At 39.8% G+C, this 144,179-nt stretch overlaps 5 protein-coding genes across 10 annotated transcripts in view; 4 read left to right on the top strand and 1 right to left on the bottom strand.

Moving 5' to 3' along the window:
• Positions 1-4,311, bottom strand: part of klhl31 (kelch-like family member 31) — a 6,599-nt gene extending 2,288 nt beyond the window's left edge. Inside the window, exons 1-3 of one of the 2 annotated variants that reach the window (XM_058059122.1) lie at positions 3,510-4,311; positions 2,401-2,654; positions 629-1,831 (exon numbers count right to left, since the gene is read on the bottom strand). In XM_058059122.1, the coding sequence (XP_057915105.1) occupies positions 629-1,803 (1,175 nt within the window). In that variant the 5' untranslated portion in view covers positions 1,804-1,831; positions 2,401-2,654; positions 3,510-4,311. Of the gene's footprint in view, positions 1-628; positions 1,832-2,400; positions 3,118-3,509 lie in introns of those variants that run through there. The other variant, XM_058059123.1, reaches the window with a different exon arrangement.
• eloal (elongin A, like) lies at positions 3,828-11,378 on the top strand. The gene is made up of 11 exons (XM_058059124.1): positions 3,828-4,035; positions 5,341-5,397; positions 5,465-5,574; positions 5,656-6,403; positions 6,472-6,562; positions 7,358-7,525; positions 7,706-7,803; positions 8,848-9,028; positions 10,492-10,606; positions 10,935-11,077; positions 11,232-11,378. Exons 1-11 carry the CDS (start codon positions 3,958-3,960, stop codon positions 11,291-11,293), a joined length of 1,851 nt encoding a protein of 616 aa, XP_057915107.1. The 5' UTR covers positions 3,828-3,957; the 3' UTR covers positions 11,294-11,378.
• An 8,188-nt stretch (positions 11,379-19,566) lies between these two features.
• Positions 19,567-55,437, top strand: lrrc1 (leucine rich repeat containing 1). Its single transcript, XM_058058043.1, has 14 exons — positions 19,567-20,117; positions 36,360-36,477; positions 36,565-36,643; positions 37,563-37,652; positions 41,791-41,847; positions 43,366-43,429; positions 44,174-44,248; positions 45,542-45,686; positions 45,762-45,880; positions 45,979-46,062; positions 47,316-47,431; positions 49,300-49,472; positions 52,625-52,764; positions 54,187-55,437. The coding sequence occupies exons 1-14, from the start codon at positions 19,959-19,961 to the stop codon at positions 54,343-54,345; spliced, it is 1,578 nt and encodes a 525-aa protein (XP_057914026.1). The 5' UTR covers positions 19,567-19,958; the 3' UTR covers positions 54,346-55,437.
• A 952-nt stretch (positions 55,438-56,389) lies between these two features.
• Positions 56,390-62,047, top strand: LOC131107761 (inaD-like protein). The gene is made up of 7 exons (XM_058058045.1): positions 56,390-57,621; positions 57,820-58,059; positions 58,160-58,249; positions 58,428-58,505; positions 58,842-59,123; positions 59,208-59,303; positions 61,569-62,047. Exons 1-7 carry the CDS (start codon positions 57,457-57,459, stop codon positions 61,719-61,721), a joined length of 1,104 nt encoding a protein of 367 aa, XP_057914028.1. The 5' UTR covers positions 56,390-57,456; the 3' UTR covers positions 61,722-62,047.
• Positions 62,048-71,712: 9,665 nt separating this feature from the next.
• Positions 71,713-139,484, top strand: mlip (muscular LMNA-interacting protein). 5 transcript variants are annotated; one of them, XR_009120328.1, is made up of 12 exons: positions 71,713-71,860; positions 99,571-99,705; positions 99,988-101,451; positions 104,340-104,411; positions 107,245-107,328; positions 107,412-107,495; positions 107,587-107,628; positions 117,494-117,532; positions 123,421-123,459; positions 126,308-126,377; positions 126,470-126,610; positions 137,651-137,795. XR_009120328.1 is itself a non-coding variant. In XM_058058039.1 (12 exons), the coding sequence occupies exons 1-12, from the start codon at positions 71,831-71,833 to the stop codon at positions 137,792-137,794; spliced, it is 2,337 nt and encodes a 778-aa protein (XP_057914022.1). In that variant the 5' UTR covers positions 71,713-71,830; the 3' UTR covers positions 137,795-139,484. The 5 variants fall into 5 exon arrangements, 3 of the variants coding, with proteins under 3 accessions (XP_057914022.1, XP_057914024.1, XP_057914023.1); XR_009120329.1 differs by having other exon boundaries at positions 126,470-126,614; positions 137,651-137,789; XM_058058039.1 differs by having other exon boundaries at positions 126,308-126,370; positions 137,651-139,484.
• The last annotated feature ends 4,695 nt before the right edge of the window (positions 139,485-144,179 follow it).

Below are 144,179 nucleotides of genomic sequence, written 5' to 3'. Positions count from 1 at the left end.
TTTTATGTAAGACCAACAGTTTTAGATATAATGGGCTCTAATTATGTAGACCAGGCACACTACCCCACGCCAATGGGGTGTGGCCAGCATACTTTCGTGAGCAGCGCAGTGTCCAATATTACATCAAATACTTGCTGCCATTAATGCAACTTCTGCTTCACCAGAAGGCTTGGTTCTGCAGCTTTAGCTATTTGACTAAAGGAGGAAAGTTTACATTTACATGTTTTTTTGACATCTCAATGACCGAGGTAGACTACAGCATTACCTAGTAATAATCAAGTTTTGGTGTTTGACCTGGAAAATATCATCAGGAAAGATGGATATGGTTGGCCGCATTGCAGCAGAATATAGATGGACGAATTAAAATGCATAAGAAAGTTGTTGATTTTGAATATTATTTTTAACAGTCATTTCTGTGATGTTTACTTTAAAATGTTAGCAAAAATGCATTTTTATTGTGGTAAGAAATGCTTGAGAGCCAGATACAGTCATCAAAAGAGCCCTACCTGGCTCCCGAGCCATAGGTTCCCTACCTCTGCTTTAGGGAGTGATTTACCCATATTTATATTCGGTCATTTCCGCCCATAATCCAATCCTGTCAAACACTACCTAATCAATATATTTGTACCTGCAGAAGTTGCTGACGGCATGCTTGGCCTGGTTCCTGGCATCATTCTGGTCCTCACCTCCAGCCACATACAGGAAGCCATCCAACACCGCCACACACTGATTAAAGCTCTTGGCCGGCATTTCTGTCAAGCGATTCCACACGTTATCAACGTCCCTGTAGAGAACATCCTTGCTGAGGGATTTCTCCGTCAAGGCGGGGCGTCCTCCGACCGTCAGTATCACCTTGAGGCCCCCACGCACCTTTGTTCTTCTCGACTGGAGGATATTCTGCTGGTACGGCAGCAAGTGGTAGTTCATGGCGTCCACCAGGAGACGGTGGCACTCGGGATCTTGCATCATTCTCGGCACGCTCTGGATGTGGTTGACAAGATCTTGGGCAGAGATGGTGCCGAAGCGGATGTGAGTCAGGAGATCGGCTGCGTACTTCAACCTCTTCTCGTCGAAGTCCAACCATTTCATGGCGATCTGGAAGGCGGTGACCTCGGAGGGAAGATGGAGGGAATCGTCTGAGAGGAAGTCACTGATCTGCTCATAGGTGAGCTTCAGGAACTGCTCCATCTCTGAGAACTCAATGAAGTTCTCCCGCATGTACTTCTGCGCCGCCTCCTTGGTTTCTTTAAGATCGTAGGCGTCTGCAATGTTGGTCACATACATGCAGTTCTCCACGCTGAGCTCCTGCATAAGGAAGTCACTGCACATCTTGACTAAGGTGCTGATCTGCAGAAGCATGGCGGCCGCAATGGTGCTTCCAATGCTGTAGAGCGACAAGGTGAGCTTTCCTGAGTATGCGTATGTGATGGCCGTAGCCAGGCCGACGGGCGACAGGTCGTTTAAGTCGATTTTGTGCAGCGTTGAATCTTTTTTCAAAATGTTGTGTATGTACTCGCTACAAGAGGCCATGACGACCTTGTGGACGTCAAAGGACTTTGATTTGGTGGCCACTGTTAGATCGCAAAGGAAGGTCTCATGCCGCATGGTGCTCAGACCCTCCAGGAGGTTGGGGGCATAAACGGAATCTGTAACCTCAGTAGAAATGCAGCTGAAGCCATTTCCTCCTTCTAACAGTGTGTTCAGCCCATTTATCTTGTTGACGGGGCTGTCCTCAACCATGATGGTCATCTCGTTGATGTCTCCTTTGTTCTTCTTGGTCGCCTTGTTCTTTTTGGGTGCCATGGCTGAGGCAGCAGAGCACAACCCAGACCTTTTGGAAATACAAACAAAACAATAAATGCTTTCAAATTGATGGACCAAATCCGATTCCTCAGATAGAACATGTTAAAATACCCAAGTTGTTCCTAGAAATGGTATCTTTAGGCATTAGCAAGACATCGACACCTTGCAAGCATGTGTTGCGCCAGGTGATGCCGGAGCTAGTGAGTGCGTCAACACAGTCCTCATTGCATCTGTCACATTTTATCAGCAGCTTGCCCAAGAATAGCAACACTGGAACGGCTCACCACTGATGTTCCTTTTATAGACGTTGAAGCACGTCGGGCAGGCCTCGTGCGCGCCGGAGCATTTTGGTTCAATTAGGAATTCCAAAATACAGATTATTTGATGTAGTTGTGTCTTGAATGTAATGCCTTCACTTACCATAAACCGATAATATGTCTCATATTGTGTCTAATATTTATACAACTCTTTGCAAAGGCTGAACAACGTCAAGCGGTTCATCCAATCACCAAAGCCCAAATAAGAGAGGAAAAGTTGCATCTTGAAACATCACAACGCCAACTTTTACCACCACTGTGTGAAATAAATCCCACGTACCTGAAGAATGAAGTTGAGGCTGGTGGAAGAAGGACCTTGTGCCTCCAGTTACTGGAGCAGGAGAGAGACCGGCAGTCACCCAAGCCGAAAGAGAAATCCTGCTAACTCCTCCTCTAGGGGAGTGGGTGCCAATCACACATTGTGACATGCATGCGGCTGACTGGGGCTATAGTGTCCCATAATAGCTTCCAGTCCGTGGATGTCAACATTCTGTATAACCTGATACGTCACATTCAAGGTTACATGTGGACATCCTGTGTAAAAAAAATGTTAAGTCATCAATGGTGCCTGAGATGATAGAACCATTAGGTCCTCTGTGATTTCAATTCATGTTCATGTTCAAGTTATTTTGGACAACTGCGGCCTCCAATTTTTGCAAACAGCTTCGGGAAAGCCCTTCTATTCCAACATCAGTGACTTCTGACTAGACACTCTCAACATCTTGTTGAAAATATTCCCAGATGACTGTAACCTAGCAACAACTTTCTATTTTATACCATGTTCACTTCCTGTTTAGCCGCAATGACCAAACACTTTTGTCCATAAAGTGTATTTATGTATAAGATGTAACCTCCAATGTTGTTTGGTGATGCGGGTTCCCATGCTAAATTATTTTTTCGAGGCTCAAACTGTACAGAAAATGATTTCATCAACATATGAACATTTTAAACATTTACAAAGGTAAGGAAGCGTGAAACATTATGTGTGTGTGAAACACACTATAATTAAACTGAATAAAGCAAACTACTGGGCGGCACGGCGGTCGAGTGGTTAGCGCGCAGACCTCACAGCTAGGAGACCAGGGTTCAATCCCCACCCTCGGCCATCTCTGTGTGGAGTTTGCATGTTCTCCCCGTGCATGCGTGGGTTTTCTCCGGGTACTCCGGTTTCCTCCCACATTCCAAAAACATGCTAGGTTAATTGGCCACTCCAAATTGTCCGTAGGTATGAATGTGAGTGTGAATGGTTGTTTGTCTATATGTGCCCTGTGATTGGGTGTACCCCGCCTCTCGCCCGAAGACAGCTGGGATAGGCTCCAGCACCCCCCGCGACCCTCGTGAGGAAAAAGCGGTAGAAAATGAATGAATGAATGAAAGCAAACTACTCACCCTTAGAAGCTGCTTCCATTTCTGGTTCCACTGCTCACAGATCTGAAGTCTCAAGGTGACTTTAGATTTTGGATTCTTTTTGCTTCAATTCCAAATATTTTGATGCATGTCAAGTATTTCACATATGGACGTTCATATCATTGTCCACATTGAAACCAATCCTATAACTGGCGGCACAGCACCTACGGCAACGTAGGTGTCACGTGACACGGCTAATTAGCATATGTCTGCTGAGTGATAGCAAACCCTTGACGTGGTTGTTCCTCGTGCATCTATTAGATCATAGTGACGACATTCCAGCACACTTCACAACATCATAAACACGCCAACTATTGTATATTCCATATTCCACCTTAGAGGAAGCTTAAGTGTTCGTTATGACTTCCCCTGCTTATAATTAGTGTCATTATCAATCAGGTGTGTGGATGATCGCACTTGCAGCACAGTGATGGCCAGCAGCTCGGAGTTGGTGAAGAGAATTTTACGCTACAAATGTCAACTAGCAGGCACACCACAGTCTGCCACGGTAGATAGCATTTTATTGATGTGTTTGCTTTTGACCTTTTTGAAATATGGACTTCAAACGCACCATTTATCTTGTCACTAAATATTAGCAGTTGTCGTGGGTAGTTCAATGTGCGCTGTTACCTGGTTCAACTGCCACGCTTCCTTTCAAATTAACGCAGCGATTATTTGCTTTATTTATTATAAACAGTTACAATTTCCGTCACTCGCCTTCGTTACAATGCTAAATTATCATCTTGAACAGCCTTAAATAAGGAGAAGACGTCTATCATGGTCGAGTTATAAAATCTGGATGAGGACCAATTTCTCTGAATGTCAACTTCCGGTCCACATTTAAAAAAAATTAAAATTAATATTTTCTGAGGAGTTAAGAAGAAAGTGTGGGACGGGGGGTCATGGAGTCTGGAGTCATACCTTTTAAAGTCGGGAAAGATAACAATAGTACACAGACTAAAATAAGCATGTATTAAATTAGATGGCGGTAAAAAAAAAAACTCGGGCATGCTCTTAATTTGAAATGTTGGCATAGTTACCAAAATGATTACTGCAAATTAACTTGTAAAATGTGATTTATTGTCTGGGATTGTATTCATCAGTTGAACGGTATGCTAAATCAATAGTTTAGACCTTTCAGTTATGTGATTCATTTAAAGAAAAAGTGTTCAGTTTAAATTATTATATCTAGATGTAGATCTATATCATAGATGCCCAATGTAATAGAAACAAACACTTTAGTCCAGTGTCACATAATACTTTAAAAGGTCCATTATAAAGAATTGTAAGGCATTCAGGAACGATTAGACTGCTCTGCGTAGTGAGGGTCGGGCTGCTGAATGGGAGGTGCTTTGCTGCTAAAAATGGCTTCTTCTCCAGTTGTTAAACTTATGACTGCTGTCTGTTAACCCTGAAGGCTGCAGACATGGCACACTTCCTCTGTAGCTACTATTTTCAATGGAAGTACATGCAGTAGACTGGACAGCACAACTTTACGACTACAAAATCTGTTTAAATGAAATTTTACCCACATAAACTGAAATAAACATGCACACATCACTCCAATTGAGAGAATGTATAGCAAAGAGCAGAGGTGTCCATTTATAGCTGGCAGTAAAAGGAGCAGACTAAAAGAGGGTGTGAGAGGTTCCCATACATAGCTTCAGCTTTGAATGCACAATCAGCAACTGTGGGGATCCCAAACCAGGGTCGCCATATTTGGTGTGTCAGGTTTTGGTCACACTGTAGTGTTGCAATCATGCATGACGATTTTTGTTTCAACTACAAAATTCTTCAGATAATCTCATTTCAGGTACTAAAAATCTTGCAGAAACTCAACAACCTGGATGTCACCGTCGATGTTCTCGCTGTAGGTGTTGCAAATATGATATTTGGATGTGATAATGCATCGACTGATGAGTGTCCTTGTACATTAGGAAACTGGCATTGGCAAAACGGTCAACTCCTTGCGCAAGCACAAGGAAGCTGGAGAACTAGCCAAGGGGCTGGTCAAAGGTTGGAAACGATTACTTCCTAAGAAGTCAAGGTGTGCATTCTTGCTTTTAGTCCCTAAATTGAACAACACAACTCAGATGTATTGTGTTTGACATCTTTGTCTTAAATGCAGTCATCCAGACAATGGAAAAGCATCGGACAGTTTGTTCATCAAAGAGCAAGTCATCAATGACATGAATTGTCCAAATAGAGTGGAGGATGTAAATAATAATTGCTTAAAATCAAAAGGCAAGAGTGTGGACACTTCAACTGAACCTGTCAATGAAAAACATCATACAGAGAAAACGCATGGAAATCATGAACAAAAAAAAACAGAGCAGAATGAAACCAGTGATGATGACACAACAAATAAGTTGGGGGTTTTGAGTTTAAAAAACATTCTTGAGGAAAAGCGTGATGCTGGTTTGAAGCAGAAGAAGAATGGAAACTGTAAATCCAAGTCGAAGGAACAACGTCAAGAAAAAAGTGGAAGCTGTCATTTGGAAAGGAAGTCAAAAAAGAAATCCAAAGAACCCCCACAGCTCTGTGATGGCACTTCTCCTGACAAGCCTTTGCACTCGGACGATGTACGAGAAGACAGATCTTCAGGCAGCTCAGACACCAGTAATAGAAAAAAGAAACGTGAAAAAGACGAGGAGCTGTCCAAACCCACAAAGAAAAGGGTCAAAATACAAGCACAGCCGGACAATGAAAGTGATATAGAAGAACCTTCCATGTCTTTTGAATCCTACTTGAACTATGACGAGAATGTTTCCAAGAAAAAGGAACGATCCAGAAGCAAGAAAGCATCCAAAAAGAGCAAGGAACAACCAAAACAAACTGTTGTAAAGCCCACATTGATGCCTGCTTCTCCAAAAAAGGTACCCTACTCAATCTAAAATGTGAACTATTTGAATTTCAATTATTGGTTTAACCTTTTTAATTGTAGAAGTTTATGGATTCTCCAAAGGACCAGCTGAGCATTCCTTTACCGGCCTTTCTTCCTGAAGTATCCACGTTTGACTATTTCGACAGGAAAGGTACATCATGGCCACCAAACATGAAATTTCACACTTAACCCTTAGATGCATGAGTGACTGGACCCTACACTCTTCCATAAGTGGGTCAAAAATGACCCATATTAGAATCAATGTGTTTTTAAGCCATTTTTGCCATTTTGGTTAGGAATAATGCTATAGCATACTTGACTATGCCAATGCTATAGTATTCCAGATATACAGTATCTCAGACAGGTGTAATACCTATACTGCATATTATATTTGACAAAAACTACTGGTGTTAGCTATTTATAAAGTATGCCCAACAATACATACTACAGTAATGTTAGCCAGCTAGTGTCAGCTCGTTATAAAGTAGGCTAATTTGTTGATAATACTAACAGTCATGAAGGACACACACACAATATCATATGAAGATAATACTTTCATGTATTAGCACTTGATGTGTAAAGTAATCTTCCTGAGGGGTGACACTCCTGATATAGTCTGTGTGGTCTACAGTTAATTTATTCCTGATAGCCAAAGTTGATAAGAATCAAAGGTTCCTATTGGATTCCATAGAAAATGCATGCGGGTCATTTTTGACCCACTTATGGAAGGTTGGGGTAGTAACACAAAAACAAAAATTTCTTAAAATGTATAAAAGGTAAGTTAAAAATTTGAATGGCATGATATCAAAAACATGTTTTTTGAGGAATACCTGGAATATGAAATAACAATTTTTAATTACGAAGATATTTCAAGAAAACAACCGGACCGGGTCATTTAATCTAAGGGTTAATGACAAGCTACTATAAACTCTATTTGTCTTTTAAGTGGAGAAAGAGCCTGAGTTTGTAGACCAGCCTGAGGAATGTACAGTATTCACTGGTCAGCGTCTAAACAGGAAGATGCAGGTCTACTCTGGAACCAAGACCATCTTCCTGCCGGCCATGATGAGCTTGTACCAGCAGTGTATACGCATGTTGCAGAACAATATTAACTGTAAGTCATGCCTACGTCCCTTCAATACACATTTTTATGTTTGACAATGCCTAATGTAGAATGTTTTAAAATGTGTACAATCTTTTTCACTGTTAAACCACTAAAATATTACTTGTATGCTCGGCTTGCACATTTATAGCGATTGCTAAATTCATTATCCTTGTGTTCTCTTTGTCTCAGTGCTTTATGAAACGGGCAGTGTCCCATTTGAAATCCTTGAGCCGGTGTTGGAGCGGTGTACGCCGGAGCAGCTGCTACGCATTGAGGAATGCAACCCGGTAAGACTGATTGTCAATAAGTCATCACCCGTCACCTCTTGCTGGCTGCGACATGGGGAGATGAGATCATTAAATTGTTCATAATAATAATTTCTTACCATAAAGTAAGTAATTTATACAAACTGGGACATTTACAAACGACTAATAAATAACAGCTCAGAAACCAACACAAGCACTGTAACTAGGGAGGTCCCATTATTGGCTTTTTAGCTGAAATTTGATATGCTGATATTGTCCCAACTCTCAATTTCCGATACAGATATCAGCAGATACCGATATGTGTAACATGACATATGTCATGTGGTGGAATGAACACACATGTTGTATACAATATTTTTTTAAATATAAAAAAATTATTTACTTTAACCACTCTGTAAGGTGACCTTGAGTGTTCTGAAAGGCACCTATAAATAAAATGTATTATTAAAACAAATCTGATACCGATAACAACCAATATTGCATTTTTATGCTGATAATTATCGATACTGATAATCGTTGGGTGATATCGATAATTATCAGTACCGATAATCGGACATCCATAACTGTAACATTCATCAAAATAGAAATCAAATATACATATGAAATAGAAATAACAACACTTTATGAACATCAGCGAATGTATAAACCTTATCAACCATTTTTTGTTTTGGCCTCGCTCTCCTCCTCTGAGTTTCAGTCTCCGCCTGCCCCTTAGTTTCAAGTCTGGTGCCAGACCACACTTGCTTTCTAGGGCCTTTAACCGTTGGTATAACGAGAACTGGGACACCATTTGATTCTCGTGGATGTACAAAACCTAAGGGGAAGAATTCGTATTCAGCCTAAATTTAGAATAGACTCTATAGTCTATATAATAGGCTCTGAATGTCATAACTCCAACCAAAAATCAAGTGTGTCGTCCAATGGGATGTTATTCCTCCAACTTGCCTACAGTCAAACAAGTGGACACAAATGTCTTGTACTTCTGTTGGATTTACAGTAAATAAGCTGAGATTAAACGGGCACGCATGAATGGCTTGAAATGTTCCGTCATTCGTGTTTGTACAGGTGTACATCGGAGAGACGGACAACCTGTGGGGAAAGCACTGCCACAGGGACTTCAAGGATGCCAAACTTCAGCAGTATGAGTCATGGAAAGAGATGTACATCAGACTGTCTGAAGAAAGGGAGAGAAAATTCCAGAGGCTAGCCAAAAAAATAGTCTCGGATCATTCCAAGAAACCAAAAGGTGTGTACAAAGACTTCACAAATAGTCTAAAGGTATGGTGTTAAAGCACCCTGCCAAAACCTACCAAATACACAAAACATGTTTTACTCTCTTTGACGTCCAAATTTGCAAATATAAAACTTCATTCACAAACTAAGACATTTTGTTTTACAAATTAGAAACATACCTATCAGACAAATACACCCTGCTTCAGAAACAAATACAGCATGTTTTACACATACAAAAGAACATTCCTTCAATTCCAAAATCAATTCCAAAATCGTGGCTGTTTTCACAATCTTACCGCTGTCATGCACAATTTTTTGCCTTGCAGTTCCACACCCAAATCCACTCTGATTTACTCACAAAAGCTAGTACATTTTACAATTTGCACACCACAATAGCAGGTGGTGCTGTTGGCTGAACAGGACATTTTGATCTTATTGTTCAGAAGAAATAAACCGAGTGTGCCAACATGTCACCGATATCACAATTGTCTGTCACAAGAAAGTCAATCAATCATAGTTAAATATTAACATAGGAAAGCACGTCAAAGATGGTTGCAATCGAGACCGTGACCCAACATTTAAGGAAAAAGACGACACTGAAATTGTGGTCCTCATCGCTGCTGCCTTGTACAATGAGTTTGCTTCACTTATGACTTGTTCTGGTCTGGAGTCTACGTGCGAGCATGTTCCCCCGAATCCGCATACATAGTTCATTACGTATTATAGGATTGTTGCGTATGAACATTAATATAATGTGTGTTTTACTCTTAGGACATCATTAAAAAGTCTATTCTATAATATTTTCTAGACATTTGAAGAGTTTGATCCAGCAGCCACTCCCTCCTCAGGTCAAACATCAGTGTCCTTTGCGCCCCCCCCCCCCCCCCCCCCCCCACACACACATACACTCGCACTCCATAAAGTTGTATGGTACCACAACTGACACATTTAATACACTTGTATATACACCAGGGGTGGGCAAATATTTGGACTCGAGGGCCGCATTGAGTTAACAAAATTGTCTGGGGGGCCAGAACATATATTTAACACACACACACTATTTTATGCTTATCATTTTCCTTGAATTATTTGTCTAATTTTATCTGTAAAAGTGTTATCCTATATCAGTTGTATGTTCTCATGTCCCTTTTTTAACCCTTTTTTAACCCTAACCCACTTTAAACATCACACCACATCAAACTATGTCATTTAATTTGACAGTTTTGTTGTTTATTTTTTACTAAATCAGACATCCGACTTGCAAGTCATGTTGCCAGTTTGTATGTTAAAAGTTGAAGTTACTTAGAAAGCAACTGGCGGGCCGGATTCAAACGCTTGGTGGGCCGCATGTGGCCCCCGGGCCGTAGTTTGCCCACCCCTGATATACACAGTATATTCTACAACACAAACTAATTTTCACACTGCCAAAAATAGTAAATCGTTTTCATGACATTGTATCCACCCTTTTCTCTTTAGGCCGGCAAGTGAAGATGGCTTTTATTCACACTGTTGCCAAGCCACCCAGACATGTGCGTATCCAACAAGAAATCCATGGAACTGCGGTTCAGCAGCCTCAACAGTCCAAGTGCAGGTGGGTTGCCACAATCAAAATATGAAGGATTTATTTAGTGTACGCGTCCTGCACATAAATGCACATAAAGTGTACTAGGACACTTGTTACAAGCAGCTCCTAGAGAATTTTGTCATGTCATGCTTAAAAGGCGCCGGGCCTTTGCTTATCCAAACAAAATAAATGGAGCAGTGTGCTGGATGAACTGGTTTTTATTGTGGCTGGAGGCCTCTTTTGTCACATGTCGCAACGTGACCCGAGTCTCATGTCATAATTATTCAAAAGCTGCTTTTAACGTGAGAGAAAATGTTTTAAAGATAAGTTTTTCCATGTTTCTTCAATATTCAAGCGTCAAATCTCGAGAGAGCAAAGCAAAGCCGGGCAATGACCCTGCACAGACCACTAGCAGTAGCAACAGCAACAGCAGCAGCGCCGCCGCCGCCACCACCACTTCAGGGCCAGGCAACACACAAGACCCTCGCAAGAAAACAAGTGAGCCTACATGAGTATCGCTTGTGCAGTTTGGTCCTACTTACCATTCACAGGCCAAGCTATACAAATAGTTTGAAATGAACACTGTACATGATTTGACTGCCCGTATTTTATTATGGATTGCATAACCTGTTTTACATGTTTATCGCCACAGGGGTCGCTCCAATAATGGCAAAGTCCTTGAAGGCGTTCAAGAAGCAGTTAGGACGAAGATGAATGATTATTCTTTGTATTGATAAAACTAATTGCTATGTTGCTCTTGAAATGGGGAGTTTCTTCCTGATATAAAATAAAATGCATTACCATGTCTGGCTGTTTGTTTTTCCTCCCAAACTAAAAAAAAAAATGGTTTCTTCCGTTTCTTGTTCATTTTAACTTAAGACACCTTATTTGGACAAATATAATAAAAACACTCATAAAAGTAATTTTTTTGGCAGTACAATGCTATTGCTATCGATGTAAGAATTTAAGTGATTTTGGTTAATAAGAAAACCATGGAAGTTGCTATTTACACTACCACTCAAAAGTTTGGGATCATTTGCAAATTTCGTTGCTTTCCAAAGAAAAACATTTTTGTGCATTTCACAAACAAGTTTTTCCATTTCACAAACATTTCTATCCACTTCACAAACAATGAAAATGAATCAGATGATTTTCAAAGAAGGATGTACATTTTTGCATAGAGGCCTACTATCAACTGTCAGTCCTCAATCAGCATCAGTCTCCTGGTATGGCTGCTAATCCAAGTTCATCATTTTATAAGGCTAATAAATTATTAGAAAACCCATTTAAAAATCTAAACCATAACTAAAACCTCTTTCCACTACTCCCTTCGGAGGGCAGCACAAACTGGGTCTAACAAGGACAGAAAAAGGAGTGGGAGGCCCCGATGCACAACTGTGCAAGAAGACAAATATCTGAGAGTGTGTAGTTTAAGACAAAGACGCCTCACAGGTTGTCACCTGGCAGCTGCACTAAACAGTAGCCGTCAAACAGCAGCGTCGGTATAAACAGTGAAGCGGCCACTTCAGACTTCATGGCAGGATTACCAAGAAAAAGTCGCATCTCAGACTATCCAAAAACATTTCCAAGTGACGGTAGTGTAAGTTAAATTAAACTCTAATCAACTTGATTTGTATCTGTCATGTACCTTTAGTTATACCAGACATTATTTTTTTTCATGACTGTAGATCCTGTTTTATCAAATGGAGTGTGGCTCCCTCTAAAGGACACATAGGGAAATAGTTTCACCTGCAGAAATCAAATACATAAGGCAGAGGTAGGGAACCTATGGCTCGGGAGCCAGGTAAGGCTCTTTTGATGACTGTATCTGGCTCTCAAGCATTTCTTACCTCAATAAAAATGTATTTTTGCTAAAGTAAACCATCACAGAAATCACTGTTAAAAATAATATTAAAAATCAAAACTTTCTTATGCATTTTAATTCGTCCATCTATTTTCTACTGCAATACGGCCGACCACATCCATCTTTCTTGATAATATTTTCCAGGTCAAACACCAAAACTTGATTATTACTGGGTAATGCTGTAGTCTACCTCGGTCATTGAGATGTCAAAAAAACATGTAAATGTAAACTTTCCTCCTTTAGTCAAATAGTCACCTAGCTAAAGCTGCAGAACCAAGCCTTTTGACGAAGATGGTCAAAAGAATGAAATGGTCAAAAGAAGTTGCATTAATGGCAACAAGTATTTGATTTATTATTGGACACTGCGCTGCTCACGAAAGTGTGCTGGCCACACCCCATTGGCGTGGGGTAGTGTGCCTGGTCTACGTAATTAGAGCCCATTATATCTAAAACTGTTGGTCTTACATAAAAATGCACACATTTTATTGCATTCAATGTTTAAAAAAAATGGATATGGCTCTCACAGATACACATTTTAAAATATCTGGCCTTCATGGCTCTCTTAGCCAAAAAGGTTCCCGACCCCTGACATAAGGTCTGTGTTTGGATACACTTCATGGCTAATATCTGTTTGGGTCTGGTGCTTTTGATAATATATGATTTGGTCATCGTTTTTGTCACAATAGCTCCTTATGTCTGTTTTTGTAGTATTTTTGTTGTTGGAATGTTGTTGGAATCCTGGCATGAATATTTTCAAAAGGGTCAGCCTTCAGCTCGACCTGTGGAAGCCCAATTCAATTATGTTTGTAGGGGTTAGCGCGCAGGCCTCACAGCTAGGAGACCAGGGTTCAATCCCACCCTCGGGCATCTCTGTGTGGAGTTTGCATGTTCTCCCCGTGCATGCGTGGGTTTTCTCCGGGTACTCCGGTTTCCTCCCACATTCCAAAAACATGCTAGGTTAATTGGCGACTCCAAATTGTCCATAGGTATGAATGTGAGTGTGAATGGTTGTTTGTCTATATGTGCCCTGTGATTGGCTGGCGACCAGTCTAGGGTGTACCCCGCCTTACGCCTGAAGACAGCTGGGATAGGCTCCAGCACCCCCCGCGACCCTCGTGAGGAAAAGCGGTAGAAAATGAATGAATGAATGCTAACATTTTAAAGTAAACATCACAGAAATCACTGTTAAAAATAATATTAAAAATCAAAACTTTCTTATGCATTTTAATTCGTCCATCTATTTTCTACTGCAATACGGCCGACCACATCCATCTTTCTTGATAATATTTTCCAGGTCAAACACCAAAACTTGATTATTACTGGGTAATGCGGTAGTCTACCTCGGTCATTGAGATGTCAAAAAAACATGTAGTCAAATAGTCACCTAGCTAAAGCTGCAGAACCAAGCCTTTTGACGAAGATGGCCAAAAGAATGAAATACGTGTACTGAATACGGTTCAAAACTATGCAGCAGCAGAAGTTGCATTAATGGCAACAAGTATTTGATTTATTATTGGACACTGCGCTGCTCACGAAAGTATGCTGGCCACACCCCATTGGCGTGGGGTAGTGTGCCTGGTCTACGTAATTAGAGCCCATTATATCTAAAACTGTTGGTCTTACATACAAATGCACACATTTTATTGCATTCAATGTTTAAAAAAATGTATATGGCTCTCACAGATACACATTTTAAAATATCTGGCCTTCATGGCTCTCTTAGCCAAAAAGGTTCCCGACCCCTGACATAAGGTCTGTGTTTGGATACACTTCATGGCTAATATCTGTTTGGGTCTGGTGCTTTTGATATATGATTTGGTCATCGTTTTTGTCACAATAGCTCCTTATGTCTGTTTTTGTAGTATTTTTGTTGTTGGAATGTTGTTGGAATCCTGGCATGAATATTTTCAAAAGGGTCAGCCTTCAGCTCGACCTGTGAAAGCCCAATTCAATTATGTTTGTATGTTTCATTTCAGATTCTCCCTTTCCATAATTGCATTTGAATTCAGTCTTAGATTTTTGCCATCATTTCTGAATTAATTATTGGACTCCCCAGCTGACAAGAGAGAGAGATGGAAGTGAAGCCACTGTATTAATAAGTAAAAAGGACATGTTAGTGTGGTTGAGTTACAACAGCCCGGGGCCTCCTGAGTCCTAGATTCACTGATTGCATTTTGGGGGTACATGCTTTGATTAATTGTGACTTGGTTTTGGATGAATCAAAGATCTGTTCATTCAAATGGTCAGTAGACTAATTTGGTTCTTTAGCATCCCGAGGTGCAGTCTTTTGGAGTTAGCTACTGAAATGAAGACCTGCATTATTTAATCTAATTATGCTGACATGCCACTTATTATTCATATCCCTACACAGTCATCTAAAATGTCCAAGTAGAACACAGAGCAAGGGATGAGGGATGGATGATGAGTTGATGGGACAGAATGGATAATCATGGGCTCACGCTTCCTGCAAGCTATTTAATCATTTTAGCTGCATGTGCTTAAATGAGATAAAAATCACAGGCAATAGAGTCAATGATGCATAATGATAATGACACTGACCTACTGAACCGATCTGTAGTGATCCAAGCACCAGCAGGTCTCTAATGCTGCAATGCAAAGTGATATCATGTAAAAGGGTGAATTATAATAATCCTTTCACCAGAATCAGTATAAATAAATCAGTTTACATGAGATACATTTTTCTATTTATTTTTCCCATGAATATCAATGGCTATTCATAACGTCATCTGTGTTCCTTAAAGGAAACTAGCCCTCTGTGGAATTTTGCCCATCATCCCCAATCTGTATGTGAGACATGCCTTTTGCTTTTCTGTGCGTTCCAAAGATATAAAAAAAAAACAGCTAAAAAGAGGCAACTAAGAATATTCATTCATTCATTCATTCATTTTCTACCGCTTTTTCCTCACGAGGGTCGCGGGGGGTGCTGGAGCCTATCCCAGCTGTCTTCGGGCGAGAGGCGGGGTACACCCTGGACTGGTCGCCAGCCAATCACAGGGCACATATAGACAAACAACCACTCACACTCACATTCATACCTATGGACAATTTTGAGTCGCCAATTAACCTAGCATGTTTTTGGAATGTGGGAGGAAACCGGAGTACCCGGAGAAAACCCACGCATGCACGGGGAGAACATGCAAACTCCACACAGAGATGGCCGAGGGTGGAATCGAATCGAATCCTGGTCTCCTAGCTGTGAGGTCTGCGCGCTAACCACTAGACCGCCGTGCCGCCCGCAACTAAGAATATACATAATAGAAAGCAAAAATTCCGCCTTAAACCTTCTGAAAATATCTCAAAACAGCCCCACCAACACTCCTTTTACATGTGACCTGAATTTATTCAATCATTCATTCATTTTCTACCGCACAAGGGTCGTGGAGGGTGCTGGAGCCTATCCCAGCTGTCTTCAGGCGAGAGGCGGGGTACACCCTGGACTGGTGGCCAGCCAATCACAGGGCACACATTTTAATATTGTCATTAACATTGTTACACCAAATAACCATTTTTCCGTCATAGTGACACCTCGCCACATGACACCAGCTAGCTACTACTCAGCTAGCAACTAGCTTCACCACACTGCCGACATGTAATGCTACATATTAGTTGGAGCTACTGTGTTTTTGAGTTTAGAAAAGTTAACGCTCGGTATAGTTTGTTTCTATGTTGCTATGTGAAATCAATGCACCCAGGAAAGAAGTTCCAGTGATGCTTAAAATGACCAAAGTACGGCAAAATACTGCATTACATGTTATCTTGAATGTATCTGTTACTATGTAGTTACAGGACACAGATAAAACCATAAAATGTTGCTTTTTGAAGGTCTTTGTAGGTGGAATAGCTGTGTACCCGTTATACCTGGGGTACCTGGGGTGACAGAGCCTTCTCCATCGCTGCCCCCACCCTCTGGAACTTTTTGCCCCATTCACTCCATGCTTGCCCTGACCTTCCCAGTTTAAAAAAACAAACTAAAAACCCACCTTTTTAAATCTGTTTTTAATGTCTAACTTTTTATACCCCACTTTTACTCATGTTTTAACTGTATACAGTAAACCTCGGATATATCGGATTCAATTGTTCCCACTGGTTTTGTCCAATATAAGCGAAATCCGTTATATGTGTATACCGGAAAATGTCAGTTTTACGCATATATCGGATTTATATCCGGTATATGCGTAAATCGGATTTTATCCGTTATAAAAAGGCACTTCCTTGACTATGTTTCCAATGTACCTGGACGCACAGGCAACGCTGCAAACGCTGCAAATGACGTCGTATAGCGGCCTGTCACGATTCGGCGAATCGGAGCGCCACGATGCGGCCATCCGATATATGCGAGGGAAATTTAATGGAAATGCATTGGAACGGGACTGGAGATTTTGTCCGAAATAGGCGAAATCTGTAAAAAAATCTGTAAAAATCCGATATATGCAATGAATTTTTATTGGAAATGCATTACAGAAAAATCGGTTATTTTTTATCTGTCCGTTGTGAGCGAATTTCCGATATAGCCGAGTCCGATATATCCGAGGTTTACTGTATAAACCAATGAATGTTGTATTTTAATGTATCTTTTACTCTGTTTACTTGCTTTTATTCAACTCCATTCTTCTGTAAAGTGTCTTTGAGTATTTTGAAAAGTGCTATACAAATAAAATGTATTATTATTATTATTATTTATACTCAACAGTACTAATTTTCTGAACTTTTATGTGTTTTTGGGGTAATAAATGCTAATTTTGTACTTTTCTCAATTTAACATATTCATCTCTGGATATATGAACTTTAACAAATATCAAAACAAAATCCAACTGTTTGCATTGGAACATCACAGTTGTTTCTGAAATGTCTTCAACATGAGAACCCTTAAAGGGGACCTATTATGTTCTCTTTTCGTTGTGGATTCCTATGGAACAGCTACACATGATAACCAGCACAGAAAAAATTTCTAGTTCTTCCAGAATCTGCACCTATTCCAGCTGTATTTCTCTGGATTTTGTATTTCCCGTGAAAATGGTCTGTTTTAATGTATTCCATCCACAGCCCGCCTCCAGACATGCCTACTCCACTCTGGTTGGTCAGACTCCTGAGTGCTTAAAAGGACTTCGGACTAGCTGTGAAGCCAACTTTATAAGAGATGATAAACAGTATAGGAGTTGATAATGATGCTTTTAACATACGGCCATATGTGTTGGATTTCGAATCCAATCCGGAAGTAGAGACTCGAGAAAAAAGGTTACTTCAAAACATCTCTTAATGGTAAGTAGCTTTAGCATTTTAGCGTTTTCTACGCATCGGTTGCATCAAATGAGATCATTACATGTTTTTTGAGGGAGTACCAGTGTTTAAAAAACTTGGGTAGAGCCACTAATTGTGTTGAGAAAAAGCTACTAGCAACCCCGCTCCCTGTGTGCACATTCTATAATGCTACACACACAATCGCCTTTGTTCCATGACTTCCACAAAATAAACACAGTTAGGACACTGATAAATTGTTACTTACTGCTTGCTTTTCTGACTCTTCCACACAACCAAGTAACGTTGGAAAGTTGTCCTCAGCAAGTTTGTGGGCTAGTCCAGCTGCATACTGGCCCATGTTCATGAAACAGTCCAGTGTGAAATGCTATTGACAGATTAAAATGCATTTCTTTTGCTGGTAGGAATCAGGAACTCCAACCACATTTTTAGTTATTGTAAACAATTGTAGCTTTCCCTTACACCCAAAGAAACACTTTTTACGAGCCATTGCTAGCAACGTAAACAGAGAAGCAGAGCTTGGGTATGGGTGGAGAGTGTATCTGGCCTACAGCCACGCCCATAAGGAATCCCGCTCCTCTGTGACATCACAAAGGAACAGTTTTGCAACGCCCTCTGATACCGAGCTTTTTGAACCATCCCAAACTTCTTTCAGGGCTCACTTCCAAATGTGCAACCCTCATTATCTGACACTTTGGCATTGTTTAACACGAGGATACAACATTCTAACCATTTGTAGTTCAGAAAAGTGGAAAAAGCATAATAGGTCCCCTTTAACTACAACTAAATCTCAGCTCTATGTACTCCAATTCCTTTCCCAAAAGGATGGGATTCAATGGAGGGCAAATAAGTAAAAACAAATGAGTAAAAGTGTATGAAGTAAAAATAATGGTATAATATTTTACAAATTGAAGTACTGTATAATATTTCTACAGCTCTTTTGTGTTGGTAATGCCTTAATGTGCTGCTTTGGTTTGTGTGGTTGCTGATGTTCATTGTAATTGATGATTCATTGATGATTCATTGTGTTCTTTCTCTCATACTTCTGACATGTTCATGTGAATACATCAAATTATTTTTGGTGGTTTGGTTTGGTTAAAATATGGCTGTCATTTCTACACACCAGGATGTATCAACGTGTCTTCTTGCAGAACACTGACCTTTATTAAACAGTTTATTTTTTATTATTATTATTTTATTGTATAATTTACTTTAAAATATGACATACTTCTGCTTATGTAGCTTTAACTTGGTCTCCTTGGTGTAAACATCTTCACTTTTGAATTTAATGTCAGGAGTAGCGCTGTGAATGCCGTTTAGGCACCAAAACATGGTACCTTTTCATTTTATTTGAATTGCCTGTTGCCTATAAAAATGACACATTCTTACCCATTCCTACATGCATACAATTGTATGTGCAAAGTACTTTTCAGAGCAGATTTAACATATGAGGAACCAGAGAGCTGCATGTATAAACATTCATAACAAATATAATTTTGCATTGCACGTGCCTTACAAAAAATGTTATTAAAACACATTGATATTTGACATTGCCCGTGTATTTAATTATTTAATATTTTAACATAATTTATTCGACCCACTCATGATGGGCCCACAACCCACTTTTGGGTTTTGACACATAAATTCAGAATACCTGAGGTCAACCTTTATTTTTATCATTACAAAAATTTCTCTAGGATGTATCTTTTGTTTTCAAATGAACGAAAAAGCCCAAACATTGACGTCTTGTGTACAGAGGGGCGTCCGGGCAAAAGGCGCACCCTTCCGTCCCAACATGGCGACCCAGCGCGGGACGATGGGAGGAGCCGCCTGGAGTGATGACGTAGGATTGGAATGAGGGAGTGAATGTTCCGGGTCAGAATCTGGACGCGAGAGGAAATTAACTCTGGGACGAACGACGCGAATAAAACGACAATGTTTGCCTTCTTCCAGGACATGTAGGCCGGCTTCCATGCTGGTAGTAACAGCGGGGAGTTGAACGTGGCCAAGCGAGGGGTGCCTTCAAACTAACTTAGCAAAGTGACGACGGAGAGTGATCCCCATGTTGGCCGCCACCTAACATTCGGTACCTTGGACTTGTTTACGGCTGGAACCACCTGTTAGTTTCGCTTTACCTGCGTTTTTTTTTTAATCCGCGGCGGCTCCTCCGTGGCAATCTGTTGCGTTCCCTACGCGGCTTGGACTGTTGGTACGACATTCACCCGCACCTCCCCCGTGATGTTTCACTGTATCCCCCTGTGGCGGTGCAACCGTCATGTGGAGATGATCGATAGACGCCACTGCTCGCTGCTGTTTGTGCCAGATGACATTTATCGCTACTGTCGGAGTTTGGAGGAGCTTCTGCTGGATGCGAACCAACTTCGAGACCTGCCTAAGGTAAGTTAGCAACAAGCCGCTTCCGCACACCTTTCTTCCCCACCCATTGACGCGAACAAGCACACGAAATGCAGCCTGCGGTAGAAGTTGACACCGAGCAACCAACCCGTTAGCTCAGATGAGCTGATCCGATCCATGCCGTGAGAATGTGCGAGGACCCGGGGACAATCATTACGCAAGACCAGCAAGCAGGGACGCATTTAGTCATTTGGGGGCCCAAGGCAAACCCAGTCAATGGGGCCCTCCGCATGCCTTTTTCTTTTCAATGTTTACAACATGTGAGTATGTCATTTAGGCCACTTTCTTTCCCCTGTTTTTCAAATTTGTTACAATTATCTGGCAGTGGAGTTGCTAGTTATATAGCCATGTTTATATACTCCCCCCAAAACGATTTGAAATATTCATGTTGGCAATCTTCTAACAAGTGTGAATATTGAGAAAACTCTCCTATTTCCTGAGCTAGATAAAGTCCTGAAAATCCTCCTAGGGGATTATTATTACCTAACAAGTGCATCATCTCAACGCTTTTACTGTAATTGATAAGAACTCTAAGCAACATTTAATATAGTTCAGCACTTTAATACTCACATCTTTGTGATGAAAAGCATCACTCTCAGCTTCATTTAAAAAAACTACTGCATCATCGGCACTTTCAACACTTTTTTTTGGCTTATTGGAAAAAAAATGCATCCACGCTGTCGTGGATTAATAAATAGTTGCATCCATTTGTTTGAATATGAACTATATCAGCAAGTTTAAGTATTTGTGATTTTAGAAATAAGGAGTTAGTATGTTCTCTTTTTTGGCTTATTGGAAAAAAAAAATGTGTCCACACTGTCGTGGATTAATAAATGGTTGCGTCCAGACGGGCACAGATCACTGAGTGAATACACAAAGCACACCTAAGTGCGGCGTTGTGAACAGACACGCAGACAGAACCAGGTGACACACCACACTATAGAAGAGGAAAGGACGTGTGCACTTCCGCTTTCCAAAGCTCGTCCAGACTTCAGAAAAGGTGGAATTACATGTGCACCACTAGAATGTTGACTGTGGGGAGTCATGCCACTCAAAGTGTTCAGGTATTATGTTGGCATTCGTCAAAGCTCACTCGTGGTCATGGGACAGTGACTGGTCGCTGACATCATCGCTTTAAAAAAGAAGCCGATTGCTCGTCTATATGGAAACGCCGACCCAGATTTTCCCACTCTGGAAAAAAAAAAATTCCACTTTGGGAGTCCAGAACGCCATTTCTGTGTGGTTGATTGACTGAAATGATAACATACTTTTCATGTTTTGACCTGAAAACGTTTCTGTGTGGATAGCCTCCCACAGTAGCTGTGCTGCTGTCCTTGTGTCCGCGTTTGTTGTGACCGTGAAAAAGGTTGACACCTTTAGTTAGTTAGTTTTGATAAAAACTGTTTGTTTTACACTTGCTTTCTCCTCTTCTCTGCTCTACTATTGTAACTCTGCGCCAACAAGTTCGTGTCGCTCCCATCTTCAGATAAAAATGTAGTTTTAAGCCAGTGAATTAAAAACAGTTGTATGTACTTTAAATTGAAAAAAAAAATCTGTTTTTATGAGACGTTTGGAGCCTCCTGGAAATCTCAGGGCCCAAGGCAGTTCCCTGTGTTTGCCTAATGGTTAGTCCGCCTAGCAAAAAGATGTGGAGGTGGAAATTCACGGGTCACGGGTCAACTACACGCCTCTGCGTGGCTTTGTTTTGGTCACTGAAGCATTCCTTTTACTTTATACAAGGTAATTCTCCATGCAAGTTACAGTACTTCATAACAACTTCAAAGAGCGAGCAAATGGACAACCGAACTGAAGCAATTTTACAAAAATCAATTGTTTTGGTATATAAAGTAGACAAAGATTTCAAACTGAGCAGCTTGAAAGGCATTGGATATGAACCCAACACAGCCTTTGTCTTGGAGACGTAAACATCAATTTATGACCATCCTTATTTGCGTTGCAATGATTATACAGTCTCTCCAGGGACAAAACTACAGAAATGAAACTTGGATAACCGCTACTGTATTTAGAGTAGTCAGTGTACAGCATTGATTAGTATGAGAACCATTAGTGGTACGCGGGCTTCATCCATCCATCTATTTTCTATAACGCTTGACCTCATTAAGGTCATGGGGAAGTTGTAGCCTATCCCAGCTGACTTTGGGCAAGAGGCGGCATACGTCCTTGCACGGCCGCCAGTCATTCACAGAAAACATAGACATGTGACCATCCATACTACGGCTGTGGGAAAAAAAACATGCATCTTAATTTCTAAATAATTACTTTTTTAATTTAATGAGGTGCATCACAAAGAAATGCTGCAATTTTTCTTAATGACTGTCGTTGACGGCTGACACTTCCTCCTCACTCTTCCTGATGCCCAGTGAGCTTTGCTGGCAAGGGTGAGTTCCGGGTGGTTCTACTTGATGGGTGATGCCACCGACGAGGCTTGCTTCATCATTCAACAGGTCGGAGGAGTGATCACATTAATTGACTTTCCTTTTGACTTTATTACATGCACGAATGTACTGTTGAGTGAGCAAGCGTGTCATGTTTTTGACTTGATAGATTTTCAGTCTTTGTATGCATTAATTTCTATTAGGATTCAACTACCCTTCTGGGAACTCCCATTAAGAACGGCCAAACCAGAAGGACCATTTGAAGTGTATGTACAGTGGAACAAGATTGTGATTGTGTGTGAGAGAGAAACATTGTACCAGCCAATTGCAATCTCAATTCTTAGCAAGAAAGTTGCGATTCACATTTTTGACACTAATTGACACTTGGGTTGGGAATCCATAGAGAGGCCACACAGAGGCATTCTTCTTCATTTATTTCTTGTTATTTTGTGACTTCAAATTTCTGCAGCTTTTATGATGAGCTCCTCTTGTATGATGTAAAATAGTGACTCGACTAACCTAGGAGCAACGGTGAAATACATATACAGTGGCTATATGTTAATAATAATAATAATAAAAAAAACATAAAAAACCACAACAAGAGCATGCTGGTTTTTAGGACGTGGGAGGAAAACGGAAAAAAAACTAAGCAAGCACTGTGAAAACATGCAAACTCCACATAGAGACATTCCAATGGAGATTCAAACCCTCGATTTCCTGTGAGTCTGTAATCCTGAACAGTCCACAGTGCAGCCTATGCAGCGTCCTAAAAAAAATACAAAATTTTATATAAAATGACAGCACTGAAATGTGAATATAAAATGTATTATATTTGGCGAGTTGTAAACATGCAAAACAGTCCATTAAGAGTGCACTTGCGAGCGGACTGCTGCCCATCTCGTAAGAAATTCCAAAGCTAAACCGTGATTGCAAGCTGAGGTGGAAAAAACTTACAAACATTTCTAAAATGTGAGGTACTCACTTTTGTGCAGTACTGCATTATGTCTTACCCAGCGTGGTCATGTGACCTGGTAGGAAAATGTCCAGGAAGTTTATCTTGTAGTACAACCAGGAAGAGACCTCACCAAAAAATGGGTCATTGTAATAAAACTGTGATATCTTATCTACTTTTGTAAGCACTTTTTTCTAATGAAAGAGACTAAAATTCCTGTTGGACTTTCGCTGAGATTAGCCCAACATGCTGACTCTCCTTCACTCAACTGTGTGAAATTCAAATAAATGACCTCTATTGACAATCTAGTGTGATAAAACAGACCAGAAGCAAAACAGATGGAAATGCTTGACTAGCCTCTGAGATGGGGGTCCACATATGTGATCCCGTTGGGAAGCTAATACTGAGGTTGAATACTAACAGGGTGAATGCATGTTACTCATTGTGACTCATTGTTACTTGCCCACAGTCTAGACTTAATCTCAGCATTATCTGTGCATTTGATCTCAGACGAACTAACATGTTTGGCTTTGTGGCTGCGTAGTACTCACTGTTTTGACACACCAGTTGTGTTTCACAGCTGACCCTGACAACGAACAGAGGATGGATGAAGGCCACTTGGACCTGTCCTCTCATGTAGCCAATGTATAAAAACATGTTTTTAAATAACAGTATCTATGTTTAGCCAGATTTTGAGGCAAAATTAAGTGCACTTCTTGTGTGCAACCAGCAGAGGTGCTGTTTATTTAGTCTTAACTACAGTCGTCCCTTCAAACTGTTGTGGATTTCTGAAAATGTATGAATTAATAACTGTATCTGTCCGCCACTACGTGGTTAACTGTGGACTATTATTAGTAAAAAATATTTAAGGACATATGTAGTATTCCTGTCACTAGGCGTCAGAAATGGTACATTGAGACACCGTCACACTGCATGCCCAACATAACATCGTTTTCCTTCCATTCCGTGTGGAAGTGGTTTTTGACTCCTCTGTCCTTCTTCCCCACTCGGTTTGAAACACTTTAAGTTTAGAATAAATTGGAGGCTAACTATTTCGCCCGGTAGCATGGTATGTTTAAAGCAGCGTCAGTCTCTTGTGTCCCTGCAGTGATCCCGTAGCCTGCGTGTTACAGTTGTAAACAAAGAATAACCGGAGTGTAGAGGTGACCATGGGGTGTTAGGTCATGTACACAAGGCTCTCATAATGGTAAAAAAAATTAAAAAAATCAAATTTAGAAAGTCATAAACAGCTTTGCAAAATATGAAGCAGGAGTTCAGAAAATTCAGAGATGTGTTCATGCCATTTAAATCATTATAAAAAGTAACTGATGAATTAAATACTAGTGAGAGAAAGAACATTAGTGATACGGTACGATACTTAGCAGTGATACGGTTAATCTAGCATAATCCACATACATGCTATATCAAAAGTACGTTTGTTCTTTACTTCTTCTTCGTCTTCTTTTACTTTCGTCTTGTCCCATTAAATCAAATCAAACTTTATTTATAAATAGATTTTTCTGCAGAAAGTGCCTTGCAGAGTTTAAAAAAAAAAAGCCTGACAACCCCCTCCCCCACAGCCTGACCACACACACAGATCATGTGATGCCATTTTGCCGTGTCCTTTGAATCTTTGTCTGCCAGTTTTACTTACAGTCGTATCTACCTTTCTAATCCTGTCCATCCTCATCACTTCCAACAAAAATGGAAGCCTCTTCAGCTCTGACAGCTCCAGCTCTGCCTCCTGTCTTTTGGTCAGAGCTGCTGTCTCCAAGCCGTACGCCATCTTTTCCATCCTCAGACACTAACTACAACACTAATACTTCTCCACTTTCCTTACTTGATTCATGAATCAGAATCAGGCCAACAATGAATGACGTTTGTCTGATGCCAATGTTACAGAGGGTTTCGGGATGCCCGCAGGTGTTGTGGAAGTTCCATGTAAATAAATAATGCAAGGATGTGGACATGTCTCTTAACAGTCAACCGTATCAACCCATACGACACACTCTTGGCCTTCAAAATAAGAGCTCATAGATGACCTGTACAACTCTAACATACTTCTGTCACCCCATGTTTCCTCGTGCTATACCACAGCTTCTCTCTCTGCATTCTATCATACACTCTTTCCAAATCAACAAAGACACAAAGTAACCCATCTCTCGTCTTCTCTGTAGTCTACAACCAGGACTTTCAGAGTGAACATTGGATCTGTGGTGCTGCTATTTTGGCATGAAACCATATCGCTGCTCAGTCGTTTCTATCACATTCCTTAGCCTTACTTCAACTACTCCTTCCCAGGGCTTCATTGTGTGGCTCATCAGGTTCTTACCCTGTAGTTACCACAACTCAAAACATCACCCTTCTTCTAAAACTGGCCTGGGAACGCCTCGGGAGAAGCTGGAGAAAGTAGCCACGGAGCGAAGCCTGGTCTTGCCTGCTTAGGCTGCTGTCCTCGCGACTTGACCTTGGATAAACGGAAGACGATGGATGGATGGATGGATGGATGGATGGATGGATGGCACAGGCATTTCAATTTGTTTTGCAAAATTTATCACCATCGGTCCTTCCATTTTCCTGTCCTTAACACCAAACATGTCCGTCACCACATCATTTGCTCTATTTCCTTCATGAAGATGGCAATTGAGGTCTGCACAAACTATCACTCTCTCACCATCAGATCATCCTTCCAGCTCCATAAATTCTCTCTCTTCTCACAACCAACTTGTGGGGTGTACACGCTAACAATGTCCATCATCACATCCTTACTGCTTTCCATCTGGTCTCTTGGACACAAAGTATAACAAGATTTCTTTTTTCCATCATGTGGGCTTGCCCCCGACCCTTCCCTTTCATCATCCTCCAATGAGGAGTCCCTCCTCACCCTGCTACGCCCGTCCCAGTCTTGATTGTGTTCGACCAACAGTGTACTGTTTAAACCTTTTTAAACAGTTTTATCAAGCTCTTCTTTTCTTGTCATAAAAACATTCACACATGGTAAAATAACTTTTATGTGATTTTCTATTTTTGTCCCACTCTAGCTGCATTAATGAATGTTTATGGAGCTGTTTTAGTGTGGCAGGCGGTTGGTTTACGTCAGGGGTGCTCACACTTTTTCAGCATGCGAGCTACTTTTAAAATGACCGAGTCAAAATGATCTACCCACTACAAAAATGCAAAACATCTATTTATTTTCAAATGTATTGAGGATTATTTGTACGTACAATGTATGTTGATGTACCTTACATAACCAAATGAGCCAATATTGCAAAACACACATAATTAACTATTAACTTTTTTTGTAATTACCTGAGTTTACTTTGATGACTTGCACTGAATTGAACCAGCCAGGGATGCATAGTCCGGACAGTAGCTGCTGATAGCCAGCCTCAAGCACACTTCCAAATGTTTATCAGTCATGGATAATATCCGTATCATAATATCCGTATAATATTCCATATCCGTATGGAAGTGATATGTTTTTTGCCTTTTTACTTGGTCCAGTTTTTGCCTTTTTACTTGGTCCAGCTCCTTCACTCATTTTAGTGACCATAAACTTTAGGGAGGGCTTTAAAATCTCGCAATTTGCCGACTAGCTTAGCACTTTGCATCGTTGTTTACGCATGAGCGGTGACCTAAAGGTCAAAATTCAGTTGTCATCTGACTGGTTGTCCTGTATGTCAATCAAGTAACGGGGATGGATGATAGGCTGACATCGTAAGTTCTGCTGCACTTAGAGACGTTGTTTGGTTTGATTGGTGCAACATTCAGTTGTCATCTGAATGGCTGCCCTGTATATCAATCAAGTGACGGCATTGATGCTGGGATGATATGTTTTTAATGTCACGCCGCGATCGACCAGCGATCGACCAGTACCACCTCCGCGATCGACCGGTAGCTCGCGATCGACTTAATGAGCACCCCTGGTTTACGTGATTGAAGTTTTATATATTTGTGTTTCAGTACCCTTGCAAGTGATATCATTGCTATTTGAGACATATTTATTAGTATTGTCAAAGTTCACACTGTTTCATGTTAGAGACAAAGCTGATAGGGCTGAACAACTTTAATCAATACACAGCTGGTATTTACTAATCCGACGCAGTGTGGACGGGAATTCTTTTCAACCAGCCAAAAAAAAATCTCTGGAGCATTCCGGTGTGGGCAGGGCCTCACTGTGTCACCCTGCTATACATTATTGTATCCTCCAGGGCAAATGCTCATAGAGATACACACTTTTGTTTTCGTAGGGTACAGTTTTATCTGTTTCAAAATTGGTGAACTGGCACCTGTCCTTTAAAATTGTTCAATGTTGTAATGAAAAAAACATTTGTTTTGATTCAGTTTCATTTGAATTGTTTTGGTGAGTAACCTTTATTGATATAATAGGATAAATTCTAGTGGAATTTTATACAAAGCAGCATTATGGGCCCTGCTCATTACAGGTGTTAGTAAGCATGCAGAAAATCAACACAAATTACTCTGTTACAAATTACAAAATACTCTGCCGTATCCACACAAGAAGTGTTCTGTGCGTGTTTAGTGTAATGAAGGCTTATTAGTCGCATACACACATAGAGAAATGGTTAATCACGCTTGCTGGCATGTCACTAATGTCGACATTGCTCTCTGAGTGAACTCACAAACTGGATCGTATCAGTTCACTCTCCACTTCAGTGCTTACTGTACCTCCGAGGTGGATAAGTGGATGCGGCTTGACTGGCTTGGCAGTTGCTTTTTGCCCAAAGGAGCTTTTCCTCCCTCGGAAGAAAAATACACAAGCACATTAAATACTTAAGCGGTGCACTGACCTTTTACTCAAATGTGTAATTTTGTGGTGTGGCACTTGTATAAATGTTGTAGCCTTTTTAACAAGTGATGTAACATAGCTGAATACAAAACAGTTTCAAAGAGCAGCATACTGATTGAAACATTTTAAAAAGCAAGACAAGAACAAGTAAAACAACAGACACTACTGTACACACACACATACCCATATTTATATATAAATAAATATTTTCAATATTAAAGAGAAATAAAACATGCTAAATGGACGTTGTGCAAAGGCTGAAATCAGAATATATTCCATAAAAAAAAAATTATTGAATACCAAAATAGTTGTCGATTTAATTGGAAAATCGTACTCATCGATTAATTGCTGCAGCTCTCGTGTTTTGTTGTTTTGTCCGCTGACCTTGAATCCTTTGTGATATATGATATATACAATATATCATCAGACCGTTTTTTTAAATAGTAGTATAGCATCTGGTTAGCCTTTCAGACAGCCTGGTGGAATGTTTTTGCTTGTCTGTCCAGTTTTAAAAATGAGCATTGTCACAAATCGGAAGTCTGGCACCTGATGCCTTGTGTCTAGTTGTTTTGAATGTTTTCATTTTAAGCAGTTGGAGTGAAACAACTCCTTAACCCAGGGGTCGGGAACCTTTTTGGCTAAGAGAGCCATGAAGGCCAGATATTTTAAAATGTGTATCTGTGAGAGCCATATACATTTTTTTAAACATTGAATGCAATAAAATGTGTGCATTTTTATGTAAGACTAACAGTTTTAGATATAATGGGCTCTAATTATGTAGACCAGGCACACTACCCCACGCCAATGGGGTGTGGCCAGCACACTTTCGTGAGCAGCGCAGTGTCTAATAATAAATCAAATACTTGTTGCCATTAATACAACTTCTGCTGCTGCATGGTTTTGCACCATACTCCGTACATGTATTTCATTCCTTTGGCCATCTTCGTCAGAAGGCTTGGTTCTGCAGCTTTAGCTATTTGACTAAAGGAGGAAAGTTTACATTTACATGTTTTTTTGACATCTCAATGACCGAGGTAGACTACAGCATTACCCAGTAATAATCGAGTTTTGGTGTTTGACCTGGAAAATATCATCAAGAAAGATGGATATGGTCGGCCGTATTGCAGTAGAAAATAGATGGACGGATTAAAATGCATAAGAAAGTTGTTGATTTTGAATATTATTTTTAACAGTGATTTCTGTGATGGTTTACTTTAAAATGTTAGCAAAAATGCATTTTTATTGTGGTAAGAAATGCTTGAGAGCCAGATACAGTCATCAAAAGAGCCCTACCTGGCTCCCGAGCCATAGGTTCCCTACCTCTGCCTTAACCTATGCGATTGCATAAGCACAATAGCACAGCAGATTTCCTTCGAGGCAAGTTTTGCCGAATGGCATTCATCTTGATTACGCCTTCGGACAATTATTTTGGAGTGACAAGACCAACTTCATACCGAAATGATTACAGAGTGAATCACAACATAACATTTTGTTCGGCGTGAGATGTAAAAGATGAATCTAATGTACTTTGCTTCCTTCTCTGGTAGAACCACGGATCAGTCAAGTGGGAATGGGCTGATGTTTATTGATAAAATCCCTTTGAGTCATAGATCAGCTTGGGATTTTTATCTGTGTTTGGATTTCATTGATTGGTCTTTGCGCTGGAATCAATTTGAAAGCGTGAAAGCGTGTTTTTGGTTCAGTAGGATAAAAACATTAACATAAACATAGGATAACAACATCTGAATTGTCTTTTTTTTGCAATCTTCCTATTCTTGATAAGCCCTTGTTTTGACATCAGTTGCATCAACACCACATGTCTGTCCGAGATTTACCAGGGACCTCCTTTAGCTAAAAGCAAACTAACAATAACTCACTTTCTGATAATACTGCATTGACCCAAATATTAAGACTATATTTCCCCACTAGGGAAAAGACTTTGTCGTCTGATATTTGGGCTTTAGTGATTCATGTAGAAAATCAGAGCTTTTCTTCATGCCACTCACACGACCTGGAGATGGAAACCATGACACCCGTGGAAGAAAGGGTCTCAAAGGTTGTGTTAGCAAACAACAGATGAGTTGCCATGCTAAGTTTAAAATAATGGGTCATCCAACTTTTACAAAAACAACTCTTGGAAAGAAACTCTTATCTTCAGGTCAATATGGTATATGCATATTAAAAATACGCTTTTGGATTAGATTGGACAAGCAGTTGCATAACACGCGTTTTGTGCAGGCATAGAGTGTAAAGTTTTCGCAGCTCTGTGTGAACAGTAGCGCTAGTGGTCTTAGAAGCCCCCGTTTTTCCTGTGATGCTTTTCGACACGGAATGGGTGACCTGGCAGTTTTCTGTTTTGGAGATAGTGTCAGAGGTGTAGCAGAGGCAGTGATGCTGACTGTGTGAAAAGTAACGGTGGAAAACTGGGACGAGGGTGTGAAGTTAAACAGTCATTGCTCACTTCACCTGATTCACGTGATTGTTTTTATTTTGGAAGGAAAATGCACCCGTTTTCAAGGTATCCCACAATACGAAAAAGTGACAACCACAACGTTTTTTGTTCCTGTTGTATGATAGAAAGTGGAGGTCGTCACAGGCACTACGTCAGAATATTTTGTCATGTTCCGTGTTATTCCTCTCAGTCGGAAACAGGCTTTGTTGTGTTGAAACCATGGGTGTGGTCTGTGTTGCCAAAAGACTATTAACTTAACCGTCATGGCATAGATAACACCGTTTTATCTATTGTATCGTGCATTATCTATCGTATAATACACTATATAGAGTGTATTTTTGAAATGTTGATGTGAATATCATAATCTAAAAAGTCAGAAATATCATAGTTTCATAGGTTGTAGTGGAAAGCACGTATCGGCACTACACACACTTCACTCATATATAGCATTATTTAGTGAAAACATTGTATTCCTGTAAAAGATTCCTTCAAAAAGGATGCACACCAGTCGTCATTACACATTCAAGTAATTTATGTTGTGACCTTCTTGAGCCACTTAGTGATTGCATTTATTTTATTTTTATTTTTGCTTTTTTTGTATAAAATATTTGTGACTTGTGTTGAATGATTAGCCACAGTAGACCAGATTAAGAAATGCATTGTATTTATTATTTATTGAGAAAGAATTCAGTTACTTTTCTTAGTTCTAATTTATTTTAAATAACTTCATAACTTCATCGTATACTATTACAGTAAAGTCTCGTTATATCGATATCGGTTATATCGATAGTACTGCTTATTACGATACTATTTTCATTTCCCGGCAAATTTTTTCCGACTCCCGAGAATATCGATATAACGAGACTTTACTGTATATTGTTTAAATGACCATTTAAACCATATTTTTCTCTCTTCCCTTCAATAAAGATATTTGAAAATTATGCAGTGAAACTGATATTTTTTTTGCCCAAGGTTATCATACTGGCAGAATCCCATGCCAGCTCATGCCCAATTGCTACACTCGAACTTTAAACAATATTTAAAATCTTACACAATGCACAACAACTGGTGCTGAAGGTGAAACAAGATTCAATGATTGACTTGGTTTCTGAGGTTTAACTCTTGACTCAGCCTGTTACACATGGATGCTTTTTTTTTTTTTTACTTCAAGAGGTGTGGCGCCAGTAACAGGAAGAACAGGTTTGATCTTGCAAACGTGCCCATTTGTGAGTGTTGTTGTCAAGCAGATTTAAACGCCACTGTGTTTCTTTTGAGAGTTGCGATTTGAGTTGATGGGAAAGATGGTATCAATCTGCTGTGTCACAATTCAGGAAGCTGGATGTCTGAAAGTGAACACGTGCTGATCAGTTCAAGTGGTCAGGAACCATCCTGCACTGAACAGGACATCCTTGATGAGCTCATAGGCTCTTTGCAGCTTTGGCTGTGTTGGATTTGAACCAACACTTTTACGTTTACTTGCACGAATGAAGAATGAAGAATGACATGTGCAGCACCCATCTTTTAGGGTGGAGTTAGACTTTTGGAATTCATGCATCATACAAATTATAATAACACAGCGTTGAATTGTTCTCTCTCTGGATAGCAGTTTGAAAACAATGTCTTATTTTGAACTGCTTTTTTTTATACACAGTGATTTGACATATGTTTGGTCTAGCGAGTCAAGAGTGTATTATTTATTTTTCATTTAATTTGCTTTTCCAAAAATCCATGTGGGAAATGAACCAGCATTGTTTATTTCATGTTTTAATATAACTTCAGATATCTTCATTCATTCATTTTCTACCGCTTTTTCCTCACGACGGTCGCGGGGGGTGCTGGAGCCTATCCCAGCTGTCTTCGGGCGTAAGGCGGGGTACACCCTGGACTGGTCGCCAGCCAATCACAGGGCACATATAGACAAACAACCATTCACACTCGCATTCATACCTATGGACAATTTGGAGTCGCCAATTAACCTAGCATGTTTTTTGGAATGTGGGAGGAAACCGGAGTACCCGGAGAAAACCCACGCATGCACGGGGAGAACATGCAAACTCCACACAGAGATGGCCGAGGGTGGGATTGAACCCAGGTCTCCTAGCTGTGAGGTCTGCGCGCTAACCCCTACTTCAGATATCTTATTTCTGTTAATTTGAATAGAATTGTGTTTATTATTGTTACCGCCGGAAAAAGCACAAGCAAGTGGATCAGGTAACATTTGCAGTTTTTGAGATCAATGTGCTATGTTTTGTATTACAAAAGCTACGAGGAATTCAGACATGACTCATCATATTTATTGCACATGTGGTTTTATTTCTTTGGTTTTCAAGTTCTGGCATTTTAATTTGTGTTAAGTCAATCATTTGCTGCCTGTTAGAGCTTTTTTCCCCCTCAAATGACGCAAAATGTTGCAGTTGTTTAATTGAGAAACGATTAGTCCTGAAACCAGTTCCGATAATAGGAAACATCAACTTTTACCAGGCCACCCATCAGAACACATTTCACATAGCTCTCTTGGATAGATAAATCATTTTGAAGAATGCACACATGGAGGAGTCATCATGACCAGTTTGAAATCCCTGAGAAAACAACAGAAGAACCCTAATTTGGATTGGCATTAGCACGGGCACATGGGGGTGCGCACACTAATGGCGTGATGGTTAACGATTTGGTTGTTTGTTTTGATTAAGTGCAATTGAAGCAGATGAGGCACGGTTGGGATGCACCACTGGCAGGACAGGATTGATGGAGTGATTGATTGAGTCTCAACTACTTTGCAAAGAATAGAATAGAAGTGAAATCAAACGGAAATTGGCATCAGAGCTATATATCCACACAGAACACCGTTCCAGCACAGGAATTTGAAACTTTTATTTTATTTAGTTTGTCAAGGCTGCCACACAAGCAAAACTCTTGTCTTTCAAGTATGTGCATGTTTTAAGTCCGATTGCCAGTTGGCCTGCTCTCAGACAGTGCAAGTTGATTCTGGCTGCTAATTAGTTTCACTCTCAATATCTTTTCATATATACAGTGTCTCCCATAGGTCAGCTGTGTAATTGTGTATGTGTGTGCTGTAACTTTACTGGCTCAGACTTTGTGGTGCGTCGACTGTTACCCAGCGGACCCAAAGGTCACAGTTGCTTGACGTTGTGAATAAAAAGCTTTTGTTGAGAAATACGCCTCGCCGTCTGATTGAGCCCCACATTTACAAGGTATATCAGGCTAATAAAACGTAAAAAAACAGGGCACTTTGTGCAGTTAAATGTACATGTTTGTGTCATTGCTTAGTCGCTCGTTGTTGTGTCCTAAGTTACTTGGTAACTTGGTTACTTGTGTTGTGCTGTTTATTTTTTGGTTGGCACAGTCGGTAAGACTGTACCTTATGCAGGTGGAAGTGCTCCTGACAATAAAGATTTACCATGCCAACTGTGATGACAAGCTATTCATTTATATCATTACAATGTCATTATAATGACAAATCTGAATCAAAATACTGCTCCAAGACCTGTATTGGTAAATTTCATTGTGGTGGTCTACCAAAATGAAATTCATGTTTGGGAAACCCCGATAGGGTATATACAGTCGTCCCTCGTCTACCGTGGTTAAGTGGTTCCAGACCCGAAATGTGAAATAAATGGACCTTCTAAATATGTTTTTTTGTTGGAGCCCTCTAGACATGAAATAATATTCCTGTAGTCACGTTTACACTTACTACACTACATATACTCCATATATGTACATAACATCTTCTAAATGGCTTATATTTGTAGTTATGTTAATTTACTCAAATTGTTAACCTTGGCTAAGAATACGTACAATTTACTTACGTATATATATATATTATATATATATACTATATATATATATATATATATATATATATATATATATATATATATATGTGTGTGTGTGTGTGTGTTTTGACCAATAAGGCTGTATTGAACCACCAAACAGTGATCATGTATTAGTTCATTCCTGAAAACCGCAATAGAGCGAGGTTTGAATGATGTTTGAAGTGGGATGGAGTGAGGGGTGACTGTACAGTAATCCCTCGTTTATTGCAGTTATTTGGTTCCAGACCCAACCGTGATAATTTAATTTGCACAAACATTTTTTTTTAATTTAGAAATTTATTATTTTTGGAGTTTGAGCATAGAAAAACTATGAACTGTCTAAATACAGTTCTAACATCATTAGAGACCTGTAGGCATGAAATAACATCCCTATAGTCATCTTTACACTCGTATTATCCAATATAGTAGACATAATAATAGAAACTCCACCCTCGGCCATCTCTGTGTGGAGTTTGCATGTTCTCCCCGTGCATGCGTGGGTTTTCTCCGGGTACTCCGGTTTCCTCCCACATTCCAAAAACATGCTAGGTTAATTGGCCACTCCAAATTGTCCATAGGTATGAATGTGAGTGTGAATGGTTGTTTGTCTATATGTGCCCTGGGATTGGCTGGCAACCAGTCCAAGGTGTACCCCGCCTCTCGTCTGAAGACAGCTGGGATAGGCTCCAGCACGCCCTTGTGAGGATAAGCGGTAGAAAATGAATTTTTGCTTTTGTTCTTGTGAAGTACTTCGTGCGGTCTCATCAATGTAATACATTGTAATTGCAATGACCAGAATACTACAATACTGCTACATTAGTATTTTTTGAATAATGATAGGCCATAGTCAACCACGACACAGCAGTCATTTTTGAATTCAGTTTTGAAAATGTGATGTAGTGAGGGATGACTGTATTTTACTTACTATTTACTTACTATTTTACTGTAGAGTGAAGCAGTGAAATGTGGATATTTGTTTTCTAATACAGGACTGTTGTCCTGGATATATTTGCAGTGCCTTTCAGTCGACTTCCGGAACCTCAATATCCATTTTGTTATTTGAATATTTTTTGTCAAACAATATCTGTTTGGGTGTGGACAGGGAAAGATTTCAAATTATCAGTCTAAACACATGCAGAACAATCACCTAAAAAAATCACAATGTGAATGAGCATCTTCAAAAGAACATTTAGGGCCGAATTGAAAAGAGAAAAACAGCAAAATGCGCGGAAATGCTCCAAAATGGAGTTGTAATGATAGTATATTTAACTTGCAATGTAGTAACATGAGTTTAAAATAAAAAAAAAAAAAACAACTACCCTGCATTTGAACTTCTTCCCCATAATGCATTTTGTTCAGCAGAGCTCATGAGCTCCCTCCCCTAGATCATTTTGTTAAATGTACAGGCACTGTTTTAAGTCCCTTTTACATTCTTCATGACCATACCATAAAACGATAGTAGGGACTGTATATTAGAGCAAATTGTTACTCTAATAAAATAAAACTATTCTCCCTAAGAAGATGCCTAGTACTGTAGGTAGAGGAACTAAGATGGTGTTTGCATAGCGATATGGTGCATTTATAATGCAGGTATTACTGGTGTAACTAATAATTTGTGTTTAAGGACACATTATGTGTTGTATGGTTGCTTTGACAATCTGCGCTCCTCTAATTCTGGTAAAGTCAATGTGTATGTTACTGGATGATTCAAAGTGGTCTAGAGTGTTTGACTTTGGACGTCCCACTGTACATTCTTTGTGTGTTTTCTTTTTACCTTACAGCCATTTTTCCAACTGGCCAAGTTAAGAAAACTTGGCCTGAGTGACAACGAGATCCAGAGAATCCCGCCAGAAATAGCTAACTTCGTGCAGCTTGTTGAACTGGACGTATCTCGAAATGGTAAGAACCATTGTGTCAGTTTGGATTATATGATTAGAATAGTTTTTTTCAAAACAGGCCCACATTGTTTGCTCTTCCCTTGTGCAGATATTATGGAAATCCCAGAGACCATTTCACATTGCAAAGCCCTCCAAGTGGCAGACTTCAGCGGGAATCCATTAACAAGGTATTATGGTAGATTATGTCGGTTTTGCCTGTCAGAAATGGGGAAATAAATAGTGGATGAAAAACACATGATATAGTCGTTGATGCAGAACAAAGCGTGGTGATCACAGCGAGTGATGTCTGCTGTTCTCACTTCTGCAGGAATGCAGATGGTAATGACAAAGTGCTTATCGTTTGAAAGGAAATGTAAGCAAGGACATTTAGAGAGGGTTAAATTATGCAAATAATATTCCATTAGGTGACGTCAGCCTGACACCAAGTAGAACCTTATAAAGGATGCTGAGAAACAAGTTTTCATCTTGTCAAGGGATGCCATCGGCCAATATTGGCATACAAAGGAGATGTTGGTGTTGTTTTTCCTCTGCTAATAATGATAACAGCATGCGAGCGATGACAATATGTTGCGAACAGCAAGGAGCTTGCTCGCATCGTATGTGTGGGGGTCTGGAATTACCGTCGTCCGTCATTTATTGTGGTTGTTTAATTAAGAAATTGAATATTTTCATAGTTAGAACATATAAAACCTTTTTATGACCTTCTCAATATGGCAAGCTTTTACAAACATTAATGCTAGGCCGTACAGTGATCATTTATTAATTAATTTTTTCTTCATGGGATGACTATATTTCTTGTAACTGCAATTTGCATTGATTGCAAAGCACTACAAGGGAAGAGTAAAGTGTCTTCCTTTACTACTTTTAATCTCGGAAGATTCACTTAGTCAATCAGTAGGTAGCATAGTTTGAGGGAAGCGCTACAGCCAGGGTCGGGATTGGTTGATATTTGTATCGGTAATTAGTAGACATTATCAGATATCAGACATCGGTCAGAAAGCCAATATCAAGCATTTCTAATCTTGTCTCTTGTTGTGTTTTCGATGAAGTTTGCATCTCCTGCTGTTTCCCTACATGTCCTTCCAGGCTACCCGAAAGCTTTCCGGAGCTACGGAATCTAACATGCCTTTCCATCAATGACATCTCACTGCAAGTCCTACCAGATAACATTGGAAAGTAAGTGACATTTGATTTGACATAATCAGCACAATTCTGTAGCAGGCATACTATATTAGCAGATATGAGGTATTTTACCGAGTCACTTTAAAAACTTTAGATGCGGTATAAAACATTTTCCTTTTACAAACACAAGCAAAAAAGGCTTACTAAAGTCTTAACCTATTTTGACCGTTTTGAAAGCATAACCTCTGCATATCCTCTTTAAAGGCAATGATGGATTTAAATGTAACATAATCAGAGAGTAGTGAAAAAGCATGTCTGCCAACATTATTCCTTCTATCAACTTTTAATTGAATTTAATAACACAACTATGTGCTTTTGGGGTCACATTGCCACGAGGGATGATTTAATGGAAATTGTGGTGGATTTTAAATTAAGTTGAGTTTGGTGGATTTAGAGAGAAAATCTGGGCACCTTGTGCAGAAAGGTCTGTAATATCCTGATTTAATTTCCCAGACGCCCTCGTTCACCTCTGCTGTATGCGTTTACTACTTTGTACAGCACAGAGCGGAACCTCAATTGTCCAATACAGTAAAGTAGTGCAATTTGTTTATTGGACTTGTAAATAATTACTGTGTTTTGCGGTATTGGTGATGACAAGGACAAGATGTGTGATGATAACCACAGAACCAGAAATGGAACTTCCATGTCTGAAAAGGAGTAGGTAGAAGCGGAGTTTATTAAAGCCTATCCCTTCTCCATTTGATAATCCATTCATAACTTGCACGTTGACACTACATGACGACACACATGAGTGGAAACTATTCTTAAGGACGTCAAAGACAAATATGTCAGTGAAATAACTGGAAGAGTGGCTTAAACAAGCCCATCATATTCGTTACTTCCTTGACAGTGTGTTGTTGCGTCTCTCCAGGTCATTGGTGTGTGGGAGCGACAGGAAGAAAAGCTGAGACATTTGGTTTTGTGTAAATATTTAGACCCCCAATAAAAGATGGCCTGTTTTTCTAGGGATTTTGGGGGGAAAAATACTGCTTTATGTTTATGTCATAACAGTATATACTGTAACTTGATATACGTATTACTGATGTGTTGATACAAGTAATTGCTGTTGGTGTTGAAAGCAATGTCCTGGCATTACAAAGTTAAACACGTACCTGTATTTACTTTGGCTTGCCTTAGTGATATAATTCAAGATTATTTGCTCGTTTTGTGCAAATAGTGCATGCAGGACAAATAAAAGGCTGGATCTTTAGTGTTCACAGGTCAATATTGCATACTGACGTAATACTCAGCATGCCTCAAATGAGCTGTGGATTAGTGTAACTATTTAAATAATTCTTCAGGGAAAAACATGGTGAAGATAAATAACCCAATCTGCTATCACCCATTTGCTCTTTATTGAGTGCTGAATTATTAACTGTTGGTTTTTAAGCACCAGGTTTTTTCAAACATGTTATAGTGCAGTCTTTGGTGATTGCATCATGAAATATAGGTCTGCTTGTTTACAGTTACGTGATCTCTTGCACCTTGTTCCTCTTGGTACGGCTTATGTGCCACACAGGCCCCATATCTAATATGTTACATAACGCTGTCAGCCAAGTGCTGTTCATCGTCAAGAGACCAGCGTAATGAAAAGAGTTACAGAAAAACATGGTTTGGATTTTCTGAAGAGGATAACATGGTGGATGTTTCTGAGCTTGGATGCCATCATTTTTTTCTGCTTTGAGAGGAGTGTTATGACGACATGATGACAAATGTCTCTTACAGAAACATGAATACACTCTTGATATCTTTCAATATTTAACGACTAAATTAATCTCTATGTACTTCCGAGTATTACATGCTGTTGTTCCTTTTGAGTGTGTCTGAGATTCTTACAATGATTTTTACGATTTTTATGACAGGTTTCAGAGTATTAAAGTGGTCTAGTTGGAGCCCTAAGATTTTGAACAAACAACAAAGACTCAAACTATTTTGAATTTCAACAAACGTTTCAATAAAAATATGCTTTGCATCAAGTTTCACACACACTTAGAGGTTCAACTGTCATGTGGACTTCTGCACGGGTCCACTCTCCTGACGTGGCTCCACCCATTCAGTATTGCATCTACCTGGCAACTTGCATACAGTATTCGACCTTTTAGTTTTACTTCTCGCGATACAGAATTTCTCTCAGGGCTCTACATTACAAACAAAAATGACTTGCCCATAGGGAATCCTTAAGGTGAGAACTACTTGCCCGAACTTGCCCCATGTAAAATGAAAAGACTGCCATAAGTTGTGCACCACAATGAAACATTATTAAATAGACACATTTGTCTACTAGTAAAGTGTTTTTAATCCAGAAAAAAATGCTCAATGGTCAAACAATAATTTGTGAAGCAAAGGTGAGAAAAATCCACAGAGAAATGGAAGCGCTAGATTTTGTAGCTTGTGCAAAATCCGCACTTGGTATTGGATCTAATCGGTGGTGTTTCATTGTGACCACTTCAAATTATCACAGCAATGTGATTCACTCACCTGTGCCATCATTTGATTTGCTGCTGCTAATAAAATACTTGTTTAGGAGGCACTGGTTCATCACTTTTTGCTGTTTCCTTCAGAATTAGACGATGTTGGCAGCGCCGCCATGACGGATGTTTTCGTAGTCAAACGATCGCGGATTGGTTGATCGCGAACAACGGGTGTGGGTAAAACGCGACTGTGGATTACGGACCGCGGTCTAAATAAACGATTCTGATTGGTCCATTTCAAGATTTGCAAGGCTTGCTCTGCAAATTACCACCGGAATTACGCAGTCCGTGTTTTACCAACACCCAACAAGAACCGCTTTTAAAAAAACTCTTGGCAGTATGGCATGCTAAAGTGCACTTGCCCGACGGGAATATCACTGATTGGATTTACTTGCCCCAATTTTGTTTTAACTTGCCCCGGGCCATTGGTACATCGTTATTGTCGAGCCCTGTCTCTAATCAAGATTTTTAATCCCCAAAAGAGTGTTATGTAGTCATACATACAATACAACACAATACAATACATACGCTTGCAACAATTGACATTTTGCACTGTTGGATATTAAGAAAGTTCAAAGTAGAGCGTCAAAATGCCAAAAGAACAAATGGGAGTGACATCAAAAATGTTTTGACTAAGCAAATTATTGCAAACAGGCATTAAAATGAAACAGGCTGTTCGTCAGCTGGCCAAATGTTTAAGACCATTTGAAAAAAGCGCTTGAAAAATAGCTACAACCAATGCAGTTCTGAGCGGATCCATGCTGTTTTCGATGTAAACACATGTCGCGTATGTGACATCACATCATATGCTGTCGCAGGTATTGACGCTGGGAAACTCCGGTGTTTGGCTTCCTTACCCAAGCGCATCATCGGATTTTGGCTGGATGTTTTGAAAACCTTCGTTTTTTAGTACCAAATATCCGAGCGATCGTGTGGATGAGAGGCCAAAATAAGTTTTGATGAGACAGGGCCTCAGTCTCAACTAGCTTGTGGTTTAAAGAACAACAACATGGAAACAGGAGTTGAAAATATCCAGAACAAGATTCTCCCCTCCCATTAAAAATAATATTAAAAACAACAGTTGTTAGTTCATGTTCCAAATTGTCAATCAAATGCCTGTCCCTGCGACCAGTCCAGGGTGTACCCCGCCTCTCACCCGAAGACAGCCGGGATAGGCTCCAGCACCCCCCGCGACTCTCGTGAGGATAAGCGGTAGAAAATGAATGAATAAATAAATGAATGCCTGTCCCTAAACCTACCCTCTTCTTTAGAATAGCCAGCTGTTGTCTGATGAGTCATAAAGATGTACTTTGCGCTGTTCACCGAGTGAAAGTTTGCCATCATAAAACTCTGTGTACAGTGCTGGGACATACACACTGACAAAGGATGAACTGTGCCTGGCCCTTTATTTACGGCCTTTGAGACATTTTGCCCTCCATGTAAGTGCTGCAGTTGTTTATGTGGCTGCTGTGTGTGATAAGACGGGCATGCCTCCTTAATGCTTCCTGTTCCTTACATCAAGATGGCAAAGAGGTCTTTTATGGCTGTTAGTGGCACAGCTTTAATTCCCCCCCGTCCTTTATGTTTTGAAAAGCTGTCAGAGCGACACAAGTGTTTATGCGGTGTGGAAATGTGATGTTCTGCCTGTTTTGTCATTGCAGCCTTTCCAATTTGGTATCACTTGAACTCAGAGAAAATCTGCTGACATTCCTACCTGAGTAAGTATTCATGTTATCTGTCAAGTTGCATGTAAGGGCTCTCACCAACGTGATTATGCCCCTCACATTTCAGAATCAATTTTTTCTGTATATCTTCTCAATACTGAAGTGAAACTTGAATATAGTACTGCAGAGTACAGCTTGTAGTACAGCATATATTCACTATCCAGTGAAAATAACTCAACACACACACAGATGTTTAAATAGCTGGCAACACAAGCGAGCAAGATAATTGTGTCTTGCCTGCAGTTTTAGTGTCATTGTCTGTAGGAGTGCTGTCACCTCTGAGGAGATACGGTTCATTGCGGGAAACGTTAATTCCAACATGTACTGTGACACTGTGTAGCAGAGCATGATTGGAAAGCTGGCCCACAGGTCAGTTTTTATGATGGCGTGGCCTTGTAGTACCTTGTGGAAGGTGAAGGTGATGGAGCGGCAAAGTGATGTTGTCATGGAGGAATGGAAGAAGATTCCAATAACAATGTGCACAACTCTCATGAATTCATTTGCCCAAGATGATTAAGGAAGTGATTGATAACAATGTTGCCATGCACTTAATTTAATCTATAAAGTTAATATATTAAGTTAATCTATACTACTATACAAGCTTTAAAAGACAAGCCATATGTAGTATTCTGGTCATTAGATACTTTATTCTTCTCCAAGAGGTGTCAGCAATGTTTCATTGATGAGAAATTAGTCTAGATTACATTTCCTTAACATTGCATAGGCCAGCCATGACATGATAGAGTGAAAAAAGTTCTCCTCCCGTTCCGTGTGGAAGTGGTATGTTTTTGACTACTTTGTGCTTCTTCCCCACACTGTCTGAAACACTTTCTTAAGTTTAGAACAAATAAAGTGGAGGCTAACTATAACACGGCTGGCTATGTTTAAAGTGATATCCCTGCAGTGATCTCGTAGCCTGTACATAAGTGTAATGTGTTGTAAACAAAGAATGACTATAGGGGTATGTCTATGACTGTCGACTAAAGGGCTCTGATAATGGTAAAACTCTTTTTTTTTTTTATATGCTCCAACTACGAAAATATTCAGTTTAATCCTACTTTGTGGAGATTCCCGTATTGCAGTCGTGTCTAGAAACAATAGGCGGAACAGTGGTATGTCTATATGTGTCTTCTGAATGCCTTATATTTGTATTTTTGTTCATTTAGCCATTTCTATGCTTGAAAATGTTTAATTTAGGACAAGACTATGTACAATTTGCTTAAATATGTATATTTTGTTTGACAAATACGCTGTATTCAACCCCAAAACAGCGCAAATTTATTATTTTGCTTATTTTGAAAAACCCTTGTAGAGTGAGGCCATGAAATTCAAACTAAGAAGTGGCCAGGAATTACTGTATCCAAGTTTCATTTCTATAGCATTGTACCTTGAGAAGATATAATAAAATTGTTGCTGAAATGTAGTCACTTTTTGTGAGATAGTACGCAGCATAGACTTCAACCTGTTCAACCTTATCTTAAAATTGACCCCATATCTTTTTTGTACATACAGCTCTCTATCCCTGCTGCACAGACTGGAAGAACTCGACTTAGGCAATAATGAATTATATAGTTTGGTAAGTTTTTGCCTCCCTCTGGATTCTGGGAAACTTGTGCACAGTTTAGCTGACAAAATGAGTCAAGCGGAACTTATGTCCATTTCCTTTGCTCTCATCATAGTCGGCGTAGATTAGAATTCCTCAAGAACCGCTTCCTCCTCTTATCACGCAGATGGGAGGGTGACCATCTGCTTCCAGCCTTGGGGTTTTAGGGTGTAATCTTATGTGAGATTTACTGGCAGGATGACCAAAACTAAGCTGCAGTGACATTGCTGTTCTATTGCATTTTTTGTTAGTATGTTGAAACATGGCTGCACGGTGAACAAGTGTGTAGCGCGCAGGCCAAACAGCTAGGAGACCCGAGTTCAATTCCACCCTGGGTCATCTCTGTGTGGAGTTTGCATGTTCTCCCCGTGCATGCGTGGGTTTTCTCCGGGTACTCCGGTTTCCTCCCACATTCCAAAAACATGCTAGGTTAATTAGCGACTCCAAATTGTCCATAGGTATGAATGTGAGTGTGAATGGTTGTTTGTCTATATGTGCCCTGTGATTGGCTGGCCCTCGTCCAAAGACAGCTGGGATAGGCTCCAGCATACCCTTGTGAGGATAAGCAGAAGAAAATGAATGAATATTGAAATAATATTTGAATTGATTGCAGTACGTATATAGAAGAATGAATACAGTCTGGTGATGATTTGCTTGTATTTTGTTGACATTTTCTTATATTGCATATTCATTCATGACATTTCCCCCCCCACACAGCCAGACACAATAGGCTGTCTTGTCAGTTTAAAGGACTTGTGGCTGGATGGAAACCAGCTGGCTGAAATACCCGCGGTAAGCTCATCACACTATTTACTGGATGTTGTTGACATTTTTGTCTCCCTTGTTTCTCTGTTTCCATCAATCTTTTTTTAAAGACCCACTTCCATTAAAGTAGGTTAGTGTTAACAGTACAGTATCTAAGGACAGTTGGCATAATTTGTGATGTGACTTGTATGCCACTAATATGTGGCATCCAGAAGTCAAACTCAGAATTGAACTTGTTGAACAAACACGGGGTGAAACAGTATGCTTTTGTGTTGGTATGTGTTTTCCTATTCATGAAATTTGAAAAGGGAAGCTGGTCATCAGGACAAGAGAACAAAAAAAAAAAAAGTTCAGCGTGGTTTACAGTTAACGTAGAAAATGTAAGTCAAAATTTTCAGTTTGTCTGAATTCTCCTGTCATTAACTTATTGACTGGCTGCCATTTTCAAAGAAGAGAGCTCCATACTTTTCACTGAACTTTCGAGAGCCACAAAATATTGAGATTTGGGACTATATAAACATTGTAAAGAAACTTTAGACTTGCTTCTTTCATCAGAAAAAAAAGTTTGTTTCTAGCCTTTTGGGGTCTTTATAAAACGGCAGTAGAACGTAAGGTGGTTTCAGCGAAAAACACCCGATTTTGAACAAAAAACAGAAAATTATCTTTCTACACAAGCAAATTCAAACATAACGATGACTGACGTCCATATATTTTTATTTTGGTGACACACATCTGTTTATTTGTTTACTTGTATGAAACAAAAACAACACAGGAAAAAAAGATTTTGATGACAAAATGACTACATTTATTGACAGATGTTGAACATAACACAAAATAATCATCTATCATCATAATCATCTTTACAGATGTGTGTGTGCACACCTGTGTATAAACTATTTATAGACAAACAGCTGGATTGTCGCCATTTCCCTCTGTCAGCGTACAATTCCGCAACTTCTGTCTTCTTCATATCCAACCTGTTGCTGCCGACTGGAGGAAAATAGTACTGTTGCCCCCTACTGGGGCAGAAACTGCATTGCCTACAAGTCTGAAATTCACACACAAGACTATGGCAGTCAAGGTTACTTTTTGAACTGACGATTGACGATGAACCTCTAAGTTGATCTATACACATACAGTATTTCTACATTATATTATGGTGTTATATTATGGTGTTATATTACGGCATTTCAAATGGAAGGTCAATTTGAAAAACTTTTCATATTAAATTAGACTAAATGGAAATAAAAACAGTTAAGACATAACGTTACCTGTGATAATGATTGATTGTGCATTCCCACTGTTTGTCATTCCCTTCAGGAGATGGGCAGCATGAAGAGCATGCTGTGTCTAGATGTGTCTGAAAACAAACTGGAGCGACTTCCAATGGAGCTGGGGGGCTTGTTGGCACTCACTGACCTGCTGGTGTCTCAGAACCTCATTGACGCTTTACCAGAAAGCATTGGTAAGCTTGTCTTTTCTACATAGCCTACATATTCTACATATTCATCTCATGCTATTTTCTTTTCTTCTCTTACAGGGAAACTACGCAATCTGTCGATACTGAAAGCGGATCAGAACAGGCTTACATACCTGCCAGAGAGTATTGGCAACTGTGAAAGTCTTACTGAACTTGTGCTCACAGAAAATCAGATACAGGTATTATTACCATATTCCATAATAAATACAACTTTGTAAGGTTGCTGTTGTTGGCTTACACTCAACATATGTGATTTTATTGTTTGTTCTTCCTCTAGAGTTTGCCAAGAAGTGTAGGCAAATTGAAACGGCTCTCCAACTTTAACTGTGACCGAAACCAGCTAACATCCTTACCAAAAGAGGTTAGTCTGCACATATAAACTATTAATCCTATTCACTATGATATTTATATAATAATTATTTTTTTCATTGTAAAACCACATTTATTATTGTTACATTACAAAATGTTCCCCCCCATTAAAAATGTGACTTTATTCTCATAATATTACAAGATTTTTGCTTGTAGTTCCATGTTTTTCCCCATAAAGATAAAACATTATTCAATTAACATTAACGTTTATTCTTTATTCTGTCATATTATGCTTTTGCCCATAAATATATATTCTTCTATGTATATCCTTATATATATATAATTATTCTTGTAACACGTTCAGGTTTTTCTTGAAAATAAAATACAGTATATTACAGTATCTTTCTAGAGCTGCAACTATTTTTATGTGAATCAACTATTGATGGATATCCAAATATCCAACTATTTTGTATACATCTCTAAGATGTTGATTGTAACTTTGTCATTTCAAAGTTTACCAGACTTGATAGAGAGTAACTTTCAGTTGTTTACTTGCCAACATTCTCCATGGTCTCTGATACTTCATGTTCTCTCTGATCCCACTTTTACTGCACGACTGCGGCGTATTCATCTCCATGTGAGTGTCTCCATTGTGTCTGCATACGGCGTTGTTGTGTAACTCTGACGCCTATTTAAGTGGAGGGTCGCCGTACAATGGTCCTGTGTGTTGATGATGCAAAGCAAAACGTAATGGCACACTTGGCCTGGACAATGATGTCAGTGTCATTGTTCTGGTTGCGTGACATCAGCACCGGTGCTTTGCTAGTGACTTGACCATCAGCCTAGTTGTATGTTAAAATCATCTTTCTCTGAAAACCGAGCGTGCGTAGGTGAAGAAGTAATGGAGTATCAGAATATTTTACCTTTGGGCAATTTGGTGAAGTATTTTACTCATGTTTGACCTTTTAACACGATGCACTGCGTTTGAGCAGATTAATGGATTACTTGTCAGCTCAGATGGCTCATTGAGCCTAAGTCTAATTGTTCCTAATTTTAGGTCGCTCTGCCATGTCTCATCGACTTTTAACCGGACTCAGAGCGAGGTCGCCATTTCTGGGACAATGTGCTTGAATGCCCTCAATAGATTTCCTCTCGAGTTTTCTAGTAGGATTAAAGCAATATTGTTGCAGTCTATACATACTTAGTACTTAGTCCCAAAGATATGTCTAGTTACATGTCCATACACATTAATGCGCCTCCCAGGATGCTTGTTTCATAAAATCCGATTGTTTGTGTACACTCTAGATTGGAGGTTGTAGCGGCCTGAATGTCTTCTGTGTGCGAGAGAACCGACTGGCGAGGATACCGTCAGAGCTGTCGCAGGCCACAGAGCTGCACGTGCTTGATGTGTCTGGAAATAGGTATCTTCATTCAGCATTGTATTGTTTTTTTTTTTTATCTTATCCTAAGGAAATAATTACTCCTTAAATGTGTCTTGAAGCAACAAACATATAAACACATGTACTGACTGGAAAAATGATTCCTGAGCAATTATCATCATTATTATCTAATCAACATCTTGATATGCCCCACCTGTGAGGTGGATGTATTATCTCTGCAAAGGAGACGTGATCACTAAGATTTAAGCAGATCTGTGAGCGCGGTAGTCTTTTTGTGTAGATAAACGTTTCAGATCTTTGCGTTCAGCTCATGAAAGACAGGAGCAAAAACAACAGTGGCTACGTTTACATGCAATCAAATAAGTAAGTAAGTAAGTAAGTTTTATTTATATAGCACCATTCTCAGACAGAAGTCACAAAGTGCTTCACAAAAGGCAAAACACAGAGTTAAAATACACATAAAAAATACAATAAAACAATGTACAATAAGAAAAGACATAAAACAGTACATAAAAACAGTATACAATAAAATAGACATAAATATATGTACCCATAGTACCCTAAATTTACTGAGCTGGGTATGCCTGCAAAAACAAGTGAGTTTTAAGGTTACTCTTAAATGCATCGACAGAGTCAAGCGAACGTAGGGAGGGTGGAAGGTCATTCCAGAGCCTCGGCGCAACAACCTGAAAAGATATGTCTCCTCGGGTCCTAAAACGACTACGAGGGACCATGAGTAAATTTTGATCTAACGATCTCAGCCTCCGAGAGGGGGTATAGGGACGCAACAAGTCTCGTATGTAGACAGGGGCCTGGCCGTGCAAGGCTCTAAAAGTGAGCACCAGGATTTTAAAATTCACACTGAATGAGACAGGGAGCCAATGGAGAGCTTTCAGAAATAACCCTATCATAAATGGAATAATAGCAATAACATGGTTGCGCACGACCATGTAAACACAATTAACCCTTTTGAAAAACCTGAATATGCTCATATTTGGTTTTTTAACGAAATACCCCAGGGTTAGTCTTTTTTGAACCTGAATATTGGGTCATCTATACGCCCATCGGGATTTCCCCATCGAAAGGAACATTGATTTGTGTTCTGTGCGTGTTCTATTGAAAGGAATCTGGAATTTGAAAACATGGCGGCGCTCAAATCTGCCCATTTTTGGAGTGTGGAGGAAACTAACCATCTCATTAATGTGGTGAAATGTCTTGCTGGTTTTGTTTTTGTTTTTGTATACAGGAAGAAGTGGACGAATATAGATTATTATTTCATATTCACGTTTTCAGAGTTTACGTGTAATCAAAGTAGTTGATATCATAATGATATTCAATATGGCAATAAAGATAATTACACATAATTCCTCAACAGTTGTGTACATACCCTGAGTATCAGTAATATGTCAGTCAAAATAGCTACGGGGTGTTCATTAGACTCATGTATGAGGTCAAGTTAGCATTTTCTATCAAACATTACCTATTAAACAAGAAATGAAAATGATAATGCAAAAGATAATGTAACTGAAGTCAAGGCACCATATTGATGGAATATGATAATTTTTTGAGATAGGGATTTTTGTTTTTTCTTTACTTTTTTGCCAAAATCATCAATATTAAATAAAAGGCTTGAACTACTTCGGTTGTGTGTAATGAATCAAAAATATATGAAAGTCTAATGTTTATCAGTAAGTTACAGAAAATAATGAACTTTATCACAATATGCTCATTTTTTCAGGACTAGTATATCTTTAAAGAAAGATACCTTGTATATAGCGTAAAAACTGTAGCATGTAACGTGTACATATACAGTAACATGTCTGATATAAGAAAAAATAGAGGAAATGTTTTTGCTAGGCATTAATTTTTCAATTGCTGTGTGTCCTCAGGCTGGCCCACTTACCCTTGTCTTTGACAACACTTCGACTGAAGGCCTTATGGCTCTCGGAAAACCAGTCGCAGCCCCTCCTCACCTTTCAGACCGACGAGGATCCTGACTCTGGGGAGAAGGTTCTCACTTGCGTGCTGCTACCTCAACAACCCTATGAATCGGACAATAAAGGTATTTTTTGTTGTTGCCAGGATATACAGTATACGGTTTACACATTTCTCCCATTTCTCCTCCTGACAACTGCTTTTATTTAAAAAAAAAAGTGTAAAGAATATAAAATAGGTCCATCTAGTGATGTTTACGACCTTCCAAGAATGGGTCCGTGATCTGCTTGGAGAACCCACCATTTTCAACTGTATTTTGTAAGGATGTGAAAATGGGTCTTAAACTGTATTTATTATGGTCTTAAAAAAAGGCTGATTGATTTGATTTGCTGAAATCTACAGAGATCTAATATCACCAAACAAAAACCTTTTTCAAATTTAGTTTTTGTCTTTATTTGAAAAAAATGATTTTCTCTATGCTTTGCGGGGAAAAAAAAGACAGCGATGCAATATGTCCTATTTTAAACCCACACATCTGGGTAAAGAGTATAACATATGCTTTGGATAAGACTCAGGCAGGTAAAAGGTTATTTTTAATGAAGTTTCATTGCCAACTATTGCCGTGGCATGCTTATTTAGTGTGAATATAGACATTTCCCCAAATTGTATGAAATCTGTCTTGCTACAGAAAACTTTAGGACATGTGCCAGTTTTATTTAAAGCCATTTTGGCTGTGTTGTGTTAATATAGGTGACATGTGCCAGAGGGTATTATAGCCTCTGAAATTAGCCTGAAATGTCAAAGCAACACAAAATATGACACATTTGTTCTTAATGACAAAATCACTGAAGTTGCTATTTATAAATGTATAAGCTAATGCAGTGTTTTTCAACCTTTTTTGAGCCACGGCACGTTTTTTACATTGTAAAAATCTTGTGGCACACCACTAACCAAAAATGTTCCAAAATGTCACCACGACCTCACACGTGCATCAATAAGTCTATGGGAGGAACAAGGTAGGTGTTGCCACACGGACCAATATTACATTGCTCTGCCAGTCTTTACACCACAGACACTCCACAGTAGCCACGTTTTTACATCACCACTTTTTCTCTTTCCCAATCACCTTTCGGGAAACAATGGTATCCATAGAAAGGAATATTCCAATCTCTTGTCTACATGCGCCGTGAAAATCAAACAGAATAGTCAATAGGGCATGCCCAGTAAAACGTAAACATCAAAGCCGGTATCACGTGATACCGGCTTCTCCAAGTTTTTCTTTCACTTGTTGGAATAACTCCATATTGACAGTTTTTCGTCTGTCCAGTCTTGAAATTTAGTTTGAATCAAAAACAAACTTTGCTTAGTCCAGTGCCGATTGCTGGACTCCATTTTTAAAAGTGAAGAACGTCTGGATCTGCGTGTTACGTCATATCTGAGCATGCGCTGAAAGAACGCACCCGGGATCAATTTAAACAGGAAAAGATCAAATTCAATCTTGCTAATATTTTATAATTAAACTCAGGACATATATATATATATATATATATATATATATATATATATATATATATATATATATATATATATATATATATATATATATATATATGACATACATATTTTCTTTTTTAATAAAACTGCACTTGTGAATAAAGTATAGAAGGGTTTAGATTCTGTTCCACAGATGGCGGTAATGTACACGAAAGCTGCTTGCCAACCGCCAATAAACAACAGAAGAAGAAAAACACGAAGAAGAAGTCACCCTGACAACTTTCCGTTTGAGCGGGTACACGATACAATTGGATTGGTTAAAGGAATATTCCATCCCCGTTCAATTCTTTCCGTTTGAGCGAATAAACCAAATATTTGGGTCCATGTATACTATTGACATAATGGCTATTGACATAATATTTGGAATGGAATGGCCTTTATTGTCATTATACAAGATGTACAACGAGATTGGAGAGCTTCTCCTTTCAGTGCAGTAGTCAAGTTAAAAAAAAAAAAAGTATATGAAAGTAGAGTAAAAAAGACAATTTAACAAGATATATACAAGATATCCAAAATATATACATAGTACTGCGCAGGATCATATGCAGGAGCAGACATATTGCAGATATATTAATTTTAGTGCAATGATAAATGGGTCATAGTGCAAATAATGACTGGTGTATACAGGTGAGTAAAGTCACATATGAGTGTATTGTATTGGGTTTTTAAATAAATAAATATGATTGAGGTAGTAACAGAGGCAGCGATGGAAATATTGCACATTTGCATTATGCTAATGACCGGGTACATTGTATGTCTGAGTTTCAATTTCATTTGCAAATTGAGATTAATATTCTAACTAACTTCACCAAGATAATGTTGCGTTTTCTTCTTCATGCGGGTGGCAGGGCTCGAGTGGCAACCAGCTTTGAGGCGCCTAACCGCACCTAGCATGTTGGTGTGTTTGTTACGAACAAGATACGCCTACGCCAACCAGATTGTCCCAATATTATCCGATCATCAATACACAGGATCGGCATCTACAAGATGAAACACTCTTGAGGCACAAAATAATAATCAGTCAAATGATGCACACAGAGCAATGAACAACCAAGGACACCCATAATTGTGAGTGTTAGGTGCTAATTGTTTTTCATATTTATTCACATGACCCCTATGACTGCGGGTACACGTACCCCACTTTGGGAACTTGGACTGTATAGCATCGGTGCGCCTGTAAGAGTTTGCTGTCCCTTCGAGGCTTCCTTGGTGATATTTTTCAGACGTACGGTACATTGGATTTCTAAAGAGGCTTAGCAGTGGTTGGCTTGTTTCCATTAAAAGCTCACCCTGTCTGTACAGATATGTGACTAAGTCCGGGCTGGATCATTTGCTGCTGGGTGCAACAGTGTTTCCCTTACACATCCTTGATCCGGCTGCTCTTCATCCCTGTAGTATTTTTTTAAAAGAGGTTGTTTCTTCCTCAAGAAAAAGCGGTGGATTGATAAAATACATTTTTGTGTAGTGGAAGAGGTTCAGCAGTAAGACTGGAGAGAACGATGAACTGAGGTTGGGGGATGTTGTAGATGTGTTGCTGTAAGCTTATGACTAAGCCGGGATTTGAAACTGTGATCAGGCAGTTGGAGCGTTCTCCCCTGACAGTGACGGCCTTCACAGGGGAAGAACAAAAGGAACCAAACTTATTGATTTGAATTTACTGCTAGTGTATGTCCTGTTGTCACTGCAATATAAATTGGGTTGTCTTTTGTCAATAAATAACCACAGGCTCTGATAATCTTACCCGGTTCGAAGCCCTGGAGAGCCTGGTGAATGACATGGTAGATGACACGTGGGATAACAAAGCCATGCACAGGATCAGCGCCATTCACTTCCTGGATGATGGCGAGGAGGACGATGATGAAAAGGTAGGAGCTCTGAGCTTGACTGCATAATAACACCAAGTGTATGCCATCTATATGACAAATACGCTCTATTTGTGTGCAAATGTAACTCTTGGTCCTGGAGACCATGCGTATCAAACTTGTTTATCAAGGAAAAATGTCAAAATGCACAGGCCAATTTGATATTTTATTTATTAAGCACTAACAAACCAACCCAATATAAGGTAAAACCTTGTCTATAAGTCGCTACTTTGTCCTTACTTTGAACCCTGCGGCTTACAGTGGTGCGGCTAATTTATGGCTAAATTCTAATCTTGTGACAGCTCCTTTACTTTACAACTAAATGTTTAAATACTGAGCCGCTGGTGAGTCAGTGAGGAAACAGTAACAGTAGAGCCAATCACAAGCTATCAGTGCACTTACAACAAGCTTGTCAACCGACTGGAAATGGCAGGACTTTACTCAATAAAACTCATGGTGTAATCTTACCAAAAACACTAAACTTATCACACAGCAACTTAACACTCCAAAGGTGTATCAGAAAAATGTACAAACATGTACCAATACAAGTTTAAATGGAAAAACAGTAACTCTTTAAAAACGTTCCCATCATGCATTGTGCCTGAGCAACACCTTTATCGGGGTGCTGCAATGACGTCAGCCCCTCTCTGGGCTTTGGGCCAGACGCAGCATTGCAGTACCATCCGGCCATTTACAAACCCCCAGGCCAGACCGCAATTCACTGTTTTTTTAAATAATGATAAAAACTGGACAGATTGATAGGAATATTAGAGTCACAATAAAAAACTGCAATATAACAAAAATGTTAGAATTTTCTGGGAATAAAATGTGACTATTTTGAGAATCAAGTGCAAATCAGAATATTAAAACAAAGTCAGAGTACTCAGTGAAAAATCATACTAAGAGAAGGTAGTTGTATTTTGTTTACTTGATGAGAATTCCGTAAATTCCAGACTATTCAGGGCACCTGAATACACACTCTGTGTTCCCAGCGTCACTCATTAGCGCTTAAGAGTGAGACATGAGACGCCTTTATCATTGGCTGCCACGTTCCAAACAGAAACTGCAGTAATTCTAGATTTGATCAAACTCACTTAAGATTTGTCAGATCCATACACGATTGCTGCATAGGACTTCAAAACATATTATTGGCGTCCACTTAGTGAAGTGACCCCAAGTCACTGCTTCCTGATTCTGCACTCTAAGCATCGTGGCAACTGTAGTTCTTTTAGCCATCAATTAGCCACATCATCGTTTAAGTCGCAGGGTTCATAGTGGGTGAAAAAAGTAGCATCTTATTGTCTGGAATTTATAGTGCTACAAAAAGTTGTATTATTCAAGTCACAATGTTGTTAAAACAAATGAATAGTTTTACCAGAATAAAGCACTGAAAACACAACACTAACACAAGTTTACTCCTGTCAGGGAACACTACTTCGCCGTGCCACACCCCACCCGGGTGAGCTAAAAACCATGAAGAAAGCTGCGGAGAACCTTCGCAATGACCTGAACGCCGCCAAAGGCCTGGACTCCAACAAAAACGAGGTCAATAATGCTGCAGACAATGTCACCACATCTGTGTGACATTTACTTTTATAGATTTTTATTTTTGGGGTTGTTTTTTTTTTTTTTAAACCTCAGTGTCTAGCAATGTCGTCCTGCACAATCCAGCAACCCCGCCCCACTTTTTTTTTCGTGACCCTCCAAACTCCCAGCGTGGCCTTCCCGTCCTGTGATTGAACCCTGGAATGCCTGTAAGCTTAATCCTCCTCCTTCCCACAAGGGCTGATGTGCCTTCCTGTTTTTAATTCACAGCAATAACCCTCATTTTAATATTTTTTACTTTTTTTAAATGCCTCTTTAAAAAAACAAAACAAAACACAATAGGTGCACTATGTCATAGTCATAGTGCAATAGGTTGCACTATGACTATAAATCTTTATAATACAGTCAAACCTTTTAAAATGTGGTATATATTTGCTCGCTATCTATTTTTTAAACACTGGGTGAATTTCGGGGAAAATATATAAAAGCAGGAGGTTGTGGATCTACTGATTAAGGATTGTTGTATAGTCTCTTGTGAATACTTTTATACTTTTTGGCAGCTCCAGTGTAAATAGAAATGTATAGCACATTTTTAAAAAAATATTTTTCTTTCTGTTTTGAACTTGGTACTTTTCTCGAAAAAAAAAAAAGCAATGAACAAAATCTCATTCACTGATGTCTTATCAGTCCATTTAAATGTCATGCCTTTTTTAACATCTGTCAATAATGTCGGTTGCTCACTGGCTAGACTGGATTTTAATGACCGCACATCATCTTCAACTTATCCATAAATGTGCTTCACTGCATTGGCCTTCTTTTTAATAGATGCAGAAAATGGCTGTATTTTTCCTGCTTTTGAAAGAGCACTATCCAGAATAATAAACAGTGCAGGGTTGATGGGAACGAGGCTCGCATCCTCTTAAAAAATGCAGGGTTTTTTTTGGATTACACTTCTCATGGTATGACACATAACAGTTTGTAATTTGTGGACCAGGTTCATAAAGTGTTGTTTCATTTGTTGTTAAATATTTTCTAATCAAACTGCACAAATCTTAAAGAGACTCTGAAGCTTGAGACCTGAATGACTTTTAACCACTGATTTAATAAAAACGAGTGCAACACGAAACCAAATGCTTCTTATTCATTTTTACTTTTATGATATGGGACGTGAAAAATTGGAATTTACAAAAAAAAAGTGACATTTCCGTCGTAGTACATCAATAAAGTCATCTAGTTTATTGTTGGTTATTTCCTGCCCTGCCCATTGCTCGCTTGTGCTTTTGGAATGCTGGTGTTGTCCACCCTGCACGTACCAACACTTGCATGCTTTTGTGATTTGGGGGTTTTGTGATTTTTGCAACATCTGCTTGTGAACTGGATAATTATCAACAAATCATTTCCATAAAGTTGTTGTTTTTTTCTCAAGTTTGTCACGGTAAGCTGCTTTTTGTGTTTCCAATGGAAGAAAATGACTTAATGTCTGTTTTTTGGTATCACACATCAGTGTTTGTGTACACCAGGGGTGCAAACTACGACGTCCCAAAGATCTACCTCCTATAAACATACAGAATATCTACAAATTATTTAGTATATTTAGAAATATGAGTATTTATGTGCACTGTACATGTATATCAGGGGTGCATACATGTCTTCAGCATGCAAGCTACAAATCAAAATGATCTATGACAGGGGTCGGGAACCTTTTTGGCTAAGAGAGCCATAAAGGCCAGATATTTTAAAATGTGTATCTGTGAGAGCCATATACATTTTTTTAAACATTGAATGCAATAAAATGTGTGCATTTGTATGTAAGACCAACAGTTTTAGATATAATGGGCTCTAATTACGTAGACCAGGCACACTACCCCACGCCAATGGGGTGTGGCCAGCACACTTTCGTGAGCAGCGCAGTGTCTAATAATAAATCAAATACTTGCTGCCATTAATGCAACTTCTACTGCTGCATGGTTTTGCACCGTATTCAGTACACGTATTTCATTCTTTTGGCCATCTTCGCCAGAAGGCTTGGTTCTGCAGCTTTAGCTATTTGACTAAAGGAGGAAAGTTTACATTTACATGTTTTTTTGACATCTCAATGACCGAGGTAGACTACCGCATTACCCAGTAATAATCAAGTTTTGGTGTTTGACCTGCAAAATATTATCAAGAAAGATGGATATGGTCGGCCATATTGCAGTAGAAAATAGATGGACGAATTAAAATGCATAAGAAAGTTTTGATTTTTAATATTATTTTTAACAGTGATTTCTGTGATGTTTACTTTAAAATGTTAGCAAACATACATTCTTATTGTGGTAAGAAATGCTTGAGAGCCAGATACAGTCATCAAAAGAGCCCTACCTGGCTCCCGAGCCATAGGTTCCCTACCTCTGATCTATGATGTGGGTGACACATGGCATCGACCCCACTACCTGGACCATGTAATGGGCACCCCTGATGTACAAACATGCAAATGCCAGTCTGGTATCCCAACTTCAGCAATGTCATATATAGCTGGGGGGGTGAAACATATTAACCCTAATTAGGGGTGGACTGGGACAACAATTAGGACTTGGACTTTTTTGGTTCAGGTTTTTGTTCCTTTGTTGGTATGTTGGTACGAGTAACAATAAATCAGTAAATAAATGAATAACACAACCGTCAATCGGCCCATTCTTGATTGGTCCACCAGGAAAACTCCTGGTACTCCCGATGACCAGTCCGCCCCTAACTCAACTCTAACCGTATTACCAGTCCCTAAAACAAACCCTAACCTTAACACCTATCCTTGAACTCTAATCCGAACCTAAATCTAAACACTAACCCTAAACATAACCCAAATTTTAACTGACCAAATTCATTGAACCAACTTCAACCCTAACTTATTTTCCCTAAACCTGATCCTATCCTAATAATTCCCAGCTCTAAGCCAACACTCAACTCAAACCATAACCCTAACCAAACCTAATGCTAAGCCTAACCTTAACCGCAAGCCATAGTCCAAACCCTAGAGCTAATATGTAAGCATCACAAGGAACAGAGTGCTCATCAATCAGGCTCATATTGAGCAGCATGTCAAATGAAGCAGCTGATCCATCACTGCCTCAGCGACTGATCCTTGAATAGTAATCACGTCTTCAGCAGCAGGTGATGTCTTCTGACCAGGACAGTGGAAGCCATCATAAAGACCCGTCCCACAGGACCAGCTGCCAAGACCGGGCGCTTCCTGGTATCAGCAAGGTGGCTAAAGCGTGTCTCCCTGCCGTTGATGGTGTGTGTTGTCACCAGGCCAAGAAAACCGGGCAAGCGGCTAAGGTGTGTTTTGTGTTGCTCTTTCACATTCTCTGAAGATCATCATCAGGTTCACTCGGTCATGTTTGATCTCTATAGATGCCATTGCTCATTGCACACACCAGTTTAAGTCACTCGTGCCTCCAATGCCGCCTCAGAACGACATACATCGGTCCTAGCTCTCCTCTCAAGTGTCAAAAAGAGCTTCTTTTTTGTCGCCAGGACGCCGCAGGCCAGCTGACAGCAAGCGACGGCTTCCAACATCAATTTCGCCATCAGAGAAGTGCTACTCGAGAGGGCAGGAAATTTCAGCCCCGCAGAAATCTTAATGCAGCATGTGGTCTCCATGGAGACCCTGCCCACAGTTCAAAGACACCGTGCTCCATCACAAAGCATCCAGTGCTTGTTCATGGCGAGAAGACACCTCCTCAGGAACCGCTCACCTCCCAAGTGCCATTAAGAGTAACTCATCTCAGTGTTTTTATTATTAGGAGACAGTGATGGAGTCTCTCATTTCTGCTTGACTTGACCACCTAGAGATTCTTCTCTCTGGTGTTTTTAGTTACAGATTAAAGTGTCCGGCCAGAGGGACTGTCTGGGTATCAGCATAGCTGGTGGGAAAGGCTCTTTACCTTATAAAGACCATGATGAGGTAGGTAAAGGCTGGTGAAGAAGAACATTCCTGCAACATACCCCCCCCCCCTACACACACACACATTCCATATTCAAACCATTTAATAAGTAGCCCCTGGCTTGTTTACCATGAACAAATCAATTTTTGTGAGAAAGATTTATCTCGGCTGTCACTGACTGTTCTTATTTCCTTTCAGGGTATTTTTATTTCCAGAGTGACTGAAGGGGGGCCCTCGGAGAAAGCAGGAGTCCATGTTGGAGACAGACTACTGGAGGTAGTGAAAGGAAGTGTTATTTATCCTCAATTACCCAATATTTCCATTTCAACAACATGCATGCTGCTATTAAGTAAAGCTGGGTTGTTCCCTTCTTGGACAATAGAGGGCACTAAAGGACAGATGAGATTTTAAGCTGCCTGCGCCTCGGTCAATGAAGTGAAATTGCTTCACTGACAAGACAAAAACAACTGTTTAAAATCAGCGCACACAATTTGGCCGTGTTGATAAAAATGTGCCTGCAAGTGAATAGGAAAGATAATATTGTATTGTAGAGGATTTGTGTGTAACAATATTTGACTCACTCCCACATAAAAGTTTCATGACGCCGCACAGGTCAACAGTTTCAGCATGCAGAGTGTGACCCACCTGGAGGCCGTCAGGGCCTTGAGGAACGCTGGGAGCTGCATTAAGATGAAAGTGCTGCGAGAAGCATCGCACCCGAGGCAAGTCGGACAGTTTGCTGATGGCACTCAGGATGCCGAGGATGCCACGAGCTGGCGGCCGTGCAGCCAGGATGATGCCAAAGGCCAGAGGAGCGCACAGCAAAAAATGGAAGGCAGGGATGATTCTTTGCCCCAGAAGATGGAGGCGGTGGTCTGCAACGGCAATGGCACTGTGGGTAAAGCGGAAATGGAATACATTCCAGTTCTTATTTTCTCAGCGTGCTTATTCTTGGTCCTGTTCTATTTTTGTTTGCAGGCCAATTTGAAGAGTGATTTGAGGTGGTCTGAGCTGGAGGCACAGGCCTTGATGAAAAGAAAGGATTCAATCCATGTGGAAAAACACACAATGACAGTAAGATTTGGTGTTTATACAGCAGTCATTCTCTTAAAGTCTGGTTCATTGTGGTTGAATGACACTACCTTGGAATGTCTGAATGCTGTACATGTAAATATGTTAATTAACATATTTATTAACATAAATATGTTAGTTAATTGCCATGTCAGTGCAAAAACAAGTCATCCAAGTAGGATACACGCCTGATTTTTTAAGACAGTTGAAAAATCTAAATGAATCATGGTAATGGTAATGGTTTTATTTCATTTGAACATGCATCAGATTCCAATTGAGTGCATCCCATAATCAGTTCCCAGTTCCACATGTCCAAAAGGAGTAGGAAGAAGCAAAGCTTATTAAATCCTACCCCTCCATCTGGTACTTTTACAATCTGTTACATTTGTTCACTTCCTGCTTTCCTAATATAATTTAAGTTTTTTATTTAATTAAAAAATATTTTTTATTATTTTTGTCATTTATCATACCAAAGTACTCGGTGATATGAGCATCCAATGCCATAATGGGTACCATAGTGCGTGTCAATATAGTGATATATATAGCACATCATGACTGGTTCAAGACTCTTCATCCTTGTATTCAGCAAACATCAACTGCTTGTATCAACTGCTTGGATTGAGGTCCTTACTCAATCCATTCCATAGTTTGATTCCACATACTGAAATGCTATGGCTAGCATAACGTAGTCCTAGCATAGAAGTGTTTCAAATGTATTTCTTCCCTGAGATCATATTTCTCCTCTCTTGTAGAGAAGTATTGGATGATATTTTTAGCTAATTGTTGTTTTTAGCCTTATGCATTATTTTAGCTGTTTGAAGATGAACTCAATCAGCAAGTTGAAGTATTTGTGATTTTAGAAATAAGGAGTTAGTATGTTCTCTGTAGGCGGCATTATGAATTATCCTTACTGACCTTTTTTGCAGTACATTTAGCAAGTGAAGATTGCTTTTATAGTTGTTAGTCCATATTTCCACACAATAAGTAAGATATGGTAGAACCAGAGAGCAATAAAGAGTGTGGAGTGATTTCTGATTGAGAACAAATTTTGCTTTGTTCAATACTGAAATATTTCTGGCCACCTTATGTTGTATATTTGTAATACAGTAAACCTCGGATATATCGGATTCAATTGTTCCCACTGGTTTTGTCCGATATAAGCGAAATCCGTTATATCCGTATACCGGAAAATGTCCGTTTTACGCATATATGGGATTTATATCCGGTATATGCGTAAATCGGATTTTATCCGTTATAAAAAGGCACTTCCTTGACTATGTTTCCAATGTACCTGGACGCGCAGGCAACGCTGCAAATGCTGCAAATGACGTCGTATAGCGGCCTGTCACGATTCGGCGAATCGGAGCGCCACGATGCGGCCATCCGATATATGCGAGGGAAATTAAATGGAAATGCATTGGAACGGGACTGGAGATTTTGTCCGAAATAGGCGAAATCCGTTATAAAAAATCCGATATATGCAATGAATTTTTATTGGAAATGCATTACAGAAAAATCGGTTCTTTTTTATCTGTCCGTTGTGCGCGAATTTCCGATATATCCGATATATCCGAGGTTTACTGTATGAGGTTTCCAGCTCATATTTTCATCTATTTTGATCCCCAGAAATTTATTTTCGTTCAGCCTTTCAATGTCTACACCGTCTATTTGTATTTGCTGGTACATGTCTTTTCTGCTGTTACCAAACATCATGATTTTAGTTTTACTTAGGTTCAAGGACAATCTATTATCATCAAACCATCTTTTTAGTGTGACCATTTCTTCTCTGACCTTTCTAATGATTTCGTCTGTACTCCCTCTAGAACAAAAAGCAGTGGTATCATCCGCAAATAATACCAGCTTTAAGTCTTTCGGGACTTTAGCGATATCACTGATGTACAAGTTGAACAGTTTTGGTCCCAGTATTGACCCCTGGGGTACTCCGCACATAATATATGAACTTGCAGATGTGTATTCTCCTAACTTTACTTTTAGTTCAGAACTAATTCTATTATCCCGTACCTTTCTAAATTAGTTATTAGGATGTCATGATTGATTGTATCAAAGGCTTTTGTCAGACCATGAATACAAATGAAGAAATGGGAGTTTCAGTAAGCAAATTTTGGGCGGATTGCCGCTTTTGATCAGCTGATGAACAGCCCATGTTTGACCTTAGCAGTTCCACTGTTGAAAACATCTCTGTTGTATTTTAGCAACGCGACCTCTTATGTCTAGCCCAAAATCTCTTACCTGTCTATTTCTTGACAGATCCCACGGATAATCCTCACTCATCCCTCTACCTCTGATGAAGATGGAGAGCTCTTGACGCATGGTCCCAGTAGAGAAAACCCACACCGCTCAAACATTCCGGTGAACCGTGTACCTTCAGAATCTTTTGACAGCGCTTTTTATCCACCTTGAACGCATCCAGACTTGAAACTGTTTTGGTTATTGGTAACAAACTACACAACTGCTGCTATTAGTATGAAGTGGCATTAGTCATTTGTCATATTACTATAGTAATATTTGATGTTAAGCTGCACAGGCTGCATAGTAAGAAGAGATTGCTCCAAATACAAGCTGTTCCCCGCCACCGTGGTGTATGCTATTAATGGTGTTTTAATGTTTTACTCAACTGCTTGCACAGAAGACAAAATGCATCTTGGATAAAATAAATGCACGGCTGGAAGTCTTTAATCTCACTCCCACGATTGAGTGTTTCCTAAGTGCTGACATCACATTAAAGGTTCTGTCTCAGGCTACATTCAGATCGCAAGTCAGTTCAGATTTTTTTGTTCATTTGTGACCTGTATCTGATTTCATTTTCCATGTAATATATTGTATATGGGTCAGATATATGCCATCTGACCGTTCAGACTGCAGTAGATTGGCTACATTGGCTCCGCTTACCCGGGTCCGGGTCGCGGGGGGTCAGGATTCTCAGTCGGGAAGCCCAGACTTCCCGGTCCCCGGCCACCTGCTTCAGGAGGACACCAAGGCGTTCCCAGGCCAGCTGTCGGACATAATCCCTCCAGCGTGTCCTAGGTCTGCCCCGGGGCCTTTTCCCGGCTGGGCATGCCCGGAACACCTCACCAGGGAGGCATTCGGACTAGATGCCCGAGCCAACTCAACTGGCTCCTCTCGATGTGAAGGAGAAGCGGCTCTACTCGGTGCCCCTCCCACCCAGCATAGATACAGGTTCCATATAGCATTAAAATGGTAATCAACCATTTGTAAAATGGATGCAAACCGAGGAAAAATTGTGGATTGTACAGTTTTTACATGAACCAAAAACACTTTACCACGACCCTAATGATCAGCGGTATAGAAAATGAAATGAAATGAAATGAAAAACAAATTAACTGAGGTTCCGCTATGCTATTACACTTCGAGGAACTTAGCTAAGTGCTAAGATAAGCAAGTGTGCTGCCTTCATGAAATACATTACGTTAACATTTCAAATTTATGGCAACATTTTCCCTCAGTTTGTGTGCATTCTCCAATTAGCGTACAATACAGCACGTGTCCAACGTAAAGTATTTTTTGAAATCACAATACGTCCTGGTTAGCATCCAATTATCATACATGAATTCTACAACTGGAGGTCAGCTGGCATGCTGGAAGCTGCTTGTCACTGCCGTCCTTCTTCTTGTTTGAACCAAGGGTACACTAAGAAATTATTCTCTCCTTTTGTTTTTATCCTCTTAATGAGCAACCTTATTCATTGAGATTTTAAAAAAGGAGTCAGTGCCTCACCAGCCATGAGCCTCAATGCACATCACTGCTGCTATGTATTATTCTTTACATCAGGGGTGCTCATTAAGTCGATCGCGATCTACCGGTCGATCGCGGAGGTGGTACTGGTCGATCGCTGGTCGATCGTGGCGTGACATTAAAAAAATATCATCCCAGCATCAATGCCGTCACTTGATTGATATACCGGGCAGCCATTCAGATGACAACTGAATGTTGCCCTTCGGGCGACCAATCAAATCAAACAACGTCTCTAAGTGCAGCAGAACTTACGATGTCAGCCTATCATCCATCCCCGTTACTTGATTGACATACAGGACAACCAGTCAGATGACAACTGAATTTTGACCTTTAGGTCACCGCTCATGCGTAAACAACGATGCAAAGTGCTAAGCTAGTCGGCGAATTGCGTCAGATTTTAAGCCCTCGCTAAAGTTTATGGTCACTAAAATGAGTGAAGTAGCTGGACCAAGTAAAAAGGCAAAAACATATCACTTCCATACGGATATGGAATATTATACGGATATTATGATACGGATATTATCCATGACTGATAAACATTTGGAAGTGTGCTTGAGGCTGGCTATCAGCAGCTACTGTCCGGACTATGCATCCCTGGCTGGTTCAATTCAGTGCAAGTCATCAAAGTAAACTCAGGTAATTACAAAAAATGTTAATAGTTAATTATGTGTGTTTTGCAATATTGGCTCATTTGGTTATGTAAGGTACATCAACATACATTGTACGTACAAATAATCCTCAATACATTTGAAAATAAATAGATGTTTTGCATTTTTGTAGTGGGTAGATCATTTTGACTCGGTCATTTTAAAAGTAGCTCGCATGCTGAAAAAGTGTGAGCACCCCTGCTCTACATCATAGTTCTTTGTCCGGTACAGTCCAGTACATGGAGTCCCCAGTAGGCAGTTGTGGTTGTGTTCTGCATCATACTGTCTTGAGAAATGCTATTCTGGAGATGCGACTGAGTGTCAGATTCAAGACTTCAGTCAATTACCAGAAAGTGTGTTTCATATTTTCTGTATGAGTCTCCATCTATCTTCAGAGACGTAGATCCAAACAAGTCTGTATGGTTGCCGCATGGTGCATCAGGGTCAGGGATGCTATTCATCATGGACTGAAGTGACAATTTTCAAAAGGCACTGCCACTATAACAACAACAATGTTCTATACCACACACACAATAAATACCGTCAATACAAGAATCTCTTTCCTCTCAACTTTGTGTGACCGTTGGTTGCTGGGCAGAGTTCATTGGGCTGATTTTTACAAGTTCGGGATGATCCGATCGATCGGCACCAAGCACATGTTCAGCATATGCCAATGAATGCCTTTCAACGGCAATCGCAAAATAATTTGTGACTCGCACTACTGCAGCTTGCAGCCTGTAACGAGTGTCTGGCGCCCACTTTGCTTCCCACTGTGCCGGCGTACCAAACTCTAAACAATCATATCTTCCGTGTCACTTGGAACAGCGGCGCCCGAAGCAGTGGCATTACTATTCCAATACAATATTCATTAGTAGGGTAAAACTAACTCCCATCTGGAGTTCCCTATTAATGGGCGAACAATCCAATGCTTGGTGAATTCTGCTTGAAGATGATAGGAGGAGCTGCTGACATCGAAGGATGGCCTGAAGCGCATCGCTTATTAGGAGGAAGGAAAGAGACAGATATTGGTGGTTCTTCGTTCTGTGTGCATTCTACCACTCGAACACTGGAACCCCCTCCCACATACACACTAGGGATGATTAAAGAATTGCCTGAACGGAATCTGTCACTAGTGTCCCAACATTCAAAAAACAGTATCCATTCTTCAAAGACACAGAGTTACCAATATCTGGTTGCTTTGTTTGCACGCAGCTTGGCCATATGATTATGTAGACAACAGTATTCATTTTTGACAAAAAACGAAATGTACTAAAATCGATGTTCCACTGTATCCCAAGGCACTTGACACACGGGGCAGGACCAGGCTTCTCATGCATTAAAGCAACTTAGCGACAGAGCGATGGAAATCTCCCGCTAATGAGAAAAGAAAACTGAGACTTAGATGGACTGAGGTTAGACAGAGAGAGTCCCGGAACAAGACATCTATTGTACCCTAACTTCATTTGGGGGACGGGTGGACCCAAAGTCAAGTACACAGGAGCACGAGTTAGGTAGACAGGAGCTGAATCATGGCTTTGTTTTAAGCTCAAGTAGGAAGACAAGAACAAAAGCCCAAACAGAGACGAGTGACACACCAGGCCGACAATATGTACAAGGAACCTGTCAAGGTTGCAAAGAAACTGGTGAACTAAACACAATGAGAGCAAAGAGGAAATGGCAGTGGGTGGATCAAAGGCAGACAACAAGGAACTGATGGCAGACGGGGTAGCAAGACAGGCTGGGTGTCTGAAAACTGACGAGAGGTGATGCTACTGACAGACAGTGAGGAACAATCAGAATAGAAGGGAAAGATGAAGGAACTCAAAAGCGTTTACACTCTTTCAGAATGGAATCTTTCGGAATTACTTTTCCGAAAACAATGGTATACATGGAAAGGAATATTCCAATCTCTTGTCTACATTCATTCATTCATTCATTCATTTTCTACCGCTTTTTCCTCACAAGGGTCCCGCGACCCTGTGCTGGAGCCTAGGGTACACCCTGGACTGGTCGCCAGCCAATCACAGGGCACATATAGACAAACAACCATTCACACTCAAATTCATACCTATGGACAATTTGGAGTCGCCAATTAACCTAGCATGTTTTTGGAATGTGGGAGTAAACCGGAGTACCCGGAGAAAACCCACGCATGCACGGGGAGAACATGCAAACTCCACACAGAGATGGCCGAGGGTGGAATTGAGCCCTGGTCTCCTAGCTGTTTGGTCTGCGCGCTAACCACTAGACCGCCGTGCCGTTCTCTTGTCTGCATGCGCAGCTATAATCCAACAGATTAGTCAAGGGGGCATGCGCAGTAAAACGTAAACATCAACATCACATGATACTGACTTCCCCGAGTTTTTCTTTCACTTGTTGGAATAACTCCGTATTGACAGTTTTTTTCGTTTGAAAATTAGTTTGGATCAAAAACAAAACTTTCTGCAGCAGTCCAGTGCCGATTGCTCGTCTCCATTTTTAAAACTGAAGAACATCTCGAGCTGTAACGTCATATCTGAGCATATGCTGAAAGAACGCACCTGGGATAAATTTAAACAGGAAAAGACAATTTAATCCAGCAAATATTTAATAATTCAACTCAGGACATGTTTTATGTAGATATATATATGTAGATATATATATATAGATATATTCGACCCCTGTGAATCCAACTATATGTTCATTCGGATTGGCACTTTTCTTTCAGAATGAGGTGGTTAAATTCTTTCCGTTTGAGCAAATAAACGGAATGCAATTGGAATATTTGGGTCCATGTATACGTGGCTATTGTAGCGAATGTGGTCGCTGATGCAGGTCTTGGTCTTGGTCCCTTGTATGACATCACAAGCCTCTTGCTTGGCTTTCCAAAACACTCTGTTTTAATTCATTCCACCCACAACCCACCTCCGGGCACACCCATTCTCTGCTGTGATTGGTCACACTCCCAAAGCGCTCCTGATGACTTCTGGACTACTGCCGAACCCCATTTTCAAATGTTGTCGGTATAGGAGTTGATAAAAAAGGAGTTGGAAAGTCTTCCTAAACAAGTTGAAGATGTGAAAGCTGCAAAGGAGAGATTTCTGCTTTTTTTTTCCCCTTTTTTTATTTTAGACGTACTGGCTTGTTGAACCTGCACGGCGTCTGAGTGGTTAGCGCGCAGGCCACATAGCTAGGAGACCCGAGTTCGATTCTACCCTCGTCCATCTCTGTGTGGAGTTTGTTCTCCCCGTGCATGCGTGGGTTTTCTCCTCGTACTCCAGTTTCCTCCCACATTCCAAAAACATGCTAGGTTAATTGGCCACTCCAAATTGTCCATAGGTATGAATGTGAGTGTGAATGGTTGTTTGTCTATATGTTGTTGTCTAGCATTATGGATATGTTTTAGCCAACACACTTCCAGTCCACTGATGTGGAGAGAGACTAAATATAGTACAATATGGGCCCTTCAAGGGTTGTGTAGAATAGAAAAATGCTCTAAATGTGCTTTTCTGTTGCTAACACAATAGTAATAATCCTGTGAATGCAGCAGAGGAGCGAGTGGTGCGGTATGTGATTGTGTGCTGCTTCCATAGACAGATAGACGGGGAAGGAAATAGCAGAGTGGAAATAGACAAGAGCAGCTGTGACATGAATGAAGAATGTCGTGTACTTAAAAGGATTAACATGCACTCCAATGGCTTGCTTTCACTTACTCGTCAGGCAAAATGAACAACATAAACAAGCAAACAAATGAATTAGTTTCACTTTGTCTTAACTAGCATACGTATGGTATGACACTGTTAAGTCGCCATCCGTTGACTCATGCAACAATAAACCCTCTGCAATTCAAAATGCAGCTGCATTTAAAAAAAGAAATCAGTATATAAATATTCTGTCACGGCCACATTGAGTGTTTTCTCAGTTGTCTGACAATCACAGAGGTGATTTTATTCTGCTATTCCAGCTCGTCCAACTGCCTGAATGAACGTACAGTGCAAGCTGCCCATCATATGAATACCCATAAATGACCTTTCATTGGTTGGTGACTATGATGTGCAATCTGTCAGTGTTCTTGGGCTATTTGTTTGACACTCTGCATTCAACTACACTCAACAATGTTGTATTGTTTGGTATTTTTGTATTTTATTGTTTTGGTATTTTTAAATACCAATACAATACCAATAGCAAACTACGACGAATCATTCATATACATTATATATATATATATATATATATATATATATATATATATATATATATATATATATATATATATATAGAGTCAGATTGTTACATCGAGTGGCACAGTATATATATATATATATATATATATATATATATATATATATATATATATATATATATATATACACACACAGTATATATCAGGGGTGCTCATTAAGTCGATCGCGAGCTACCGGTCGATCGCGGAGGTGGTACTGGTCGATCGCTGGTCGATCGCGGCGTGACATTAAAAACCATCCCAGCATCAATGCCGTCACTTGATTGATATACAGGGCAGCCATTCAGATGACAACTGAATGTTGCCCTTCGGGCGACCAATCAAATCAAACAACGTCTCTAAGTGCAGCAGAACTTACGATGTCAGCCTATCATCCATCCCCGTTACTTGATTGACATACAGGACAACCAGTCAGATGACAACTGAATTTTGACCTTTAGGTCACCGCTCATGCGTAAACAACGATGCAAAGTGCTAAGCTAGTCGGCGAATTGCGTCAGATTTTAAGCCCTCGCTAAAGTTTATGGTCACTAAAATGAGTGAAGGAGCTGGACCAAGTAAAAAGGCAAAAACTGGACCAAGTAAAAAGGCAAAAAACATATCACTTCCATACGGATATGGAATATTATACGGATATTATGATACGGATATTATCCATGACTGATAAACATTTGGAAGTGTGCTTGAGGCTGGCTATCAGCAGCTACTGTCCGGACTATGCATCCCTGGCTGGTTCAATTCAGTGCAAGTCATCAAAGTAAACTCAGGTAATTACAAAAAATGTTAATAGTTAATTATGTGTGTTTTGCAATGTTGGCTCATTTGGTTATGTAAGGTACATCAACATACATTGTACGTACAAATAATCCTCAATACATTTGAAAATAAATAGATGTTTTGCATTTTTGTAGTGGGTAGATCATTTTGACTCGGTCATTTTAAAAGTAGCTCGCATGCTGAAAAAGTGTGAGCACCCCTGGTATATATGTATATATATATATACAGTATATATATACTGTGCCACTGTACTGTGCCATATATATACTGTATATATATATATATATATATATAAACTGTGCCACTCGATGTAATATATACTGTGCAATGTAACAATCTGACTCACGGTGTCATCTTACAAAGAACACTCAACTCATCACACAGCAACTTAACACTTTGAAATCCTGATGCCACTTTCTTTTATTAAAAAAAAAGAAAATATATATCTATATAAAACATGTCCTGAGTTTAATTATAAAATATTAGCAAGATTGAATTTGATCTTTTCCTTCTTTTTTAAATTTTTCCCGGGTGCGTTCTTTCAGCGCATGCTCAGATATGACGTAACACGCAGATCCAGATCAGTTTTAAACATCAGTTTTAAAAAGGGAGGCGAGCAATCGGCACTGGACTAAGCAAAGTTTGTTTTTGATTCAAACTAAATTTCAAGACCGGACAGACGAAAAACTGGCAATACGGAGTTATTCCAACAAGTGAAAGAAAAACTTGGGGAAGCCGGTATCACGTGATGTTGATGTTTACGTTTTACTGGGCATGCCCCATTTGTCCCACTACTCAGTTCCCCATAGCAACACACACAAGCACAAGTCTTATTTATGTCTAGCACATTTGGTACGACGAGTGCAATGGTCAGTATAAGGGTGTTATTTCATATCTAGAGGGCCCTAATAATTTTAAAGAACTTTTTAGAAGCTTAAAAAAGGTTCTCTATGCTGTAACTATGAAAATATTCCATTTAGAAATAGGGACTTCATCACATTAGCCTATTCGCTAAGGAAAAGCAAACTGATGGAACTTAGAGCTCCCACGTCTGCAGCTGACTGATGATTGGTTGGCATCCATGAAGTTGTGTGCATATGTACACAAGTTGGGGTCATCGAGCCATCAGAGGTGGTTTTCTTTCATGAAAACTCTGAACAGGATCCAGGGACACATTACAAAATCTCGCAGTTTAGTTTGGTAATAGGGAATAAGCGTCGGAGAGCAGATGGCACATTCAAATGATGGTATTTAAAATGGATTGAAAGGATTAAAGATTTATATTTGTCAAATTCAAACACAGTGTGCATGTTTGGGATGCTCTGTACCAGCAAACATGGTATTTGATGCAAATGACGGTCACACCAGATCCTGACTACTACATAGAGTTAAACTGCACATTTTGGAGTGGCATTTTATTGTAGGCAACCTCAGCATACCGCTGCCATAACCATGCTACCTAATAAAACATCTCCATGTGCTGTACATCTAGATGAATTATGAATACTTACTAACACACATGTAGATGGATTTGTTTTTGAGGAAATTTGTACGCATTCAGGACTGTCGAGATTAGGAGGTGTCCAAACATTTTCCAGAAAGTGCCAAAAAAATTTTAAGATTCAAGGGTCACTTTGATATTTTGTAAAGCAACACATGTCGTTATGCTAAGAAGTTCACGGAAAAAAAATGCATCTCAGTTTTCTGATATACTGTAAGTAAAAAAGTATATTATATTTAACATTTTCCAAATATTTAAACTTTTTTTCTTAATTTTTAATTTTCCAACTATTTCAATTTTCTATTTGTTTCCCCTCGTAGTTATGACTTGATTTCCATAATATTTTTGACTTTATTCTCATAGCATTAAAAATGACAAGTTCACTTGTTAGTTTTTCATGATTTTACGGCTTTGAAAAAAACCTCATTGCTTTAATATTTCAACTTAATGCTACTAAAATGACGTTCTGTCTTCTAATTTTGCAATGTTTTGCAGAGTTTTCTTGTTAGTAATTTTCCAAGAAAAAAGTTGTAACCTGTTAATTTGTACATTTTTGAGAATTAATTATTTTGGGTCTGATCTATCAAGGTTTTTTTTCCCTTTAATCAGTATGCATCAGTATACATAGTGTACATTTCTTTGGAAATACTTTGTTGGTGTTATTTTTATGTAATTTGTAAAACGCCAAAAAAGAAAATTTTGCATAATCGAGGACCTCATAGTTATGACTTGATTGCCATAATATTTTGACTTTATTCTCATAGCATTAAAAATGACAAGTTCACTTGTTAGTTTTTCATTTTACGGCTTTGAAAAAAACCCCATTGCTTTAATATTTCAACTTAATGCTACTAAAATGACGTTCTCTCTTCTAATTTTGCAATGTTTTGCAGAGTTTTCTTGTTAGTAATTTTCCAAGAAAAAAGTTGAAACCTGTTAATTTGTACATTTTTGAGAATTAATTATTTTGGGTCTGATCTATCAAGGTTTTTTCCCCTTTAATCAGTATGCATCAGTATGCATAGTGTACATTTCCTTAGAAATACTTTGTTTGTTGGTGTTATTTTTATGTAATTTGTAAAACGTCAAAAAAGAAAATTTTGCATAATCGAGGACCTTTCATGTTTTTGTCCAATCCTAATAGCTCTTAACTAAATATAATGGTCCTTATTTGACTCTTGTATTGTTGTTTTCGAGTTTTTTCCAGTCTGTATAAATAAAGGAGCTTCATAAATAAATTAGCATTATGTCTAAAGTTATATTACATCTTGTATGGCCATAACCAGATTCATCCATATATTATATATTGTGTGTATATATAGTCCATAGATTGTCTCCAACACCGTGTTGTGTTCAGGTTCCAGCATGAAGATTGTTGGCGGTGCCGTGCAGAGCTGTCTGCTATGTGCCAGCTATTTGCATCTATTAAGAGTCTATAAAAGGAACGGAGCGTGGCGATACGGCACACATCAAACTCCATGCGGCAGGGCTGAGAAGTGGTCATGTTGCTTTGATCAAACACGCAACAGCAGCTTATTGGGGCCTGAAAACAAGGAGCGGCATCTGAGTGGGAGCGAGAGAGAGCGAGAGAGAGACATTTGAAGCAGAGATGAGGAGCTCCAATAAGAGTCTGGCCAAGGTAAGAGGCTTTGCTTGGAGAAATAACATTTCCCTATTGAATACACGCAACAGATGACAACTCTGACTAATATTCATTGCAATCCCGTCCTTAGCTGTGCTTGCACTGGCTCCCTTAAGCCTTTCTAATAAAAAATAACACCATTTAGGGAAGCTGTTTTAAACACTTTTTAAACCAGGGGGCTCAAACTTGTGGCCCGCGTGCATTGTGGACTTCTGGACTACTGCCGAACCCTTCTTTCTAACTTTGTCGCGAAAGGAGATAATAAATGAATAAAGCCTTTGGACAGCTCTTGAAAAGTGTTTAGGCACTGGTAGCTCATGGGCGACTGGTTGGAGACCCCTGACTTATCATGCATGAACTCAAAGAGTGGCTTTTCTATGTAGGCTTTCGACAACATTGGTCGTAGAAATGTGGCCATTACCCTTTTTTTTTTGCCGGACTACCCATGTTTAAAAAACTTGGGTAGACCACTGACTGTGGTGGAATAAGGCTATTGGTACCCCCCCCCGTGTAATGCTACACAGACAACCGCTAACTTACACAAAGTAAAAACAGTTAGGACACTGATAAATTGCTAATTACAGCTAATTACAGCTTGTGATTCTGACTCTACAACATAACCAAGTAACATTGGAAAGGCATCAGGCTTCAGTTGGTCCAGCCTGGCCCATATGAGGCCTACATCTTATACCTGGGCCAGCCCATATGAGGCCTACATCTTATACCTAGGCCAGCCCATACGAGGCCTACATCTTATACCTAGGCCAGCCCGTACGAGGCCTACATCTTATACCTGGGCCAGCCCATACGAGGCCTACATCTTGTACCTGGGCCAGCCCATATGAGGCCTACATCCTATACCTGGGCCAGCCAATATGAGGCCTACATCTTGTACCTGGGCCAGCCCATATGAGGCCTACGTCTTGTACCTGGGCCAGCCCATATGAGGCCTACATCTTATACCTGGGCCAGCCCATACGATGCCTACATCTTATACCTGGGCCAGCCCATACGAGGCCTACATCTTATACCTGGGCCAGCCCATACGAGGCCTACATCTTATACCTGGGCCAGCCCATACGAGGCCTACATCTTATACCTGGGCCAGCCCATACGAGGCCTACATCTATACCTGGGCCAGCCCATACGAGGCCTACATCTTATACCTGGGCCAGCCCATACGAGGCCTACATCTTATACCTGGGCCAGCCCATACGAGGCCTACATCTTATACCTGGGCCAGCCCATATGAGGCCTACATCTTGTACCTCGGCCAGCCCATATGAGGCCTACATCTTGTACCTGGGCCAGCCCATATGAGGCCTACATCTTGTACTTGGGCCAGCCCATATGAGGCCTACATCTTGTACTTGGGCCAGCCCATATGAGGCCTACATCTTGTACCTGGGCCAGCCCATATGAGGCCTACATCTTATACCTGGGCCAGCCCATATGAAGCCTACATCCTGTACCTGGGCCAGCCCATATGAAGCCTACATCCTGTACCTGGGCCAGCCCATATGAGGCCTACATCTTGTACCTGGGCCAGCCCATATGAGGCCTACATCTTATACCTGGGCCAGCCCATATGAGGCCTACATCTATACCTGGGCCAGCCCATACGAGGCCTACATCTTATACCTGGGCCAGCCCATACGAGGCCTACATCTTATACCTGGGCCAGCCCATACGAGGCCTACATCTTATACCTGGGCCAGCCCATACGAGGCCTACATCTTATACCTGGGCCAGCCCATACGAGGCCTACATCTTATACCTGGGCCAGCCCATACGAGGCCTACATCTTATACCTGGGCCAGCCCATACGAGGCCTACATCTTATACCTGGACCAGCCCATACGAGGCCTACATCTTATACCTGGGCCAGCCCATATGAGGCCTACATCTTATACCTGGGCCAGCCCATACGAGGCCTACATCTTATACCTGGGCCAGCCCATACGAGGCCTACATCTATACCTGGGCCAGCCCATATGAGGCCTACATCTTATACCTGGGCCAGCCCATATGAAGCCTACATCCTATACCTGGGCCAGCCCATATGAGGCCTACATCTTATACTTGGGCCAGCCCATATGAAGCCTACATCCTATACCTGGGCCAGCCCATATGAGGCCTACATCTTATACCTGGGCCAGCCCATATGAAGCCTACATCCTGTACCTGGGCCAGCCCATATGAAGCCTACATCCTGTACCTGGGCCAGCCCATATGAGGCCTACATCTTGTACCTGGGCCAGCCCATATGAGGCCTACATCTTATACCTGGGCCAGCCCATATGAGGCCTACATCTATACCTGGGCCAGCCCATACGAGGCCTACATCTTATACCTGGGCCAGCCCATACGAGGCCTACATCTTATACCTGGGCCAGCCCATACGAGGCCTACATCTTATACCTGGGCCAGCCCATACGAGGCCTACATCTTATACCTGGGCCAGCCCATACGAGGCCTACATCTTATACCTGGGCCAGCCCATACGAGGCCTACATCTTATACCTGGGCCAGCCCATACGAGGCCTACATCTTATACCTGGACCAGCCCATACGAGGCCTACATCTTATACCTGGGCCAGCCCATATGAGGCCTACATCTTATACCTGGGCCAGCCCATACGAGGCCTACATCTTATACCTGGGCCAGCCCATACGAGGCCTACATCTATACCTGGGCCAGCCCATATGAGGCCTACATCTTATACCTGGGCCAGCCCATATGAAGCCTACATCCTATACCTGGGCCAGCCCATATGAGGCCTACATCTTATACTTGGGCCAGCCCATATGAAGCCTACATCCTATACCTGGGCCAGCCCATATGAGGCCTACATCTTATACCTGGGCCAGCCCATATGAGGCCTACATCTTATACCTGGGCCAGCCCATATGAGGCCAACATCTTATACCTGGGCCAGCCCATATGAGGCCAACATCTTATACCTGGGCCAGCCCATATGAGGCCTACATCTTATACCTGGGCCAGCCCATACGAGGCCTACATCATATACCTGGGCCAGCCCATACGAAGCCTACATCTTATACCTGGGCCAGCCCATACGAAGCCTACATCTTATACCTGGGCCAGCCCATATGAGGGCATCCCAATTTGCCGAGCTCCTTATGTGGGATGACTCCCAAAAACTCTGAAACCAAGCGTTCAGAGCCATCACAAACTTCTCAAAGTTAAAATATTTCGAAATATTTCCGGGAAGCCATTAGCGTTAGCTCTGTGCTAACACAGTGAAATCTTCCACAAACAGCAAACTTACAGTATCTGGGAACTTCCATATAATGAAAGTCTGTTTCAGGAACTAATTAACTCATTCAATCCAAGTCCTTTTTCAAACGACAACCCCTTCAGTCCCGGCCAGGCACATCAAATATTGGGTTGTTGGGGTGTATAAACACGGAAGGAAGATTTGACTCCTGTCTTTCATTAGATAGAAAACTTTTGTTTTTACCTTTTTCCGTATTTCAGCAATCAGCAGTAGAACATATTCACGTTTGAGGAAAATATCAGTTCCCACAAGAAAAGTGCCAATATAATTTTTTGTGAAAACATATATTTCAAGCAGAACTTCTAGTTTGAAACAATATTTGTGCTTTTGGGACTGCTCAAATATCTAAACCATTAGACCAACAAAAAGTACAAAGTGAATAAAGTGCATAATAGCATTAAAGCTACGGGTCCTAGTCAGGCTTACTAAGGTCTTATCATCTTTTGCCATTTTCTCCTGTTATTTCCAGCTGAAACACCCACTCAACAAAAAATACTTGGTTTGCGTGTAACTGGCATTCATCTGACATTTGAAAGTTCTTCGTACGTGCACACGTGCATGTGTTAAATGGCATTAAAATTTTAGCTTAATTACATTTCCCTTCAGATGTTGCCAATTACAGTTAGGAATGTTGTTTACAATTTAGCCAGATAATTGCTCAATAGTTGTGCGGCTATCGGAGCAGCTGACAGCACTATATTTGTACGTCCTATCTACTGTGGAGGGAGGGGCTGGCTTGGTGTGTACTTCAAGTGTTTGGCTTTACTGGGACACACCCAACACTTTGTGTAACACATCTTGAAACACAGAGGAACTGACGTGAATGTCTGAGGATTAGAGGTTCGCAGAGAGCATTGTAGTCTGGGGAGATGCTTCTGAGGAGCATTAGTCACAGCGACCTTGTGGAGGAGATGTTAGTAAGGAGACGAGGAGAGGAAATACAGAGTAATAAGCTTGTATGATTTTCTTTTGACTTGTGCTACAGGAGATCAGATCCAAGCATTCAACAGCCTTAGCACGCATGGACACTGTAGAAACAATATCATGTGCTCTTGAAGAAAAATCACTCCATTGGAATATTTGTGGACTTGAGCAAAGCCTTTGATACCATAGATCATGATGTTCTACTGAGGAAATTGGACAGATATGGAATAAGAGGATTAGCATTAAAATGGATTCGAAGTTACCTAGACCGAAGAGTACAGTATGTTAGTATGGACAATTATAACTCGGAACATTTGCAAGTACCCTGTGGGGTCCCCCAGGGCTCTGTGCTAGGACCTAAATTTTTCTCTTTATGTATTAATGATCTGTGTCATGTGTCAGACTTTTTAAAACCAGTTCTTTTTGCCCATGACACTAGTTTGTTTTCCTCAGGAAAAAATCTTGATAAATTGATCCACAACATATCATCAGAATTTTGTAAGATAAAATTATGGTTCGACTCAAACAAATTATCACTGAACATGAACAAGACAAAATGGGTATATTTTGGAAAGCAATCAAAAAACAAAGAGATCAAAATTTCAATTGAAGGAGCCACAATCACACAAGTTAATGAAATCCGATTTTTAGGTGTAATTCTCGATAACCAATTAAACTGGAAATCACACATAAATAACACAGCAAAAAAAAATGGCAAGATACGTTGCAATTCTCAGTAAAGCAAGACATGTTTTAACCTATAAATCTCTTCACATCCCATATTCCACACTTGTAATGCCATATCTGACTTATTGTTCAGAGATATGGGGAAACAACTTCAAAACCAATCTGCAACCTCTGGTCCTCCTGCAAAAAAGAGCAATTCGGCATATACATAAGGTAGGTGTCATAGAGCATACTAATCCCTTATTCCTCGAATCCAAACTGCTCAAATTTGCGGATATAATATCCTTGAAAACCTTACAGATCATTTACAAAGCTAAACATAAACTCTTCCCAGGAAACATTCAAAGTCTGTTCAAGGAAAAAGAAATATCCTATCAATTCAGAAATCCAAACTATTTTAAATCTGAAAGCTACCAGACCGCAAGGAAAGGTTTCTGCGTTTCCAATTGTGGAATAAAGCAATGGGAGAGTCGGAAATTAAGGAGAGTAAAAGCATTTCACAATTTCAACGAAAATATAAAGATTGGATTTCATCAAATTATAATAGTGACAATATAAGTTAGCCCAATTTCACCATCAGCTAAACGACACTAAAAGGTCTGACTACATGATGCAGGTCATATGAGTTTGTAAACGTGTGTGTAAAGGTGTATTGTACTTTTGTTTATCCTCAATATTTTATTTTTTTATTATTTTTATTTTATTATTATTAAAATTATATTATTATTAAATTATAATTATTATTATTAGTGAGTAACATTTTTTATTTATATATATGTACATGTGTAGATGTGTATATATATATATACACACATCTACACATGTACATAAAATAAAAAAAAATAAATAAATAAATAATAATAATTATAATTTAATAATAATATAATTTTAATAATAATAAAATAGTGAGTAACATTTTGAGTAACTAAATAGTTACTAGTAATAGTGAGTAACTAAATGAGTAACATTTAGAGAAGAGAGAAAAAAAAATAAATATATATATATATATATATATATATATATATATTTAAAAAAAATATATATATATATATATTTTTTTTTTTTCTCTTCTCTAAATGTTACTCATTATTCTGTTTGCTTGTTTGTCGGTAGCCACAGAAAAAACTATTGTTGATCAGGATTACATTAACTTTTGGGAAAAAACAAAAAAAAAAAAACAACAAACCATTGGTGGCACTGCTGAATCTAATTTAGTTGTAAATTCAATGAAATGTGACATAGTACAACAAAAGTGTCTGATTATAAACATAAGTGGGAATGGTATTTTAATAGCGATCATTCTACTGTCTTGTCATCCCTGCTGGAATCTCTGATTGACTGATATGAGAGACATAAGAATACCACCTTAATACCCTTGCAACTATAAATTGATAGAGATACCTAAGATAATCATACATAAATATAGAGGTAATAATTATAATTATTATTATCATTAATTATTACTTGCAAAAAAATTGTAATAATGGACAGCAAGACATCATTGCTTCAAAAATTGAGTTTGCAACAATTGGTTGTTGATAAAACAAAGAAAGGTGGTGATTTAAAATACTCATTTAAAAACATTATCTACATACCTCAAAATACAACAACCATTACAATACAATACAATAAAATACAATGCAAACAAACAACCCAGATTAGGCACAGCAAGTGAAGACTAGGGCTGGAGCTGGTCATCGGTAAAACCTTACTTTTTAATGCACCAGACTAGACACACACAAGCTAATAAACACGTCTAAAAACCTCAGGTAGGGTTTAACAAGAAGATACTGATTTTTGGGTTGGTCAAGTTCTTGTTTTTTAATGCACAAGTAGACACATGCAATCCAGAAAATGATATGTAAATGTCACAAAAAAGTGGGCTAATAAATTGACAATAAAAGCACAAATACTGCGGATTTCAGAAAATAACAGATGGAATGACACGGCACTCTACAAGAAGCAATGAAGTCTGTAAAATTAAATAATAATAAAAAAAATCCAAAAATTGTTAACTATAATGATGAAAATGGTAATATTAATGATGATTACAATGATGGTAATAATGATAAAGATTATAATGATAATAATGATAAGAACAATAATAATATTACAATGATAATAATAACAGGGGAAAACAAGACTGTGGCATGAACATGATTATATCTTGCAAAAAGGGGTAGGCATTTATAAGCTTTTGCTTCAGCCTACTCCTTTTGGGCTTGTGATCAGATAGTTGAATACAAATGTAAATAATGGAGAGTTGTATTTTGATTGGTGTGGGAGATGCACTGTGGTGTTTCATGTATTTGCCCAAATAAATATAATAAAATAAAATCCCTGCTTTTCGCTGGAGTTCCTTCAGCAATACACCCACTAATACGGCGTCCATTCTTTTAGTTTCACACAGTTTGCAATTTAGGCGCTTCAGGCGAATGAGATGTGTTACCTGTGAAAAGCCTACTTCCAGAGAAAACAAAAGTATATATATATATATATATATATATATATATATATATATTTTTTTTTTTTAGCACATATCAGCAAACTTGTGGTGCTTTGAATGCTGAATTACAGACGTGTGGACATTCACCATACTTTTTTCATGCAATATTATGATTATGTAGGTAGTAATATTCCCACCTTAAATTTCTAATTTATAGTTATTGTATGTCATTGTAGCAGAGTTACTGCAATATTACTCTATTTGCATAATATTGTACATAAAGTTACACGTTATCAAAGGTTTGCTTGTCACATTTCTAATCATAATATTCAGACTTTTTTCTGGTATGACTTTTTGTTGTAAGATGACTACTTTTTTGTACATTAATAGTGTATTACATGTTCTCCCCACCCGTGAGTGGGTTTTCTCCAGGTACTCCGGGTTCCTCCCACATTCCAAAAACATGCTAGGTTAATTGGTGACTCCAAATTGTCCATAGGTATGAATGTGAGTGTGAATGGTTGTTTGTCTATATGTACATCATTAGAGACCTGTAGATATGAAATAACATCCCTATAGTCATCTTTACACACGTAACATAGTATAATATAGTAGTAATACTAATAGTACCAGTAGTAATACTAGTAGTAATACTAATATAGTAGACATAATAATAGAAAATCCACAATCGGCCATCTCTGTGTGGAGTTTGCATGTTCTCCCCGTGGGTTTTCTCCAAAAAACATGCTAGGTTAATTGACCACTCCAAATTGCCCATAGGTATGAATGTGAGTGTGAATGGTTGTTTGTCTATATGTGCCCTGTGATTGGCTGGCGACCAGTCCAGGGTGTATCCCGCCTCTCACCCGAAGACAGCTGGGATAGGCTCCAGCATGCCCGCAACTCTCGTGAGAATATTTTACAATCATATATTAAAATGCTTTTCTTAATAATATTTTATAAGATAATAATATTTATGATTTTTTTCTTGTGTTAGTATGACTTTATTCTTAATTAGTTGGAAATCTCACAAGTAAAAATGGCAACATTTCTTCCAATTCATTTAAAAAATAAATCTTAAACCCCCAAAATATATCAGATTTAATAATTAATAATTATAGTGTACTTTTGTACAAAAAGCTCCCAAACACTTGAGCCCCTCACACAAAATAAAGAACATTAATATTATTATCTTGGAACTAAAGCAAGTTATTTGACTTTCCGTCCCTTTAAAGCCGCCCATGGAGGGTGGTCTGCTTCAGGAAATGATTTAGCACCGTGTATTTGGTCTTGGGAATGGCCTGGCATGCCACAAGAAATAGCTCAGGGACCTCTGGCGAGTGCCCTGTGATACGGCGCATAGCACGGGGATCCGGCGTCGCGAAGGGAACGTGAGCGCTGGGGACGACGTGACCTTGGCGACATTTGCCGCTATTAAACACCCAGGAGGTCTCTGCTGGGCAAGTAGGAAACACTCACTTTAACCTTTGAGAGTCTCAACTTTCTTTGCTTTGATAGAGGACATTTATACTGGGGGGGGGGGGGGGGGCAATTATTTTCCTTATTTGTTGACAGGTATGCATAATATTTTACAATCGTATTGACTGTTTAAAACCCACAAAACGGTTTTGTATTTTTTTTATTTGAAAAACTTTTTTGAATTTTACATTTTTTTCTTATGTATTTTTGTGCTTGGCAGATGAAGGCTGACTTTGAAGCTGTGTGATGTGTAGAAACCTTCAGGTTAGGACGTTTGAATTAAAACAATTGCACTCGCGTTACAAGTGTTGCAACTCTCCCAACACTTTATTGGTGTGCAGCAGTTTTAGCTTCCACCAGAGGTTCCCAAAGTGGGGTACGCCAATTGTCAGAAAAATGAAAAACAATCAGCGCCCAACACTCACAATTACGAGTGCGCCTGAACGCCTCAAGGAGAACCGAGGAGACAGAGCATCAAGTACTTCATTGCTCTCATGATAGCATGATAATTCAATTGTGGTGGCAGTGGTTCAGGAGGTAGAGCAGGTCATCCAGAAAGGTTGGCACTTCGATCCTCGCTCCCTCCACCCAGCCAATGTTGTGTCCGACTGGTGTATGAATGTGATTGAATGTTTGGTAGCGGTTGGAGAGGCCGTAGGCGTGAATTAATGACCAAAAAAAAATAAATCACTGTAATTATTTTGTCCCGGGCCCAAAAGCCGTCAACAGCCCTGGCTGGGTGTTCCACCTTCCAGCCAGTGGTCGGCCTTCACTGGGGGAAACTGGGGTCCCACCTTGCCACCAGGCCCCAGGGCCTCTCAGCTGCTTCATGCGGAGAAGCAGGATAGTTTTTGTGTGTTTTTATTAGGGGCCATCCATAATTTTCAACATTTTCACAAGAGTACAAAGAGTACTCTTTTGAGCAACCCCCCCCACAAAAAGAGTACAATCCCAAATGAAAAATGTTGATAGGTCCATGACCAACTGACCCAATGCAGCCAGGAAATTGGAACATGTCCAATAGTGTTCTCTGGCTGTGGTCAATCTGGTCAATCAGTCACTGCCCATCAACATTGTATTGAACACGAACAAGATAAAAAATTATATCAAATGCCTCTTTTTTGTATTTTTCTTTCAAGAAAATACAAATGTATTACAAATTTGGTCTTTTTGTATTGTTCTTTCTATCAAATGATACATGTAGAAAAGTCCTGATGCAACAACTGTTTTCCACAGGATTTTTTAAACAAGGGAATACTTCTTGTATACACACATGATTACTCAAGGAGCAGAAGAGTTGCCCCTGGTTTCCAAAAGCCTGAGGAGATCAAATCTTCTTTGAAATGATGGACACAACCCTTGGACTCAACTCTATGCGAAGTATGCAATAAAGATGCCACAACTGTTTTGAAAAGGCTTAACAATCACACCTATAGTCTAGTCCAGGGGTGCTCACACTTTTTCAGCATGCGAGCTACTTTTAAAATGACCGAGTCAAAATGATCTACCCACTACAAAAATGCAAAACATCTATTTATTTTCAAATGTATTGAGGATTATTTGTACGTACAATGTATGTTGATGTACCTTACATAACCAAATGAGCCAATATTGCAAAACACACATGATTAACTATTAACATTTTTTGTAATTACCTGAGTTTACTTTGATGACTTGCACTGAATTGAACCAGCCAGGGATGCATAGTCCGGACAGTAGCTGCTGATAGCCAGCCTCAAGCACACTTCCAAATGTTTATCAGTCATGGATAATATCCGTATCATAATATCCGTATAATATTCCATATCCGTATGGAAGTGATATGTTTTTTGCCTTTTTACTTGGTCCAGTTTTTGCCTTTTTACTTGGTCCAGCTCCTTCACTCATTTTAGTGACCATAAACTTTAGTGAGGGCTTTAAAATCTCGCAATTCGCCGACTAGCTTAGCACTTTGCATCGTTGTTTACGCATGAGCGGTGACCTAAAGGTCAAAATTCAGTTGTCATCTGACTGGTTGTCCTGTATGTCAATCAAGTAACGGGGATGGATGATAGGCTGACATCGTAAGTTCTGCTGCACTTAGAGACGTTGTTTGATTTGATTGGTCGCCCGAAGGGCAACATTCAGTTGTCATCTGAATGGCTGCCCTGTATATCAATCAAGTGACGGCATTGATGCTGGGATGATATTTTTTTAATGTCACGCCGCGATCGACCAGCGATCGACCAGTACCACCTCCGCGATCGACCGGTAGCTCGCGATTGACTTAATGAGCACCCCTGGTCTAGTCAGTGTATCACAGGAAGTGAAAACCACATTGATTGTTACTGCACCGTCCACAAAGTCAAATTGACCACCACAGAGTCATTCAGAAAATGGCAATCACAGCCAGGTCCATGCCCAAATATAGAAAATAAACACAGAGCCGGCGAATAGATTCAGGACGGTCGCTTTAGTTTTGATCTTCTCCATTTTCACAACGGCACTTCGGAACAAATCCGCCCTGCTCGATTCCTTCGATTTGGAACCTTTCCAAGCCGCCTGGCCAGCCGCGACAGCGTCCTTCCGCTTTCTTTCCGAACGCACAAAGCAGTAAACATTGATGTATTGTTCGTATGCATTGCTCGGTGAGCGATGAATGGCAGTAATTCTCTTTTTGATGAACGAAAATACGTAATCGAAATCACCGGGGTCGGCCATTGTCTGATTGTTGTGTTGGAATGCGAAGCACGCAGAGCTACGTGGAGTATCGCGTGGACTGGTACGCTCTCGCGCTAGCACACGACGACAGGGGACCAGTCTACTCGCGCTAAAATTTGACTGCGTCCCGCGGTTCGAACATACAGACATCAACATTTTCTGGTTTTCAAAAAAAGCGTACGTTGATGTCTTAACCCCCTCCCCCCCTCGTACGGTTTGTACTCTCGTGAAAATGTTGAAAATTATGGATGGCCCCTTAGTTCTTTTGTTCCAGTTTGTCCTAGTGTGACCGGCTGTAGTGTTTTCCTTTTTCTTTCTGTTTAGGGACTCAGTTGTGTTTTTTCTTCAGGTGGCGGTGAGGTGGCAGGACGACTTTTGGCCCTATTGACCTCACCTTCCTTTTGTTTGCTTGGGCCGGCACATCGGGCTTTTCTTTGGGCAGGGGAGGGGGCTTGTCTTCTGTGTTCTTAGTTTATCTTTCAATCAAACTCTGGTGACTTACTTTTTCCCGCCTCCTTTGTCCTCTTTACATGTTATGTTCATACATAACATATTTATTGGGGGCTTGTCAATTTTTTTTCTCCATTTGGTGGACTTTTTAATAAGTTGCCTTTTTGTTTGATGGTAACTTTGAGGCATTTTAGTATTGAGGTAGTGTACTGTATGTGATGTAGTGATCCCTGGCATGTGTACATGCAGGTGAGCGGGATTAGTGCAGGTAGGACTTTGTACAGGTGATTTTGTGTGTGGGTTAGCCTTTGGCTTTGTCTGGCTGCATTGAATCTTGGTTAAAAATAGATTGGAACTTGAACTACACTTCAGCGATGTTGCAAAATTGTAAAAAGGAAGAATCGCTTTTAGTTGCTGACCACTATGAGGTTATACGTAAATCATCCGGTGCTTCAGAGGAGCATACGTGGTCTACAGCGTATGCCCATAGAAGAAAGCCCGGCTCCTTGTGATGTCACAAACAGCAAGTGACGCCAAGAGAGTTTGGAAATGTCGCCAGATTTAGTAACAAAGTTGGAAACGCTGCAGAGAACGTGTTTCTCTGTGAATCTACAAAGTCCACACTGCTTACCTGCAATTGCAGTTGCAATTATGAGTGCTGCCATCTTGCACTGACATGACAATATCATTCCACAATATCAGGCTGACTTTCCTACCAAGGAAAATTTACTTTGTGTTCATTTTCATTTCCTTAGCTTGAAGACAATAAATATTCATCTGTTGTTAGCTCCTAAGTCAATTATTAATAAATTATATTATTATTATAATATTATATAATATTATATATATTATAATTATATAATTATAATAGCATTCATTTGCGTAATAACATGTGTTCTCTGTTGTTTATGCCCCCAAAAAAGAAAATGACATTTGAACCAGGCAGTGAAAACTCATCTATCCTCATTTGCTTTATTAGAACACAGCATGAGTAAAATGGCAAAAAGGGAAAACAAATATCTCCAACAAAAGTGAAAACATAGCGGCCTTAGTTTTTCCTCAGCATTTGTTGACAAGCAGGCTGCTTGTTAATCCGCAAGGCACAGTGGTGAAGTAAGTCCACCCCCCATACTCTGGTTGTGGGTTCCAGTATCCCGCCTGCAGGGGCGTCTACCACACATCCTGACCTGATGAGCACTGAACACAAGTAAATGGGTCCCCCCGCCCGCTTGCCGTGCCCCACCCTCCACCCTCATATGGCCAATAGCTAGAACCACCACTACATTTACTTCATTGGCACATTATGCAATTCTCCATCCAGTTTTGTGGAAGTTGGTAACCATAATTTCTGCTAGCTACCCAATGAGCACATCAGGTGATAATAATATTAATAATAATTATTAATAATAATAATATAATTAATAATTAATTATATAATTATAATATATTTTATATAATATATAATTATAATAATAATAATAATATTATATTAGATTAAAATGACTGACTGGCTGACTGGTTGGAAGGTCATGCTACCATGATGAACCGGGATAGTAAACACAATTACAGCCATACAGTTGTAGTAACTACAATCTCATTGCTTGACATCATTATTACTGTGATAATAGCATAGCAATTAGCAATAGCATCATGGATAAGACGATGGATTGTGCAGAGTTGCACCATGTGCCCATGTGCTGTGAGTGCCCATATGGATGTGTATATTTCTGTTGGTGTGCATATACATAACATGTGAATGTGTAAAGTAATAAGAAAATGAGAAAGTAATTCAAACTATTGAATTCAATAAAAATCTTTATTCCGCATGCTTGAATGTAATCAGAAATCTCTTGGTGATTAATCTGCTTCCCCTTAAGTGTGGTTTGGCCGATAGTGTACAGCAGACATGTCCAAAGTCCGGCCCCCGGGCCAATTGCGGCCCGTGGACAAATTTTTACCGGCCCGCGGCCTCTATCATGAAAGCAATAATATGCGGCCCGCCAGCACTGTTGACCACAGTATAAAATACATGTGTACAAAAAGCTATTTTTCATTTCACCAGAAGATGGCAGTAGCCCTGTGGCCGCACTCTGGCCTCCGTGATCGTGATCGTTTCAGCCCAGCCCATTTCTAACATGGCGTCTGTAAACAAAAAAAGGAAAGTTGACCGCGAGGGCCGCCGCTTCCAGGACAAGTGGAAATTTGAGTATTTTTTCACTGAAATACGAAACAACTGTGTCTGCCTAATTTGCCAAGAGACTGTGGCTGTTTTCAAGGAATTCAACATCAAGAGGCACTACCAGACGAAACATGCTAGCTACGACAAGCTAACTGGGAACAAACGCGGTGAAAAAGTGAAGCAACTGGAAGCTGTTTTAACGGCACAGCAAAGCTTTTTCACAAGAGTCCGTGAGTCAAATGAAAATGCCACAAAGGCAAGCTACGAAGTGGCAACGCTGATTGCAAAGCACTGCAAACCTTTCACTGAGGGTGAATTTATTAAAGACTGTGTAATGAAAATGGTTGAGAAAATTTGTCCCGCGAAGAAGCAAGAGTTTGCCAATATTTGCCTGGCTCGTAATACTGTGGTACGGAGAATTGAAGACGTTTCATTAGATATTAAGAGACAGTTAGAGGCAAAAGGAACTGAGTTTGACTTTTTCTCGTTAGCGTGCGATGAAAGCACGGATGCGTCCGACACCGCTCAGTTACTGATCTTTTTAAGAGGAGTGGACAATGACATGAACGTGAGTGAAGAGCTTCTGGACCTCCAGAGTCTGAAGGGCCAAACAAGAGGAATGGATTTATTTGTTTCTGTTTGTTCCACCGTAGATGACATGAAACTACAGTGGAATAAAGTCACCGGGATTATTACGGACGGCGCACCTGCCATGGCTGGCGAGCGGAGTGGATTATCAAGCCTTGTCTGTAACAAAGTCAGCGAAGAAGGAGGCAGCGCTATTAAACTCCACTGTATTATTCATCAAGAAGTTCTCTGTGCCAAATATATGAAATATGATAATGTTATGAAACCGGTGATAAAGACTATTAATTATATTCGCTCCAAAGCGCTGTGCCACCGCCAGTTTCAACAGTTTCTTCTCGACATCCAGGCTGAATACGGAGATGTTTTGTATCACACCGACGTAAGGTGGCTCAGTCGGGGGTCTGCGCTGCAGCGCTTCTTCTCTCTCAGGGAGGAAATTGGACAATTCTTGACTAAAAAGGGACAACCCATGCCACAATTAAATGATCCTGTTTGGCTGGCTGATTTGGGATTTTTAGTTGACATAACGCAACATCTGAATGCGCTGAACACAAGCCTCCAAGGGCAAAATGCAGTGGTAAGCCAACTGTATTCACACATCAAAGCCTTTCGGACCAAGCTGCTACTTTTCCAAAGACACCTGTCACAGGCGCAGCCCAATACCGCACATTTCCCGTCGCTGCAGGAAATTGTGACCAGTTTCCCACAGATCAATATCAGTGCGCAAATGACAAAGTATGCAGCAGACATCTCATCTCTGGTTGAGGAGTTTCAGCAGCGCTTTCGGGACTTTGCAGCTATTGAAAAGGAGATCACGCTTTTTTCCTCTCCTTTCTCCGTGGACCCTGATGACGCTCCAGACCACCTGCAACTGGAGCTCATTGAGCTGCAGTGTGACGCCGAGCATCGCAGTCGGCACCAACAGCTCCCTCTTGTCAACTTCTACCGCCAGCTGGATGAAGGCAGGTTCCAAGCAATTCGGACATTTGCTAAGAAAATGCTGAGCTTGTTTGGCTCCACATACATGTGCGAGAAGACATTCTCCGTTATGAACATTAACAAGAGCCGCATGAGGACGAGACTGAGTGACTCTCACCTGCGTGACGTCTTGCGCATCAAAACCACTGCTCTTGAGCCAGACATGGACTACATACTGCAGTCAAGATCCCAGTATCACCCTTCACATTAGTGCAGGCAAGACCTTTGTTAAGTCCTCTGAGTTGAATAAATTCTTAAATCTCAGTTAATTAATTTTTTTGTGATGGTCAAAATCACAGTTTGAATATGCAGTGATCATTGTTTTGTTTTCAGCACTTTTCCTACAGTGAGCATATAATAGTGAATAATATGTAATGTTTCACATGAACTTAGATATCCTTTATAGTTTTCTTAATTTTTTGTGGTTTGTGATTTCGGTAAAAACCTAAATGTAAAAAAAAATGTAAAAGTAAAAGTATGCCATTTGTAATTAAAAAAATCCCAAAAAGTTAATTTGTATTTAATGTTAATGGTTCAAAGAATGTCAGGCTAAATAGTCGGCCCCCACACATTTTCACCTTACCAAATCTGGCCCTCTTTGCAAAAAGTTTGGACACCCCTGGTGTACAGATAAGTACCATGTCATTTCCTTCATTAATCACAAGTGGTAATGGTCGTAAACTGTTAAAAGTGTATTCACATGGCCCTCACTCACTGATGGAGATTACACTCACAATTAGCATGCTAAGTTCCACCGTATCAGTTTCCTTCTGGTTGCAGAGATAATACATTGTCGTGCAGGATGAAGCGGTACAACTACATCAGGGGTGCTCACACTTTTTCAGCATGCGAGCTACTTTTAAAATGACCGAGTCAAAATGATCTACCCACTACAAAAATGCAAAACATCTATTTATTTTCAAATGTATTGAGGATTATTTGTACGTACAATGTATGTTGATGTACCTTACATAACCAAATGAGCCAATATTGCAAAACACACATAATTAACTATTAACATTTTTTGTAATTACCTGAGTTTACTTTGATGACTTGCACTGAATTGAACCAGCCAGGGATGCATAGTCCGGACAGTAGCTGCTGATAGCCAGCCTCAAGCACACTTCCAAATGTTTATCAGTCATGGATAATATCCGTATCATAATATCCGTATAATATTCCATATCCGTATGGAAGTGATATGTTTTTTGCCTTTTTACTTGGTCCAGTTTTTGCCTTTTTACTTGGTCCAGCTCCTTCACTCATTTTAGTGACCATAAACTTTAGCGAGGGCTTAAAATCTCGCAATTCGCCGACTAGCTTAGCACTTTGCATCGTTGTTTACGCATGAGCGGTGACCTAAAGGTCAAAATTCAGTTGTCATCTGATTGGTTGTTCTATATGTCAATCAAGTAACGGGGATGGATGATAGGCTGACATCGTAAGTTCTGCTGCACTTAGAGACGTTGTTTGATTTGATTGGTCGCCCGAAGGGCAACATTCAGTTGTCATCTGAATGGCTGCCCTGTATATCAATCAAGTGACGGCATTGATGCTGGGATGATATTTTTTTTATGTCACGCCGCGATCGACCAGCGATCGACCAGTACCACCTCCGCGATCGACCGGTAGCTCGCGATCGACTTAATGAGCACCCCTGAACTACAGTGTGCACAAAGCCCGTTTCAAACGCTCACTAGTCACGCGTCACACGTCATCCAGAGTCCGACTAAATGCTCCGTTTGCAAAACTGTTCTTTTGTGATGTCACAGAGGAGCAGGCTTCCTTATGGGCGTGGCTATAGGCCCAATACGCTCTCGGCCCTCCCCCAAGCTCTGCTTGTTTGTTTACAAAACAAGCTCAGGCCAAAGTTGTTGTAGTTGGTGATTCCCAGCAAGAAAAAAAAAACATCTGAAAACGGCATTTCACACGGGACTGTTTGAACGTGAAATATCTGCCAAACTATAAAAAAAGGTAGAAGCAGTGCGCTGGCACATTAATGTCGGACATGCTGTGGGTCCACGGGGGTGTAGAGAACCACCCGTGCTCACTGTACTATATGGATAAGAAATTCATATATGTTGCACCCAAGAAGGGCTGTAATTGTATGCCTCCATGTAGTATAGTTTTACATTGTTTTTGGACGGTAAAAACTGAAGGGCCCAAAACCACGTTTTGAAAAAGCACATAGGAATGACACACGTGCATTCCCACCTAACATGCCTACAGGCAAGCGTCCGCAATTAACCTGACACAACAACAAGGAGAATATGTCAAGTCCAAATCAATGCAGCACTTACTATCCTCGAGCTGGAAATAGGCAAACGTTAGTGCAAGCCAACAGCTTCCTGCCGACCCCCAGCTGTGTCGATAAGGCTGCATGGGTTTAATGTGCTATTAGGTACGAGTCCAGCACCAGTATCACAGGGAGTGGTGCCTTTGGTTAGCTGATTGCCTTTGATGTCTAACGTCAGTTTGTGCTGCATACAGTATGTGACTTCAAAGATATTCTCAGTGGGGGGGACATCCCTCGCTTCTCTGCACTCCCTGCTGAGACCACCTAAAGCGGGGGTGTCAAACTCATTTTCATTGAGGGCCACAGTAACGTTATGGCTTCCCTCAGAGGGTGTGGCTTCCACTTGCCAATACATGTGAATATAAATATGAATAATACAACCTCATCATATTACAAAATTACTCATGTGTTATTTTATTTTTTTTACCCACAAATTCATGGATAAATTGCTGTGAAATGAGATGTGACAAGCAGACATTCGTTATTTTTGATATCAAAAAATGCTTGAAATACCTTGTTGCACGATGAGTATTAAAGTCAACCATTACATCCAAAATAAAACAGGCACACACTTTCACAAAAGATGTTCACTTTTGAAAAGTAGTATATCCTAACATCTGGACCAGGGGTCAGCAACCTACGGCTCCAGAGCCGCATGTGGCTCTTCAGCCTCTTTGTTGTGGCTCCCTTTGCAATGCTCAAATATTTGTTTTAACACCCAAATGAGGAAAATATGCATCTTTGTAATTACTTTTGAAAAAAATGGGACTTTCTGTGAGACCGTATACTAGCAAGAGTACTTGATCAACTCCGCTTTTTCTCCTCTGAATTACTTTGATACCCCAAAATTCCCTCCAAATCTGGCAGTCAATCAAAATCTTGGGAGACTCGCAATTTGCTCTGGATGTGAGCATGTTGCTACACATTTCTTGCACGGGGAGAACATGCAAACTCCACACAGAGATAGCCGAGGGTGGGATTGAACTCGGGTCTCCTAGCTGTGAGGTCTGCGCGCTAATCACTCGACCGCTATGCAGCCCCTATATTCTGCTGTTAAATTATGTTTCGCGGCTCCATTCTATTTTTCTTCAGTGAGCGAGGGGGTAAAATGGCTCTTTTGATAGTAAAGGTTGCCGACCCCTGATCTGGACTATCGAGCTCACTGGTATACAGTATAAGCCAAACTCACAGACTCAAAAACCCTAAAGTCCTCGTCTTCACTGTCAGACTTGAACAGCCCCGATGCAAATCAGTTCCCGAGTCCATGCTGTCCTCCCCAAAACTAGAAGTACCCGCTGTTGACAGCAGACTTTCCGACATGCTGCCAAGACCAGAGCAAAAACAACAAGATCGATCGCCCTCAGCCTGAAAGCCGAAACATATTCACCTCTCAAAGTCAACTTTATTGTCAAATATGCTATACTACATGCTCGACATACAGCATACATGAAAAGTACATTACATGAAAGTAATAAATAATACATTTACAACAACTAAACTAAAATAATTAACAGTGTGAGCAGTCGAAACAGACATGAGGTATGAACAGTGGTGCAAATTAGCATGGGTGATGTTCTCCATGATGACTGATGTGTGGATCAATACTGAAATATCAATACCTCAAATACCAACTCGTTCGGCTCAAATCAAAATATTGATACTTTAGTCATTTATGGTAATGCATATCATGACATGTTAAACATAACTACATTATTGAGATCGTGTCTAAAATCATATGCAGTTTAAATAAGTTATACTGATGTCTTATAATCTGTGTGTTATGAGCTATGCCAGGGGTGCTCACACTTTTTCAGCATGCGAGCTACTTTTAAAATGACCGAGTCAAAATGATCTACCCACTACAAAAATGCAAAACATCTATTTATTTTCAAATGTATTGAGGATTATTTGTACGTACAATGTATGTTGATGTACCTTACATAACCAAATGAGCCAATATTGCAAAACACACATAATTAACTATTAACATTTTTTGTAATTACCTGAGTTTACTTTGATGACTTGCACTGAATTGAACCAGCCAGGGATGCATAGTCCGGACAGTAGCTGCTGATAGCCAGCCTCAAGCACACTTCCAAATGTTTATCAGTCATGGATAATATCCGTATCATAATATCCGTATAATATTCCATATCCGTATGGAAGTGATATGTTTTTTGCCTTTTTACTTGGTCCAGTTTTTGCCTTTTTACTTGGTCCAGCTCCTTCACTCATTTTAGTGACCATAAACTTTAGCGAGGGCTTAAAATCTCGCAATTCGCCGACTAGCTTAGCACTTTGCATCGTTGTTTACGCATGAGCGGTGACCTAAAGGTCAAAATTCAGTTGTCATCTGACTGGTTGTCCTGTATGTCAATCAAGTAACGGGGATGGATGATAGGCTGACATCGTAAGTTCTGCTGCACTTAGAGACGTTGTTTGATTTGATTGGTCGCCCGAAGGGCAACATTCAGTTGTCATCTGAGTGGCTGCCCTGTATATCAATCAAGTGACGGCATTGATGCTGGGATGATATTTTTTTAATGTCACGCCGCGATCGACCAGTACCACCTCCGCGATCGACCGGTAGCTCGCGATCGACTTAATGAGCACCCCTGAGCTATGCTGTAGGTTTGGTATCGCCAATATCGGCCTGATCAATTCTACGCTCACATTCCTTGATCTTACGTTATGAAATGAAGAAGCCAAACTGAGAAAGGCAGCAACACATTGCAGGGGCCTCTTTACCACCGTGTCCATCGCCTTTCCTTATAGCACAACACTCCACACTCGTAAATGTTTGGGAACTGAGGAGACCAATTTTTTAACTCTTTCCCATCGTGGCTTGATGCACAGTTTAAGTTGTTCAACAGTCCAGGGTCTCCGTTGTTGTATTTTACGCTTCATAATGCGCCACACATTTTCACCGTACCGCACTCTCCTACTATGGAACCATGCTGTGCAGAACGTGGCTTGGCATCGTCTTGCTGAAGTAAGCGGCGGCGTCCATGAAAAAGACACGGCTTGGATGGCAACCTATGTATCTTAGCGCCACAGTTTCCAAAAACAATTTGAAATGTGGACTCATCAGAACACTTTCCCATCAATCCATCTTAAAGGAGCTCGGACACAGCGAAGCCGGCGATGTTTGTTGTTGCTGTTGATAAATGGCTTTCGCTTTGCATTGTGGAGTTTTAACTTGCAGATGTAGCAACAAACTGTAGTTGGTGACAGTGGTTTTCTGAAGCGTTCCTGAGCCCATGTGGTGATGTCCTTCACACTCGGTTAGCGGTTTATGATGCAGTACCGCCTGAGGGATCGAAGGTCACGGGAATTCAATGTTGGTTTTTCGGCCTTGTCGCTTACGTGCAGTGATTCCTCCATATTCTCTGAACCTTTTGACCAGGTGTGCTCATTAAGTCGATCGCGATCTACCGGTCGATCGCGGAGGTGGTACTGGTCGATCGCGGCGTGACATTAAACCTCGCATCAATGCCGTCACTTGATTGATATACAGGGCAGCCATTCAGATGACAACTGAATGTTGCCCTTCGGGCGACCAATCAAATCAAACGACGTCTCTAAGTGCAGCAGAACTTACGATGTCAGCCTATCATCCATCCCCGTTACTTGATTGACATACAGGACAACCAGTCAGATGACAACTGAATTTTGACCTTTAGGTCACCGCTCATGCGTAAACAACGATGCAAAGTGCTAAGCTAGTCGGCGAATTGCGTCAGATTTTAAGCCCTCGCTAAAGTTTATGGTCACTAAAATGAGTGAAGGAGCTGGACCAAGTAAAAAGGCAAAAACATATCACTTCCATACGGAATGGGAGGTGGACTTTTTTTCCACAATGTCTTTTTCGAAGTGCGTTTGCCTCATATGCCATTCCACCATCGCAGTACCAAAGAAGGGAAATGTGGAGTAATGTGGAGGTAATTACAAAAAATGTTGATTGTTAATTATGTGTGTTTTGCAATATTGGCTCATTTGGTTATGTAAGGTACATCAACATACATTGTACGTACAAATAATCCTCAATACATTTGAAAATAAATAGATGTTTTGCATTTTTGTAGTGGGTAGATCATTTTGACTTGGTCATTTTAAAAGTAGCTCGCATGCTGAAAAAGTATGAGCACCCCTGCTTTTGACGATATTACGGACCGTAGATGATGAAATCCTTACATTTCTTGCTCCTGAAGAATGTTGTTCTTAAAGAAATTCCAAAGTTTACGTGTTCAAACATTAAGTAACTTGTCTTTGCAGTGTATTCAATTGAATATAAGTTGAACAGGATTTTCAAATCATTGTGTTCTGTTTTTATCCGCTATTTACACAACGTGCCAACTTCACTGGTACTATTTTCTTCTTTGTTCGACAGTCTTAAATGCACCATCTAACGTTCTCCCACCCTGCACATATAGATTAATATTAGGGTTTTATGCTGATGACGCACATACCGATCACAAGGATTAACGGTACATTTTTACATTTATTCATGATGAGTACTATTAGCCAGGATCCCCATTATACAATTCCAATGGCCTCTGGAAAATGTAATCCAAATTAAGTTGGCCTACTCCTTCGTTTCAAGTCTGTTCCTCGACCACACTTGGTTTCTTGGGCTGTACACCCCTTAGCACGAACCCCTTAACCCTTGATTTCAGGAGAATTGGGACTTGATTCTCATAAACGTTCAAAACGTAGGGGTAAGTGGGTGGAATTGGCATTCAAACTTAATCTCTGAAACCTGTGCATAAAACGCTGCATCTATTCCAAACTTTGGGAACGTGAAAGACAGTGTGCGGTGTAACCAGACAAGAGCCTGTGTTTCGGCTCTTGACTAAAAAAAAATGGCCAGGTTGACTTTGGAGTCATTCTTTGTCAGTGCTCTTTATACAGAATAGAGACTAGTATTTAAAAAAATAATTCCGGCTTTGGAAGAGGCTGCCGATGCAACAATTAAGGCCTAAATGGAGCGGCTTTGCTTTCAACAGACTGTGTGATGATATGATTTAAACTGCCACACGTACGGTATGGATATGTTTCCGGTAAATAACAGCCACCCTACCAGCCTTTCACTTGTTCCATTACCGTATGTCAAAAAGACAGCTCTGCAACTTGTGTCATTCATTTGGAAAATGGAGGGTTGTCACTTTGGCATCGTGTCATGCCTATATATAGGGTACTAATTAGCATGAATGTCGGATTCCATGTCAGGAACGATAAATGTCAGAAGCAGGAAGAAGAAGAAGAAGGAGAGGCCAAAAAAAATTATAATCTTGGTGAATGGATCCTTCCCAGGAGGACATAAATAATTATTTCACATCATTTCATTTTTATTAATCCTTGACATCATGTTAGGGTTAATATTGTAGTTGCATCCAGATTTTCCTTTTAAAATAGCAGCTGTTCTTGTTTTTATTTTTAGTACTTAATCACAACAGCTGTTTTTTAAAATGCATATTAACGAAACTAATGAAGACAATTAAGTCAAGACTAAAGCTTTAAAGGCTTAACATTTTTGAGTCCTTTCAACTCATAAGCAACATTTAATGTTTACCCGACAAAATTCCATTTTTAAATTTTGCCGTTTCATTCTCACGGTTGTCAAAAATATATTAAAAAGTCATGCTCTTTTGTCATTAACACTCATTATTAGTCAAAACTTGGGGTGCTCCAATCGATCGGCCAGCATTTCACTGGTACAACGGGCTTTAACTGCAAGTTTGAATGATCTAACAGGCATAATATTCCCTACAAACAAGAACCCGGGATGCTTGTAGCCCACTAAACCCACTCAACACGCAACATCATTTCCTGTCTGTCCCTCTTTCAGGAACATGGCGTTATTTACCGTTCATCTTCTGCCACTCTAGCTAACTTAATTTCAGGGTCAGTTTGTAGCCCCGGCTATTTGACGAGTGAATATGTACTTTTGTACTTTTGCGACCAGTCCAGGGTGTACCCTGAACCCAAATGAGGCGGCGGCATAAAAAATGGATGGATGGACAGATGGATGGATGCTGAGCGAGTTACCCAAAGCATAATTATCCTCGGTAGCATGTTAATACATCTCGTTGCTATTCTGCATTCTGACGCCGATACAACACACCCTTGTTGTTTGTTGTTAAACCTGATTGGACGTTCACAGATGCGATGCATTCACTGAGGAAGATTCTGTGGGAAAATGTGTTGTCTTGCTAGAAATGACACATTTTGCTAAACTGAAAATCTCAAGTATTTTCAATCCAACGGGCTAAGGTCCGTTTCAGTGATATCTTACTCCAAGTCGACTTGCAAGTTTATGATGATATTGTTAAGTTGAGCCTGAAGTCAACAAAATGTGGCGCAACGTCTGACTCGTCCAATTCACATGAAGTATGAATTGAATCATTCCAGTCATTTTCACTTGAACTGAGTCTCAGAGATCACCGAGTACAACGCTATTTTCAAATTACCGTGAATCCACCTTAAATTATAATCAGTTATGCTTGAAGTATCTAAACAGCAGCCCCTCAATGCTGTGTGTGAAAAAGCGTTCCACTCATTAGAGGCTGGGAACTTGACTTGCAACCATGGCTTCAATTTGGGTTATTTTGAAGCCGTGATGAAAAGAAAAGCGAGGAGGCGAGAAACACGACTGAATTTAACAAATAACCCATAGCAAAACACAAAAGGTGGTGTCCTTGTTGATCTCGCTGCCACTGGAAATGTTTGTGTCATTATATATTGCGGGTGGGGAAAAAAAGTACATTTCAATTACAGTGAAAGCTTCTGGAAAGAATTCATATAATAATAATATAGACGCTAACCAAGGTTCTGTTACATATTAGATTTTTTTTTAACCATCACTTCAACGCTAAACCTTGAAAAAACCTCCAGAAAAACTCTACAAATCTCATAACGGTCAGCACTTGAACTCTTTGTTCCAAACCTTACACTATGCGTCATATCATTGATGAAAACCTGCCCTTCGGGATCTGTGGTTCAAATGACTCATCTTTCATCAAATTGGTAGGAACATTTCTGTAGATTACCGATAGGCATGATAGCAATAATTCCTGTGCTAAGTTGTTTTTTTAAATCTCTTACATACTGCCAAAAACACTTGATGCATGTTTTAGTAAAGTTCTTTTTGTGCTTCTACGGTAATACTGTCACGGTACGGCATGTCTGTGTTGCGGTGCGACCCCAGGATGCAGAGAGCAGGACCAATAGCAGGTAAATAATATTTATTTTAGCTATAATAGCGGCAGCAGAAAAAGGCAACTCAGGTAGCAGTAGGACAAACTAACAATGATTCCAACAAAGGGAGAAGGGCACACCTGAACTAAATAGAGGACAAATTAGGGACAGGTGTGGGTGACCATGGCAACGAAGGCAGACGAGGCGAAAGAGGCAAAAGAGGAAGTCCAATACAAAATAAGAGTTCAAAACGGAAACCAAAGCCCAGACAGAAAACATAGACACACTGTCACGCAGGAACTCATGCAGGGCGTGACAAATACTACAAATACAATAAGGTACACAAAATGACAATAGTTAATGAGGTACGAACCTACCTAACCACTGCTCATTAGTTCATTAGTTCTTCTTCAGTTCTTCAGGAACTACTCAAAATGTATGTGCTTTGGTCAGTTGTTCCTATTAATACGATAGTAACAGATATATTTGAGGAATGGCGAAGTAAAGTAACCGTAATTCTAAAAGAGGTGCTACACCAGGGGTGCTCACACTTTTTCAGCATGCGAGCTACTTTTAAAATGACCGAGTCAAAATGATCTACCCACTACAAAAATGCAAAACATCTATTTATTTTCAAATGTATTGAGGATTATTTGTACGTACAATGTATGTTGATGTACCTTACATAACCAAATGAGCCAATATTGCAAAACACACATAATTAACTATTAACATTTTTTGTAATTACCTGAGTTTACTTTGATGACTTGCACTGAATTGAACCAGCCAGGGATGCATAGTCCGGACAGTAGCTGCTGATAGCCAGCCTCAAGCACACTTCCAAATGTTTATCAGTCATGGATAATATCCGTATCATAATATCGTATAATATTCCATATCCGTATGGAAGTGATATGTTTTTTGCCTTTTTACTTGGTCCAGCTCCTTCACTCATTTTAGTGACCATAAACTTTAGCGAGGGCTTAAAATCTCGCAATTCGCCGACTAGCTTAGCACTTTGCATCGTTGTTTACGCATGAGCGGTGACCTAAAGGTCAAAATTCAGTTGTCATCTGATTGGTTGTCCTGTATGTCAATCAAGTAACGGGGATGGATGATAGGCTGACATCGTAAGTTCTGCTGCACTTAGAGACGTTGTTTGATTTGATTGGTCGCCCGAAGGGCAACATTCAGTTGGCATCTGAATGGCTGCCCTGTATATCAATCAAGTGACGGCATTGATGCTGGGATGATATTTTTTTAATGTTACGCCGCGATCGACCAGTACCACCTCCGCGATCGACCGGTAGCTCGCGATCGACTTAATGAGCACCCCTGTGCTACACAATAGTGTAACATTATTACTTGTGATTTGCATCAATGTTGTCTTCTGGAGTTGGTTAGAGATTCTCCAAGTCACGGTCAATGTTCCTTTGGCAGGCGTCGGGGGGGTGAAAAAAAAAATCACCTAGCATGACAAATCCAAGCATGACAGATTACATGTAGTAGCTGGATGATGGCAGCGGCCTCACTCATTGTCATGCCCTGATTGATGACCTGATCTACAACAATTGCTCTGATTTCATTGGACACCCTTTGCTGTGGCTGTCACCGTCACCCCCCCCCCCCCCCCCCCCCCGGCTCCCCTGTCTGATTAGGCTGACAGCCACCTCTATGAAGGGGTCCTTGTCCTCTAGCGAATCGTTCTCTCTCACCTCCACGGCTTCTTACTGCTTGACCGCTCAGCTCTCAGCCTGCTCCATGCTGTCACTGTATGGAAGCACTTTTACCTACATACATACTCTTACCACAATGTCTAATCAATCATTAGTAAACCATACACTTTAACCAAAAAGGTACCATCAGTCAAATGTGTGTATTCCTTGTAAAAATGAAAATACTTTGACGTTAACTTGCTTCATTTTGTACAAGTGAAAAAAATGACCTCAATGTACGTAATGTGTACTACATCTAAGCCACTGAGCACTGGTTTCCAATGTTTTTTTTAACTGGATGTTATGCAACATCTGTTAGTAAGCCAGAAAGCTCTGTGTTTATTTGACAACTTTTGTAAACAAATTATCAAATATAAGCGGCTGACCACATAGTAACCTTTTGCGAAGCACACTACATATCACTTTAATGCTGAGGTGTCATTGTTAAAGACCATTTACTGGCTTACGGATATGCCGACTAAACACAATATGTACCGTTTCATTGGTTGGAGACCAATTTTGTTGGGGTGATTTCAATGAAATGATACAAATACACTTGAAATGTATTCAAGCTACTCATTTATGCACACTGAGGACACTGTGCACCGGCGTCAGCATGACGTATGTGTACATGTGAATTATATGTTCGGGACATGTGGTGTGCTGACACCAAGCACACAACCGCCCCCCCCCGAGCTCATTGAAGTTCACCTCGGGTTCTCTCATGTTTCACCTCCCCACTTCCACTTTGCCTTTCTCCTGTCAGAACCTAGAAGAGTCTCATGTGAAGAAAACCTCCGAGATCATGTCGGAAGAAGAGATTTTAAAAGCGGAGATCGTCTATATCAAGGATTCGGTGGACGGAGGAGGAGCGGGAATCCAAAAGAAGAAAAATGTTGAGGTATGTGAAGTCTGTTAATGGAAACATGGTGTAACTCTCAACTGTGCTTATCCTTCAATGAATATGCTGCATGATATTAAATTAAACTTCAGACTTGACAGTTTAATTATGAGCAGACTAAGATGTAGAAGCTGCGTCACGATCAAACAGTCATGGTACTTTTCTGTCATAATGAAATGTAAATGAAATCAACTGTTGAACCGACGACAGTATGTCTGAATTTGAAATGAAAATGAGCTCTCAGCACGAACTAAATAAAATGTCAACCCCCTTTTTTGTCAGCTGCAGCCTGTGTTGGACTGTGTGAGCCTCTCCCAGACCTCCATGTCAGTCGGTGGCCAGTCTGAAAATACACCCAAACACAGCAGCACTGCGTCCATGGAAACAACTGCTAGTAAACCCAGGGGCCTTTCCCGGCAGTGGGGTCATGATTCCTCTGGACGTGTTGAGGTTAGCTCGGGTTTCTCTACCGATAAGCTGTCTGGCTTGGATCGCAGAGCTACGAGCCCCACATACTCGGCACACGTGTTCCCCACGCCAGCTTCATCCAGAGAATCCATCCTGTCAGACAGCTGGGATAAAGACAAAAACTGGCTTTGCTCCCTGGCCTCTCCTGGCTCTTTGAGCCGCACTGTTTCCCCCTGTTCCTCGGTCCGCTCTGGCATATTCTCCCCCGCTGTGGTTCAAATCCGAAAACACAGTCTTGCCCCAGGCTCCAGTCTGGTTCACCTCCCCCAGTCCTGTTTCTCCTCCTGCGACAGCCTGGCTTCTTCTGTCTGTCCACAGTCCCCTCCTCCCCGGCACCGTCCTCCTCTCACCAGACTCTCCCTCCTGACAGCCATCCTGAGGAAAGGCCGTCTGCCTGTGCTGTCTGCCTCCCTGCAGAGGCCTTACACCCCCTGCTGGCCTGTTAACCCTGTGACCCTCACTTTCTGCAAAGCATGTTCAGCAGCTTCCAGTGTTGCCTCTATTCCCCTGGAGTTTTCATCTCTCTTCTCCTCATCTGCTTCCATAGATAGTCAAACCTGTGCTCATAGTGAGCCTCTTACTACCCCCCCACCCGAGTCGCCTAATGAGCACAGCAGGCCTCGCACTCCAATTAAAAGATGCTCAGAGCCAATTTGGCCAAGACGTGTGCCGAGATGGGAACCTTCGCCTCTGAAAAGCACAACACAGCCCATAGAACCACCACAACGCTCGTGCTCAAAGCTCAGAAGTGCAACACTGCACCAGTCTCACGTGCCAAAGCCTCCAGAGCTCATGGCCGGCTTTAGTCTCACGTATCTCAGGAGCAAAAGAGACCCAAACCTTGAAAAATCAATCACTCCCGATACAGCTTTTCATCAACCAGCAAAACGTCAGAGCAGGCAGACAAATTCTTCTCTGTCAAAACTTCGCTGGCTTTCTGAACAACTGCGATCCCCTTCTCCCTACGCCTCCCCGTCTTTTCCATCACATTCCCGCTCAGCCAGCTCCACCGCATCACCTCTCCCTCCTTTCTCGGCAGGGAGGTGCAACTCACCGCAAGGTTCCCCCAAAGGGTACAATCTCACTCCTTCCCGCTACACACCCATCGCTTATTCCGGCTGGCCCTCGCCCATCAGCTCTCCCACGCCGACGCCCTCTCCTACCGCACTATTTCGAGAACTCACGCCATCCCCGTCCTTCTTCCTACGCTCCACGCCGTCTCCGAGACCGGGGAGTGGAATCTCAGACTGCAGTGACAGGGAGGGTAAAAAAAGAAAGGTAGCCACACTGTTTGCCACGTGCACCACTTCAAACTGAGGATATTATTGAACACGCTCACTCTTACTGTACATACTGTTCTTCACTTTCTCACTCTGGACATGCACTCTATTTATAGGAGGTCCACACATGGAAACTTCTGCCTTCACTTTTTATACTTGAAGAGAAGTATTGATGAAATGACTATAGCGAGACAAGTTGTCTTTCATACTAAAAGATCTAAAGCCGTTTTCACGTGTAGGCATGGACTCCCCTCACAGTGATCAGCTCGGCTTTGTTGTGTCCACACGTCAGTGCTTAACAACGCATCTACCCATGGATTGCTGCACACAAAAGGGTAAAACAAAATGTCAAAACATGTACCCCTGCTGTGTTGCCACTGGCATTATTGTTTTGACAATACACTACAAGGTGGCGCTATTATTAAACCTCAAAGTGTCACCCATAGTTGGATTGACTTTACAGCTCAATGCGCTCTACATAGCATCCACTGGAACTTTGGAGTGTTTGGCTCAATCATGACACAATTTGGTACACGTCTTTAGTGGGATGGCGAGTAAATATCTGTCAAATTTGAGCAAGATGGATCGAAACATGGCTGCTGTCAACCAAAATGAACATGCATCAGGTTGCAATTGAGTGCATCACATAATCAGTTCCCAGTTCCACATGTCCAAAAGGAGTAGGAAGAAGCAAAGCTTATTAAATCCTACCCCTCCATCTGGTACTTTTACAATCAGTAACTTACATTTGTTCACTTCCTGCCTTTCTAATATAATGGAAGTTTTTTATTTTTATTTTGTATTTTTATGTATTTTTTGTCACTTACCGAAGTACAAGGTGATATGACCATACAATGACATAATGGGTACCATTGGGTATTTAGTTCAGATCTGTCAAAATGCCAAGCTTGGTATAACCAAAATTGGATTTGGGACCACGAGTCTGGACAAGGCCTTAGAACCAAGATTTCAAAGCCACCCAGCTTTGAAAATGCTTTTCTTATTTTTCCTCAGGTTGTTTTAAGTATTGTTCTTAAGAGCAGCACTATCGCTCAGTCGAAACAATCACAAAAACATACAGTAGTAGCAGTTACTGTACTGTAAGATTCCAGTCATCCCCTCTACTGGGATATAAAACCCTTGGGCATATTTGAATGGTCCTGAATTCATAGAATTTTGTTTGGTGTGATTAAAACTGTGCTGCAGTACATCAAAGCCACACATACAAAGCTATATTAGTTTGTCGTCCGTCTCCACATCACGGTTCAAATTTCATGGCTTCAGGCTATTAGTTTTTCAAGCTATACTTATTAATAATTAAAATAATGTTTTTAATCTTTTAAACAAAATTAAGCATTTTCAAGAATAAAAATGGATAAATGAACTAACATACAAATTTAACACATTCAGAAGACTGCTGCATGTTGCGATATGTAGTATTCTACCCTGGCCACAAGGAGTCAGTAATATTACATTATATAGCATTAATGAGACAATGGCCACCGCAGGAAGAACTGCCCAGAACCCGCAAAAGCAAGGAACTTGTGCAATGCTAATATGCAAGTCTGTCATATTTTATTATAACTTATTATGCCTCAATGTGTAAATGTAACCATAGAGTGTTTTTTTACGTCAATAGTGCTCTAACAATGTTAAAAATTGTATTTAGAAGGTCATAAACAAATAAAATAAGGAGTCCTACTTTGTTTTTAATCACTTATCACAGTCGGGTTGGGAAGCAGTTATTTGGGATAAATGAGGGATTACTGCATATAAGGTTTTTTTTCCTGTGCGGGTTGTCAAGAAATATGATGTATACGGTCCCTTGTTTATCACAAGTAAATTGGTTCCAGACCCAACTGCAATAAGTACATTTAAACCAAGTAGGATTCAATATTAAATGAAATATTTTATATATTACAGAAAACCTACTTTCTAAATACGTTTTTTAATACCAACCCTATTACCCGCCTTTATTCTTTTAATTCTTTTTTTTTTTTTTTTACCACATTGCACAAGCAGTCATTGCAGGGACATAAGAGATGGATGCCGCTAGCATAGCAAGCTACCAAGCTAACTAGTTAGCCTCTCCAGTTCTAAACATAACATGTTTCAAATGGAGTAGGGAAGGACAAAGTAACAATGCAAAATCTTACCAATTCCACACACACAATGAGGCGAAAACTTTTTTCCCCCACTCTACCATGTCGGACATGCCATGGCAACGTCATGTCTCATCAATCAATCAATCAATCATTACTGATGCCTACAGACCAAAATACTACATCTAACTTGTCTTTCAATATATTTCCTTTTATTAATAGGCCATAGTCATCCACAAAACAGCAATCATTAATTTGTGAAAAATGCAATAGAATGAAGGAGCAATATTTGAACCATGATGTAGCGAGGGAAGACAGTATATTATATTCTAAATACGTATATTTAAAATCACCACTTGGAGAGAAAACAGAAGGATGTTTATTCGATTTTTTAAAGTAGCATTCACACCTAGCTTTGCAGGGAATGTTGTATTGATATTTTTTAACCCAGCTCCTGTATTAGATCTCATTAGTTGTACCAAATGTTGTGTCTGCTAAATGTCACTTATAAATACATTTCCTCAAACAGGAATGATTGACAAGACCGTGACAAATAATTCAAATAATCAATAGCGGTATTGTGCTTGTTATTGTTCGCTCATTTTGACTATTTCTTAAAACACAAAAAGCACACTTTATTTAGTATTTGACTTGGGATCAAAAGACTGGAAGGTTCATTGGGGATAAAGAAAACCTGCAGGGAGAAAGCAACCATTCTGGGAAATGTGGATTAATTTATATTCATGTGTTATTCTCTCCCTTTTGCCCTCTCTGCATATTGGAGCCTCACAAGATTAAGTCGAGCTACAAATCTCTTGCTGCAATTCCCACAAACACCCTTCTTTTGGATCAACAGGTACACCCTCTTACTTGTCTGTAATTCTTTAAAAATACCTCTCCTTACGTAGTGGATTGTTTTACGATGTGACATCTTATTCCGAGCCACACAGAAATTCCAGTTAGATCCGGAAATTGCAATGCCGCTGGCATTGTGCAGCGCTGCCACCTAACCGAAGGTAGTGTGGTGTCTGTGCACTAGACCAGGGGTGGGCAAACTTTTTGACTCGCGGGCCGCATTGATTTAACAAAATTGACAGGGGGGGGGGGCAGACTATATAGTATTTTACATGCAACAGTCCTATTTTTACGCATATTTTACATGTAAAAGTTGTGCAATCTGCTATATGTGCACTTTGAAATCATTTATTTGATGTAAAGTGTGTTGGAAATTAAATGTATTATTATTTTTATTATTATTATTATTGTCTTTATTATTACTATTTTATATATATTATTATATTAGATTTGTTATTATTAGTTATAGTAATGTTATTATCATTATATTATTATTATTATTATTGTTAATAATAATAACAATAATAATATTATGACTATTATTATATTATTATTATTAACAACAATATGAATATAATAATAGTAATATTATTATTATTAACAACATTCTTATTATTATTATTATTGTCATTATTTTTATTTTTATTTTTGTGCTTGTGTTACTTTTTCCAGGAGCATTTTGTAAACAACAGACCACATCAAATAACGAAATTGATAAAGCAGCTACCTCAACCATCAAAAAGTTGGCCCAAGCCACGATGCCAGGTTATGTGTTGAGTTTAAATGAAATACTTTGGAAAAAACAGGCGGGTCATATTGAAACACTTGGCGGGCCGCATGTGGCCCCCGGGCCGTAGTTTGCCCGCCCCTGCACTAGACAATAACCACAACGTGTCGCGTGCTTAACGTAACTGTTTACTTCCACCAACACACTTGGTATGTAGTGTAATGTAACCGTTACATTGACTGCCAAGCCTTAAAGGAACAGTAACCCCTCACAAACCACACTCATGTATGAACATAACAGGTAGATTTTTCTTCAGTCACTGTAAGTTTGATTATTTTGGTTAACCCAGCATGATGGTACTGGGAAAATGAGACTACACTGGAACCTTGGTTAGCGAATCTTTTAGTTTGCATTGAAAAGTGACACAAACATTTGCGTACATCTCCCGGTTAGCATACAATATGGCCCACATCTTGTTCCTGTTTACATGCTCTGTTGCCCGTCTATGACATCATAGCAAGTTGATAAAGAAGGTGACAAACACTTGAATTCAAGAAATAACTCTTAGGAAAACAAACGATATCGATATCGTCTTTAATCAAAGTGAGGTTAAATGTAATTTATCCCTTTTTTGTCATTTAGATCTATTTTGAGTTGTTTTCTGCATATAAAACTTGAAAAAGTGTTGTGTGTTAGCGTTTAGGGGTCAATTGGATTTGCATGATTTCTTATGGGAAATCTCACTCTATCGCGGTTTTTCAATTCATGATGATTGCGTACTTGTCCACTTCTTATTTTCTTTGTTTATATCTACTATATTGACTAATACCAATGTACAGGTGACTACAGTAAACCTCGGATATATCGGATTCAATTGTTCCCACTGGTTTTGTCCGATATAAGCAAAATCCGTTATATACGTATACCGGAAAATGTCCGTTTTAAGCATATATCGGATTTATATCCGGTATATGCGTAAATCGGATTTTATCCGTTATAAAAAGGCACTTCCTTGACTATGTTTCCAATGTACCTGGACGCGCAGGCAACGCTGCAAACGCTGCAAATGACGTCGTATAGCGGCCTGTCACGATTCGGCGAATCGGATGCGGCCATCCGATATATGCGAGGGAAATTTAATGGAAATGCATTGGAACGGGACTGGAGATTTTGTCCGAAATAGGCGAAATCCGTTATAAAAAATCCGATATATGCAATGAATTTTTATTGGAAATGCATTACAGAAAAATCGTTTCTTTTTTATCTGTCCGTTGTGAGCGAATTTCCGATATATATCCGAGGTTTACTGTATATGGGTGTTTTACATGTTGCAAACAGGTTTCCTGTGCCATAACTACAGATATTCACTTATCGTGTTTGAGTCTGGAACCAATTAACCACAATAAACTAATTGTATATCATTAGGAATGTAGATCACATTGCTATGCTAGTTTTGCCAACATTTTGCCAGTTTGTGTGCCATGTCGTGCTCCTTAAAGCTATTTTTGTACATGTATATGTGGCAAAGCGACTAAAGTGTGCAATGGAACTCTCTGGAAGCACACACTCTGTCACAGACAGACGTGAACAAACGCAGCTCATTGGCATTAAAGCTTGAGAGCGACTATCAATGTTTTCCCATTAGGGCTCACTAAAAGCACTTGTAAACAGTCCGGCATCAAGGCTAGATTGTGGACAACACACTTCCAATACACTGCAATTTAAAATAAATATCATTTTCCTAACTATAATAATGTTTAATTCTTGGATGCAAGTCATTGGCAGTCAGTACTGGAATGTTTAAAGCCTGGAGCCCATGAACATCATCAAATACCGAGTTTCTAACTGGAGAGTTTTTTTTGCTAGGTCTTTTACTGCAGCCACCTTCACTTGTCTTGGTGCCTTTAAAGGCCAAGTTTGTGCCCTTTGAAGTGGTCAGTAGTTTGATTTCAAATTGATGCGGGTGATCTGCAGAAGCAAATCATGAATCACTTTCCGAATGGACCCAAATGTTCGAGATGAATGCAGAGTGGATGCAAGTTAATTGAGGAGGAGTGACATGTAAGGCTAACGTATAATTCAGATGTACCGTGCTTCACATTCACAGGTTATAGATGAGCAAGTGGAAAGAGAGGACACCTTGAAAAGAGTCGTCATGAGTGACAGGGAGGATGAGGAGACCCATGCTCAGGTATCAACGCGCGCATCGCTGGATATTTTTATCATGGATTTCGCATAATTGTTCAATAACGTCAATTTTGTGTGTCTTTTCAGATGTGCTCGCCTGCGCAGCTCCGGCAGGAATCAGAGGAGCTGTATGCAGCCATTGATGAGATATTGGCAAGTCCCATTCCATCGGTAAGTTCAGGTCATTCTGTCAATAGTTTTGTGCTCCCTTTAGAGAATCTGTTGATTGACAGTCATTGGGTTTACTCTTGCTCCTTATTAGAGCAAGACATCTTCCAAGATATCGACTACCGACGTTTTGCAGGTACGTTACAGTATTTCCTTTTCCTACTTAGTGTAATGCTTAAAAACAATACATTTGGCAACGATCACAGACAAATTGATGCCAAAAGTGGAGCCAAATCTGAATACGGTATTCGGAAGGGCAGTTTACAGATATGCAATATTTTGTTGCTCAAGTTGATTTCTTACCAAAATACATGGAAAAATACATTTGTAATGTAAAAATAGAAGGTAACGCTTTATATTAAGGTGCTTGTAAAGCGTTACCAAATATAATTATAAACATTTTTACATGGCGTTATCTATATGCTCAGCATGAAACAGATTGCAACAACAACAAAAACAAGGTCTTTTATGAAGGAGCCATCAATAGAAGTTACAGTGGGTGTTTTGTAGAACACACTGAGCTGTCATGCTGTGTCAGAAATCATAAGTCAAACCTACTCATGACATAAACATGGTACACCCCTTTGTGTTCAAAATAGCAGCAGCCCAACACGAGCCACCAGATGAATCATTGTTTGTGATAGAAAAGATACTACGACATGGCAAATAATAAACCAGTAGATGTGTCATCACAAAATCAAAACAGTGATATGTATGCACACTCCTGAGCCTGTGTAATTGTATAATTGATTGAAAGAAAAATAATAGCAGTGTGGAGTTCAATTACTGAGGTCATTTATTCTGTGAAAAAAACAGGTGTCAATCAAGTATCCTTATTTAGAGTTGAAGCCATCATTAAAACATTGATTGATGAGGGGAAAGCGTATAAAGAAGTACAGAAAATGATAGGCTTCTCAGCTGAAATGATCTCCAACGCATTCAAATGGAAAGAGAAAGCAGAGAGTACCGTTTGAATGGAATCAGCAATGACCATCTGAAGTTACCCATGAGTACTGTGACAGTTAGAAGACACCTCGGTCAAGCTAATCTAACGACAAGAAACCCAGGAAAATCCCACTGTTAAAAACGTTAAAGGGCACCTATCGCTCATTTCGGGTTCTTTGTATTGAATTTTGGACTATAGAGTAGCCCAGGGGTGGGCAAACTACGGCCTGTTCTTTCCAAAGTATTTCATTTAAAGTCAACATACAAGCTGGCATCATGGCTTGAGCCGACATTTTCATGGTTTGGCTGTTTTATCAATTTCGTTATTTGATGCGGTCTGTTGTTTACAAAGTGCTCCTGAAAAAAGGGACACGAGCACATAATGATAATAATAATAACAAATAATAATATAAAATAATAATAAATAATAAAAAAAATATTCTTATTATTATAAATTTATAACACACTTTACATCAAATAAATGGTCTGAAAGTGCACATATAGCAGATTGCATAACACTTTTACAGATACAATAATTTTGTTATTTGATGCGGTCTGTTGTTTACGAAGTGCTCCTCAAAAAAGGGACACAAGCACATAATAATAATAATAGTAATAATAATATAAAATATAATAACAAATAATATAAAATAATACTAAATTTATTCTTCTTATTATAAATTTATACATTTCGTTGGCAATTTTACTACTGTGTTTTTGTGCAATGACAATAAAGGGAGTCTGTCTATCTGTCTATAATGGCCGTTACATAATAATAATAATAATAATAATAATAATAATATCAAATAATAATAAATAATACCAAATAATAATAAATAATATCAAATAATAATAAATTTATTCTTATTATTATAAATTTATAATGCACTTTACATCAAATAAATGATCTCAAAGTGCACATATAGCAGATTGCATGACACTTTTACAGATACAATAATGTGATTTACAACAATGTAATTTGATGTGGTCTGTTGTTTACAAAGTGCTCCTGAAAAAAGGGACACAAGCATATAATTATAATAATACAAATAATAATAATAACAAATAATAATAATAACAAATAATAATAAATTTATTATTATAAATGTATAACTTACTTTACATCAAATAAATGATCTCAAAGTGCCCATAAAGCAGATTGCATAACACTTTTACAGATACAATAATTCCAGGCGGGCCGTTAGTTGTAAAATATCGAGTCTGGCCCCCCGTAAATTTTGTTAAATCAATGCGGCCCGCCAGTCAAAAAGTTTGCCCACCCCTGGAGTAGCCACACACGATAACCCGAACAGATAGCTTTCTCGATCTTCCAAAATCTGCACCTATTCCAGCTGCATTTCCTTGGATTTTCAAAACGGTCAAGTCAAAGTTTAATTTATTCCGCTGTGATTGGTCCCACTCAGTTTATACGGCTAACAGGTTGTACATCTTATATGGGCACGCCCATATAAGGAAGTCACTGGCTGGATGGAATGCCTTTTCACAAAGCTCACTGTGAAGTCACAGCGAAGGCCTAGCGATTAAGAACATTAAGAACATATTAAAGATTAAGACCATATTTTGTGGACTGATGAAAAGGGCTAGGCAAGTGTCATTCAAATTTCATTTTGACCCACAGTCTCGATGCCCCATGTGCAGACTGGAAAAAACACAAAGTACTGTTGCCGGCTACAATGTTTGGCTTAACTACATAAAAAAAAGAGACTGGAATCACAGAAGTCAAACAATAAATGAATAAATCTGTCATGTAATGCCAACGTAATCGAGGGTTTCAGGATGCCAACTGTTGTAAATAAAGCGCAGGAGCTATAGCTGCAGTGTGTTTATTTGGTGCTCTCTTTTAGCAAAGTAAAATAAGTGTGCTGTGTACGACATCCTGTTTACGTTTAAAATAGCTCATACCAATATTGAGGTAGTGCTAATATGGTAGCACAAGACTCATATCTCACTAATGAACCTTTTTACAAGTTGTTTGATGTTCTGCACCCAGATTAGTGCATGTTTGAAGTGCCTGCAGCATCAGACACTCACTAACACATAAACAACAGCATGAACATTTTTTTCATTCACCCATGCAGTGGTAATTTCACCCAGTGCACAGCCGATTAGATAATTTGGTAGACTGGACTGCACCGAGATGGGCGTGGCGGCGTACCAGGGAAGGTGTCCACATTTTCACCTTGGTGCAGTGAAGCTCTGACCTGGTCTTATTCCTGGTGCAGGTGAAGCACCCCCTACGTCAGGGGTGCTCATTAAGTCGATCGCGATCTACCGGTCGATCGCGGAGGTGGTACTGGTCGATCGCGGTGTGACATTAAAAAAATATCATCCCAGCATCAATGCCGTCACTTGATTGATATATAGGGCAGCCATTCAGATGACAACTGAATGTTGCCCTTCGGGCGACCAATCAAATCAAACAACGTCTCTAAGTGCAGCAGAACTTATGATGTCAGCCTATCATCCATCCCCGTTACTTGATTGACATACAGGACAACCAGTCAGATGACAACTGAATTTTGACCTTTAGGTCACCGCTCATGCGTAAACAACGATGCAAAGTGCTAAGCTAGTCAGCGAATTGCGAGATTTTAAGCCCTCGCTAAAGTTTATGGTCACTAAAATGAGTGAAGGAGCTGGACCAAGTAAAAAGGCAAAAACTGGACCAAGTAAAAAGGCAAAAACATATCACTTCCATACGGAATGGGAGGTGGACTTTTTTTTCACAATGTCTTTTTCGAAGTGCGTTTGCCTCATATGCCATTCTACCATCGCAGTACCAAAGAAGGGAAATGTGGAGTAATGTGGAGGTAATTACAAAAAATGTTAATAGTTAATTATGTGTGTTTTGCAATATTGGCTCATTTGGTTATGTAAGGTACATCAACATACATTGTACGTACAAATAATCCTCAATACATTTGAAAATAAATAGATGTTTTGCATTTTTGTAGTGGGTAGATCATTTTGACTCGGCCATTTTAAAAGTAGCTCGCATGCTGAAAAAGTGTGAGCACCCCTGCCCTACGTAATAGTAAATTGGCTGACAGGCGCACACACGTCACCAAAACCTCACAGGCAGATTTTCAGTGTCAGCCCGGCCACGGAGATTAAAGATTTGCATGTATGTCGAAAATTTTTATTTGGGGAGACAAGCCATTTATTTAGGGGCACATTGCCCCCACTTGCCCGACGGCAGAGCCAGTCCCAATCTTTATTCGTAACATGACCTGAAAAGATGGAGTACATGCAAGGAGGATGATGAGGAGATTCCGAGAATATACGTACCATCAAAGGTTCTTCTATTTACCAAAGGATGAATACAGGTGGATCAGCAGCGGTTGCTTCCTGCTGCTGCGTTTAATGTGACAGTCAGAAGAGAAGTGGTCTACAAGGCAACGTGTATTGTGGCCTCTGATGTGCAGTCCAGTGGGGCCTGTGCATTTAAACAGCAATGAGAGGCGTTTGATTGGCTAAGATTACATTCGGCGGTATTAAATCCTCTGAAGCCTTCTCTCCTCCCTCTTTGCGGCGGGAGGAGATGTGGGTGCGCTAGGCTGCACCGCACACAAGAGCCCACTGTCTCAAACCCCGGTCCTCTATGCCAGGCTGTTCAGCCACTTTCCAAAAACCCCTCCATACATATCCCATACATATCCATTATGGTATAGGGTTGTGAATCTCAGCGCTGAGGACCATTTGATACATATCTCGATTAAGGGTGTGGAAAATAATCGAAATCGATACATCGATGTGCATGCACGCGATGCGAGTGCATCGGCTCATTCAGGGTATGGATGCAATTGACGGGTGAAATCAAGATTCATTGCGATGTGTTTGTGGGTATCGGTAGAATCCGATGCAATGCACTAGCAGCTAGGCTAATACAGTAGTGGGGAGCAGGAAGTGTAAAACAACTTATACCCTTTTAAAATTGTTTCACAATACAGGAAGAAGCCAACTGCTCTGCTGGGGGGGGGGGGGGGGGGGCACATGTTGCAGGGACGGACAAATACCTCCTGGACAATTTTGAAAGCAGTGGAAGATCCACTTGTTCTGACCTGATTTGCTTGGTTCTTCCTCTGTGTCCAACGAGGAACTAGACGGGGAGGCGGTGGAAGACTTGACTCCGTGTTGTGGTCTCCCCTTTTTAAGGGGGGGGGTCTGCATATTTGTCGTGCTGCCGTTGTACGGCTTCTTAACGTGGCATTCTTTGTTAATGACGGTCGTTTTGTCAAGCTTTCTGCCATTCTTTGAAAATCCGTAGTGTTTCCAAACATACCATTTAAACATTCCGGGGGGGGATTGGGGGGGTTAAATATAGAAACTTCCTTGCTGCTGCTTGCGTGCGAACGTCCATGCTGTTTTACTAGTAGTTGTATGTGCCTCACGGCAAAACTGCCAAAATAATAAATAAATAAATAAATGAAAGTGGAAATAAAAACAAAAATGAAAAAATATATACATAAATAAATAAAAGCAAAAATAAAAAACAAGATTCAAAAATTAAAAATAAATACAAAAATAAATGTAGAAATAAATACAAAAATAAATATATAAATAGAATTACATATCAATAAATAAATAAAAGCACTCTGCTCTCATATGTATTTATTTCATGCTGCAGACAATGTCAGCTTGAAATGCAGAAGGAAAAACTATTCAAATGAGGGGGCGGTCCTAAGTGTGTCTTGGGTTGAACTGTTCGCCTATTGGTTGATCGACATGTGAGTGCGAAAATCGACTAGGTATGCCTGCAAACGGCCACAGCAAGAGGAAGTATACAGGGAGAAAAGTATACATTTACCGGGACAATAATGGCGAAATATCTGCTAGCAAACGGAGATCCCTGGAGATTGCAGCCATATTTACCGCCATTGAGAGTGGTGTGGTGACTTCCTCTTGCTGTGGCTGTTTGCAGGCATACCTAGTCGATCAACCAATAGGCGAACAGTTCAACCCAAGACACACTTAGGACCGCCCCCTCATTTGAATAGTTTTTCCTTCTGCATTTCAAGCTGACATTGTCTGCAGCATGAAATAAATACATATGAGAGCAGAGTGCTTTTATTTATTTATTGATATGTAATTCTATTTATATATTTATTTTTGTATTTATTTCTACATTTATTTTTGCATTTATTTTTAATTTTTGAATCTTGTTTTTTATTTTTGTATTTATTTTTGCTTTTATTTATTTATTCATGTATATATTTTTTTATTTTTGTTTTTATTTCCATTTATATTTATTTTTTTGTATTTAATTTTTTGATCTTTTTTTCCATTTTTGTTTTTGTTTTCACTTTTATTTATTTATTTATTATTTTGGCAGTTTTGGTCCTCCATACCGTCCGTGTCCAATACAAAACGCAAAATAATGATGGTGCATTCATTACACCTGGGGAACAGCATATGGGGTGAAGTTGAACATTAATAAAACGGCGCTTGCATCGGATTTTACCGATGCATCATGATTAATCTCGATTTCACCCGTCAATTGCATCCATACCCAGCGAATGAGCTGATGCACTCGCATCACGCGCATGCGCGTCGATGTATCGATTAATATTGAGTATTTTCCCCATTCTTAGTCTGGTAGGATGCAACAATATGATTAGGAATAAAAACAAGACATCTACTAAACCCGAATACATCATCGTCAATTACTGACTTTCATTGCTAGTAGCTTTGAGCATTAGTATGTTCCAACGTTTAAATCAGATCCATCTATTCACCACAGATATCAAATTCTTCTCCTCAGTCAGCCATTGTTGGCATAACTTGGCTTGTCAAACAGTTTTGCCCCAATCAACCAATCGGAGGAGAGAAAAATGCTGACATTATTGTAGACCAGGTGGTGGCATGGGGCACCACTTCTGTTTCTGAAGGTACTGGACAGATGTGACATGGCAACACATAGAAGCTGAAACATGAGGAAAAATGCAACAATTCAATTGAAAATGACTTAAAATGGCAGCATAAGCTAAACAATTTGGAAGGTCTTTGTGACATGGAAGGAGGTTTAAAAAAAATGCAGATATTTTTGTTTTGAAAGTTGACAAACAGTGTCAGGTTTTGACTTTGTACATTTGCTTTTTAATTTGCCCCTATGTGAAAGATTTAGTTCAGGCCAGAGCACCAAACCAAAGCCTAAGTTGACAAGGAACAGCATTATGAATGACTGATGTATGCACTTTTTTTTCCTTATGCTTTGATCCACCAATTATTGTGCGTCACAGATTCTGCCAAGCACCAAGAGCAATTCTTGATGGAGTTACTGACTTGTCATTTCATTTCAGTTGTGAGGTTTTATAATTACCCACATAGAGTGTGTGCCATCTTTACATTTTATTGCAATTCTATTTAAAGAGGAATTGGAATAAAACCAAATAATCAAACATACAAAAATAATAGAGTGACATGGTTGGTGGCCCTACCATTTCTCAGATAAAAATACCACTGTATAACATCCAGTTAATGAATGCAGAGAAATTATTGGTTTGAATTGGTCTCAGAGGCATGGGCAGACTTCAGGCTTAGGTCCCAGGAAACGGACAGGAGCGAGCGTAACGTGCAAGCCGAAAGACCTAGCAAACACTAAGAAATGATTTGCTATTATTACATAGTTTTTTTAATGCAGTACAACAACCGTTTGCAGTAACACTATGTTTACAGCATTAACGACAATGCAAGATCAAAAGGAAAACATTCGGTTATGTGGGCGTTCTGTACATAAACTGATTGTGGAATGTGATTGGATAGCGACACACTGAAGGGGCTTTACCACCTTAGATCATGAAGTTAAGGAAAACGCAACAAATTCATTCATTCATTTTCTACCGCTTTTTCCTCACGAGGGCCGCAGAGGGGCTGGAGCCCATCCCAGTTGTCTTCGGGCGAGAGGCGGGGTACACCCTGGACTGGTGGCCAGCCAATCACAGGGCACATATAGACAAACGACCATTCACACTCACATTCATACCTATGGACAATTTGGAGTGGCTAATTAACCTAGCATGTTTTTGGAATGTGGGAGGAAACCGGAGTACCCGGAGAAAACCCACGCATGCACGGGGAGAACATGCAAACTCCACACAGAGATGGCCGAGGGTGGGATTGAACCCCGGTCTCCTGGCTGTGAGGTCTGCGTGCTAACCACTCGACCACCGTGCCGCCCACTGAACAAATTATTATTATATTTATATTATTGCATTAAGTTTTTTCATTTTAACATTAAAATATTAAATATAAAATTACATTTAAATAATATTAAATTTTAATGAATGTACATGTGTGCACACACAGTACAGTTGCAAATGTGAAAATTGTAAATCTTTTGATAAGTTGATAAACTTTAATGGTTTGTCTGTTTTGTTCTCACTCCCAAGTCTTCTTTTTGCATTTTGAAGTTCAATTTAGGATTTGCTCCTCTCTTATTTTCAATAATAGTAACACAATTTTTCATTTGTAATTATTACACATTGTGTTTTGCATGTAGAACTATAATTTTCTCCTTATGTATTGTATTTTCTGTTAATATTTTTGAGTGTTCTGGAAGGAATGAATGGGATTTACATGATTTCTTGTAGGAAAAATTGAAAAATCTTTTTTTTATGGTTTGCTTTTTGTCAGACTTATTGAACAGATTACTAACAAAAACCAAGTAACACTACACATAAATATACTCCCATTGGGCTGAAGAAATGTGTCCTAATGAAATGGTGAGATAAAAGTGAATTCAAGTTGTGTAATCATCAGGAGGAAAAATTAAGCCATCTGTTAATTATTGATCAAAGGGGAGATACCACCTTGTAGTTTCCCACTGAAAACACGTATATGCAGTATATGCAGTATATGCAGTATATGCAGTATATGCAGTGTGCATACTGTTTAGGCCAGGGGTGGGCAAACCTTTTGACTGGCGGGCCAACAAAATTGACGAGGGGCCAGACAGATATTTTACACGTAACAGTCCAGCTGGAATTATTGTATCTGTAAAAGTGTTATGCAATCTGCTTTATGGGCACTTTGAGATCATTTCTTTGATGTAAAGTGTGTTATAAATGTATCATAATAAATGTATTATTATTTATATTATTATTATTTATTATTATTAATTGTATTATTATTATTATTATTATTATTATGTGCCTGTGTCCCTTTTTTCAGGAGCACTTTGTAAATAACAGACCACATCAAATAACGAAATTATTGTATCTGTAAAAGTGTTATGCAATCTGCTATATGTGCACTTTGAGATCATTTATTTGATGTAAAGTGCATTATAAATTTATAATAATAAGAATACATTTATTATTTAATATTATTATTATTATTATTATTATTATTATTATTATTATTATTATTATTATTATTATTATTATTATTATTATTATTATTATTATTATTATTATTATTATGTGCTTGTGTCCCTTTTTTCACTTTGTAAACAACAGACCGCATCAAATAACGAAATTGATAAAACAGCCAAACCATGAAAATGTCGGCTCAAGCCATGATGCCAGCTTGTATCATGACTTTAAATGAAATACTTTGGAAAGAACGGGCGGGCCGTATTCAAACACTTGGCGGGCCGGATGTGGCCCCCGGGCCGTAGTTTGCCCACCCCTGGTTTAGGCCATTGGATAGAATACAATAAAACGATTAAGGTCAAACAAGTTGAGTTGCAATAGTTTCACACTATAATTAAGATTAGTGCTTGTTACAAACTATGCACAGCACACAAGCACAAGCATTAAAAAAAAAACATTTATGTATAACATATTTTAACTGCCATGCAAGAGACGTTTAATAAAATGAAAATTAAGTAAATTTACTCACCCTTTGAAGATGCCAGACAAAGGTAATGGAGAGAGAGAAATCAAGAAACGTGGTTGTAAGTATCACCGGAATTTTGCTCCCATCGTTCATGAGCTGAACTCAAAAGATTTTAAACATTTTCAATGTACACAAAAAGTCCATTTGTCTCAAAAACTGTTCACAAATCACAATATTTCCTTTCTTTTTGTCTGCAGAACAAGTCATGCAAATCCTTGGGACGTGAAACCAAATATGTAAGTAAAACGGCACATTTTAAAACCATTTTAGAGAGTATTTTCTTTCTTTTTTCCCTCCTTGGTCAACACCACAAGATTTTGCAGATATTTAGCTACATTTCTCATTGAATAATGAATGACGCTTGAAGGACAAAATCCAAGCATATAAAGAGGACGATGTACGGTTTATTTATGGCCTTGCTGGATGTTTGTACACGAATGAGTCCCATTCCAAGAAACGTGGTTGTAAGTATCACCAGAATTTTGCTCCGATCGTTCATGAGCTGAACTCAAAAGATTTTAAACATTTTCAATGTGCACAAAAAGTCCATTTGTCTCAAAAACTGTTCACAAATCTGTCCAAATTTGTGCGAGTGAGCGCTTCTTTGTAATTGATCCACCTTCCAGGTGTGGATCATCAAGCTGCTGATTAAAGCTGTGCCTTAGGCTGCCCTTAATAGAAGGCTACTCCAAATGTGCAGTTCTGCTGTATCATGGGGAGCTTCAAAGGGCTCAGAAAACAAGTCAGTATCTGGTGTGACTACCATGGGCCTCATGCGGTGCAACACATCTCTTCCACATAGAATTGATGATGGTTGTTGATTGTGGCTGCGCAAGGTTGCTGGATATTGGCAGGAACCGGAGGGGTATTGCACAAAACCAGGAAACCTGGAAATATTGGTTATCCTGGATAAACTTAGCCTCCAGTCAGTTGCACGAAAGCAGGCCAAGTTTATCCTGGATAAGTAACCATGGTGACTTATTCTCTGCAGCTTGCCTGCTCCAGACCAGGCTAACATCCTGGATAGGGGTAATCCTGTGGTGGCTCTGCCGTCAGTACCGTGAGAAATGAGTGTGTTTTACAGAATTCCCATGTTTTTTTCTACATGTTACATCTTCCAAATATTATAACTGTAATCATTTTATTTGCTGGTTGACTTTTAATTTTAGTATTATTTATTAGCACAGTTAATATGTAAAGACCAAAAGCACATATAAAAAGACAATATTTGAGCAATGAAAGTAAGAAGCCAGACCTTTATTTGGAATGCTTTCTTCATTAATACGACACAAACACTGAAAGTTTCAAAAAGATACAAAAAAATGTGACCTCACTCAAATAGGTATGATATAATACAGATATTTAAAAGAAATCCTACATGATGATGAAAGAGGAGAAAAAAGGACAAATCATTATATATCACCACTTAAACATTTGGACTACAGTGGAAGTGACAGAAGATAATTTTGTTTTAACTGTCTCTTAAAAATATGCAAAGAACATGAAGACTTTACTGTTGGATCTGAAGGGTTCCACATTATTCAAACTTTATTTTTTAACTTCAACAATCTTTCTATTCATTCATTTGGTCTCATTACTGTCAAGCCTAGTGTTATGTTGCAATACTAATAAAGATTGCTTGTCGAATTGCTGTCAGAGGTTTGATTTAGACGTGTCTCGTTGCAGTTAATTTGATTAATACTTGATGTGGTTTCAAAATGTGGTTTCGGTTAGATCTTTGATGAGGGCAACATAGTATATATAGGTCCAACTCCCCATTCACCTGTTGCCAGGTTCTTTTCAAGTTTGTCCTTTATGAAGTATGATGGATGAAACAGAACACATAGATTCAATGGATGACATAGAGTAGATCATTTCTTTGAACTTATTTATACTTTACATAACTTGAGTAACATGCACTTCTATGGGACACATTAAAGCAAAAACACCTATTGATTAGCGAACCTGAAAAGTCATCATAATAGTTTTATTTCATTTGAACATGCATCAGATTACAATTGAGTGCATCCCATAATCAGTTCCCAGTTCCACATGTCCGAAAGGAGTAGGAAGAAGCAAAGCTTATTAAATCCTACCCCTCCATCTGGTACTTTTACAATCAGGAACTGTTACATTTGTTCACTTCCTGCTTTCCTAATATAGTTCAAGTTTATTTTTTTTTAAATAATTTACCTCGTACCGAAGTACTCGGTGATATGAGCATCCAATGCCATAATGGGTACCATAGTGCGTGTCAATATAGTGATATATATAGCACATCATGACTGGTTCAAGACTCTTCATCCTTGTATTTAGCAAACATCAACTGCTTGTATTGTTTCTTGAATTGGCTCATCGTTGTGCATTGTTTGATTTCCTTACTCAATCCATTCCATAGTTTGATTCCACATACTGAAATGCTATGGCTAGCATAACGTAGTCCTAGCATAGAAGTGTTTCAAATTTAGTTCTTCCCTGAGATCATATTTCTCCTCTCTTGTAGAGAAGTATTGGATGACATTTTTAGGTAATTATATTTTTTGCCTTATGCATTACTTAGCTGTTTGAAGATGAACTATATCAACAAGTTGAAGTATTTGTGATTTTAGAAATAAGGTATGTTCTCTGTAGGCGGCATTATGAATTATCCTTACTGACCTTTTTTGCAGTACATTTAGCGAGTGAAGATTGCTTTTATAGTTATTAGCCCATATTTCCACACAATAAGTAAGATATGGTAGAACCAGAGAGCAATAAAGAGTGTGGAGTGATTTCTGATTGAGGACAAATTTTGCTTTGTTCAATACTGAAATATTTCTGGCCACCTTATGTTGTATATTTGTAATATGAGGTTTCCATAGTTCTTCATATTGTTGAAGAAGCAGCTCTTGCTCCGAAGGAGTAAATGAAGACGCGTGTCCGTGATCCATTGTTCCAGCTGTGATTCTGTGATCGACTTTGTGGTCTCTTTAAGAATGCCATTTATCCCAAACATCCACACCTGGCTTGACTAAGCCGCATCTCTTCATCCTGGCTCGGCAAACGTGCAACCAATTAATCCAAGAAAGCGCCGACTAGGCTTAGTCAAGCTGCGTCTGCTCATATATCCTGGATGTCTTTATCCTACTTTGGTGCAATACCTCTCAGGATCATCCCAAACATGCTCTATGGCTGACATGTCCAGTGGGGACTGGGATTATTTCAGCTTCAGGAATTGTCTGCAGATCCTTGCAACCCGGGGCCATGCATTATCATGCTGCAACGTCAGGTGATGATTGGTGCATGACTGTAATACCAAATTCTCTGAAACGCCTTCAGCTTTGAGAGAAATGAACATTTAATTGACAGGCTTTGTGATAAAATGGCCCATTATGGGGTGGCCTTTACTGTGACCGGACTAAGGTCTTGTCCCCACAAAGCAGGGTATTTTTAAAAGCGCATATTTTCCCCTTTCAGTTTATGACAAAAATGGTGTCCTCATATTTAAAAAAACTGTATAAATGCAACGGGAACCACGGTCATAAGCACGTCACACCTGTAGGCGGCAGTAGTTCTTGAAATTCTATCCAATCAGAATCATCCTCTGCCATCCTGTCACGTCCACAAACATCAAACGCAGCTTGTTTGTGTGGACTGTCATGGAGGCCGAATTACTTCTAAATGTTGTTTTAAGAATACAAAGTAAGGATCGACCGATACATGCGGAGGAGCAGTCATGACAACAATGCTAGATAAACTTAAACTACGACAGAAATGTTTTGCACATGGTTGAATATTTATTCCTTTTAAAGTTGATAATGCCGTTTAAATGATTGTTTAAGAAAGCTGAATCCTACTGTGTTCAGTGTTTACATTTCAATCAATATTTGTTTAAACTTGAGACCTGGAATATTTGTTATCATGGTCATTTTTTCATGTAAATTGAGGGATCAAAAGCAGTATCGGCCACAAATATCGGCCCAAGCAAAATCGGCCATCAGCTGAGGGTGATGGAAAAAAATCGGCATCGGCACCCAAAAAAAACATATCGGTCGATCCCTAATACAAAGTCAACAAGATGCAAGAAAATGTTGATTGGGAATCTCTCCAAAGCAAGTTGGCGTCGGAGACTGCTACAAGGAGGACGCCTCAGATGTGAAATTGTTATTTGAGCAAAGATGGCCGACCTCAAAGTCTTTCTTCACCTCTGCTCTTTAAAGTGAAGCAATATTTGAGCTTGCAAATACAAGCAAGCAAAAGGCGCTGAAGGCATCCATGTTCTGATTCATTCTAATGTAAACACAAGTCGCGTGTGATGTCACAGCATAAGTTATCGCAGGTAGTGATGGTGGGAAACATAAAACTACGGTTATTAGCATCCATACATCCTCCAAATCCACGTTTTGCCCGCATGTTTTGAAGACAAATTGTGGAAGAATTAGTGTTTGATGAGTATGTGCGGTGCCGGTTTTGACTGCGGTGCGGTCGAATGATGGATGGATGGGTGGATGGATGGGTGGATGGATGGACTTTATTGTCATTGCACAATAACACAGCAGTGAAATTGCCAACGAAATGTCGTTGCCTGGCTCCCATGTAATAATAATAATAATAATGTGGAGAATAAATAGATGACATCAAATATGAACAACAATTTACAGCGTAAACAGTAATTTGTACAAATAATTAGAACACAGATTGACAGATATATTTAAGACTAATATGGCTTTTGTGTTCAATGCAAACATTTTAGATCTGTGAGTTCAGGTCATGAAAGATGACAGCAAAGCATAACTTGTTGTGTTTATATATTTGTTCAGTGTCGTGTCATGCAGTGTTTCCCCTATCATTATATTGGGGGGAGGGGGTTATTTTATTTACGTTTATTTTTACAGCATGTCAAGTCTGTCTCTGCATGGTTGCACTTAGTAGAATGTTTTGCTCTCTGTAGCATGCAGTGGAGTGATCACATTAATTATGACACGTCTTTGAGAACACACACACGCACACACACACACAAGGGAGCTGTCAAAACGTAGGGGAGACACTAAAGCAGGGGTCAGCAACCTACGGCTCCAGAGCCGCATGTGGCTCTTCAGCCTCTTTGTTGTGGCTCCCTTTGCAATGCTCAAATATTTGTTTTAACACCCAAATGAGGAAAATATGCATCTTTGTAATTACTTTTGAAAAAAATGGGACTTTCTGTGAGACCGTATACTAGCAAGAGTACTTGATCAACTCCGCTTTTTCTCCTCTGAACTACTTTGATACCCCAAAATTCCCTCCAAATCTGGCAGTCAATCAAAATCTTGGGAGACTCGCAATTTGCTCTGGATGTGAGCATGTTGCTACACATTTCTTGCACGGGGAGAACATGCAAACTCCACACAGAGATAGCCGAGGGTGGGATTGAACTCGGGTCTCCTAGCTGTGAGGTCTGCGCGCTAACCACTCGACCGCTATGCAGCCCCTATATTCTGCTGTTAAATTATGTTTCACGGCTCCATTCTATTTTTCTTCAGTGAACGAGGGGGTAAAATGGCTCTTTTGATAGTAAAGGTTGCCGACCCCTGCACTAAAGTGTATATTCATTAGCATCTGCTTTTTAAATGTATGTATTGATTATATAACAGCTTGAAGTTGCAGTTTTTCTTCTCTGGTTATTATCATACGATAGTGGAAGCCAACCCACAGCTGTGCCAAACTCATAACAGTTGTTCTACATTCTACTTTTGGAGCATTAGCGACACGTTTGAGTGAGAACGTAGTCTTGGTATGCCCAAAAGGTTCAAGGGGTACACAAGACTGTGCTGATGTCTTGTTGTCTTTAACTCATGTTGTTTACATCTGAGCTCCTCTGACTTCAATCACACAATGGGAACTTTTTCCAAAAAGGACAGAACCTCATTACACAATTAAATTGAATCTAATTGCCCTCTAAATCTCTTGACTATTCAGTAAGCCTTTTCTCCCTCTTCAGTTTAAGGCACTTTGCAGGAGTACGTGGTGCATATATTTCAGACAAATTCATTATTTCCTAATAATTGTTTTTGAATAATTTTCCCTAGAAGATGATGCTTGAAACAATCTCCGTTTTGTGCCGTTTTATGTTCTACCACAATATTTCCTTTCTTTTTGTCTGCAGAACAAGTCATGCAAATCCTTGGGACGTGAAACCAAATATGTAAGTAAAACAGCACATTTTAAAACCATTTTTGAGAGTATTTTCTTTCTTTTTTCCCTCCTTGGTCAACACTACAAGATTTTGCAGATATTTAGCTACATTTCTCATTGAATAATGAATGACGCTTGAAGGACAAAATCCAAGCATATAAAGAGGACGATGTACGGTTTATTTATGGCCTTGCTGGATGTTTGTACACGAATGAGTCCCATTCCAGTATGCTTTGTATGTATTTGATGCCTGTTTGTAACAGAGCTGAGAAGGCATTGTTTGCAATAAGCAAGGGCTTGTCATACTTACAAATATCCACATACTGCACACTCACTCATGGAGACGCTAATCTCCTGAATGAAGACTTCTGTAAAAGGAATGTAAAAGGTTCAATGATGGTTTAATCTGCAAGTTCTCGGGTTGAACATGAACCAACACAATTCACATCAGCACGGCCTTATAGTCTTTTAGAAGTATAGACTTTTAAAAATAAGTTGACTACAATCCTAAGAGAATGTAAGAACGAATATTACAGCCAACTACTACACAAGCACAAAAAACAATATTCAAGCAACCTGGGGCATTCTAAATAGTATTATCAGGAAAAGTAACAAGGAGACAGACTACCCTAATTATTTCATGGTGGGAAACAGGATGAGACAGTTGAAAAGTTCAATAACTACTTTGTCAATATTGGTCCCAAACTAGAAGAAGGGATTCCAAAACAAAAGACAAGGAGGGAAAGGAATGAAACAATAGAAAGGAATCCTAATTCTATGTTCCTGACAGATGTAACAAAAAAGGAAATCATCGACATTGTCAAAAATTGTAAAGCAAAAACATCAACTGATTGTAATGGAATCAAAATGGACACTATTAAAACGGTAGTTAACGAAATCGTAGAACTGCTGATGTACATCAGTAATTTATCTTTTCAGACCGGAAGATTTCCCCAAGAAATGAAAACAGCAAAGGTTGTTCCAATTTTTAAAAATGGTGATAAACACCAATTTACAAACTATCGGCCAGTCTCCTTACTACCACAATTCTTCAAAATTATTGATAAGCTATTCAACAACAGGCTGGATAAATTTATTAATGCGAACTAATTACTATCAGAAAGTCAGTATGGATACAGAGCTAACATTTCTACCTCCATGCCACTGATTAAAATTACAGAGGAAATCACTAACACTATAGATCAGAGGAAGTGTGCAGCCGCAGTATTCATTAATCTGACAAAAGCCTCTGATACAATCAATCATGACATCCTAATAACTAAATTAGAAAGGTACGGAATAAGAGGATTAGTTCTGAACTGGGTCCAAAGCTACTTAGCTGACAGGAAGCAATACGTACAGCTAGGAGAATACACATCTGTAAGTTCATCTATTACGTGCGGAGTTCCCCAGGGGTCAATACTGGGGCCAAAACTGTTCAACTTGTACATCAATGATATCTCCAAAGTAACGAAAGACTTAAAGCTGGTATTATTTGTGGAAGATATCACTGCTTTTTGTTCTGGAGGGAGTACAGACGAAATCATGAGAAAGGTCAGAGAAGAAATGGTCACACTAAAAAGATGGTTTGATGATAATAGATTGTCCTTGAACCCAAGTAAAACTAAAATCATGCTGTTTGGTAACAGGAGAAAGGACACGCACCAGCAAATACAAATAGACGGTGTGGACATTGAAAGGGTGAAGGAAAATAAATTTCTGGGGATCACAATAGATGAAAATATGAGCTGGAAACCTCATATTACAAATATACAACATAAGGTGGCCAGAAATATTTCAGTATTGAACAAAGCAAAATTTGTTCTCAATCAGAAATCACTCCACACTCTTTATTGCTCTCTGGTTCTACCATATCTTACTTATTGTGTGGAAATATGGGCTAATAACTATAAAAGCAATCTTCACTCGCTAAATGTACTGCAAAAAAGGTCAGTAAGGATAATTCATAATGCCGCCTACAGAGAACATACTAACTCCTTATTTCTAAAATCACAAATACTTCAACTTGCTGATATAGTTCATCTTCAAACAGCTAAAATAATGCATAAGGCTAAAAACAACCAATTACCTAAAAATGTCATCCAATACTTCTCTACAAGAGAGGAGAAATATGATCTCAGGGAAGAACTAAATTTGAAACATTTCTATGCTAGGACTACGTTATGCTAGCCATAGCATTTCAGTATGTGGAATCAAACTATGGAATGGATTGAGTAAGGAAATCAAACAATGCACAACGATGAGCCAATTCAAGAAACAATACAAGCAGTTGATGTTTGCTAAATACAAGGATGAAGAGTCTTGAACCAGTCATGATGTGCTATATATATCACTATATTGACACGCACTATGGTACACATTATGGCATTGGATGCTCATATCACCTCCTACTTCGGTACGAGGTATATTATTAAAAAAAAACAAAAACAAACCTTAAACTGTATTATGGAAAGCAGGAAGTGAACAAATGTAACAGTTACTGATTGTAAAAGTACCAGATGGAGGGGTAGGATTTAATAAGCTTTGCTTCTTCCTACTCCTTTTGGACATGTGGAACTGGGAACTGATTATGGGATGCACTCAATTGTAATCTGATGCATGTTCAAATGAAATAAAACCATTACCATTACCATTACCATTACCATTACCATAGTCATGCAAACTTGGGTAGATATTTGAATGTATCTATGTGTGACATGCCATAAATGAAGTAGGGAAAATACTATCTGAGGAAATGTGTATTATTCAAACAAAAAATTACTGAAATGATTCATGTGGATACTTGTCTGCCTCTTAATTAATGTGTCATCAATTATTTTTTGACACGGCGTAACAAGGCATCTCTAAGTAGCTTGCAGCCATCTGACCGAGTGGAAAGAGCGCTAATGGACTCTAAAAAGGTACAAGGTATTCAGTCACCGTATTTAATTCAAAGCAGAACTTGAATGACATCAAATCGTGTAGCTATAAGTAATGTTCTCATAATTTCTGCCTTCCAGACAAAGCCTGGGGTTATTCGCCCGGCGGCGGCGGCGGCCATTCCAAGACTGCCACTGAGAGTTGGAGAAGAATACCGACATAATCCCTTCAGAGAAACAGCAGCCAGCCAAAGTTTAACAGACTTCAGGAAGTCATGCAAGGCAGGTATAGTTTTCATATAGTCACGGATGTGTCATATCGTGGAGCGACATAAATGACATTGAGAAACTGCTTCGAAAATTGTGCCATGACAAATGTAATATTTTAGTCTCATTGTCTCATACAAAACTGTGGTGAGAGCGGCCATGTTGTTTGGCCTAGAGACGGTGCCACTGAGGAAAAGACAGGAAGCAGAACTGGAGGTAGCAGAGATGAGGATGCTGTGGTTCTCGTTGGGAGTGACCAGGATGGATAGGATCAGGAAGGAGTACATCAGAGGGACATTACATGTTAGAGGCCTTGGAGATAAAGTCAGTTATCGGCCAGACTGAGATGGTTGGGACATGTCCAGAGGAGAGATAGTGAATATATTGGTAGAAAGATGCTGCCAGGTAGGAGGCGTAGAGGAAGACCAAAGAGGAGGTTTATGGATGTAGTGAATGAGGACATGAGGGTACTTGGTGTGAGAGAGACAGATTGGATGGAGGCGGTTGATTTGCTGTGGCGACCTGTGCCTAAGCCTTGATGAGGGTGTATTCTATGAGGGAGAACTTAATTCATCTGCAAGTTTATGAATAAACTCATTAAAAGTTCATACCATTCCACTCAAGGAATGCTTGTGTGACATGGACTGTATGCACAATCGCTGTACCCACAATCACATTTTCAATGGTATTCATATAGTATGAATGCATACAGTAGCTGTGAAATATCCCATCACTACTTATATACCATGCACATCATTACCTTCAACAGTCAACTTCAACATCAGTTGACCTAAAAAACCACCCAACACTTTTAATTATTATTACTGTGGATGCACTGGTGTGAAAACCAGGGAAAAAAATAAATATATCCAAAAGGGAAGTGCCTCTATGGAAGCTGATTTAGTCGCCAAGTTCAAGGTTAGACCACACGCTCCTAAGTGAAGAAAAAAACATAATGAAGACATCCACGGATGGCTACACAGAACTAATTATATTGCCAACATTTCAACCCTGATCATGTCAGTGAGTTCAGACATTTTATCTCCTGAGAGGCACAGAATAAAACCCAGCCCATTAGGTTGGTTATTCCTTCTTTCTTTTCTTCTTTCTCTGTGCGGCATTGAACTTGCATTCCATACCGTAACATGCATGGCACACTGTCGTCACAGTGGTATAACATGTTCCTCATCTTTGCACACCTTTCATCATTAGAATCGCCAACGTCCTGCACTTCCAGTCAGTATTCCTAACTGATGATTAACTATTGCAAATTCAAATTATTTAAATCTTCAAAGGTTTTTTTTAAATACGAGAAACCCCATAAATGACAATAAAAATCTTGCCATGATGTGCTTTAGTCGTACTTAGTACTGGACTGATTGTGAGAGACCAATGTGCTGCAAGGCTAACTGACTGTTGGCTAATCTCCCAACTCCATTGCGGTGGATTGTTTTGCCCAATCTATTTTAGTGCAGCTTGTAGAACATAAATAAACACTTGTTGAGCTCGTCCTAACTTTTGATGTCGGCTTCCGTGTTTCTGCTTTGTTATTCAACCAATAGTATCACTGCAGCAAAGTGATGTCATGCCACACACCTTGCTGTTTCTGTGCGGTATGGGGTGAAGGTCTCACTCTGTACCACCGCATGACTACAGAGATGATTCAAAATTAATGAGAATTAACATACATATCTCCCGATCAGGACTGGGATATATAACGTCAGATTCCCATCTCGGCTGAAACCACGCAATCCAGCCTGATTTCCGATCACGTGATCAAATCAGGACATCCCTAGTGTCCAAGCTTCCACCGCGGCACACACACACTGAGCCGAAAGAAACACGCTTACTCTTTTAATGTGCACCACACGGGACTTTGGCGTTACGATGCAAACGAATGGAAAACAAATAGCCCTTTTAGCGAATGAGTATCACAGTCTTTCTTTCATCCAGTGTTGTGTATTCATCTGATGCACACAGCCAAGGGTTCTTCTTTATGAAAAGTGCAACATCATGTCTCCCAAATTTGCACCAAGGCTGTACTCACCACATACGAGTACCCAGATTTTGCAAGTAGACAACAAACATTTTGAAGTACACAAACACAATACAGACAGGGGTGGTTGTTGTGTGTGAACGGACAATCACAGACCGTTTTTATTTTCATAAACTTTATTTCTAACAGAACAGTATACAAACCCAATAAGGACTTTCGTTATTGATACTCATCCCATATGCATGTAACATTTAGAAATGTCGGTCCCAGCTTTTTTTTTTTTGACAAAAGTGAGAGCCGGGGGGGTCACCTTAAGGTAACCGGTTAGAATAATCTTTAGTGACATCAGACAATCGGGTGGAATTGGGTTTAAAATCAGCCTGATTATGTTTATGTGTGTACTGGGCTTAAGACAGATGTTCTCATGATGTGACTTGACAGTTTAATGGACAATTGACAGTCGACAACAAAAACAAGATACTGCCCACACCCAAAGTGTCTCTCTCCCTCAACTCCTTTGATGAAGTAAATAAAACGTATTCAACTTACTTTAAAGTGCATCCTCTAGCAGTATAGACTTTTAACTCCAATTCTAAAGTCACGCATATCACAATAGTGTCAGTAACATACTCATAACATGTCTTAGAGGTTGATGGATTTTGACTTCTGACACAAAGTCAGATTTCTTTTATCCAATTTATGTGTGCGCTCCATGCTGTCGTGTTTTACTATGCACAATAAAGGTAAATCTTCTACCACTCCTTTATTTCATTCCATTAGCTATTATAGAAAGCAGTGAGTGCAGGGTATTGAGCACTGTGTCACAAATTTGAACCAAACTGAAAAAAGAGGGGGTGTGTAAAGACGACATTGTCAGCACACACGGTCATACTAGTCATACTAGTGCAGGGGTGGGCAAACTTTTTGACTCGCGGGCCGCATTGATTTAACAAAATTGCCGGGAAGGGGGGGGGGGGGTGGTGGTATATAGTATTTTACACGTAACAGTCAATTTTTACACCTATATTTTTACACATATTTTACATGTAAAAGTGTCATGCAATCTGCTATATGTGAACTTTGAAATCATTTATTTGATGTGAAGTGTATTAGAAATTAAATGTATTATTATTATTGTTATTATTATTATTTTTATTAGAATTACTATTGTTATTATTATTAGTTATAGTAATGTTATTATCATTATATTATATAATATAATATATTATAATTATTATTTATATTATTATATAATATATTATTATTATATATTAATAATAATAATAACAATAATATTGTTTATTATTATTTTTAATAATAATAATAATACTATTGTTATATTAATATTATTAACAGCAATATTAATATAATAATAGTAATATTATTATTAACAACAACATTATTATTGTTATTATTATTTTTTTTTTTACTATTGTGCTTGTGTTCCTTTTTCCAGGAGCATTTTGTAAACAACAGACCACATCAAATAACGAAATTGATAAAGCAGCTACCTCAACCATCAAAAAGTTGGCCCAAGCCACGATGCCAGGTTGTATGTTGAGTTTAAATAAAATACTTTGGAAAGAACAGGCGGGCCATATTGAAACACTTGGCGGGCCGGATGTGGCCCCCGGGCCGTAGTTTGCCCACCCCTGTACTAGTGTATGTCTTAAATTGCTTCTTTTAACTTTACCTGCTTCTCTATTAGTAATGATATCTGACTGGTCTGCTCCTCAAAGCACCGTCCCAGGATTCCGTTTACCTCTGTCTAAATATTTATATCATACGGAGTCATAAAGCAAAGGTGGCAAATACATTTTTTTTTGGCCAAGGGCAGTAGGCAGAACAGCATGAGTAAAGTCAAACCATGTCTCAAACAGTATGAGCAATGAAAGGTGTTTCAAGCCTTTTTGTGGGTCAAGTGTCTTATGGTTTCAATGGTGTTCTGGGTGCTCCCAAACTCATTTTTGAAAATGACACAGCTCGGGGATCTGGGTTTGATTCCCCGCTGAGGCATCTCTGTGTGGAGTTTGCATGTTCTCCCCGTGCATGCGTGGGTTTTCTCCGGGTACTCCGGTTTCCTCCCGCATTCCAAAAACATGCTAGGTTAATTGGCCACTCCAAATTGTCCATAGGTATGAATGTGAGTGTGAATGGTTGTTTGTCTATATGTGCCCTGTGATTGGCTGGCCACCAGTCCAGGGTGTACCCCGCTTCTCGCTCAAAGACAGTTGGGATAGGCTCCAGCACCCCCGCGGCCCTCGTGAGGATGAGCAATAGAAAATGGATGAATGGCTTCCTGAAAGGGAAAATCTGAAAATGCCAGCTTTTGGTTTTCATGTAGGCTGTCTACACGATGTCACTGATACAGCACCACCAGAAGTGAGCCTTGACGACAAGCCAACATAATATCTAAATATTTTGACGGACAAGCAGTCTCCAGATATTGTGTTGTCTTATTATCCAAAATGACTCACAGAAGTAATTCCACTTCATCGAGCCTTGAAGACTCTTTCTTCTTCTTTTGCGTCGTTTTGTCTGTTTGTCCGTTCAAAGCGCCACACGTACTGTAGGTGTACCCTGTGTATTACAGAATTTTCATCCAATCATCCATTCCCGCCTGGATGCACCTATTTACTAATCCGGCACAGGGTGAACATCACCAACATGAAATCAACCCTCCCCCCCAAAATCCCAGCAATGTTCCCATGCGGACAAGGCCTTTGACCAAAACTTGCAATCTTTTCTCATTTGTAGCCTTTACACAACAATCGCCTTTTCAATATGTCATCCTTGTGCTTCAGGCATGACTAATCAACTGCCGCTCAAACTGTGACAGTAGTGTAAAGGCTCTTGCTTCTCTCTGGCTCTTCCTCACGGTTCCTGGGCCTGCATTGCTATGTGAGAAATAGGCAATAATCCCAGAGTTTAAAAGGTTTCCAAATTGTATGAAAAAAGAGCAAATACTTCATTCAGCCTACATAGCAGAGTCTACATAGTCTACATAGCACTGGCCGTGCCCCTCTAGAAAGTGAAACTTAATTTTGTATGAGAGATACTGGCTTGAACTGGTTTGTAACTATGCTCGCAGTACTTTTCCATGGGTTGTCTGCAAGTGTTGCGTAACTCTAGTTGTGCTGTGTGAGTGTATGTGTGACAAATGCCTTCTATGAAAAGATATTAGACTTAAAAAGCACTAAGCTAATAGACTGAATCTAACGGTGGAGTTGTAATATCGAACAGTCGCTTCTGTGCTAGGGACCTTAGCTCGTTCTGAAAGTATATTTCCATCACTGTTGCCTTGGAATACTGTTCCAGAATACTGGAATACAGAATACAGAATATTCTCTTCTGCCTGCTCAACAGTCACAGCAGTCCAAAGTTTTCAAGCATATCACAGTCTGTAAACCAGGTAAAAAACTAATGTAAACGTCCAAAAATTATATTCCGGCACAGTGGGACAGTCTCTTTAATGAAACACTGGTTGCTGACTACATTATTTAAAAAAGTCGATAACCAGCTCAGAATATGCAACAGAAAAGCCTTTTATATGTATTTCGATTCAATACTTAGTGAGAAAATATTTGACCTATAAAGGCAATGGACAGAATGGTTGGTCTTTGTTGTGGGGAGCAGCTGGAGAGCAAAGATTTGAGGTGAAAACGGTCAGTCAATTAATTCAGGTCAGGAGTAAACAACAACAGTGATATAACTCTCCAAAATGTTCCTGTAAGTCAGTGGTTTCCATCAGGCCCCGACTGGGGAACAAACATTGTTTAGCCCACCCCCCATTTGTAATATTGAGAAAAAAAAAATATATTTGCCCACAATAGTGACCAATAATGCATGGAATGTAAGAAATATTTATCATGGAATTATTGACTTCACAGGAATGACTTCACGTGAATGTTACATGGGAGTACATCACATAGTACACATAGTTCCACAGTCCAAATAGGAATAGAAAAAAACAAAGCACAAACAAGGTGTTAGTGGTAGTGTTAAAAGTGATAAAATAACCGATTCCAAAGCCATTTCTTTGATCCTAGAAGAAAGTAAACTCTCCTCAGTGAGACAGATTGTGTTTCCAATTTACTGGAACTGTCAAAGACTGCTTTTGTTACATTGTGCGGTCCCCTGCGGTCTCTGCATATGCTTTTTTAAAAAAATAAAAAATAATGGCAGACAGTTGGTTTGTATGTTGGACACTCTGGTGGTGCAGCTCAAGACAGCCCATTTATCTTGAAGATAAACTGCTAATTGTTGCCTAGATCACATGTAAATTAGATAGTCCAAGGTCAGGCTTAATAACCTTGACAGGATTTGTCTCAGAACAATTGCAGTGGAACCTCTACAGTCAAACACAACCCATTCCATGACACTGGCTGACTTTCAAACCGTTCTAATTGACCTTTTTTCTCCAGTGGAGATAATATTTTAGATGATTGACTGTGTTCTATGGCTACTATATGTCAACATGGAACATACCAAAAGAACAATTTGACCTCAGTAATCAGCAGTAGAACATAGGTTGGAAAATATCAGTTCCAAACAAAAATAAGGAGAAAAACAGATTTTTGAGAAAAGATACATTTGAAATATAACTTTCACTTGCACCTTTTTGCTTTTATGACAGCTCAAATATTTAAACAACTTTACCAACGTAAACAATACATCATTACATCACAATTACAATATATTTATAATTACCGTATGACACCATGAACTATTTACAATTTTCAAATTCAGGCCTAAACTGTGTGTGTACGTGCATGTGTTAAAATTTCCACACGGATATTATGAATTAAAATGTCCTTCTGCACGCTACACTCCTCCACGCTCTCTCTCTTCCTCCTCGCTGTTTTTACATGCAAAAGATGCATGCCAAGCTCTTATCAAATAAACATCAATCTGACGGTTTTTTTTTGCTTAAGACTAATCTAATGGTGACCTCTTGGAATCAGTCATCATCTTGTTTTGCCGCTCACACCAAAAAAGTCCTAATGAACATTAACACTTATTCCTATTATAAAAGTACAAAGAGAGGTTATCCACTGTATAATAAAACTAAAATAAAGTAAAATTACCCACAACTTAATCTGGTGACTCACTACTCCACTTGTCCCCGATGCAAGCGGACTAACAGTGAAAAGTTAAAAAAAAAAAAAAAAAACATACGCACTTCAAAAAATTGTGCCATTTCTTGTAGAAATCAGTTATTTCATTTTTGCTGACTGTCGTTCTACAATGTCACTCTTCACTTTTCACCCTTAGCAGGTCATGAATAGGAAGTAGCCGGATACCCGTTATAACCAATGCAGATACAGATACAGATAGTGGTGTACTCGCTCATAAACTGTTGCTTGAGAAATGTCATCACCCCGATGATTACGAATACGCACCGAAACCAGACTGTTAGTTCTGACATGCACTTTTGGGTGCAACTTAGACACATCATCAGTGTTGTATCCTGGGTTCACTGGGTGTTTCGGGTCTCACAACAGACACCCTCGCCCAGGTGACCCAGTCGGGTTGATCAGTCCCGGCTTGTGTCTAAGTAGCTTTTGTTGTTCTCCACGGATCTCCCCGCTTGATCCACAGCCATTTGGATGCCTTTTCTGCTGCGTCAGTGATGTTCTTGATGGCTCTTTTGTTGTGCTGACCCTTCACTCCCAGCATCTTGAGTGCTCTAATGAGAGACTGGCCTACAGTTCTCTGCACCCAACTTCGATGGGGTTGCATCGGGTCCTCCATCCTCTGCTTCGGCATTTGTCTGCCAGTTCCTCATACTTGGCCCTCTTCCTTTCAAAGGCCTCCTCCATCCAGTCAACTCCAGCAGGACCACTTGCCCAGTTGTTTCTGACACCAGGACCATGTCTGGCCTGAGAGTGGTCACTGCGATGTTCTCCGGGAATTTGAGCTGTCTCCCTAGGTCGACTTTCAGCAGCCAGTCTCAAGCTGTCGCCAGCAGCCCCCTGCTTGACTCCGGCACTGCTTTGGCTTCTCCCCAGCCCTAACAAAGACGATGGACTGCCTTGTTGGTTGATGGTGTTTACTGGTGTAGATTCCTGTGCTGATGGCATCTGCAATGACCCGCAGCACTTGGTCATGGCGCCAGCGGTAGCGCCCGTCCCCCAGTGCCCTTGGGCAGCAGCTGAGGATGTGTTCCAGTGATCCAGCACTCTGGCAGAGAGGGCACAGTGGATTCTCCGCCAAGCCCCAGCGAAAGAGGTTGGACGGACTTGGGAGCACATCGTACACCGACCGGATGAGGAACTCAATCCGGTGTGGCTCAGATCACCATAGCTCTGTCCACGATATCTTCCCGTCAGCTGCCTCCTCCCATTGGGTCCATGCTCCCTGCTGCCGCATCCCTACTGTCCTAGTACAGCGGGCTTCCTGTACCCCTGCTCGGACTTCCTCCTTGATCAGCTGATGCCTTTCCTTTCCCTGGGCCTTGTTGAAGTGAGGTCTTCGGTTGCTCCCAAGGCCTGCCCGTCCGGAAGCCACTGTTCCCACTAGCTCACTGTGTCGTAAGCGGGACTCAGCCTGGTCTACCGCCTCATGAGCTTTCCACTTCCTGCCAGTTCACACTTCTATGCCAGCCGAGGAGACTATGATGTCACTAGAGTCCCTATACAGCAGCACCTCTCTTGCTCGGTTGACCATAAACTCCTCCATCAGACTACTGAAGGGCAGTTTCAGCTTGTTGCTCCTCCCGTACAAGGCGATGCTGCTGAGGCTTCGCGGTAAGCCCAACCACCTCCGCAGGAAACAGCTGACCTTCCTCTCGAAGCCCTCGACGGTGGTCAGTGGCACATTGTAGACCAGCAGCGGCCAGAGTAGGCGTGGCAGGATGAGGAGGAGATTGGCCTGCCCTGAGCGGAGGTGACGTGAGGATGCTTGTGGGGTGAGGAGTTCTTTGAGGTGGCGGTGAGGGGGGGGGGGGGGGGGGGGCACTAATAGGTCAGGAGGGAGACCTTAAACTCAATCCGGTATTTAACCTTCCGCTTGTGTTAGCTTTCTGGTATCATCGCTTATGTTAACGGGTCGGTTTTGACCCATGTATTAAATCAGCTATAAAATACACAAAAAACAATAAGTTACCATCAAATTTGCTTCTCATGTCTTGGTTACCTTCTTAGGCTTCCTCATACATGAAAATGTTGGTTTTAATACTTTTGGTGTGGGCATGTAGGCCTTTTTTTGTCACTATACCCCTCCATTTCTATTTCCAAAAATGGTCAAATGAACCTCAAAAGAATCATATTCATAAATTGAAGGTTCTTCTGTTACCTGGCTATTACTGAGGACTATAGAACATATCTCTTAAATCAATTAGTTTTATTTATTTTCTCATTTTAGTATTAATCACTAAAGAAACATCTATGGTGTTGGGGTCAATTTTGACCCATATATATTAATGTCAAGAAAAGGTAGAAAAAGTTATTGTTTTCAGCAACAGAACTTTAGTATAAAGTGAAATGAAAAAGCAGAACAGGTCCAGATCTTGGTTCACTGTACTTCTTGCCATTCTTTCCATGATCCAAATTGTAAATGTGAAATCAGCCATCAGTCAAATGAGTGAATTCACCTCACATGTCTGGACCTTGTTTTTCTGCTGGTATACTGGAAAAGCGGTCAAAATGAGAATCCCCTGAAGCTTCCATGATGAGAAGAGGAGCTGGTTGTCATTGTGTTGGCTAATTGTACACTTATGATTTCAGTTGTGGCTCAGAATATTGCTTATTATATATTATATATATTATATTGCTTATATTATCATATTATTATAACTGGGTCGAAACCGACCCTAACAATACAGTGGTCATAATTTCAACCAGACCATTTTAAAATGTAGTAAAAATTATTTTTTTTTGTTTAACGTATTTTGTTGAAATAGAGTTTCCTGACAAAGTCAAAAAGCTTTGATTCAATAAACAAATGTTATGTGATGTTATGTGTCGGTGCCGACCCTAACACAAGAGGAGGGTTAACAGGGAGCCAGTGGAGGGATTTGAGGGAGGGGGGGCGGGGGGTGATGTGGTCAAACTTTGGCACCCTCATCAGGATTCTGGCAGCACAGGTCTGGATGTGCTGCAGCCGCTGGATGTCTTTGCTGGGAAGCCTGATGAGGAGTGCGTTGCAGTAGTCCAGCCTAAAGGAGACATGGCATGGACAGTTATTCAGTATAGTTCCTCCAGACTCCATTCACTGTGCAATATCTCATCAAGCTCCACGTGCAATATTAAGGCTCTAAGTGCAATATATTAACTTCTAAGTGAAGTATTTCTATAATGCCTCATATTAACTTACTAGCAGGATCTCATAGTGTATAGACTGGTCATATATTTCATCTCATTTCATATTAACTGCAAACTGTATTTGTATATAACTCTGGGTAAAATTGTTGATTTGTTAATACTTACGTTGTTTATATTGTTTATTTTTTTATATTGTGTACTTTGTACTGCTTAACTGATTCTGTAGTCTTGCTGCTGTGCAATGCAAATTTCCCCACTGAGGGACGAATAAAGGCATATCTTATCTTATCGTATTCGTATATCTAAGATGGAAGTAATCACGCATGTTTAGGCTTTGCATTAATAAATGCCTCCAACTGACCATGGAGGGTAGCAACAAAAACATCTATATATGTATATACATATATATGTATACATGTATATACGTATATATATACATATATACGTATATATATACATATATACGTATATATATACATATATATATACATATATATACGTATATATATACATATATACGTATATATATACATATATATACGTATATATATACATATATACGTATATATATACATATATATACGTATATATGTACGTATATATATATGTATATACGTATATATATACATATATACGTATATATATGTACATACGTATATATATATATATATATATATATATATATATATAGCAATTTTTTAGCAATTTTACAGTTGGGCCAAAATGAAAGCAACCCCTCCTGTGACACCTTCCTGCAGTTGCATCTGACCACTAACCTTCATTTCCTGTTTGTAGGTGGAAGGTGTGTGCCTCAAAGAGGTTGGGGAAAATGGACGAAGTAAAAGAAGTCAAATGCTGCGAGAGGAAAGGACAACTGAGGGAAGAAGTCCATTCTCTGTGTGTGATTTGCACATCGTTGAGGCAGATCAGTCTCTCTGAGGATGATGCTTTCATCTTCCTCCGCTAGGGAGCATATCAACATGATCAATCATGTGTTTATTCCCCACAAACAGTAGATATTCATTTGGCAACATTAATTAGAAAATAAGACTAACATATGTAGCTAAGCTGCTGAGCGGTGTCCTCAATGATGCTCTTTAAGATGCAAACTTTCATGAATTATGTTTAAATGTCTCCAAATTGTTTGACCTTCCGCCCTTGGCTTGGCGTGGGTTGTCATGGCCCAGGCCACGGTGAGTAATCAGCTGCTAATTAATGAATCTGGAAAATCTGCAATTTTTTTTTTTTAGCAAAAGAATTGAAATCTTTCTCACCAACAGGAGTGCAAGGTTAACTTTTTGGCTCATTGAAGTGGTAATCATAATATACAGCTTTGGGTTTAGAAAATTTAAAGTGCTTATGACACCAAATGAAATAATCTTCATATTTTCGCAGTGAAAATGAACATTTAGACGTGTGCTCAAATGGTTACATTTTGACCATTAAAAAAAAAAGTCACGTCTTCTGGACTGGACGGGGAGGTGCCAGAAGTTCCAACCTGGAAGCTGCCGTCCACTCATCGTTATGGTCCAGTTCTGGATACATTTCCAAAAACATGCTAGGTTAATTGGCCACTCCAAATTGTCCATAGGTATGAATGTGAGTGTGAATGGTTGTTTGTCTATATGTGCCCTGTGATTGGCTGGCCACCAGTCCAGGGTGTACACGGCCTCTCGCCCGAAGACAACTGGGATAGGCTCCAGCACCCCTGCGACCCTCGTGAGGATAAGCAGTAGAAAATGAATGAATGAATGTTATATATTTGTTTATATTTTGCCCTGTTGAAGGCTTTTGTTGGTGCTCTCAAAAAGATGGAGTAAGCAAGTTCACAGTTCCGAAAGACCAGTGGCGGAGCTACGGGGTGGCCACAGCCACCCTGCGGCTGGGTGACAATTTTGACAAATGTGGAACATTAGTTCTTGTCTTACTTTAGTTTCACCCTTAGGATTGTTGCCAATGTCACTTTCTTTGCGTGCGTTCATGGCTGTTTGCGCCTGGTTGCCAGTGCCACCCATAAGTGTTCTCGATGTGAATTGCTAGCAAAACATGGATCATTCTCACTCGTCTTTCTAGCCTAGTTACACTTCATCCGTCAGTTTCATGACGTAAATCCATTTTTTTTACTAGATCTATTCTATGACTGTTAGAATAATAGTATGGATTTGGTGCCAGGGCTAAATAAGGAGCGTTTGCTGCTCACTGGTCTTTTATTTTGCAGAGTGCATGTAGCACATAAAAACATACTTCTTGTCATTTTGTCAGTGAATGTTTTTATTGTGTTACTGTTGAGAATATGTCACTTTCTCGTCTGTGCTCATGAGTTCAGAAAACTCACTCGGGGATGTGTTAAAAATGACCAATTCATATCCCTCCTATTTCACTCCTAGTTGTTTATCCATGAGAGCATTATGACAAAAATGTTTTATTAAGTACTTTCATTTCATTGTTTTTCCCCCCAACTGTTTTTGATGTCATGAGCACTTTAATGTGGCCAAAAAGGTAGTCGTCTTCTGTTGCCATGGTGACTGAATGAGTTACTGTCCAACAGTCATGAAGAGTTTTCTCTGCTAACAAGAAATTGTAATTTGGAAAAGATTTGCATGGGTGCAGAAATAAAAGCAAAAGCTGTTCAAATCTACAATCCCTGTTTGGCTTTTTTATGGCTGCTCATTAAAGTGTGACTAAAGCAGCACTTTAGTGCATCATATAGCGGGGCGGGTCCTCCTGGGGGGACACAATGAACTGTCAGGGCATGAGAGACATTTCTTTCACCTGGAGGGACACGACGGTAAATACCCACTGGACTAAACCAACAATTAGTCCACATACTTTCTTTCTTTCTTCTTTCTTAATTTATTTCAGACATGCATACTATGTTACATTATTCTTTCTCACATATACACTTACAATATCTATTTATATATATATATATATATATATATATATATATATATATATATACGTACTATATGTATATACATACACATATACATACACACATATCTACATACATATATATATACACATATACACATACATGCATACACACAACACCTCATTACTACACATGTCTGAAAAGGAGCAGGAAGAAGCAAAGCTTATTAAATCCTACCCCTTCTCCACGCCATAGCAGTTACCAATTCAATAAGTTTTTTTTTTTTTTTTCACACATATAATCACAGAATCTTACATAAGACAAACAACAAAAGAAGAGTGGGAACATCGGACACCCCAGCAAAACCCCAGGACATTGCTGAAGCACACCACCAACCCCGCCAGTCAACCCACCTGGCCCCGACCCCCCTAGCCCCTGAGTGCACCCACCGAGTGCCCAGCACCCCAGCAGTCCCCGCACACCCCGCTGCCCTCCAATAAGAAGCCATTTTGGCTGGACCCACAATTATGTGTGATCCCTGGGCGGGCCTACATTTGCATGGATTGTTTGTTCTGTTATCCAACAGACCTCTTCCTCGTGCCACAGACATGTTACCAACATGTGGTCAACGTGACACCCGATGTCCAACCATCACTTAATGCAAAGTCAGCTATGGTTCATGTTAATATGAAAAGCCTCACCTGCCAAACTGTCATGTCTGTTGCTTATAGCAAACCCTGCTGAGAACGGGTGTTTCGTGTGTCTGTGCTATAATGCCAACAAGCTGTGTTTGTCCACGCCTGTCTCGGACAGATTGCATCCTATTGTGCACTTTTCACACTTTTTAGATTTTCACTTAACTCGACATTCATCACTCACTCACACACACACACACACACACATTCTAACAGCATCAATTTGCTAAGTTAAGCTATTTGCTGAAGACAAATCACACAAACAAACTGGATGATGGTCCCATGGCTGTGGATGACTGACTGAAAGAGTGCCAGGCTTTTTTTTAAAAGATGTGTAGCAAAGCCTGTTTCTATTACAAAGCCTTATTCTTTAGTAGTGGGTGTATACATCGGGCGGGTCAGGGGCGATACCATATAAGGATGTCCTTCATGATGCCATAAAAACCTGTGATTACATTTGAGCACCTCTAAAGTCATAGTACATGTGTTATTTCATATCATTACCTCTCTCTCTCTCTCTCTCTCACACACACACAGGCTTAACTTTCACATTCTAAGAAAACATTCTGGACTCTTCGTCCAGCTTCTTTATTCCAGCATGTTGTTCTTATTTTTAATACAATTTGAAAAGTTGTGTACTCATTGACTACCTCTCCGATAGGGGTCCGAAGAACCAGGAAGAAAGAGAAGTTTTTACCTTCCATGCTTTCATCTGGTGGACGTTCATACAGCATTTTACTAATGTATATTTATATAATACATAATACATAGTGTCAACCTATTTCATATCATTTTCTCTCTCTCTCTCTCTCTCTCTCTCTCTCTCTCTCTCTCTCTCTCTCTCTCTCTCTCTCTCTCTCTCTCTCTCTCTCTCTTTCTCGCTCTCTCTCTCTCTCTCTCACACACACAGGCTTAACTTTCACATTCTAAAAATGTTTTCTTTTCTTTCTTTGTTCCAGCATGTTGTTCTTATTTTTAATACAATTTGAAAAATTGTGTACTCATTGACTACCTCTCCGATAGGGGTCCGAAGAACCAGGAAGAAAGAAAAGTTTTTACCTTCCATGCTTTCATCTGGTGGACGTTCATACAGCATTTTACTAATGTATATTTATATAATACATAGTGTCAACCTATTTCATGTCGTCATTAGATTTTTTTTGGTAAATGACTTGATGTAATCTGGACTACATGTTTGTCACAGTTTGGTTCAAACAAACGCATCATCCAACTTTCATGTTCTGGCTGCACCTCTCCGCCTTGATTCAAAACTCTTATTTTCATGCACTGCAGACCGTGAAATCAAAATACCGACCCCTCACACAAGTAAGTGAATTTCATCGCATGGAATTTTTCAAACTGCTGATCTATTCAAAAAGACATGACATGGTCTACTCAAGTCAAATTTAAATTACAATTTTAAATTGAATTATTTTGGTCTTTTCGAAAACGTGCAAGAGTGTATTTTGGGGGGTCGTTAAATGTCAGTCAAGTGCATTCAGCATTTTATTATTTTATTCAACAACAACTGTCAAACTGTGCATCTTCAAGAATCTATGGCTTGGAGCCACATATGACTCTTTTGTTGACTGCACATTTCTTAACATGCTACAATCTATTGTCATTTTTGTGCAACTTTTTAAAGTAAAAACATGACATAAATCACAAGTGTTAAAAACATTCAAACTATAAAACTATGTATTTTTAACTATTCATTCATTTCCTTCGACAATATGCCAGCAGCCCTTCAGATATTTTCAGTGTCAGACAACAAAGCGACCTGGTTTTGAGAAGCCAAATTCTTGACTTAAATGTCCCCAGCAACTAAACTGAAATCCAACCAGAACTGGACTGAGGAGAGACCACTGATGGGGATCACCACTTACCCCCCACGTAGTCTCTCCAGTCATACTAGTAGTAGTAGTCATACTACTTAATGTAAAAAACATCCAAACTACCCCTTTAAGACATTCACCAAGGAGTAATCCCTTGTGGGGGGAGGGTTTCCACGCCCGTTTCCGGGTTATGTGGTTGTCTAAGCAACTTAGCGTCGGTGTTGTTGCCTTGTTCAGGAGAAAGTAAATTGTTGATTCCGCTCATCCTCAACTCAGATCTCGTTTTGAATCACATCTCCACATGTTCTACTTGATGTCCGCATGTTCTACTTGATGTCCGCATGTTCTACTTGATGTCCACATGTTCTACTTGATGTCCACATGTTCTACTTGATGTCCACGTGTTCTACTTGATGTCCACGTGTTCTACTTGATGTCCACGTGTTCTACTTGATGTCCACATGTTCTACTTGATGTCCACGTGTTCTACTTGATGTCCACATGTTCTACTTGATGTCCACGTGTTCTACTTGATGTCCACGTGTTCTACTTGATGTCCACGTGTTCTACTTGATGTCCACGTGTTCTACTTGATGTCCACATGTTCTACTTGATGTCCACGTGTTCTACTTGATGTCCACGTGTTCTACTTGATGTCCACGTGTTCTACTTGATGTCCACATGTTCTACTTGATGTCCACATGTACTACTTGATGTCCACATGTTCTACTTGATGAACCGCAGCTTCCGTTGACAGTCGATCTGCAGTTAGTTGTATTTTTAACAAATCGATTCTGTCTTTTGTCTCCTTATGTCTCCGCCCCCCCAAATGATCAATGTGGAAACAGATAGAAGTGCCAACAGGAACAAAGGAACAGGAAGTGGAAAGGAGAGTTGATAAGAGGCAGGGACCGGGTCTATTGCTTGGTTATTCCGTTTCACAACTAATGACATGCTACGTTGTTTCCTTTTTTAATTTTTGCTCGGGGCAGCAAGGGTAAAAGCAGTGAATGAGTTTACGGGCACAAATACCCTTTAGTCCCGGGTTCTGTAAAAAGCGCAAACGTTTTGAACGACTCCATCAATATCCTTAGCAAGCTGGATCTCAAGCCCAAATAACGTAACATATATTCATGACGTACTTCGGTACGAGGTGCATTATTAAAAAAAAAACAACCCAAAAAACCTTAAACTGTATTATGGAAAGCAGGAAGTGAACAAATGTAACAGTTACTGATTGTAAAAGTACCAGATGGAGGGGTAGGATTTAATAAGCTTTGCTTCTTCCTACTCCTTTTGGACATGTGGAACTAGGAACTGATTATGGGATGCACTCAATTGTAATCTGATGCATGTTCAAATGAAATAAAACCATTACCATTACCATTACCATTTCCTCCATGTGATGAAAATGCCTAAGACCTGCATCCGCTGTGGCGCACATAAGTAAACAAAATGGCTGCGACACACTTGAGGATTCATCATCACATACACAAAAATGGACAGCAAATTTTTTTTTGATGAGGCATTTTGTCATTACTCTTTTTGTTTTGAGAAACCAAACTTGTTCTGGGTTAAGTAACCCAACAACTAACCGGAACTAACCAGCACACTTCTTAACGTGCTAAAATTTGTCATTTATTTGCGACATTTTAAAGTAAAAACATGACATAAATCACAAGTGTTAAAAACATTCAAACTATAAAACTATGTATTTTAATTTTTTATTAATTTCCTTCGACAATATGCCAGCAGCCCTTCAGATATTTTCCGTGTCAGACAACTTTTACTTTGGTGTAAAAACTTGGAGGCACTGCTGGCATGCTGGTTTTTCCTCCATGTGATGAAAATGCCCAAGACGCGCATCCGCTGTGGAGCACATACGTAACCAAAATACATTCATCACCACCGAAATCCGA

Source organism: Doryrhamphus excisus, chromosome 20, assembly GCF_030265055.1.
Source record: "Doryrhamphus excisus isolate RoL2022-K1 chromosome 20, RoL_Dexc_1.0, whole genome shotgun sequence".
Lineage (NCBI taxonomy): Eukaryota > Metazoa > Chordata > Actinopteri > Syngnathiformes > Syngnathidae > Doryrhamphus > Doryrhamphus excisus.
This window is presented reverse-complemented; position numbering and strand designations above follow the sequence as displayed.

What these genes read in the sequence shown, in the direction of transcription:
- lrrc1 (XM_058058043.1), top strand. Translation starts at nt 19,959, where the DNA reads ATGTTTCACTGTATCCCCCTGTGGCGGTGCAACCGTCATGTGGAGATG. An exon ending in AACTTCGAGACCTGCCTAAG is followed by an intron (nt 20,118 to 36,359) that starts GTAAGTTAGCAA and finishes TTTACCTTACAG; the next exon opens with CCATTTTTCCAACTGGCCAA. An exon ending in CGCTTTACCAGAAAGCATTG is followed by an intron (nt 45,687 to 45,761) that starts GTAAGCTTGTCT and finishes CTTCTCTTACAG; the next exon opens with GGAAACTACGCAATCTGTCG.
- LOC131107761 (XM_058058045.1), top strand. Translation starts at nt 57,457, where the DNA reads ATGTCTTCTGACCAGGACAGTGGAAGCCATCATAAAGACCCGTCCCAC. An exon ending in CTTATAAAGACCATGATGAG is followed by an intron (nt 58,250 to 58,427) that starts GTAGGTAAAGGC and finishes ATTTCCTTTCAG; the next exon opens with GGTATTTTTATTTCCAGAGT. An exon ending in TCTGCAACGGCAATGGCACT is followed by an intron (nt 59,124 to 59,207) that starts GTGGGTAAAGCG and finishes TTTTGTTTGCAG; the next exon opens with GCCAATTTGAAGAGTGATTT.
- eloal (XM_058059124.1), top strand. Translation starts at nt 3,958, where the DNA reads ATGGCCAGCAGCTCGGAGTTGGTGAAGAGAATTTTACGCTACAAATGT. An exon ending in GCATTGAGGAATGCAACCCG is followed by an intron (nt 7,804 to 8,847) that starts GTAAGACTGATT and finishes GTGTTTGTACAG; the next exon opens with GTGTACATCGGAGAGACGGA. An exon ending in CCTCAACAGTCCAAGTGCAG is followed by an intron (nt 10,607 to 10,934) that starts GTGGGTTGCCAC and finishes TCAATATTCAAG; the next exon opens with CGTCAAATCTCGAGAGAGCA.
- mlip (XM_058058039.1), top strand. Translation starts at nt 71,831, where the DNA reads ATGAGGAGCTCCAATAAGAGTCTGGCCAAG. An exon ending in TGGGACGTGAAACCAAATAT is followed by an intron (nt 117,533 to 123,420) that starts GTAAGTAAAACG and finishes TTTTGTCTGCAG; the next exon opens with AACAAGTCATGCAAATCCTT. An exon ending in ACTTCAGGAAGTCATGCAAG is followed by an intron (nt 126,611 to 137,650) that starts GCAGGTATAGTT and finishes TCCTGTTTGTAG; the next exon opens with GTGGAAGGTGTGTGCCTCAA.